Genomic DNA, 125,568 nt, shown 5'->3' on the forward strand with positions numbered 1-125,568 from the left:
TGAGTGGAATTCTACTTTATTGACAAGAAACGAATTCTAGTAATTGCATTTTAAGCCAATGAATTTAACAGGCTTTATTTAAAAGAGGGAATCTTATTTTGAGGTAAAAGCAATTGTTAATCACTTAGGAAATTCATTGTTCTGAGAATCACCGGAATATATACAGTGGCTCCCAAAAGTGTTCGTACACTAAAGAAATTTGCAAAAATTGTGTTCTATACTTCTTAATAAAGCATTTTATTAGTTGGGTTTTTTTTAATTAGCATCTCTAAATAGTTCTTAATAAAACTGAACAAATATTTTTATAAAAAATCAAGTAGTATTGTTCTAAAAAATAAATAAATAAAAAATGTCACAAAATTAGAACACAAAAGTCTTCGTACATCCAAACATTACTTATTTAAATTCATCATAAAAATATCTTTTGCGGCTTATTTTTCTTCTAATTGAAAAATACACTAGAATCGTTTGATTTATGTATTTAATATCACAATTATTTATTCTATTTACTTTATTCTTAGATATGACGCGCATTCGTAAAGAAATGAGTTTAGACGTACGAAAATTAAATATATTTCATTTTAAAGCTGGAAAACCAATTAGAGGCAATGCAACTATAACTAATCTACCTCATTCAATGTGCAAAGCATAATAAAACGTTACAGAGAGGGAAAAAGGATTGCAAACAAGCCTCGTAATGGTCGCCCTCAAATTCTGTCAGCTAGAATTCAAAGAAATATTGTGAGTAAATTTCTAAAAAACCCACGTCTGAGTGTAATACAGTTTACTTCACAATATAATGAATCAAATGGAACTTCTATTTCCTGTGAAACTATTCGTAGAATTCTTCGGAATGCTGGTATACATGGCCGCTCTGCACGAAGAAAATTCTTTGTAAGTCAGAAGAACAGAATTGCTAGGCTTAAATTTGCCAAATCTATGATAAACCAGCCAGAGATCTATTGGAATCGTGTCTTATTTGCAGATGAAAGTAAGTTTAACATCTTTGGGTCGGATGGGAAACAAAGAACTTAATCTCAAGAATTTAGTTGGAACAGTAAAACATGGCGGCGGAGGTGTCATGGTTTGGGGGTGTATATCAGCGGCTGGAGTAGGCAATTTAGTATTCATTGACGGTATAATGGATCATAGAGTTTATATAAATATTCTCAATAATAATTTAAAAGTGTCAGCACGAAAAGTGGGCATTTTAAAAAACTTTATTGCTAAGACAACGATCCTAAGCACACGGCCATGAATGTTCGTCTTTTTTGCCTCTATCATTGCCCACAAACCCTTAAAACATAAGCTCAATCACCGTATTTAAACCCTATAGAACATATTTGGAAAGAATTAGAGGTGCGAATAAGAAGGGACGACATTAAATCGAAAATTCAACTGAAAGCAGTAATGATAGAAGAATAGAACAAGATCGGTGCAGAAGTAACCGACCGTTTAGTTAAATCTATGCCCAAACGTTTAAAAGATGTTATAAAGAATAAAGGATATCCTACTAAATACTAAACATTTATAAAAATTTAGAAAATTTCATATTTAGTGATGTTTTTTTAAAGTGTATGATCACTTTTGTGTCCTATTTTTGTGCAATTTTATTTATTGTCATTTAAAAAAAATAATTTGCATCGTAATTAAAATTTATTCTTTACTGCTTTATTAAGAACTGTAAAAATATGCTATGAAAAAAAATTCATGTAAAAATAAGAATATATAATGGAAAATAATGAGGTTTTTAATTGATTCTTGTTGGTGTACGAACACTTTTGGGAGCCACTGTATATATATATATATATTTATAATACCCGTCGCGCTCACAACCAAGGGGCACTGTGGATAACTTTGTGTCAGGAGCATTCACGGACAAAAGTTACTGGCACAATTGTTATGTTATAAAAATCTTAAATATATATACAAAAAAATATTAAATTTATGGAAGTAAAAAGTGTAAGACCTGTCCATTAGCAGGTAAAGAACACATCAATAATGAAATTTCAAACTTGCAAATATTCTGCAAAAACAAAAACCTGATTTATCTTTTAAATTTTTTAGAATGTAATTTAAATATATTGTCCAAACTAGCACCGAACTCAATTTCAGAATTAATAACCATAGATCTGATATTAAAAATTTTACAAAAAATAAGACTACTGACTTTGAACTAGAACACTTTCAAAACCATAACTTTAATAATATTAATATCTACATTCTAGAAGACAATGTTAATAACTTAAACAAAAGATTAGACCTAGAAAATATTTATATTTGTAACCTAAAAACTTTATTTCCTTATGGACTTAATAGTAAATTAAATGGGGAAGGTTACGGAGATTTAAACAATAACTGCATTTGTTACAAATTTAATATATTTAAAGACTTTCTGAATAAAGAAAACTACAGTAAAAGATTTAAAAGAGGTAAAGAAAAAGGTGGCAAATTTTCAAATTATATTTGAGGAATTTCAGAATTATTGTAATCTGGAATACAATAGGGAAAACCTTCATAAAATTAAGAAATAAATTTTTTGTTTTAGAAATAATAAAATTAAATGGTTAATAAATAATAAATTCGGGGATTTAAAGTTTAAAAATTCGTACACTAAATGTATAATTCTTGATCTAATTAAATGTAAGCTTAATATTGGAAAAAACGATTTACTATTTAATTATAAAAATAATGTAAACAAAGAATTTTGTGTGATAAAATTCTTGGATATTAACTTCGAAAAACTTACCTAAAATTGTACATAATAATAATTATTTTTTTCCTTTAAAGGATAAAGCAACTGTTTCAATAGCCTTTAGTTATACATCAACTTTAAGGAAAAAATTTGTAATTATAATTACTATAGCAAAAATTTAAATAAAATAAATAAACAGATTGTAACTGTAACAAAGAAAGCTATAAAGATTTTAGAGATGTGGATAAAGGTCATATTATTACAGGTAATTTAAAAATTATTGAATCTAGCTCTTTAAGAGAATTAATGGGAAGAGGAACTAAATTTAGATTAAGAGAGAAAAAACAAACCATAATGAAATCTTAATTTCTATTGGAAAAGATTTGGATATTTTTATTGCTAAATTATCTAGAAAATACCATTGGCCTGCGGAAGGTTTCGGAGAATGGAAAGTGAGAGTTTTAGAAGAAATTAAAATAAAAATGAATACATATATTGACAGATCTAAAGAGCGCGGGATTCATCTTAGAAAAACATTAAAAAAAGAAATAAAAATTTTAAAAGAAAATTTGTTATTACAGAATAGATAAATCAGCAAATAATTTCTGTTTAATTTATAAATATTATTATAAAGAACTATTAATAAATGAATATAACTCTAATGCAACTTATATTTTAAAGAACAAGAGGAAAAAGGAATTAGATAAAAGAATGCTAGCTTTCGCAAAAAAAAAACTTTCTCTTTAAACTATCCTTATTTGTTCCCAACAGTTAAATTTCATAAAAAAAACACCATTAAAATTAAAATTCGTGACTTGTAGCACTGGCGATTATAATTACTATACGGGAAAACATTTCTTTAAATACTTAAAAATTATCCTGGACAAAATCAAAGATGAAGATAACTTTATAATTAATAGTTACAAAGAAGTTTTGGATTTTCTTAAAGTTAACAAACAACTTAATAAACTTAATACTTTTGATTTCGAAAATTTATACACCAATCTACCTCATGAAAAATTAATAAATGTCTGTACTTTTATATATGACGAATATTTAAGTGAAGGTATTATTCTTAAAAATAACTGGCTAGAATTATGTAATTTTAATATTACCGAAAATTACGTTTTTAATGGAATTAATTTTTATAAACAAGTTGAGGGAATTCCAATGGGAACAGCTTTCTCAAGTGCTTTAGCTAATATTTTCCTACATTACTATGAGAAAAAATAATTAAATATAATTTAATAAATGGTTGGAGATTTATTGATGATTTACTTTTGAAAAACTTAGATAATCAATATTGTGACTAATTGATATCCAAAAGATTTAATTCTAAAAGAAACAAATAAAAATCAACTTGAGGCTACCTTTCTGGATTCAAACATCGAAATAGCTAATTATAAAACAATAGTTGGTATCTACGTTAAAAGGGATGAATTCAACTTTAAAATAACGAAACTTTGTAATTATCATTCTAATCTAAACTCTAAAATTTTCAAAAATTTAATTTAATAAAAAAAATTAATTAAAAAATTAATTATTTAAAATTTAATTGAATGTTAATTAAATTTTTTTTAATTTAATAAAAAATATTTAATTTTATTAAAAAAGACATGATTTGGGATTAATCCTTTGCCTAAAATAAAAATAGACTTTACGTTGCATATTAACTAACTCAATAGATGGCGCTGAGACCCTCCAATTATTTTTAACTTGAATAGAGTTAGCAAAAACAGTTTAGGGCGCGGAAACAAAAATGGGTCACCTTGTGTAAAAAAAAATAAATTTTGCCAGCTGCTGATATGTGCTTTCCTTTTTGTTTTCATAATTGGTTATGAGAGTTATTATATGGTTATTTTATGTTATTGTATTTTTGCTTATTGGTGGTCCTATTCTTTTAATTTATTGTTTTGTTTCTTTTCTGTAAAAATGGTGCATCTCTTAGACCTAATTTCAGGGGATTTTCGGGTCACGAGGGGTCAATATTGTTGGACAAAAGTTTTTTAATCCTATTTCAAAGTACATTCTGCCGAATCAACTGAACATAGACTCGAGTTGTACGAATTATCTATCGTCTTTGTTTTAATCTTAAACGATACTTTTTAAAACTGTTTCCGAAATAAGTATTCTGATATCCTATTTGAAAAGTAATTGCGAAAAGAAGCATTAAATTTAATTTAGATATTTACGAACGTTTAAGTTTGAGCTGAAATTCCCAAAGCTAAAAATTTTATCTATATTTTTTTAATATTAATATTGGGTCTATGAAAATTTATTTATGATCGTAGGGCTAAATGTATTCTGTAAAATGTTTTAGAACATTTTAAACGATTTAAAAAATCGGCATTTCTAGAACGTTTGATTTAATTGTTGTATGTCATTTGTTTCAGTTTTTATCTTTCAGAATCAACGGCTTGTTTGACCCAGTAATTTCAATATGAAATTATTTAGCTATACAGCTTTATTTTAAAAGATTATTCTATTGTTTAAAATATAGTACAGAATTTTATATTAGATATTTTATCTAATATAAAATACTGTACTATATTTTAAACAATAGAAATTTAATCTTTTTTATTTTTTTATTTAACTGAATTAATACGACTAATAAGGGGGGCGAACCGAACCAGTTAGTTGCCGAAAGCATCTAGCTGATAATAACGTTAAATGTTCCAAAAGAATGCATTAAAAATTTTTTTAAAGATTCAAGTTTAGGATAATCATAATTTCCGCTGTGAGAAGCAGGTAAAGAATATGCCCAGAGTAACATTATCAGGAGGGGGAAAACACTGTAAATTCAGTCCGTTGCATTGACGAAAATAAGATATCTTAAGCCCGTAGGCCAATGTTAATTTTAAGCTAAGAAAGGCTTTCACTAAGACATTTCAAAATGTCTTAGTAAAAGCTGACAAAAACAGCCTTATCCCCAGCTCTTTTAAAAAAATAAGCAAATGTAAGGGAAAAAGATTGTATTATTTGCTTGTTAGAGCAAACACCATTTAGCTTTCAGTTCCTTTTATAAGATAATGAAGACAGTCGAGAATCTATATCTTCATTAGCTGTATACGCTATGATACAATATTTAGAATTAATTCATTTGCAAGAATTTTGCTGTTTGCATGCTCTTCTCGTATGAAATTAAAAATAATTCATTTTTTAAAAGAATGTAAACCAGTTACACATGTCCCATACGCATACTTGTTTCATTATGACATATTGCATCATGACATGTCACAGGATATATCACACCATGTCATGTCACATGACATATCGTATCATGACGTGTCACAGGATATATCACACCATGTCATGTCACATATCCATACATGTCCCAAGACATATCCATGTATGTTGCATATACATGCCTATGTCCATTGTTTTTACCTGTCGATAATATACAGCTTTATAAATTAAGCTAATTACTCGCAACTGGAGCGGGACGGCCTATTTAGTATCGTCATGAAACAACGATAGTGAAAATGCAAAGACAGGAAAGGGGGTCGAAAAAGTTATTTATTGAAATTGAAATAAGAAAGATACAATATTTTAATACGAAAATAATTTCCGAAGATAAATGAAAACAAGAAAATATACTGATGTTAATTACTTAAAACTCCAAAATGCATTATGAGGGGATCAAAAGTCAATAAAAAAAATCATTGGGGAGTGGACGCAGTCAAAACTAAAATGGTTAAAGTGGAAGAAAGAAACTATAAAGCTAAGAGTCTCTAAGTCAAACAGTCTTAAGATGATTTTTCATTATTTCATTATGTTATGTTAATTATTTTACATGAGAAGTTTTTTCACTCCCGATTCTTTTTAGTATAAATACATTTTTGCTGGCAGTTTTTGATGTTTCTTTCTTACGAGATACCAAACAAAAATATCATAACTATAAAGAAGTTTTCCCAGCTTCGCTATAATATCCGGATCGAGTCACCATGGTAAATCAGGTATGGAGTTGAACGTTAAATGGCCCACATTATGGTGAACTCCAAAGGGATACGATCCGACATTGGTATGGAGGTAACTCGCCTCCTCATCATTTGTATATCCAACGAGGAACCTATTCGCTTCCCACTGAGAAGCAAGAACGTATAAGTATACGGCAAATTCTCTTTCCCATATCCGAGATTCAACCCAGTGTTATATAAACATAAATTCAGTGCTCTCAAAACAAACACACAGGGTGATTAAAAAATCATGGGATAAAATTTAAAGATAGGTCAGACATACAGGAGGAAATGTTTTATAAAATCTGTATTCGATTAAACTTACGTTGTACATTTTATCTAGGCTACCATTTTATTATTATTTATTTGGTTGGCTTGTAGTGGTCGAACTTCGCGTTTGCCACTCCATGTTGTATTGTAAAAATGACTTGTTTCTATGTACCTGGCCTATCTTTAAATTATGTCCAATGATTTTATTAACATTCTTGATTTATAAACGGCATCAATTTGAGTAATACAGTACACTCCCGATTATCCGCGGAATTGGGTGGCGCGGCCACCGCGGATAATCCGAAAAAAGCTAAAAACGGGTATAGCAAAAAAGAAAACAGTCATTCCAATTTTGAAAAATCGTTTTATGTACAATAAAACGTAAAATAAACAGCAGGAAATGTTTAACTAACGCTTAATATTTTAGTATATCACTCAATACTAACCTAAAATGCATTTTGTTAATGAAAACAGAAAAGTACTTTGTACTTACGAGAGGCGTCAAGGATGCACAGAAAAATTAATACATATGTACTGTTTTAATACTGTAATGTATTATGTAATTACAGAAGCATAACTGTAAAACTGCGCCTTTTTCAAAAAAATCAGTCAAAAAAAAAAAAAAAAACTTTGTGCGGCAGGCGCGGATAATCGGGAGTCTACTGTATATCAATAGAATACGTTGAACAAAAATGTTTGTAATAATTACTTCATTGATGAGGAATTTATTCCGAGTTTGAAATATCCGCTTCTTAGAAGCATTCATAGGAACAGCCCTGGTGATAAATAACGTAGTGTAGGGTTGTATATTGATTTAAAGTTAGTTCATGTATGTTAGTTCTGAATTTTTTTAAAAATGTGTTATTTAAATGTCAATTAAAAGTCCAAAACAGATCAGAAACGTATTCTTTCTTCATCTACATTAGTTCATAATTGTTATAGTAATATTTGTTGTATTCATTGTTATTGTAGTAATCCATTTAAGTTATTTTAACCTTTTGAACTCGAATGGTGCCTCTCACTCTCCATTCAAGGCGGTGTATCATTTTGACATTTTATTTATTCATTTTTAAATTTTGATTGTTAAAAATACCTACAGAATGGTAAAAAGACGTATATTAATTTTTCGGGGAAATTCAACTTAATTATATACATTTGTTTATTTTGTGTATTATTATATATATTATAATATAACTCAAAATTACGAAGTCCATACCACAGTGACCCCTGAATTGCTTCAAAACAGTAATTAATCTGAACCAAATTAAGATGTTGTAAAAACGTTTTATAATTATTGTTACATGGCAGTTGCAGATAAATTATACTCTCCTAATCACTCAAAAGCTTTAGATTCCATGTCCTTTCTGCAAACAAGTCTTAGAAAATATCAAAAATGAAGCTTAAAAAAAATGGTTTTCAGCCTACCATAGCATTAGCATTTAGTTTAGTAGGAGGCGAATATTCTTCATACAGATCAAATCTACTCTTTCTCAACAATTTTCTGAGATTTTTAGGGGAAATCCCAAATTATAAATGAGGAGTTTTTAGATAAATTCAAAACTTTTAAAACGAAAATCCCAATTCTTTGGAGTTGAAAAATAATAAGTAGTAATACTAATAAATACTATCCGAGGGCGACTGCTCTAACTCAGTTAAAGTTACTGAAAAAATATTTCATTCATTAGAAGTATAAACTTTTAATGAATGAAATAGTTGTCAATAGTTGACAAGTTGGTTCATCCCACCATATGGAATTCAAGGTTAAGTTTACAAAATGACGTTGCATGGTTCTTTCTGGATAATAAACAAAATTTGATGATCATATTTGACGCCATACAATGGACTATCAATGATATTTTAGCAATAAGTCTTTAGATAATGAGAACGATTCGTGAAATGGTACTTTAAAAAATTAGTTCAATCAAACATGACAGAACTTAACTTACTCTGTATCTAATAACTCATAAACTTATTGACTTAACACCAGATGAAAGATAATTGCAATATTTAACCAATTATTGATTCTAAACAGCATAAAGCCTTTTTTAATTAGTACACGAATTTTCTGAAATTGCAAAGGAAAGAATAAGGCTATTTAGAATATAATTTTATCATGTTTGATGAAACTCAATCGTTGCCATTCCAGTAAGCAGGTATAAGCAGAAATATTTCAGTGACGTAATTATTTGTTGAATATGGGATTCTAATCTACTAAAGTTTCATTGCTGTTTCGACATCCATCATCACAATGCTTGCAATGAGCAAGTCACTTTCTCTTGCATCAAGTCGAAGACAGGGTCAAAATTTGTCATTACAACTCAGTCTATTACTGCTTCAAATGATTTGTGGGTCATCCTCACATGGTTAGCCCCTAGGACATCAATGTTGCAGATAACACCATGAAAATACTCTATCTGAATGTAATTGTGCATGTTATATCCATTTATGGCATCTGTTTTTCCATAGAAAAAGCCAAATAGTTTGAGGAGTACGAAGATTCCTCAAATTTTCCACATTTTATTTGCTGCCATATTAGCTGGATTCAAAAGAACATTGATAGGATGACTTTTCCTAACTCATGACCCCTCTCTAAACTAAACAGAACTAATCTTGAAGATAAATAATCTACTTTCAGACCCATATCAGAAACTAATGTTTGCATGCATAAAAGCTGTTTTGTGAGCTTAAGATAGGACCAAAAAGGTTTGTTAAGTGCTTGCAATGATTTGGCTTTTCATTATATACATGTGTGGATATCCAAATAACTAATCAATAAAATTTGTCTCTGTAAATATTCATTTTAGAATGCATTCCAGTTGAGTCCAATGTATAATATGAAAAGCCCTACACCAAGTAGAGTAAGCTTATAAAAAATCATTGTTGAAAAGGAGACAGCAAATAAACTTTTCCCAAGTACAAAACAGTCGTATTTTGTCTATGAACTTATGTAACATTTTGAAATCGATATTTTTATTCATAAATGTAGAAAAAAAAATTATCAACTCAACAAAACTTATATAGGATTCTTTTTATAAAGAAATAACAATAGTTTCTTTGGTTTAAAAAGTAGAAAGATATTTTAAATATAAAGTTTCTTTTTAAACCAAAATTAGCAGTTTTTTTTTTCTCTCCTTATTTTATGCTAAAATATGTTGGATGGATTGATTGCTATAGAAAAAGTGAACATCTAAATTGTCAGAAAAATATCAATAAACTTTGGGCAGACAAGATTGAAAGAATAATAGCACTCATTGAGAAGAAAAGGAGACAGTACAAATATTTTAATGCCATAACAAATCAAACTTTTTCTAGTAACAATATTTGTAATCAAGTAGGATAAGCTCAAACACATTTATTTTATGAATTAATTTTTTAAAAAATATCACTTTCTTATGAAAATGATTCAATACAACTTAAGAATGTTAAGTCAATTAACGCACCTATAAAAAATGAAGGACTGAAAATTTCAATAATTATGCTACAATGACTATATTCTAATCAGGATTTGTAGAAAAATTCAAGATCTAATGAAAGTCAGCAGGAGCTGCATCAGCACTAATGTGAATGTTTTAAATTCGATGTTAGCAAAATGGTTTTTTTTTTGCAGAGACTTCCTAGAAGACATGCAAACAAACAAAATGCTTCTATTAAATGACCGGTAAATAAATTATATTCAGCTTGACTGTTTCAAAACTCTTATGACGGATTTTTAGAAAAGTTATGCCAAAACTATTAATATAACAAATTATATTCCTTTGTTGCTTGTGTTCATCGTGAATTTTTTTATTAACACATTAACTGCCGAGGTGACCGGCGGGCCCATATGAATTCCATTGTAAGAAATTCAGAGAGGCTGTCAAAATGTTAAGGGACTCTGTAAATAGAGTCAATTTCTGTACTAAGTTTATTTCAAATAAATGTTAAATTTCATTGTCCCTTTTTAAATATTAGTCCAATAAAAATTATCAGAAATAATACAAGTATTATGCAAAATAAAAAAAGAATCGATGTTCATATTTACCATTTGCAAAGAACTTCTGCCAATATTAAGTTTTATAAAAATGGGAATAACCCCATAAAAATATTATTAGCATCCTTAAATAACATTTGAAGAAAGTTTTTATATATAACCAATAGCTGAGATCTTCAGATACAGATATAAGATAAAAATATTTAATTTTGGACAGATATACAAATGACATTTAAAAGGAAGAGGTTAGCAGGCCAGAAATGTTTCACAATCAAGAAAAAACAGGATTTTATTAACAGATTAAAACTGCATTTAGAGATCGACGGATCTTTAAAACACTGAAAACCATTACTATCGGTCTAAATAACAAACATACTGATAGAAAAGAAAAATCTTTTCTTTTTTAACTTTATAAAAATTAAATTCCTTTCTAAAAACGGCGTTTTGAAAAACTGATTAATCCTTTAGAGTGTATGCATTCAAGAAGCTTAGAAAATGGACTAACCAGTAATTTATTGCACAAATACAATACACATTTATCTAGCAACTTAATAAGCATTCATCAACCTGAATGAGTGCTTAGTAAAGACAGTTGAAAAACTGATTTTTTTCACCATAAAAATGCAACAATTGGAGAAAGTTGAATGGGAAGACAATTCATTTACTATATAAAGATCATTACAACTAAATAAACTTTTACGCACACTGATAAATAAAATTATTTTAATGATATAAAGTTTTTATGCATTAGCACATAACTTACATGTAATATCCAATGATTAACAGAATAATATGACAAGATCTACAATAAATGTAAAGTTTTTGTTAAACTAATACACTTTAATATATACAAGGACAAATGATTTTTTTACAGTGGACATGCATTCAGCGATTACTAGAAACATTGGGCAACTAACTAATCATACAAATTGAGGATGCAATAAATAAATTACGATTGTGAGGGAGAAAATTCTCTTCACACACAATATCCAGACTAGTACAACTTAAAGGTTTAACTTGAGCAAAGGATAGAAATACTGGAATTTAAATTTAGCATGTACACAAATATTAATTTGATGTTCGATGTACAGTTTATCGATTAATGAGTAGATAGGTAATAACAGGTCATTTTTAAAATATATATTGACATGCGGCGATTACAGTGCACGAGGCACAGATAATATTTAGCAACTACACATGACTGCATTACTTCCAACAACATGCACAGTTACTTTTTGAAAGCTGGGGAGAGAAAACAAAATTCATGATTTGTACAATAAAATGCTTCATTGAAATAAATCAGTTGAACAACACGGATTCAGGATCTTGATTAGCCAGTTGCTTAATGTGTCTAAGCACATCCTTTTTGGTGATTATTCCAAGTAAACGGCTGAAAGGAAAAACAAAATAAATCAGAATGTACTATGTTCATGCTGCCATTTCAATCTAATCACTATATATATTTTATATTAATGGATTTTATATATTGTTTATCAAAGCATTTAATAATCTGAAGTAATTTAATTTGAAATGAACGATACTTTAAAGTGTTTGATCTTTGTTTCAAATATTTCATATTAGAAACAAAGAAACCTTGAAAACACAGATGTATGAGCGAGACAAAACATCTTAGCTCTTGACAATGGATCTTCAATTATTTCCATGTAGAATGAGCAAATCTAATTTTGAGTTTCAAACATGAGAAGGCATAATTATGTCTATATATATATAAAACATTTCTCAAGATTTGCTTTAGGTAAAAAAAAAATTAACAAAAACTCGCATTTTTGCTTTTTAATGAAAATATGAAATTAAGTAGCAATAGTAAAAGAAAAATAGAGAAAGATGCACAAAAACACTCGTAATGTATTAAAATATTAAAAATAAAATATGTTTGAAAAAAGGAAGGAGTGTGTAAGTAAAAAACTAGATTCTTAATGTTTTACTCACCCGTTATGTATGACTAATGTCTGTCTAAGGCCCAATTTACGAAACATATCAATCACAGTTTCCATTGGCGTCTGATCAGTTATTGTTATAGGAGCCTGAAGAGAAAAAACAAACATTGGTGATAACTAAGATATAAAACTAATATTCAAAAAATATATATGGAAATATTTTAAAAACATTCAGATTCAAGCTCCAGTAGTTAAAAAAATTATTTACTGCTTTAAGAATCCTCATCCTCAATCCACACAGTCACATCCATGAATATCAATAATATAGGCAACATGTTACCCACAGACATACAAATGGAATAAAAAGTAATCCATTTGTATGTCTAACTAGTTGCAACCAAAAAAGTAAGAAGCTCTCCCTTTTATAAACTGCATTCATATGGATCTGAAACTATGTCTGGAAACAAGATTTAATACTAAAATAATTATTATAAAAAACGTTACTCTCATCAACGTTGCATAGAAAAAAGTAAGAATGCCTCGAATAAAATTAAAATTAATTATACAAAGAACATACAGCTTCTACTATAGAGTGAAAAAAAATATGCGAGTTTGTACAAGACACTCGGACTTTTTCAGAAAGACAGAAAAATAAAAATCAGGCAATAAAATAGTTCTTACCAAATCCAAAATCTTCCGAAGTTTGATAGGTGGAGGTCCTTGCCAAGGTGTAGGTATATGGCTTGTAAAAATAACTCTCGAGTTTCGAACTACACCTTCTTGAGTACGTTTGGCATTTGCTGTAAAAATATTACAGATATATTACATAAGTTTTAGATAAATAAAAGGAAAACAAAGCACCGTCAGAACATGTTCTTACAAGTTTTTTAAGCTTAAATAGTAATTTAGTAAATTAAAATAATAATGAAGAAAATAATCTTTAATGGATAATTTTTAATACATCTAGCTCCGATTACCTTAATATGAACATCAAATACATATAACTATTAAACTACAAGATCCAAAAGGAAAAAAACTAAACATGAAAATAATATAAAATATTTGTTGTAAAGATCTGTAAGATTTGTTGTAAAGATTGTAAAGATGTTCATCTAACTCACCAATAGCAAGACTGAGATCTCTTCTAAGAACAAACCCGACTAAATACTGCGATTCAGTCGATACCACAACAGGAAATCCATTATGATCAGTGGTGCTTAAAAGAGTTTCTGAAAATAAAATAAGTCTTAGTCGGTTAAATGACATGAACATCAAATAATATGAAAAAATTCGAATAGCGAAATTTAAATCATATTTAACAAGTTCTAGACTAAGAACAAAAACAGAAATTTACTAGGTGAATAAAGACAATGCTTCGAATGACAATATTTTCAATTATTTGCTAATGTGTTTGAAACAATTTTCTGCATTAATTTACTGTCAAAATTTAAGTTCAAAATTTCACATAAAAATGTGATGAAGATATTCCATAATATAACCAAGAAAAAAGTTTTACTCTAAATCCTATTCAGCATTAAAATTTGTGAATGAGATGGTTTACAAAATAAATTACCAAGAAAGTAATAAGTCATTCAAGCATTTATCATACATATTTACAATAACTATGCTGATATATATTTTAAACTTTTAAAGCGATATAAGCATTGGGGTATAAAAGGTGGACAAATAGTTGTGGTGATGTTCATGTAGAGTGTAGTGTAAAGCATTTCATCGTTATTAGAAAAATAAACTCTTTATTACACTAACTACTATCGAACATCGCTGCTTAGCGCACGTATACACAGAACGGGGATTCCCCGGGAGAAGTATATACATAGATTGTATTAGGGAAAGTAGATAGGTAGCGCTTTAGAATGACATGATTAAAGATGGCGCTACGATCACTACATGAGTATCCCCCTAGTGAACAAGGAGAACGACAAATGTAATAATACAAGATAATTATACGCGCATAAAAATAAAACATCACATAATACAATAAGTATAATATAGGATAATGGTTTCAATGGTAAATAGAAATTGAAGTAAATAGATGCAATAATATATGAAATACATAAAATTACAGTTACAATATATATATATATATGCATAACAATTTATATCTCAGTAATTAATCTCGTTGGAAAATGGACATGACGTCCACTACGAGTGGTAGTTGGTTTTGTCGGTAATTGTTCATTTTTAGAAGAAAGTTCACCTTGAGTTTTATGAATAGTTGCAGGTATAGAAGGTAACGAGTCATTAGATCCTGTCAACACATATGCAGGTTTGACACGGTCTATGGAAACTGTTACATTTTTATTATTAACTTTTAATACAAAAGTTTTATCTTTCCTGCTGATTACAAGGTGTGGACAAGTGTAAGGAGGTGAAAGAGGAGGTTTAACACTGTCCACTCTCAAAAATACATGAGAGCAAGTACTTAAGGATGGATGAATATAAATAGGTTTAACCGAGTGTCTAGACGTTGAGATAGGATTTATAGATTGCATTAGTGCTTTGAATTTTGATACAAAAGTATCTGTTGGTACTGATAGATCTACTTTTGAGGTTAAAATGTCAGAAGGCAATCTGAGGGTTGTACCAAAGACTAATTCAGCACATGTGGCATTTATGTCCGGTTTAATTGCAGATCGAATTCCGAGTAAAACTATGGGAATAGTTTCAGTCCAGTTTGGCTGACAATGGGCTATAATAGAACTCTTAAGATCCCTGTGGAAACGTTCTACAAGTCCATTGGATTGGGGATGGTAGGACGTTGTGCGGATTCGATTTGTGCCCAAAATATTATTCAAATGTCTAAATAGATGTGAATCAAAATTTTTACCTTGATCTGTAGTTATAGTTACTGGACAACCGAAACGAGATATCCAATTATGAATTAGGGCTTTACATGTTGTTTCAGCAGTTATATCTGAAGTAGGAATAGCTTCCGGCCATCTGGTAAATCGGTCAACTATTGTCATACAATATTTATAACCATCAGATAGTGGGAGTGGTCCTATGAAATCAATGTTTATATGGGCAAATCGAGCATCTGGCAAAGCGAAAGTGCCTATAGGAGATTTTGTATGTTTTTGAATTTTAGAACGTTGGCAATTATGACAAGATTGAACAGAATTTTTAATAAATGAATTCATGTTTGGCCAAAAATAACGTTTAGTAATCAGCTTTCTTGTTGCTCGAATGCCAGGATGAGAAAGATTGTGAATATTTTCAAAAACTATTGAACGAAAAGAATTTGGAATGTACGGACGAGGTGAATTAGTAGATAAGTCACAATACAAGGTTACATCCTCTAAGGGAAAATATTGCTTTTCTATTTTGCAATTTGAAGACTTCAGATATTCTTTAAGTTCAGAATCATTTAACTGTGCAAGTGAAATGTCATTAAAATTTAAATTTTTCTTTGAAATTGAATTGATTTCAATGCGAGACAATGCATCTGCAACAATGTTTTCTGTACCCTTGACATAACGAATGTCGGTAGAAAACTGGGATATGAAGTCTAAATGTCTCAGTTGACGAGGTGAGCATTTATCCGGCTTTTGCTTAAAGGCTTCAGTAAGGGGTCTTTGATCAGTATAGATTGAAAATTCCCTACCTTCAAGCATGTGTCGAAATTTTTTTATGGAAGCATAAATAGCAAGAAGTTCTCTGTCGTATGTTGACCAATTAGTTTGACTTTTAGAAAGTTTCATTGAGAAGAATGCAATAGGTTCCCAAATTCCATTTGAAAGTTGATTTAAAGAGCTTCCGATAGCAAATAAGGATGCATCAGTCCACAGACTTAAAGGAGCTCCAGGAATCGGATGTTTGAGTAGGGTAGCTTCGGCAAGAGCTTTCTTAGCATTAGAAAATGCCTTATCAGCTTCCTCAGACCATTGCAGAGTAGTTTCAGATTTTTTTGCTGGCCGTGGTGATTTCTTTTTGTTAGTATGGCCTTCAAGAAACTTAATCAAAGGTGATAATATGTGAGCTGCCTTGGGAAGAAATCTGCGGTAAAAATTAAACATACCCAAAAATCTACGAAGTTGAGTAAGGGTAGTGGGTCGTGGGAATTCTTGAATTGCACTAACTCGATCAGGAATTGGAGAAATACCTTCTTTGGAAACTTTAAATCCTAAAAAATCTAGGGTAGGAACACCAAATGTACACTTAGAAGATTTAATTGTAAGTCCATAATGGTCTAATTTTGAAAAGAGAGCTCTGAGATGCTGTCTATGCTCTTCGATTGATTTTGAAGCAATTAATAAATCGTCAATAAAAGCATACACACCATCTAAATCTCTAGTAACTTCATCAATAAATCTCTGAAAGGTACTTGATGCATTGCACAAACCAAATTGCATCCGAGTGCTCTCGAAGAGTCCGAACGGAGTACAAATAGCTGTTTTATGAACGTCCTCGGGAGCAATCGGAATTTGATGAAAAGCTTTTACTAAATCAATATGAGAAAAAATTGTGGTTCCATGTAGTTCGCTAGTAAAATCCAAAACACTGGGAATCGGATATTTGTCCTTTTTGGTCTGAGCATTAATAGCTCTAAAATCACCAACAGGACGCCAATCGTCACTTCCTTTTTTCGGAACCATATGTAGAGGAGAGGCATAATTGCTGTTGGATGGCCGCATATGGCCTAAATCCAACATATGCTGAAATTCCATTTTAGCGATTTTTAAGCGATCGGGTGCTAGCCTACGAGGTTTTGCATAAACAGGAGAACCAAAAGTTTCAATATGATGCATAACAGAATGTTTTACAGTTTGGTTTGCACATGGAGCTTTAACAATATTAGGAAAATCATTCAATAACTTTGAAAAATCATCATTACAAAATACAGATTTTACAGAATGAACATCAGTATTATTAAGAATAGCATGAGCATTTATATGTGTATACATATCATTTAAACGACGATTTCTTAAATTAGGTTGCAAATTAAAATGATGTAAAAAATCTGCACCAATAATTGCAGTTTTAATATCACAAACATAAAAAGGATAAACAAATTGTTTTCTTAAACCTAAATCTAAAGATAATAACTTTTGTTTATAAACATTTATAATGGAACCATTTGCTGCAAAGAATTTTTGAATCGGAATACACAGTTTATCATTTCTAGTCGCAGGAATCAAACTACAATCACTGCCAGTGTCAACAAGAAAATTTACATTTGATTTTCTATCGCGAACAAAAAGGCGACGAGAACTACTGGGCGAGGCGTATGTCGCCGCTACTCCTTGCCGTTGTGGTTTGGCTGATAATTGCAAGGCGGAATGCATTTTTGCGCTTTGGAGTCGTACTTCCGATGATACCAACAGATATCATCATTACTGGCAGGGCTTTTCCGTCGAAAACGAGGTTGGCGATTCCGTGAATGACTTCTGGAATGGCGACGCATCTGTGCAATTTCTTTACGCAACATTTTAATTTCTGATAACAGTTCAGAATCAGCTGTAGCAGTTGCATTTGAAACAGCACTTACCTGGTTTGGTGTTATATCCAGTATTTTTTCGGCTATTTCAGAGGCTTTTTGAGGTGTCAAAGGTTGTATTGAGGCAAGAATCGATTGCACATTAGATGGTAGTTGCTGAAGAAATAATTCCAGTAAGAGAGAATCGGCAATATTGTGACTTTCGGCACGTCTTTGCATAATTCTTAACAGCTCGGACGGCTTTCTATCATGCAACTGCTCTCCAGCCAATAACTTACGAATTTCCTGAGATTTTGATTCTCCGCATCGGGAAATTATCTCAGATTTAAGTTGGCTGTAAGGGTCAGTTGCATCTGGCGAAAGAATGATATCGCGCACAGTTATCGCGATTTCAGGTGGCAAAGTGCTCACGCAGTAGTTGAATTTAGTGCGAGAAGCTGTAATTGGCTTTGGAATAGCCAATTCAAATGTTGACTCTACCATCGTAAACCATAGGGAAGGGTCGGACGGAATGAAGTTAGGCATCTTCACAGCTGAGATTTCCTCCATCATGAAGTGCGCTTTCGTTTCAAAACGAAACTTAGTAAGATAATATTAATCCAATTAAATCAAAAGAGATGCGTGATTTCTTATCCGGGTCACCATTTGTGGTGATGTTCATGTAGAGTGTAGTGTAAAGCATTTCATCGTTATTAGAAAAATAAACTCTTTATTACACTAACTACTATCGAACATCGCTGCTTAGCGCACGTATACACAGAACGGGGATTCCCCGGGAGAAGTATATACATAGATTGTATTAGGGAAAGTAGATAGGTAGCGCTTTAGAATGACATGATTAAAGATGGCGCTACGATCACTACATAGTCTACAGACATTTCAAAAAAGATTTTTAAAAATCAAAAAGTAATCAGCCGGGAATATGATTTGAAATCTATGTGTATGCTTTCATTAGCATTCTTTTAGTTTTATATGAAGAATAACAAGAAAAATTCACTAGCATGTGGTATTATGAAGGGCAACCACATCGAAAATATGCAAATTAGACATTTTTAAGAGTTTCTATTATTTAACCTTGATTTCTCTTTGGGAATATCTACATGGTAGGTGAGAAAAAAAAAAGATTAAGTACAACGGACAGTTTTATTAGTGAAACTTGTGTTAATTTGAAATCAAGTCAAATGCTAGCTAAACTTTTTGATAGCAAAAGAATATAAAATTGTATAAGATATCGTATAAAACCGACAGGTTAACGGACGGTTGTTAACTATTTGAAAAAAAGTGGAAATCTGGTGGATAAGTATGCTCTGGAAAACCTTACTAGTTGCAACATCCAAAATGGATGTACATTAATAGGGACTCATAGAATATACAAAGCCTCAAAACGTTTGGCTTAACAACAGCCATAGCATGGATTATCCTTCGTGTATTCATGGATCAGAATCTGTGTAAACTGCGGTTGTTTCATGAACTTTTACCATTACACACAAAGCTTATGATGGTATCTCCCCGGCGACCTCCAAAGTCTTACAATCTTTCAGGTAGATGTGTTGTTGTAGGTTAGACCAAGACCAAGCTTATGGTGGTAAGTCTCCTAGATCTTCTGGCCCCCTAAGCATGAATCTTTGTAACACAGATTTTACCCAGAAATGCACAAGAGCTGAACTGGCTGTTTAATATCTTATGAATCGATTAAGTTTATTTTAAGTTGCAAGCAAATGTCAACGTTCAAAATTGTTCCATCTGAACAACGTTTAGCCCCCCAATAACGCATACAGAAACTTCTCCATTCCTATAAGGTGATAGTATAGAGTAATTTCACAATTTTTTTTTGGGGGGGGGGGAAGGAATTGGCCTTTGATAGTGTACTCTCTACAACAATATTTATGAAAGACGTGGTAGCATATTATATTGAAATTTAGTAAAATCTCTTTTGATCAAGACATTGGATAAGACAACACCATTAGTAGACACTGCAAATTTTCATAGTTTCCTTAATCATTAGATTTGATACTATTTGAATTCTAACAGAAAATATTTCGAATGCGTATTCTGATCGCTGCCTTTAACTTCGTTGAAATTTAAAAATGCGTTTCGCTGAGGGATGTTTTTACAAATACAATCACAGGTGGTTCGGCTCATCTGCAATATTTTGTACCTTGTAGGGAAACCATGTCAACGACTCACTGTTTTATTTAAATTTTATTATCTCTCACTTAGTGAATTTACTTATTCATTCACTTATATCAGTATCTTTACCACTGATTCAATTCGGTACAAACCATTTTCAAATCAAAAAAATAATATGAATTGAGCGTTTATCTCTCAAGTCGATTTATTTTCGACTGTTTGAAATGTCTATGGACTTTTTGCCCAATTTTTATTAAGAATAAGACAATGAATAATAGTATACCTATATTTTCAACAGTCATACTGTCCTGGGTTATGACACAGAGCGGTCCTTCATTTCTTCTGTAATAAGACATTGAATAAAATGAATGAAGTACATATATTATTTATTAATATCCGACCCATTCATAAAATAATTGATATTAGAATCACTACTAGATTTTTCATGACTTCCCAATTTAAATATATGTAGGAACAACAATAAATAAATGAAATATTAAAAATATTATTGCATTGAAGTAGAAATTCAGATACTTGATAAAATTAAATGTTTGTACTTAAAATGATCAGCAATTAATTTGACTTATAGGTAAAGAGAAACAAGAAGCGTACATGGTATTAACGCTTTTGAAAATTATGATTTTTCAAAAAAAAAAAAAAAAAAATTGAGAAAATACTCAATTTTCCATATTAATCTAATTGGTTAAGGAAAATTAAAAGTTATGCATACATCCCAAAGCAGGATCGTCCTTTTACCTTTAACAGAAGAGGTTCCATGAAATAAAAGATTTAAATTTGTTTAAAAATAAATTTATAAACTGCTTTTACACATTTGATTCTACTTTTAATAAAATCAGAATTAATGTGTAGAACTTTCAGATTTATAGCAGAGTGGATTTTGGGCAAGAACTGTAATGCTTTTAATTGTTTTATTATGCTATGATATAAATTTAATTTTGTAAATGCAAATACTTACTTGGGGCGCATCACATCAGCAGCCAATGTAGTGTGGGTAAATTCTTCTTTACTATCCAAGAACGGATACCCATTCAAATGGATATGAGCGTCATATCTGCATTAGAGGTTGATTAAGGCATAAATATAACACTTCCATCGAGACATAACAAAAAGATTGTTAATTATTTTATTCAAATATACAGGAACGTTTTTTTTAAATTGCAATATTGTTTTATGTTTAATTTTTTTAAGGTGATACAAAAAGAACATCACAAACAAGGTTATTTCAATAATCAAAAATTTTTTAAAAGATTAATTTTAGAGAAAAATACAAAAAAGCATATGACTAAAATATTGCTTTGTAAACTCGAAAGGATACATTCCTTCCTTTCCAAGAGCATCTCCAACCCATTTACTAGCCATTACAGCAGCCATAAGAGGAACGATATAGTTAACACTGCCAGTCAGTTCAAACATGATAACTACTAAGGACACTGAAAAATAAATTGATTAAATTACAAAAAAATGAAACAACTTTCATACGGATAATAGTAAAAAAATACAAAAATATAGTCACATAAAAATTTCAGCAATAAATTTGATGAAGTGATTTTAAAAACAAATTATTATATACCGGTCATTCTAGTAACTCCAGCAAGACAAGCAGCTGCACCAACCATCGCATACAATCCAGGTGTCATACAACTTTCTCCCTCTGGACAAGCTTTTTGAAAAATCCGTAAATGGCTGTACGACCTATTTGCATATAAGATTCACCATTGTACATTTCATAAATCCTGATATGATAAAATCAAGAATACAATTAAAATAAAGACACGAATAAAACCCAGAAGTAACTTACATAGCTATTTGTTCCATCCCAATTCCAACCATTCTTCCCATGATGGCTCCCATAGCCATACTGGGGATGAACAAGCCAGCAGGAAGCTAAATAAAATAATTAAATATACAGCATGAGGAAAATTTAGCATGCTCTTATTGTATGTAATAGATATAATAACTGATTCAATACCAGAAACACATCTGAAAATCTTGACCTTGATAAAAAATTGACTACCGCATAAAACTACTTTTTTTAAATAAGGCATTTTTAAACAAATTAAGCATCCTATCCTAGATGCATATTTTATTGAACGATGAGAGAGTTCATCACGTAAAAAAGTTTCAGTAAAATTAAATTAAATATTTAAGTTCATTTAAATATAATCAGAAAATTATCACATTTAGGAAAATGAATTCCACAGTAATATTGTATAGTTAATTAGCTATCTCAAGCTGTTTTGTATTTGACTACCCAATAAAATTTGGAAGAAAATTGGAATTTCTTTTATATATGTATGTTTTGGAAAACTCCACGAAAAGTAACGATTAAACAGCTAAAGGACTTTTCCACTTTAATATTTTTACTATCATTATAAACAGGAATGCAGTTTCATGAATTTGAAATTTACAAATTTAAAATTAAAACTTACTTTTATTCCAAAAGTAAAAATAGTGATAACAAGCTTAAAAACCAGTGCCAGGGACAATTTTGCCAAAGAGTCATAAACACCACTGTTTGCTTCTGCCATCTCTACAGGACTATTCACTTTCGTGAAATTGCGGTTATAATCACTACAAGAAGAAATTATAAATATGTGAAATAAATGCAATATAGAATTATTTAAAAAGATGTCTGCATTATGTTTTAAATAACAGAATATGAAATATTTCCCACAATGTTAACTCGGAACACAGTCTTAACTATGATCAACTGATTAAGAAACATTACAATTTAAGATGGCATTGCAATGAGCTAAACAGATTAAAATAGAAATATTCAAACCTTCTTAACTTGATCAGTTGAAGTCACAGAAAACATTAACTTGCAAGTTTTTTTTTTTTTTTTTTAATATTTTACAAAATAGAATAAATAAAATCAGAGGACCGTCAAAAATTTAGCCATCATAATGTATCAGATGTATATTTTTTTATTCAAACAAAATATGATTTTTACATTATTCAAAGACATATTCAACAAACTGGAAAGTTACAAACTGCAACAAAATTTTAAAAATTATTTATTGGGTTTCGGTCATACAGTAAACACCTGTATAATATCCCTAAGATCCCCATTACACTAAGATAGGAGATTTAAAAAATGAACCAATGTTTTTTAAAAGTTCAAATTTTCAAGATAATCTTTTTCATTTTCCTATTACATTATCCATAAGCGAGATAAAATCTTAAGAGCAGTTCGAAAATTTAAAGACAAATGCAAACTGCATCAAATAAGCAAATGCTTGTAACTTAACTATAAAAAGATATGACAAGTTCCAATGCAGTATATAATGTATGATATACGAGAAGATTTAATTTTTAAAATAGAGAATGACCCAAACAAACAAAACATAGTTATCAAAACAAATGAAAGCAATCTTTTTTATAACAAAATACTTGCATAAAATTCTTACCAAAGAGGAGACACATTAGCTATGCCACACTGGCTAAATAGTAATTTTATCAGATCGCTTGTATTCATACGGGTGTACTCATTTGGGAAGTTTATTACAGCACTGATAAGAGTTATCAAAAGCACCTAAAATAATAAGTTAAGAACATTTTTTAAAAAAAACATTTCTTGAACATTTAAAAATTTTAACCTTATATGAAACAAATGAATAATCTATTCATTAATAAGTATTGTACTTATGACATCCAATTTAAATCAAATTTCAGTCTTTAGCTAAAATTCAGTTTTCTCGTAGCTTATTGATTTAAATATTATTAAAATTCAAGAGTTTCTAAACTATAATCAGTTTAAAATCAGAATACATTTCTTTCTTTCAATGCCCTTTATTTAATTGTATTCCAACAATGTTCAATATTACTTTTACTGCAATTTCCAATGATTTCCTCATGATTTTAGGGTAATTGAGGTTCTAATTCCGAATCTGACAATAATTTTGTATAAATGGCTCTAATGTTCAAGATAAAGTTAAAAGCAAATCTCAGTATTAATATATACACTGCACTTAAATCGCAATGATAGTGAATAAAATGTAAATCAATAATATAATTCAATCAATGAAATAAAACAATAAAATCTTAAAGAATAATCAATATATTAAACGGAACAAAAGTCAATACGGAATCTATGTCATATGCAAGTTAGAGAATAAAATTTAAAACAATATTAAGGAAAGGAATAAAGAAATAAATTTCCATACATCAAAGAAAATTCTTAGTCATGTTATACTACAACAATGTGTGTTGAAGAATACATGATATTTCTTTAAGTAAAAAAAAAAATTACACTTGGTTCAATTAATCTATGGGAAAGTCTTGATAAATGATTCCCTTTCAAGTGCAGTAGAAATTTTGCATTGAACGTTCCAGCCATAATCTGCCATTATATATATGTTCCACCTGTTTTGACAATGTTTTTTCCATTACTTTGACATCCTTGTGGAACCTCTTTCCATCTTCATTTTAAATGATGCAGATTGTATGGAAATTTGTCAAATGGACTAAATAGAAAATGAGCCTTTCTGTTCATATTAGCTTGCAATTTTTCAGAGCTTTTACATTATCTTGCACCAATTTTTCCTTTGTGGATAACAACAAAAAAAATTAACAACTAAGATGAAATATGGCCAGGCAGAAGATTCAATTTCAGTCAGATGCTGAAAATTGAGAATCCTTTAATGAGTTTACAAATATGAGGATCAAATATCCATGTTTGCCCTTCTCATCGCTTACTTCCGAAGATGTCTGACAGATACACTGAATGCTATTGCCTATTTATTTAGTATCCTAAAAAGGTGTTTCATAAAATAGCGAAGGAATTATTTCTATCAATAAATGGCTTCCTGGTGCTATTCACTTTGCCTACAATCAGAAATTTACTAGGAAAAAAAAATCTCTAAAAAAGATATCTACAGTCAGAACCCCAGGAATATTATTGCAATACAAAAACTTTCGATTCTGAATAAAGTATGAAAATTTGTATTTTATAAGAACACGCATAAACATTGGAATCAATTTAACACATACCTCAGAAATAGGATATTGGCCAAGTTTTGATTCTTTTCGAAATTTGCACCAACGTATATTGCCTTTGATGAAAATTGATCCAACTACACCCTATGAATAGAAGATACAATTATTATTCTCAGGAATAATACCACTTAAATCATTATTAGAATAAAATAAATCTAAATCTAAATCAAATAACCATAGTATACTTACCCCCAAAATGCCCAAGAGAACAAAAGGAATAAGTTCAAAGAAGATCCATGGTCGAGTTTTCTCAACATAAAACATAACTAAGTGATCATTTCCAAAAGGGTTAATTGATCGCAAGACAAATGCTGCTACCAATGCACAAAAGAAAGATCGCCACAACGTTTTTAGAGGGAAATAATAGCTAACCTAAAAACAAAGAATAATTAAAATCAGGATTTTACAAATGAAAAATAATGTTTGTAATTGAATGATGTAAAAATAAGGACACATTGCTTATAACAAACAGCAGGTAAAATGTTTCAATAAATGGAAGGAAAACAAATGTTTTTATTTAACCTTAATTAAACTGAAGCATTCCATAAAGCAACTGAAAAATTTATATTAATAATTTTCATCATTTCCTGCCGAATATCAGTTTTATTTTCAGCAAGGTATTAATGTTTCAAAAATTTAAAAAAAAATATTTAATTTTATTGCTTGCTATTTTAATAAATATCACCTACACTGTAACTCCAGAAGTACATTGTAACAATTAGAAAACACTTAAAAGTTCTAGTAAACAATGCTGAAGTGATTAAAAAATCCATACTTGTGTGTTATAGCAGTATGGTATGAACTGTAACATTGACACAAATAGATATTTCATCCTTACTCACTATGGACTCCAATAAAGGAAGTAGCCATAAAATAACACTCCCTATTTGGAGGCCTTTGCAGATGAAACAAATGAATTGAATTAAACCAAATTTCATGTACAGACTGAGTAAGGCACGTGCAGATCAATTCCGTGTGTACGCAAAAAATCGTTGACGCAGTATCTCATACACAAGGAAAATCGTCACATTGAAAATGTTACATATAGGCTAAAATATCCTAATGCTAAATAAGACTTTTTGTGGGGTTCATATATTTCATTTATTTCTGTATGCATATTTTTTCACTCAAACATAAACGAAGTTCTGTATAATTAGTTTTCAGTGCTTTCATTGTAATTATTGACCCATTGTGGCTTTGACAATGCCAAAATCTCTCCAGTCAGCAACATCCATTATCAAATTTTTTTTGAGGAATTTATCTCCCCATGATTGCCTCCGACAATGTGCGACTGAAATCTTGGTATTATTCCTTTCATTATTTTTAGCTGCAGAAATTTCTAAAAGAGGAAAAATTATTTTAAGGTCACTTTGTGTGTGTGTGTGTGACAGTGTTCTTCTAGAGGTGCTCAATACTAACTCCATTAAGTTTTACAAATTTGTCACAAACTCTGAAAGATATCTATTAAAATGCAAACGATGAAAACTTCATCATTTTGGTAAACGAATAATCATTATCTGACTCTTATACATGAAAATTCTCTCCGTCAGTAGCTATAAATAGATTTACATAGCAAGTACCAAGTCTTGCATGTACCATATGGTTCTAGAGAAAAACGTAGCATTAACTCCAGTCATTTAAATTCGGCTTGAAATAATAGCCTAAGAATTTTCCTTTCTTTATATATCAAAATTAAAATCAAAATCATACTTTTCAAGAATCAACTGTCAAAAAAAAAAAAAAAAAAAACCGAACATGGCGTAAATTAAGGAAAGAAATGGCAACTCCCATGCTATTTCGGAAAATTATACAATTAACAGTCTGTTTTCATTATAAAAAGGAACTAAAGTATAAAATTATCTTTCAGTTCAAGTTAACTTTGTAGTGGTAACATTATAAGCCAGATAACAACTTCCGGAGATGAGAGTACTCTTTTGTCTAGTGGTTATGTTACTCGGCTACGAACCCTAACGTTGCGAGTTCGAACCTCAACCCACACATTGGTGACCCTGGTTCTGAACAACCGCATCCTTCATTCAGCTGTCGTGGCTCCATCTACCGGCAGCAACCACTCACACACGCTCGCCGTCGCCCGCCATAACACTTGGCGCGATTACAACGTTCGTCGCTCGCCATAACGCCTGGCGCGATAATCACGTTCGTCGCTCGCCATAACTGGCGCGATAAACTCTACCAACTCACTGGTGGGGGACTATTGTGGTGGTAACCTTATAAGCCAGTTAACAACTTCCGGAGAAGAGTGTACACTTTTGTCTAGTGGCTTTGTTACTCGGCTACGAACCCTAACGTTGCGAGTTCGAACCTCAACCCACACAACTTCAAACAACAAAATATTATAATGAACGAACTTGCGAATATCTTTTTGTAACATTAACTTAAGAAGCGTAACAAATTCTGTGTTGGTTGACATTGCTAAATTTCAATTTCATAACACACAATTTTTAACTGTCATTCTATTTTGAGTTTTCTAATAACCGAAAACATAATTTACATGCGCACGTTTAAAAATGTAAATATTTTTACATGAAACTACTGCTGTTTGTGTAATGAATGATAATTTTAATACACACTAAAATTTATCTTTTATATGTTTTATTCTAAGAATTTTATAAATGACATTGGATAAAAAAAAAAATAGATTAACAAGGACAATGCATAAACACAAAATTCATTAACACCTGCAAAAAAAATATATTCTGGACTCCACTGAATATTTCAGATATAACTGAGCCAAAAGAGATAAAAATAAGTAAAATATACAATTTAAATAATCTATGTACTTCTTGTAAGAAATTAAAGTCCTTTAAAACCCAAATTTACTTAGCGAATATTTCAGTATTAAGTATTTCATTGCCTTACATTCTATGATTAAAATGATATGCTTGCTATTCTTTAACTCCGTTCATAAAACTTATCTGAAAGTACAATATATACTGAAAATCTGATTAACTGAGTTATAAATAAAAAATAGCAAATCAAATGCACAAACATGGTCTTCATTAACCCCATCAAAAATTTAAAATGAGTTTCTAACAACGAAATTTTTTATGAAAAAGTAGCTATCTAAAAATTTAGTATTTATGGGAAAATATCAGAAAATGAAGCTTCATACATTAATGCATTGATACTTTTTTCTACTTAGTTTTGTCTAAAAGGAATAATAATTAAAAAAACATGCATTTTTCCACATTTTAACATACCAAAGCATAGCAGATCTGCAGAACAAAACAATTACATGAACCTGAAATGTAGTGCAAAAACTTACTTCCTCTAAGCTGAACAGAACACCACCGATAGGAGCGCCAAAAGCAACAGAAACACCAGCAGCTGATGCAGCTGAGAGTATCTACACAAAAAATATTTAGTGATTTTAATATAAAAGTTATATAAGTTGTAATAATACATGTCTTTTAAATTAACGAATATAAATTAGAAATTGAATATGTTCGATTTTACATTATCATAGGAAACTGAAGATAATCATAAATTAGAACTTGAAAGAAATGCACACCTTGAAATGTGGAAATAAAAAAACTCAGTCATTTTTAAAAAGATAGTAATAAGAGATTATCTAATTTGAACATTTTTCAAAATAATGCAAAATCAACATAAACACTATATTTTCAAATATGTAAATATGCGAAAATAAAAAATCATCATTTACAGATTTTCAGAAATTTTCCCAACAGGTCCCAAACTAGTATTTTTAAAAGTTCACAATTTTGTTAAAATGTATTTCTATCATCATTTCCAGACACATTCAAAAGAATTTGTGTTAAAAAATCCCTTTTATTAGAACCTGTCTTGTCAACTTTGATGTGAATATAATATAGCTGAAATGTTTTTACAACCTGTAACATTTGTGACAGATTTGAGCAGGATATGTTTCTGAAAAGATGACTTTCAGACTATTTATCATTAACGTATAATAAGAAATATTTAGCACGGTGATAATAAATTTTGTAACTACTTTTACAATTTGGTTAAAATGAACATCTTTCATTTCATTCTTTTTTCGTTTTAAGATTTAAAAAGTAGCAAAATGCACTTAAACAGATTTTATCTCTAAATAAAACAGGAAACAAACTTTGCAAAGAAGTTTTTTTTTTTTCTTTTTCGCATTTTTTTAAAGAGAAAAACAGCATATTATCTGAGTCATTGTTGATTTTAATGAATCAAAATGAAGTATTTATTAAAACAGCATGCCACTAACATTTCAAAAGCAGTACTAATTAATAATTTATAGTAAAATCCAATTAATAACTATTAATTACTAATCTTATTAACTATAAATGTTATAGGAGCAGTGATAATAATTCTTTTGATATGCTATAGATGCATGCTTTTTTTTTCTGAAATAACACAAATACAAATACTTGACAGACAATTTACAAGTAATTTTAAGAGAAAGAATAAGAAATTTTAGTTTCTCATAAAAAAAATTTTAAGGACCAATTCCTGTTTCCTAAAGGAAACCATCACTGGGGAACTAAATCAAAATATTTCATTCAGAACTGATGTTCTTGCATTAATAAAAATGAGGAAATAAACTGAAGTTGAAAATAACTACTTGATGAGAATTTTAAAAAACTTATACTATTTTCTAGCTTATATATTAAATTGTTTTACAAAAACCACCATTACCTACAAAAAGAATTTGATATCTAATTTAATACTAACCTCTCTCTTTTTTGCTTCATTTTTTCCATATTTTGGAAAAAGGTAAGAAAAGATGTTTCCAATACAACAGGCTACATGAACCAATGGGCCTTCTTTGCCCAAGCTGAGACCAGCAGCGACGGCAAGCATCATACATACAGACTTGATAGTAAGAGTCCATTTCCCAAGATAACCGCGTATTATAAATCCACTTAAAATAGTTTTAATCTGCAAAATAAAATAGGAATATGACAGAACCATCCAAACTATTTCATGAAATATCAGATACAATGTTTTTTTATGCTATTCACTATTTTTAAAACTGAAGTCAGGAATGGTACATCATTTTTCAGTATTAAAAGCTTAAATGTATATATGGTAAAAATGTTATATATTTTGTAAATATTCAAGTGAAACTTTTAAAATTTTACTTTTGCGAGCATTATGCTGTTCTTTTAGATTTCTTAATTTAGTAATTCAGACCTTTCTTGTCTAGAAAATTGCAATTTACATTCATTTTATGTAATTATTTGATAATATGACACTTAAATTTTTGCTAATATTTCACATAATGAATTAAATAATAAAGCACGAGAACTCTTTGTACATCTGAATGCAAGTAATGAAAATACAAAGTACAGAATTTAGCATTTGACCACAAAACATAGAATTCTTTTAAAACTCCAGACAAAAAAAAAAGCTTTAATTATACAAAAACACAGAAATATGATTAATTTATTATTTATAGATAAACGAGAATAGTTTGAAATAACTTTGTATAAGTAAACATTAAATATCTTTTAAGAATTTTTCTTTCAACTTGATTTATCAAAAGGTTCAATTTGAAAAATAATAAATTTGAAATTAATCTCAAGAAAAACATCTTCAAATAAATTTCCCTGGATTGACAGCTTCCAACTTTTTTTATAAATTTCACATACCTCTCAAAAATTGAAATGTTTTTAATGTGTAAAATGAAAATTTTATACATTAAAAACCTCTTATTGTAATAATACAACTGGAATTAAGTAACTATAATTAATTTCGTGATTAAAAATGATATGTACAGGAAAATACAAAACAAAATAATGTTAAGTAAAGCAAAATTAATACAATTCATAGGCTCAGACAAAAATATTAATCTTAAAGTCTCATAAAAAAGGAAAGCTTTAACATAAAACTGGGAGGGGGGGGGTATTGCTCAGAATTACTTGCCCAAACAAACAAGAAATCTTTAATATTAAAATATAATCCACACAAGAAACATAAGAAATTGAAGGGAATAATAATATATATACATACATATTTGGTAAACGGTAGAAACTAATACTTTTTGAGCTTACCTCTGGTATTCCCGATCCACAGGCATAAGGAGCAAATGTTTTCACTAATAAAACTGCAAGAGATGCAAACAGCAAACTCCATAACACATACATAATGAATTCAATAACTGTCGATCCAAAGTTAATGCTGGTATAACCAAATTCCTCAGGCCATGTATGCCACTGAAGAAAAAAAATTAGAATGTCATTAAAATAATGTCACAGAACAAACAAGATAAAAAAAAATATACAAATTTATTCGTTGGAATTGTTATTTATACCTGTGCACATTTATCACCTTCATAAAATGTATCATTTGAAGACCAACAACACTGCTCTCTGTTTAACCAAAATGCTTGAGGGCAAATGCCTTCTTTTAAGTCTTTCATCCAACCAGCACCTATGTCGATTATGCCAGAAACAACACCTGCAGCAAAAATGGCGATTAATAGATATCTAAATATTTTATATGTTCTGCTCTTCGAGTTACATCTTATCTTGATCAGAATGAAAGTTTACAGATAAAGTTTTTCAGAAACCATACCAGCAGCCAAGCCAGCCAGAAGAACACAAAGCCATCCAGACCATGCATCGTGAAATCCTCTTATTAAATCGCAGATGGAATCTCCTCGTTTTTTCACAATATACCGATGCCGCATTCGATCTCTCGCAATATCTCGCTGCCAGTCAATGGTGTGGAAATCATCATATTGACCAATTCCAGGTGGCAACTCATCCATATCTTGGGAGCCACCAGAGCCTAAATAAATGAAAATAAGTTTTATTAACTACAACTTATTATTAACAATCATATTAAAATCTATATTCGCATTTTTAGCAACAAAAAGAAACATGAAACTAATATACTGCAAAATTAAGTGCAATTATACTGACTGGAGATAAAAAGTTTTCCCATTTCTATAATTGTTTTCCAATCGTTAAGCGACAGAAAACTAAAAGTACATAAATTATTTCGTACATAGACCACAAAAATACTACACAGAACTACCCGATTCAATTAAATATTCAAACATCACTTGTTAAGGCAAATGAATAAATAAATGCGTTAAAAATATATAAAAGCTTCATTTCAATCACTTCGTTAGTAAACAACAGAATAATGAGAATTTTTTTCTGCAATTTTTTTTTTTTTTTTTTTTTTTCTAATTTGCAAAGCAACATTATGATTGCAAGCAATGAGAAACTAACATTTAAAAAGTATGTCTTTCCATAGCATGTGGACGGCAGATGATAAGCACTTGTTTGAATTAGCACTGAGAGCCAAGAAGCTTAATATTAGAAGGTTATTTGATAAAACTATTTTCAACTTTATATACAGGGTGTTTACAAATGAATATGCCAACTTTGCTTCCTTTTCTTTTAATAGACCAGCGAAGTGCAGCTTTGTTTTTCATCGAAAATCAAAAATGACAGCTAAAAGTTTTAATTCAACATAGTTCTAAGTGTTCAATGTGAGCCGTTCCAGAAATGCGATGGATATCGAAGTTGTAAGGTAATTTCCACAATTTTTTCTGCATACTAGGTGTAAAGCTTAGAAAGGATGCAGATATGAACGCATAATAATATTTGATTATATTTGTCTGGGGCTACATCAAACACTTACTGTTTGATGTAGCCCCCACAACCAATAAACGTTGACGAACTCAAGACATGCATATCTGCAGGTTTTCAAAGCATCGCATCAGAGTTGCTGAAAAAATATGGGATGAATTATCATATCACCTTGCTATCCTTCGTATTTTTGAAGGGGCTTATAATGAATTCTTATAACTGCGTTGAATTTAAACTTTCAACTGTTATTTACAATTTCCTACGAACAAGATAGTAGTTTGTTTTGTTTTCTTTTAATACCCCTACAAAGTAGGAATATTCATTTATAAAACACCCTGTGTATAGTTTCCCTTTCACAATAGGAACAATTTTAACAAGGCCAAAAGATTCGGCAAACACAAATATGTGACAAATAAAATTGGAAATATTGGTGCAGTAAATTTTCATGAATATCTCTAACATATTCCCATCATTATATATATATATATATTATTCAGATAGAGAGCCGATCGCAAGATGGTAGATTTTCACAGTTTGATTCTCGAAACTAAATCTAGTTGCCTATTAATTTCCGAAGTTAAAAAGTAATTCCCATTTCCCCCCCCCCCCAAGCATTTACAGCTTTACGATAGTTTTAAGTTCAATTTCTAACTGTGGCTTTTAAATCATTACATTGCTGTTGTGTTGGCAACTAAATGTTTCGGGAAATCAGAAATTTCGGAAATTAGTTGCCATAAAGTATTCAAAACTGGCTGATAGTTGATAGTTGTCTTCTGAATCGCATAAATAGTACAATGCATGATCAGATTTTCAACAAAAATATAATTAGCAAGGAATACAAATAAGCAACACTATGTCACAAATTCAGGAATATTAAAAATTCTGAAATAGCAATTCAATCCATAAACTATTTCTATGAAGTGAATACTACAAAAAAAAAAAAAAAAAAAAAAACTTTCTAGAAAAAGACTTGGAAATACTCTTAAAAATTGAGCAAGCAAAACGGAATAGTTAAAATCAAAATTCTTTTAATGACCATAAAACACAGACAAAATACCTTATCACATTTAATGATCATTCATTAGATACAAAATATCATTCTTTTTGCCCTATTTCTTTGAATTTCTGCAAAAAACTTTAAATTTATTAAGTGAAGATAGAACATCTGAAAATTTTTAATTCGCAGACCTCATCCCAAATTAATCCGTAAATTCAGAAGGAGTATCCCATACTCATAACCACCCATAACAAGTAAAATATAATACATTGTAGTGAAAAGGTAAAGACGGAAATAGTGAAACAAAAAATGCGGCAAAAATCAAAATGAATGTCCATATTAATTTTGTGCGTGAATGTGGCTGTGAGGATACATGACGTAAGCAAAGCCATTCTGGTCAAGGATGCAACGCATGCGTAACGCTCATTAAAACGCTAAGCCAACGAAAGGATGCGTAACCTCAACCTCAAATTCACCTGCACATAATAAAACACTTGATTTCTGTAGTTGCCACTTCGTAAATTCACACAAATGGATAGCAACTACAGCATCTAAAGAGTGCTTGCGTAACCAAATTTTTTCCTATCGCGAAGTGCTCACAAATATATGAATAAAATGTTCATACAGCATATAAGAGTTAAAATATCCATATAACAGATAGCCACACAGAGAAGAAAGATAAATTTTCTTGAAATATAACACAGCGTAATAAGAATAAATAGTATCCAGCTTAGAGAATCTTTTTATCACCTCGTCATAGCTCGTTTTCAAAAATTAATACATTAATATTTTGTCTTTGCAGTGTATCACCCCCCCCCCTCCTCCCTAGATTGGCGCTCTTGCTTCTAATCGTTACGTCACTGGAAATACAAGCAGCATTGGCATGAAAATTTAATAGTGTATCTGCGTTATAATAGTTTTCTTAGAGGTATTATAAAATAAAAGCTATATTGTATTAAATTACTAACAACGCTCTTTTACCATGAACTGTTCTTTTCAAGAGAAGGTACAAATTTCAAAAAATTACTCCTTAAAAATGTTTATAGTTAAGAAAATCTCTCAGTCCTATAACATATTTATTTCAGATGTCTAATCGAGCACTAGATTTTATTTGTGTTATTTTGCATGCTTGATTTGTTAATGAAAGAGACGACTGAAAAACAGCAAGTTCGAATAAGTACAGAGAAAGTACACACAAATCCGAGTGTAAGGGAAAGAATCCGATATGCCTTTCAGATTTGATTGTTGTTTTCAATCCAATAAACAAAAATTTATATATATAAATTTTAAAATAAGATTTTTCAAGAATAAATAAAACAAGACTTATAACAAGGCATTTTTTGAAGAAGACATCTACATTATGGTTTTAAAAGAAACAAAGCCAATAAGAAAAGCACTTGTTGATCACCTAATTTTTCAAGGAACAGACATGTTGCAATGCGTTTGCAAATTCGAGGAAAACGCATATCCTCCTCTCATGCCATGAAGCGATATTATCTGAAGTCACGAGAAAAACCACTGAGCGTTCGAAACTAGCCAGAGGAAAAACATTAACTGAAGAGCTGGTAGCTAAAACCACAGTTTCCCTCAAGAATAACACGATCTTCGCACCATAAGAAAAACACAAAAGAAAAATGATTCTAAAATTACAAACTGGTCCCCCCAGATAAATAAGTACGGAAGAAAAGATGATCGACGAAATTTTAAGCATATACATAAATATTTTGTAGTTATATACCTTTTTTCGTCGTATTTTCAGTATGAAATTAATTGGCAAGTCCGGTTAAAAACAGATTACAAATAAAATGACGATGATAATTTTTTTTTTTTTTAAGACCATGTAAAACTCGGCCTGTTTACGGTTAAAAAAAATTTAAATCCTGTAAAAGGCCTGTTTTAGGTATCCGACTAGGCTGTGGTAATAGTGATTTTCCCAGAAAATTTTGGAATTTTTTTTCTATGATCTGAAAATAAAGTCCAAACTTCGTAGATTCTATAACAGACTTCGTTTTTTAATATATGTGAAATAGAATTATAGATACAGTCATTTCAATAATACATAACAAATAAAGATGAAATCGGAAACAGTGGTATTTTTAACCGAAAACGAGAGATTCATTTTATTTTTACCATTAAATTCTCCAAAATAATATTTGATATGTTTATATTAGCTCTCTACCGACTCAGTTGTAGTTTGTTTATTGTTGGCATTTCTATTTAAAAAGTATGAAAACTAAAAACTAATTTGTTTTCAGCGCATTTGAATGAACTAATTTACAAGTACAATATCTCGGAATTCACGGAAAATACGATATCTAAAAATCAATTCAATAAAATTTAATGAAATTGGTATGCATGTATCCAATACCTTTGAAGGTGAGAGAGATGGCACATTTTAAGGTAGCTTCATTTAGAAGACACAGTCACTAAGTTCAAAACATAGACAAATTTTCACAAAAAAAATCATTAACGGCAATTTCAATTGCTCATAAAGTTTTTATTGATTAAAATAATTTTTATTTTGTGGTCTGTTACATTTTATGCAGTTTGAGATATATATAGGTGAAATGAAAATTAAATATTTCCATTATTATTTTTTTTAACTTACTCTGTTTTTCCTAACATTGAACATTTTGCTAAATTTTCATTAAATAAGCATTTTTTTTTATAAGACTTAAGGCAATGAGTGTATTTTATTTCTTCTAATAGCGACCTTTTAAGTCTGTTTTAGCTATTTGGTACAATAAAAAATGTTTATGTATCATTTTTTTTTAAATTCGTCGCCGAACCTAGTCGGATACCTTAACTGTAAACTACATGCAACAACAACTTCACTGTAACAACTTCAGATTTTTAAAGCCGTTCCAGCAAGGAAACAAACATTAATTTTTAAGGAATCTAACAGAGAGACTTATACCGATAATTTTTTATTTGATCAAAAATCTAAAAATAGTAACTGTATCTATGAATTCAATGTATTCCTTTTGTCAAATATTTTCGTTTGACTGTCACGCTAAGATTTCACTTGATATCGAGAAATGTATAAAAACATTTTGATCAAATTCTGATTAATTTTATCCAAAGATAAAGTGTGAACTTGTGAGAGCTACAAGTATACGATATGCATCTCTGCTGGGGAAAGTAATAACCTTTTTGTAAAGCGATGACAGAATATTTGACATTGATGGCAGCATAATGGAAGATTTTATTTGCTCAGAAAAGAACTAATTTTTATAGATATCGATATTATTTAAAAAGGTGCATCTGCAAAAGATAAAAAGATTTTGATTAAAAGTATGCCTTTCGCTTTTAAAGGAATATGTAGCAATAGCGCGCTTCAGTGTTAACTTGTGTTTTTAATCAACTGTGTAAACTCAACGCTTTAAAACAGCTCCTGATCCGATCCTGATCCTCGTCCAATTTTGGATCAACCGATATTTTAACCAGCATACTCCAGCAAGAAATAAATGAATGCTCTGAAGTACAAACGAATAAAAATTTCTAAATCTGAATATTTTTTAAAATAAAAATTGACTGATTTAAAATATCAGGAAGAAGGAATTTTACTAAAAGCCTGGGAGCAAACCTACTCGCATTATAATATTAACACCTTGACTGTCGTGGGGGTCACTGGTGACTAGCGTGGCCCTTATAAATTACATTGTAAAAAATTAGTGCGGTAGTTAACGTGTTAATATATAAAAGAGTATCGGTCAAAAAACAGCATACAAAAGTATCGTGAAGAAAGCATTTTACTAAAAGCCTTGGAGCAAACCTACTCGCATTATAATATTAACACCTTGACTGCTGAGGGCATCACACCAGTAATGGCGAGCCCATATAAATTACATTGTAAGAAATTCAGCGCGGCAGTCAACGTGTTAATATATACAAGTACATAGGCCAAAAAGTAGCATTCTCAATATACTATACAACATACTCAGCATTCTAAAGTATCGTGAAGAAGGAACTGCCTTGGAGCAAACCTACTCGCATTACAATATTAACACCCTGACTGCTGTGGGCAACACACCGGTAATGGCGAGCCCATATAAATTACATTGTAAGAAATTCAGCGCGGCAGTCAACGTGTTAATATATACAAGTACATAGGCCAAAAAGTAGCATTCTCAATATACTATACAACATACTCAGCATTCTAAAGTATCGTGAAGAAGGAACTGCCTTGGAGCAAACCTACTCGCATTACAATATTAACACCCTGACTGCTGTGGGCAACACACCGGTAATGGCGAGCCCATATAAATTACATTGTAAGAAATTCAGCGCGGCAGTCAACGTGTTAATATATACAAGTACATAGGCCAAAAAGTAGCATTCTCAATATACTATACAACATACTCAGCATTCTAAAGTATCGTGAAGAAGGAACTGCCTTGGAGCAAACCTACTCGCATTACAATATTAACACCCTGACTGCTGTGGGCAACACACCGGTAATGGCGAGCCCATATAAATTACATTGTAAGAAATTCAGCGCGGCAGTCAACGTGTTAATATATACAAGTACATAGGCCAAAAAGTAGCATTCTCAATATACTATACAACATACTCAGCATTCTAAAGTATCGTGAAGAAGGAACTGCCTTGGAGCAAACCTACTCGCATTACAATATTAACACCCTGACTGCTGTGGGCAACACACCGGTAATGGCGAGCCCATATAAATTACATTGTAAGAAATTCAGCGCGGCAGTCAACGTGTTAATATATACAAGTATATCGGCCAAAAAGTAGCATAGGTTAAATTTGTAATTAAGAATAAAACACGACATCACTTACACAGATTGGGAAATGCTTCACATTACACAGCTCAGATATGTCAATAGTTACCGAAATTGTACGCAATTAATTACAAGAATAACTGTATACTTTAAACTTGGAAAGTGCTACTTTCACCCAATAATATATATATTTTAAAAAATATGGACTGTACTGACTCAACATTTCGAGCTTTTGCGAAAATCACTAATTATGTTGTAAACTAGTGAAAATGATGAATCATCATGGCGTAATTTTTGTGCGAACAACAATGAATGAATGAATGAATTTCAGCTGATGTGCTTAAAATATACCCGTATAGTTGTTACCAGGTGTTCCAGATAAACTGATATTAATGCGGGTCAACTTTTCAGGTCAGGATCCTCCTCCCCCACACAACACACACACTCAGTCAGGCGCATAAAAAAATATGGGCGTCTCGCAAATACACAGTCAAAACTATATTATTAAAATATACCATGATTTTTTCCTCCATCAATTTCATTTTACAGTTTTATATACTTCAATCAATCGTTAAAACTGTTTCAATCAAACGTGTTTATAAAACGAAATGATTCAGAGGTAACGAGAAATTTTAGTTTAAAAAAATATTTTTGTCATTGACTTCTGTTTATTTTTCTGAAACGCAAGTCATTATTCGTTTAAGTAACTCACATTTTCAAAATAATAGTTCGAGAGTACAATTAATCAAAAATCAGCAAAATGGTGTTTTTTTCCCCCGATTAAATAAATCCTTACGTTTGAGCTATGGCCTTCACATGCACAAAAAATTAAACGCGCCTCAAATATAAAAGTCGTTTCAAATAAATGTGTAGTCAAGGGTTAATTCAACACGCGCTCTAAAAAACTTCTCACTTCAGCATTTTCTCAAGCTCTGAGCGAAGGGATAAAAATCTCGAATGCTTACCACATTCTTTTAAAGATGCCTAAGTTTCTTTTTGCTAAGACTACATGAGTCTAAGAAATCCCCATCAAAATATCACAGTGAAACCAATTAAGGGAAACATTTTGGTTTCTTCTGCTATAGTGTCGCGATGTAGACTGACATCTTATGATAGTTTCTTCTACAAATGGTGCTTCCCGGGGTGGAATAGAGCGAAGTTTTGTATTTTCAAAAGTTTCTTCTATTCCGCCACGTAACTGCTAAAATATGTTTACACACACACACTATATATATATATATATATATACTATTAGTATTAGTTAATATTTATAAATATACTTAGTATATATTTATAAAATATTTCTATACCAAAAACAAATGAAATAATGTTCTTAAAAATAAAGATAACTGAACAAGTTAAGCAACATATAAGCGCTGCGGTCATTTGCCAAAAAGGTTTTTTGCATTATCTTAAAAACTCAAAAAATTCTCTCTTTAATAATATCGATTTCGTTTCTATACATTTTTCTTTACTTTTAATAAATTTTTCACGTTTAATTTACAATGTTACGATGCTTTTAATGTTAGGTTTGGTTTGTAAAAAGTTTAAGAGTAATGTTTACTTCAGTTGCTTTTTTAATGTTATAAAATTCAAACTCATCCATAAAATATTCCATCGCGTGCTTTTGCTAATGTTAAAATTAAGATAAAAATAATTACGTTTTTTCATCATAATTTCCGAAATAAAATTTTCATTTCTGCTTATATTTCATAATATATACACTTTAAATTTCTAATACAATTTCTAATTAATTTCTAATACACTTTTAATTTGTTGCAAAACGATTCCGTTAAATTTCTATTTTTAAGTCGTATCAAATAAACTGAAATTTTAAAAAATTCATTACATATTAATAGTTTAATAACCCCCCAAAAAATCACAAATCTTGGCGAGCAAGCTGGTCGCCAAAGGCGGCTAGTACTTTACTAACAACTTAGTAGTATTGGTCATTTCATATGCAAAACATTTCAAATGAATAAAATCCAATCCTCAAATATTAACGCTTGAGAATTTCTTACACGAAACAGAGCCTCTTGCCTCTCCACCCCTTCGGGATCTTTGGAACAATAAGCAACTTTAGACGTTCGAAGACAAAGAGTGCCGGATTCTTCGAAACACCCCAGTCGTATCAGCGGTCCTCAACCTTAGGTCATGCGTCAATGCATTTAGGGTTAAGTGACAACGCACTCTGCAAAGATGCGTAAAATGGCGATAGTATAGACTAGTTTTTCAGCAGGAAGTTTAGTCTGCTATTTGGTTAAAGGATTTCTATTGAGTTAATAGGTTTCCATCACAATGCTAACGAATTATTGTTGTATTATTATTAGTTCTGTTGGAATTTACACAATGAAATAACAAATTAAGGTTAGGCAAGAATTAGGATCACCGAAAATAATAAGCTCACTTGAAACGTCAGCCGCATTGTCACTCATTGGTGCATTTAAGTTTAGCACAATAGTGCAAACTATAGACTTTAAAAAATTTTAAAAATATATTCGTCTTAACCAGTTGACTGTCTTGACTTCTTCGGACAAAGCGTATCTAAATTGTCAAACATATATTATATATATGTTATATAATAATCATAAATATAATAATTAAACAAATATAATAATTGTCATTGAATAAACTCGTCATAACACAAAATATTGTACTTTTTCCAAGACGAGTAAACTCGTCAAAAACAGTTAACTGATTAATTGTCATGCCTGATTAACGGCACTAGTGACATGGTTATAGTAACAGGTGCCAGAGGAAAATTATTGCCTCCCCCTTACCCCAAGTTTTTATTACTGTTATACTGAAAAATGTAAATAGCTTCTGGACATAATATTTTATAACACCCTAATTATATTTGACTTTGAAATGCGGCACATATGCTTCAACGTTTCATGTCATGTCGCGTCGTAAGATCCTGAAATAGGGCATCTATACTCTTCCCCAATGTTACGCCACTGAACAAAAACACTCCAATGAAAATTTTTCCTTTTACAATAAAAAATAGATTTACCAATTTCAAATGGCGATAAATTGTCGTTTTTTGAAAAGTATCGAGGGTGGTTTGTGTGTGTGTGTGTGTGTGTTTACTGAGTTTGGTAGTTTTTCTATTTTAGAAAATAGTCAAAACACAAATTAGCACTCTAACATTTAAAAACACTTTTACAATGCAAAAAGAACTACAGTTTAGGAACTGTGACATAAAAATTAAAATCTTATTTCTATCATACGAAGAAACAAAAATCATAAATAATTAAAAGTTCTGGAATTTTTCTTATAGGGGGGGAAAAAAAGAAAAACAAATACCATTCTTCAAAGCAAAGGAAATCTTACCAGGTCACATGCTTACATGTGTGTGAACACATGTCAATAAATCAAAATACCACGTGGACACTAGAAAAAAAAAAATTAGTCGCATAAAGAATCAATCACATTTTTTCCCCTACGTTCACGAAATCATTCATTTTATCAACGTTTCTTCAGAAAAAACCATTAGCGATGCAGATTAATTTACAACAAAAGACCGGAAAGCCCAAATAAAGTAATTTTCAACATTTATAAATCTAGTTAATTAGCAACTTGCAGATGTAAGATGCGAATACCAAATAGGAGAAAAAGCGTACAATTGCAGACTTTCGATTAATAAGATTCAAAGAATGCAATTTACAAGAAATGTTTAATGTTAACTCGGAAAAAAAATTAATCAGTTAGGGAATTCGAACAAATTAATTACAATGTCAATCGCAAGGCGAAGTAACCTCGTAAGTGAAAATCCTCTAAAGAAATTCAAAGCGATAGAAAGGCATGACCTGAATTATTTAAATTTATTCGTGCAATAAAATAGGAGGTTTATAAAATGTAAAATCCCCAAAGGGAAAACTTCAGAATTAAGAACGTGAGGGAATAAATTTTACTCGGTATTTATTCACAAAATATTCACAAAATTCCTTTTAACTTTAACATTTGTGTCGAATGTGACAAACAGATAAGAAAAATTCCAATTATTTTCATTTACGCTTTAAATCAGTGTGGATAATTAATGGCTGTATTCTTATTATTTTTCGACGTTGATTAGGATTTTTATTTCAAATGCTAATAACAATCCAAGGAATAATTAATTATCCTTACCATATTATTAAAGGGACTTGTCCGAATGATGCTCTTTATTTTCTAAAATATAGCTTTAAAATATTTTTAGATTGGAAATAGTAATTTCTCAGAATTCAAAGAACATCGCATTCATTTCATTGATAGGGTATTTTTTCATGAAATTTAGATTTTTAATAATAATATTATATGCTCTTTTAAAAATCAAAAAGGTAGATGTAATCACCCCCCCCCCCCACACACACACACGACATTCGTCTTTTCCAAACTTTGAACTGCAGCCTGCAGACAGAAGATACAAAGCATATAATCATCTCAATAAATGACTCAAATCCAGTTTTTGAATTTTCACTTTTTTTTTTCTTTCCCTTTCCTCTTCCCAATGAAAAACTTAGGCTATGAGTCATCATTCGGTTGAATCTCAACCGAGGACCAATTTAAAGCCCATCTTATTCTTTGAATAAGTCAGACGACTTCTCACTCGTTGTAAAACCCACTTAATTTCTGGGTTGTTGTTTTTTTTTTTTTTTCAATAATTTAAACCGAAAATCAAATGTTTTCAAATTCTTGGGAATTTTGTATTTGTATTGGCGATTATAATATAACAAAATTTGAAATGTATGCGTGTTTTAAAATAATATAAAAAAATTAAGCAGTTAACTGTTTCGATCTCTTCGGAAAATGCGCATCGCAATTATGTCGCAAAAATTTAGCGATGACGAGTGTACTCGTCAAACACAGTATGTGTAATATGAAACTATGTTGTAATGAAATGACTTATTTTTTTTTTTATCTTAGTAAACACATTTATTTACTTAAATTAACATACATTTTTTGGATATGAACGAAAAGAAACAAAAAATTAATTTATCGTTTTAATTTGCCGTTAGAGAATAGCATTGAGCAAAGCATGGTACAACGCATAATAAACTTTTATTTGTTCCTTTGATTTCGACTTGGCCTCACAATATTTTAAACACCTTGAAATTTACGAATATGTATGAGTTTTTACTAAAAATGTATTCTAACTGCAAATTATCACTACTAATTATTCATGACGAATAAACTCGTCATAGCGCAAAATGTACTTCTTTCATGACGAGTACACTCGTCAAAAACAGTTTACTGATTAAAATCATACAGCAGTAATAATAAAATTAGTTTTGAAGTCCACAGTATGAATAATAAATGCATAAAATATTTAAAATTATGCATCCTGCTCTAGCAAACAAACAATCTGTCAAAAACAACTAACTGGTTAAGATTCCTTTTATTAGTTAGTTAATCATTCAGAAAAAGTGTATTAAAAAAACAAGTCTTTTTAAGCTTTTCTTTCGTTTCGTAAACACTGCGTTATCTAAACATAAGGAGTTGTTTTTATAATTTATTCAGTAAAATTGCATTCATTCATAAATTCAATACCGTATAAATTAGTACTTTGAACAGAACATGCTCCTGCGTTATTTTCATTAAAGATCTCACAAATCCTTTTTACAGCTGCAATCAGCTCCGTTTATCCCAAACAAAACTTCATTTGAAATTTAAGCGGAATTGAATCTATCACATTCACTGTTTTTTTTCACTCGTCATCAGATATTTTCTTTTAGAAATAAATGTGTGTATCTTAATGATGTGCATTTATCTGAAAGCAACTTTCAAAGATGCTATTGCTCTATTTTTAATGACTTTCGATTCCTTCCATAGAATCTTTTTGTAAAGATGAAATGCCCCCTAATGAGAGCGCAAATCAAGCTTCTCGGAAAGCATTTAGTTTTTGCTCCATTTGCTGTTTGATAGCAAAATACGAAGTTTTAAAAAGTGATGTTTTAGGTCTTGCTCCTTCGATTGGCATCTAGATTTTTGTGAGTTTCAACTCAAAAATTTTTAACTTAGGAATTTAAAATTGATAAAAATTATAGAATATATTTTTTAAATGCACACATTGTCTTTTTTATTAAGTACTTTAATGTAAAGTAAGAATTATCGTAAAAGATTCATATATATTGGGGGGGAAAAAAGGAAAATTTAAATTAAGAATTGAAAATTACAGTTGCCAATAACTTCAACTGCTTATTCAAAATCAGAAAATGTATGCAATTGAGCTGTTATAATTTGGAGTATTCAGATATATTGCTATTTAGAAAAAAATTGAAGTTGTTTAAATCTAAATAGAAGACGATTACTTGCAGATAAAAAAAATATTTTATACACTAAGAGAATATTTTAATTGCGATAGGCATTTGCGATTTTATTGTGCAATAATTAGTTTTGGAATAACACAAATTCAAAAATATTGGTATTTAAAAAAAACTGCATTTGTTTAAATCTAAATATGAATATAATATAAATATAAAACACGGAGTCTATTTAGAAAACGTGATATTCATCAGGTCACAGCAGATAAAACTGTTTACTCAAAGGCAAATGCATTTATTGCCACTCAGATCGGAACTTTCGATGGAATATGTCATAACTGCATCTGATTTGATTTGTAATTACTAAAAAACGGAAAAGGAAACAGTGTTTCATATAAATCAGGAAATTCTAATAAAAAATACAATAGATTAAATACATTTTAACTTTAAAAAAATCTAGATCATGCAGTTTAGTATTCAGGAAACACAAGAAAATTTCTTTGGCGATAGTCACAGATATCAAGGAAAAATCGTTGAAATGTGACGATATTTCAGATCAAAATTAATTTACAAATATTATAGACTTTAATTCTACCAACATATAAGTGCTTAATTTATGCAACAATTAATATAGATAATTTATGAAGTAATTTATATAGAAATTTCATTATTTCTGTTTTTACACTAAGAGAAAAAGCAACATTAAAATGCAAATATGCGACAAGAAATAATGCAATTCTTATACTTTTTATTATCAAATACAGTACACTCCCGATTATCCGCGGAATTGGGTGGCGCGGCCGCCGCGGATAACAAAAATCGCGGATAATCCGAAAAAAGCTAAAAACGGGTATAGCAAAAGAGAAAACAGTCATTCCAATTTTGAAAAATCGTTTTATGTACAATAAAACGTAAAATAAACAGCAGGAAATGTTTAACTAACGCTTAATATTTTAGTATATCACTCAATACTAACCTAAAATGCATTTTGTTAATGAAAACAGAAAAGTACTTTGTACTTACGAGAGGCGTCAAGGATACACAGAAAAATTAATACATATGTACTGTTTTAATACTGTAATGTATTATGTAATTACAAAAGCATAGCTGTAAAACTACACCTTTTTGAAGAAATCAGTCATTTATGTTTGCTTCTTGCTTTGGTAGCATTTTCCCTTTGCTTGGAAGCAAAAAAGAAAACTTAGTGCGGCAGGCGCGGATAATCCGCACCACGGATAACCCGCCCGCGGATAATCGGGAGTCTACTGTATCTATAAAAAATACCTGCTAATTGTAAATTAATTCACTACTTTTTTTGACCAATGAATACTTAAAACACATTTAAAACGGAATCATTTTAGACAGTTTTTAAAAACACACTTTCTCAAATGATAGAAGCTTTGAAATTTTGTGCAACTGTGTGTACTTCATGGCAATACACTATTAATATTTCATATCTTAATTATCAATTAATCGATTCATTTAATAAAAATTTGAAAAATGACAAATGAGCAGCATTTTAGTAGTAAATTTGAAAAAATCCACACCACTGGTACCAATATTCCATAACATTTATAAATAAATAAAAAAAATTATATTATACTACATTAATAAATATGTTTCCAAAAAATGTTTTTGATAAATTCTTCAATGTTTTTTTTTTTTTCACCAACAGCATTCTTAAAAAAATTTGAAAATACATTACGTGATACAAGTGAATTATCCATAATTCACTTGAATCATTTTGCAAAGCATTGTATTCTTTATAACTAAGTAACGGAATCAAACGTAGGTCTAATTTATTTGATATAAAACAAACTACGTTCTCCTACTGATACCGATTTTTTTTTTGACACTCAACAATTTTGACTATCACATTGCGCTTTTTCCCCCCCCCTCCTTTTTAAATTTATAACCGAATTGCAAATTTTGCATAAAAAGCTAAATTTGGGACTTGTATCAATATTCCAAAACATTTATAATAAAACATTATTAATTAAAGACTAAAGAGTAAACTGTAATTAAAACAAGTTTTTATATTATACTACTTTAATAAAAAGGCTTTCGATAAATTTGTTAATTTTTTTCCTTTTAAACAGCAGATTTAAGAAAAAAAATGAAATATATTACGTGATACAAGTGAATTATCTATAATTCACTTGTATTATTTTGTATCACATTGTATCATTTTGCAACGCATTGTATTCTTTGTAACTAAGTAACGGAATCGAACATAAGTTTATTTGATATAAGACAACAAACTACGTTCTCCTACTAATACCGATTTTTTTTTTTTTTTTTTGACCAACACTCAACTATTTTGATTATCCATTCCGAACTGGAAATTTTGCATGAAAAGCTAAATTTATAACAATTGGGCGAAATGCTATAGGACGTAGCATAAACTAATAGTATATCCATCATATAAAAGACTTCTAAAAACTGATTGTTGAAATATTGGGTGTCGTAAAAAAAAATCTTGTAGATTCTTCAATAATTGTTAACAAAACAAGTTTAAAAAAATCGAGTTCAAAAAAATATTTCATCAAAATTTGTCACATTTCCAATTGAAATTCTTTTCAGTTGTTGTAAATCGATGTTTTATTTCCTACTGTATTTTTCAGATTTCAGCGAAATTTCTCCAATGGAAACGAGTGAGCGAAAACTTTTTCCACTCAAAAAGGATCACGTACTGAAAAAGTTTGAGAAAACGTCCTACGGCATTTAAATTTTTTCAAGCCTTATTCGTCAAAAAACCTGAAAAGCGAGGGAATGGAATAGTACACATTAGGGCCTTTTTGAATACCAATCAAATGCATTTTCCAAATTCAAATTTTCGATTCAAATGTATATTCAATAAAATGCACTAGTTTTACTCCTATAACACGACTTCAATTTTTAAAAAGAGGATATTGTAAAGAATAACACGCTTCCGAAATGTTTTCATTTTACATGAACATTATTTGCACCGTTTGTACGTTACAATTCATTATTATTGTATAATTTCAAAATTTAATAGACTCGTATTGTAAAACGGAATCGCTTAAAATCCTAGAGACAGAAATGGCTATTTTACTATAGGCAACGAGATATCGTCCAATTTATGTAAAATATATGTAAATTTTTGTCACGTTTCTAGACAAAATATTTAATTTATTTTATCATTGTAAAGATGGAATTTTGCAAACGATTTTTCCATTCACTTCCTCATAAGATACCTCATTTAAAACTTTAAACATTTGTATATTCTCGATAAAAACACACTATTTTAATGTCTTCAAAACTTATTAAATGTTGATACCATTAATTGGCGGCACATGGTTTGAGAAAGAACTAAACAGCAGAAAGTAATTTTTTAAAGAAACATTTTTTATATGTTTTTATTAAATTTATTACTGCTTTTGTCCTCCAGCAATCTTCGTCCAGAATTTTATTTTTGAAACATTTATCCCAAAACCTTTTTTGATTATACATTTTACATTCAAGCAATGAAGTAAAAAAAAAAAAAAAAAAAAAAGTGGAAAAGACGAAATGACAGGGGGAGGGGGGGGATTAACTGCAATAAAAACTTATCACTTCCATATGACAGGAAAGCTTTTCGGTCAACCGTTATGAACAGTTAAGACACTATTGCGAGAATTTATACACATTGCACCTGACAATTCAGAAGAGCTTTATTTCCTTTCCTACAGTAAATTTCCAAGTTTGGAAAGAGGAAAATGAGTCACGTGATCACATTCACGAGCGTCCTATTTTTATTCCATACACTGGAGCTTGGCGATTTCAAACGTTTTCAATTCGAATTTGTTGGTAATTCATGGTTTTTTCCTTTTTTTTTCTCCCTCTTCTTTCCCTCTGGCTAGTCGAATTTCCTCCTATCATAATATTAAGACAGTCTATAATTCAAATTTATTTCAATTAATTTCAAGTAAAAATTAAAAGCAATAAAAAAATTGTTTTCATTTATGTTAGTTTTTTTAAAAAATTCCATCCTGCTGTTTTTAAAATATTCCTTTCTGCTGTTGTTGGTTTTTAATTCCATCTTGTTGTTGTTTTTAATTCCATCTTGTTTTGTTTTTTAATTCCATCTTGTTTTTTTAAATTCCATCTTGTTTTTTTAAATTCCATCTTGTTTTTTTAAATTCCATCTTGTTTTTAATTCCATCTTGTTGTTTTTAATTCCATTTTGTTGTCGTTTTTCAATTCCAATTTGCTGTTTTTTAAATTCCATTTTGCTGGGTTTTTTTTAATTCCATTTTTCTGTTTTTTTTTTAATTCCATTTTGCTGGGGTTTTTTTTTAATTCCATTTTTCTGTTTTTTTTTTTTAATCCCATTCTGTTGTTAGTAAAATGTATCTGTACCGTATGTTCACAATGTTTTATTTCACAAAGCATTATATTTAATAAAAAAAAAATCCTCTTATAAAACGCTTTGAAGCACGAGTATTTGTAGTGTTTATTTATCAAAATATCTTTTTATAGCCATAAAAATTCTTTGTAAAGCTTTTTTGCTGCTTATTTATTATATACTTTCATCATAAGTTAAATATGAAAAAATAAGTCAAAAATTATTTTTAACTTAAAAGTTATTTTCCTTCGTTATTTTTAAGTACAATTTTCCATCGTTGCAATTTTTATTGCAGTCCTGTCAGCTTCGAATTATCCAAGATCTACAGTATTAATTTTTATTTCAAATTAGACTATATATAGTAAAAACACTGTTTAAACGTTTCTCAATTATATGCCGTTTCCTAACTGTCCAGACTTTTCGTAAACATTGCAATGATTATATACAGTAAATCACTGTTTATACATTTCTCCATTATGCACCGTTTCATAACCGTCCCAACTCATTCGTAAACAATGTAATGCTAGAATTGTTTATATAATACAAAGGATGCAAAGCTTCAATTATACGTCGTCTTCCATTCTCACATTGAGATCCCTTCCGAGGAGTAGGTAAACTATCATAACCGATGTCATCATGGATTTAGAATTATTCACAACTGAAGATTTTATAGATAACAAATATTCAGATGCTAATTTAAGTGTTGATGAAAAAAGAACATGAAATTATTCCAATTCCCTTTAAAGACGCATTACACCCCATTGAAAAACTTCGATCTCATTTTGTTTGTCACCACATCACAGAAAAAAAAAAAACCTTGAATGAACTTAATTGTTTTCATAGGGCTGTATATAATATCTGTAGTTCAGTTATATTAACATCTCGCTTTAAAGCAAAACTAGGGCTATTTTGGGACGGACCTCGTAACTTTGAATCGCGATCAGATGACGAGGACGACACCCGAGATGGCACTCCCCTCACCTAACTTCCACATCACACCAGTGGGAGGAAGTTTGGGCTCGACGGAATTAGCGTGTACCTAACCCTATTACACGGCGGTTCTTCGGTGAAATCGGGACTCGAGCCTGAAACCCTCCGGTTCCGAAGCTGACACCTTACCACCAGGTCACCGCGGCCTCTTTAATATTCGGAGGCAATTAGCCCATCAGACGACGGACGGCTAAAGATTTTTTTAAAAACTAAGCGTCTAACTGCAAGCACATAAAATTATATATTATATATAAATAATTATAAAGATATGTAATACAGTTTTACTCAATCTTATCATTTTTATCATCAAATTTAATTACTGCTTTTAATACTACTTAACATATACTATCTTAAAATACTACTTTTATAAGATTTTACATTAATAGCTTTAAATGTGGTTTAATCACAGTTGTTTATTAAAATTTTGAATACACATATTTTCATTTATACATCATTTAACCAGTTAACTATTTCGACCTCTTCGTAAAATGCGTATCTAAATTGCGTCACAAAAATTTAGCGATGACGAGTATGTGTAATATGAAATTACGTTGTAATGAAATGACTTATTTTTTATTTCAATAATCACATTTATTTATTCATTTATTTAAACTAACATACATTTTTTTGCATATGAACGAAAAGAAACAAAAAATTAATTTATCATTTTAATTTGCCGTTAGAGAATGGCATTGAGCAAAGCATGGTACAACTCATAGTAAACTTTTATTTGTTCCTTTGATTTCGACTTGGCCTCAGAATATTCAAAACATCGGGAAATTTACGAATATGTATGAGTTTTTACTAAAAATGTATTCAAACTGCAAATTGTCATTACTTATTACTCCTGACGAATAAACTCGTCATAACGCAAAATGTGATACTTTTTCCATGACGAGTATACTCGTCAAAAACAAGTTAACTGATTAACAAAGTCAATGGTAAGACACACAAAGTGCTTTGTTGTATCTTGTTTTGCAAATTTCAATCAATATAAGAATCTGAGGAGCATTCGACACCTGCCCCCCCCCTATGAATTAATCACTACAAATGAACTGATTTCATAATAAATTTTTCACCTTGATATAGTTTTTATTAGCATCACTCTACAATAAAGGATTCGCTAACGCAAATATGTCATGAGTCAACTGGTTGCACGAGATTCATCAAAACGAAGACGAGATAAAATCCAAAAATAACAGCGCAACTGAAACAGACGATCATAGTTTCTTCTATTACGATCAGCAGAAAATAAAACATATTTCATTCTGACATATTTAAAGCTGTATCACAGTCAAGAACTTTCTCTGCATGTGCATCCAACTATTTATGTTTTTAAATTGAACCAACGAACAATCTCTTATCGTTCAATTTGCTTCAGAATTTACAACACACCACACACCTACAGCTGCGACAGTTAAAAAAAGAAATCTAGCAAGCATAAGCTCAAAGATAAGTATCACTATGGTTATAAAAAAAAAAGTTTCATTTTCTCTCCTGTCACCGGAAAAATCATATGAGTAGTAGAAAGTTCTTGAGGAGCGTGAAGAAAGGCAGCTGTTACCCATCGGCCAATAAAAATACTTGATAAGGAATTTCTACTGCTGATATTATTTAATTCTGATTAGAAATGGAAAATATTTCCGAGTTTTGCGAAATTACTTTGTGATGTAAAGGTGAAAATTTGACAACGCATTTTTCTAACGATTACAAATAGACTGGACTAAGTATGTTGTAATAATAGTTGCTCAAATATAAACTTTAAAATACTGATTACGGAATGATGGTAGAGTCAAATGCAATGAATTGGTTTAGTACAGTTATACCTTACCTTAAACTGGCTAATCCGACCCGTCGGAAAGCACACGGAAAAATATGAATGCCCGGATCTCCGCAACAGCAGAACTGGCGGGAACTGGGATTGAGTTCTACGGGCCATCACCGGCCACGGTACAACCCTTCCCTAGGGAAGTACGTCCCGTCATCGATGGGAGGAGACAGACCCCCCCACCTTTTTGTTTACCCACTTAGTATACAACAAACTCTTTCTACCCTGACACTCCCACTAATCCGACGCACCAATAGGAACACAGTATTTGGTGATGAGTCATTCTTTCCAGTTCAAACTTTCACCCTTCCAGAAGTTGATTTATCCGATTTTGTTTTTTTCAATAGTTGATTTGACAGCTCAAAATCTTAACATAGTATTTTCCTCCTTGACATATTTGTTGACTCGTCTTCCCCATGTCCACTTCAGTGTATATATCATTTCTACATTCCAGACAGTCTCTATAATCTGATAAGTGTCCAGTCCCATACGTGTCGGATTAGACAGAATTTACTTATTAACGCCCCACTTTAAAGTAATAAAAGAGCCATTTAGGGACGGACTTAGTAAGTCTGAGCCGCGGTCAGACGACGATCTTGGCAATGATTTGGAATTTCTACAGTTAATGTGATTTTTTTTCTGGTTAAAAATGTAAAGTATTGCCAATTTTTACGACATTACATCATGATATGACGATAAAACTTTGACGACATTCTCCCTTTGAAGAGTGATACACATTTTTTATGTACTACAAGACCGGCGACACTAAACTAATTACAGTTTATACATAATGTTGTCATAAAACGCAATATTATTTACATAATTACTCATTTGATAGTAACTAACGAAAAATTCAACTGCAGACAACAGAATGTTATGATTCTCCTTAAGATATTTGTTGGCTCGTTCCCCACATGTAAAAGAATGTATTACTGGATACTTCAGAGTATATATCATTTCTATAGTCCAGACACTCTCTATAATCAGTATAAGTGTCCACTCCCATATGTGGTGTCGGATTAGACAGAGTCTGCTGTATTAACTTCCCGTTTTGAAGCAACAAACGGGCTGTCTTGGAACAGACTTTGTAAATTTGAACAGCGGTCTGATAACGATCTTGGAAATGATTCGGAATTTCCACAGCTATTGTGATTTATTTCTGCTTAAAAATGGAAAGTATTGCTCATTTTTACGACATTACATCATGATATGATGCTGAAACTGACATCTCCCTTTGAAAGGACATATTTTTTTATGTACTACAGACTGGAGACATTAGCAATTACAGTTTATACAGAATGTTGTCATAAAACGCAATACTATTTACATCACTGCTCAGTTGATACTAACCAACAAAAAATGATTGTTAAATATTAGTTTTCTAAGTACTTAAAGTTTTGGAATGACTAAGAAACTCTTGTGTAAATAGATCTATTTGAAAATAATATTTCACCTTAATACATTGCTGGCCGACAGTTTGACGCAGAATTTATCCGGTGATACTGGCTTTCGTAAATGAGAGCGAAAGTCATGAAAACACGAGTTAACTCGTGAGTGGTCACAACATTTGGGCATAAAAACATGAGTTGAGTAGTGAGTGGTCACAACATTTGGGCATAAAAACATGAGTTGACTAGTGAGTGGTCACAACATTTGGGCATAAAAACATGAGTTGACTAGTGAGAGGTCACAACATTTGGGCATAAAAACATGAGTTGACTAGTGAGTAGTCACAACATTTGGTCATAAACACGAGTTAACTCGTTGGAAGTCAACAAAGTGATAAAATATCAGTGAATTCGTAACCCTTTCGGAAAAGTTTACTGAATCCATTTTACACTCCTCAAGTTTCAGGTAAGGATTTCCACAATAAAGTTTTAGCATTTATTAGAAGGAGCGTTTGCCTCAATTCGAGACCATATCTACCAAATATTCCCTAAGTATGTGTACTTATAGTACATTAGACTTGGAGTCACGAATAAATAATTTTCTCATTAGAGTGACAAAAGAATAGAATTCTGACTCGAGTATCCCTAAGATCTCGACCACCGGGGCGGAGAGCTCCAGGTTCAATACCCGACTCCACTAAAGATGCGGATCTTGTACTTAAATCTGATGTCGTGGACCAAACATCTTTCCACTGACATAGTGCGGAAGTTAGGAGAGGGTTAGGCGTCATTTGAAAGGGGGTTCAAAATTACGAGGTCCATCCCAAATTAGTGAGGAAATAATATCGAGTTGAAAATAGTATGAAGTCTAAACATACATTTTAACAAAATCTACCTTTCAGGAACCGAAATTCATAGAATTATAAAACTTTGTAATTCGTTCATTCGTTTGAAGTCATTCAAATCAGTCTCGAACTAAGCTCTGCCTCTTAATTGGCAAACCTTCCACGAGGCGGCCAATGAAATTGTGTAACATAATCTAATTTAATGATATTTCAAGTTTCAGAACGTAGTTTACTCGCAGAAATTAGCATCCCTAATAGTATTGCCATAGAAATTAGTATTACCAATATAAATTAGTATCGCTTTCAAACGGAATGTTAATATAACTAATCTAAATTTGTGAGCCTCGCTCAATGTTATGAAGACAATGCCTAATAACAATTCCTCGATATTCTTCCAAATTAGATTTCATCTGATCAAAGTAATCAAAAGACATAAGCATCTATAAAAATTATTTGCTAGTTCAGTAATTGCGCAACTACCATGAATGATTCTTCAAAAAATACTTTTAATATTGAGGAAGAATAAATTACAAAGGCAATAATAAAGCTTCCCTACAAAATTTTCTTTTTCTGGAAACCCCTATTCAAATTATTTCTGATCATATCTTAAAGTTCAAAAGGTGAAAATGCATGCCACACGCGCCGAGTTTTAAATTAATAGAACCCAGCACCGTATTGTTTCACTCTTTTTGAAAACTTTCATTGGTTTACTCTAGCACTATTTTTCACACATAATTATTTGTCTGGCAAATTTTATCATTTTTTACAGACTCTAAAGGAACAATAAAATATGTCAGAGTTCATCACTATCTCATTTCATAAATTTAATTAAAATGATTTTTGAAAAGGCACTTTAATTAAGGCACTAAAAAAATAGAGTTCTTTATTTTAATTATTTCCTACTGCTTAGTCTTGTATGCAATTCATTATTTCAAACAATATAAAATCTTGATAAAGTTTTTTTTTTTTTTTTCCAATTTACCATCCGTGTTGCCACACTATGGTATCAAAATTAAATTAAGCGATAAATTAGTCCTACAATGCATGGTGTATATAAATTTTTATTTCCATTTGTAAGCATACATAAATATTTGTAGAATAGACCGATGTATGGCAATAACGGTACTAGAATTAGATTTCAACTGGAAACTTGGTGACGGTGTTAGATGAATAGTTTAATTATTAAAATTATTATTATTTGATTTGTAAAAAATATATGGATAAACAGAGGTGTATTTTTATTGCAGAAATTTTATGAGATTTGTGATACTGGGATATTTTTTTTAATTTAATAATGTAGCTATTTGGCACATTTTTTTTTAATTTCAGGGAGAAAAAATGAAAATTTAAAAAATAATTTTCTTACATTATATGCAGTTATTCAAAACATATACATATATACTGTAAAAAAAAATAAAAATAAAAGCCATGTATTCTAGGGTTAATAATTTAATTTAAAAAATTATATAGTATATTATCACTCAGAACAACAATTGTACAAAACCTTAAAAATCTAGCACGGCAGGAAATAAGTCAAGACTTGATTACAAAATCCCATCTTTACAAACATGGAATAAACCAAGTTGGATGAAATATGAAAACCAAACAATTCCCTTAATTTGCTAACAAATATTCAAGTATTTAAAAGGAGCAAGTTACGTCAAAGCATTTGTGCAGTCATTTGAGAACAAAACTCAAAACGATGTAAATGCAATTCTGTGACAAGGAAATATCTCGATGATAACAAAAAAAGGTCCTTACACGAGTGTGTGTGGGGGGGGGGGGGGTTAAGATGTTTTCAGAATGATGTAGAGAACAAAGAAAGGTCCAAAACTTTCCGTTAATCGCACCTGTCTCATCACAGATCACTGAACCAGGAGACTACAACGTACATCACTTTCAATGCCTTCAGCGGTCAAACCACGTTTCCGGACACAACGCCAAGATTTTGGTTTCACCTAAAGTCATCATACGTGTTTTGCTTTCTATCCAACCATGTTGACCTTGAAATATTGAACAACTTCTCTTCATTCTGACCTTTTTGAAGCGGTGCAAACTTGAGGCCAGTTTTTAATCGAGCAAGGATCGAGGAGAAAATTTCGTAATATAACCAATACTTGTAAACTTGTTTAATTCCTAATCACAGTATTTTTATACTTATTAATATGTAATTATACTTGTTCTCATTAGATAACGCTCAATCAAATTCAAAAAGGTAATCTCCGTTACGATACTTTATTATATTTGTTCTGATTAGATGACGTTCAATCAAATTCAGAAAGATTACCTTCGTCACGCTGCATTTTTAGTATGTTAGAACAAGTTTAATGTAGCATTTTGTAAATAAATATTTACAAATCATTTGTAATTAACACACTAACTGCCTTGGACAATAGATGATTCACACTAATTATTAAATTAGGCGACACTACTATCTCTACTATAGTCAATTAGTAGAGAAGGGTCATCTAATTAGGTAGAAGATATGAATCACAAGCTTAAGTAGGTAGAAAATGGGACCTTGAACCGCCTACAGAAAATACACAGACTATAGCCGATGTTGAATAATATTAAATCTGTTTCGAAACAGCATGAGAACAGCTGATCGCGGACTTCGAACATAATTCTAACCACAGATCACATGATCAGGACGACACCGAAGCAGGCATTCCCATTTCAAACTTCTGAAAATTTAAGCCTAGTTTTACTAATCAGATAGCCGCTTTTTAAATTAATATTATATATATATATATATATATATATATATATATATATATATATATATATACAGAGAGAGACTTCAATTTAGAACTATCAGAAGTCAAAGGGTTAAAACAAGAGCATCTATAACAATAATATCCTAGATATTGTGCAAACCGTAAAATATTACATTTTCTCGTTAAAAAATGCAAGTGTTTTGCGTCGTCAAAAAAAAAAAAAAAAAAAAAAAAAAAAAAAAAGAACTGGAGGTTTTTTTATTAGAGATTTTAGGGATAATTCATTGACTAGTTGAAACAGCTTGTCATTACAATAAGGTGCTCCTTGACAACTGCCTAAAGGTACCACTAGTGGCCAGGCTTTGGCTCGCCTATTCTTTGACTTGTCTGTCAAAGAAAACTGTCGTTTGCACTTTAGACATAAAAGAAACAGAAAATTTTTAACTCACTTATTTCCAAGCCCTTTTTGCTCTATTTTAAAACTTTTAATAGGAGCGAATTGAATGCACTTGTCATCTGCAGTGGCTCTTTCGTCGACATCTTGATAGTAAGTACTGTAACAAAGAGAGGGGGGGGGGGCAACTACGGCAAATACCCGAGCGCCATTACCAGAGGGCACAAAATTCAGGAATTAGTTTCATTCATTTAGAAGAAAAGCAAGCTCTTTTCTAAACATTTTATTAACCTTTGCATTCTGATGGTGCCTCTCACTTATCATTCAAGACGACGCATCATTTTGACATTTTATTTATTTTCAATTTTGATAGTTAAAAATATCTACATGATGGTAATAAGATGTAGATTCATTTTTTCAGGGAAATTCAACTTAAAACAATTGCATGTATTTATTTTTTGGTGTAATAAACAAGTCCATGCATTAAGTGAATAATTATACATCTAATTACTTTTCTGAATGCAAAGGGTAAATATTTCTAATTGCTCTATTGAAGTGTCGGAGAATGTATATTGTACGAACATAGAACCAACTCGAACCGGGTTTCTCAAAATAAATAGCTTTATATTCCCGGGATCTGATGACTCTCCTCTGCGTAAGGAAAAGTTCGTTAAAGCTTTTTCAAATATTTGGTTATTTTCATTGAGAGGTGTGTGTGTGGGGGGGGGTATCCTTATATCTTTTTAGAAAAGGGAAGACAATGTCTTGTGATATACACGGAGATGAACTGTCTTTACTTTCATGATCCTATTGATTGAAAATCCATGCTCAATAATTTAGGAACAAGATATTCCTATTTTCAAAGAGCACAGAAAAGCAAGAAATGTTTCCTCGTATTTGCAGAAAGGATAAAGAACTGTAGGGGTCCTCAGGAATGCACATTTTGGTGACGCCCCCACCCACTTTTTCCCTCCCAAAACAATTTATATTTATTGATTTCAATTTATCATCCATATAAAGAGTTTTTAAGAAACAAGACAGATTGAATAGCAATAGATTGACAGCAAAGACAGATTGAAATAGCAAAATAATTATTATTTACCTTTAAGAGACTTGGTTTCAGTATTTCGCATATTAAAAAAATATTTAACTTAAAAGTAATTTTAAACAAAATTATAAAAAAATAACTTTTTAAAGCATTCAAAATATTCAAATACAAAAGTTGTCAGGGTTGTTGACACGTGAATTTGTCAGTCAGTCAGCAATCAAGATTGGGACCACACTCAACTGCAGTCAAATTTGAATAATAATAATAATCCTAAGAATAATTTCCTGAAATTTAAACAATGTTTGATTTTTATTTGAATACATGGCCTTTGCAAAACAAATGAAAACAGAAAATTGGATTACTTTGGAAATACCTCGAAATAAACAAAAACGTAGGGTCCAAACGTAGACTATTCCCTATGGAGTAGTCTACTTGATAATCTGGCCAAGCATGTTTGACAACATGAAAAAAAATCTATTCCAAAGGATCAATACTTAATATCTGTATATAATTTTTTCATTACCATTTTATTTATAATTTTTTTCAGTGGTTTAAGTGATTTTTCTAAATATGAGATCAATGAAATTCACGTTTGTTCCAAATTTTTCTAAAGTATCAAAATTTCCACCAAAACAAATATGTCTGAATTTCTTATTCAAGCCTTTATTTTTAATGGTTAAAGTAATGTATTAAATTTTCTGAGCAAATTCAATCAAAATCTCATTAAAAACAACTGAAACAATTTTACAAAAATTTATTTTTTATATCGATAACCTTTTTTTCCCTATGATTCATTTAAAATCAAACAGCCGTGAGCAATGAATGCCCTTCTATCAGTACTAAAAGTAACTGTATATTGCTTGTTGTTTATCTATTGATTCATTAGAGACCAAAAAATTAGATTTAATCATAAAATTAGTCACAAATGCGTTTAGAGAATGGGCAGATTTAATCATAAAATTAGTCACAAATGCGTTTAGAGAATGGGCAGATTTAATCATAAAATTAGTCACAAATGCGTTTAGAGAATGGGCAGATTTAATCATAAAATTAGTCACAAATGCGTTTAGAGAATGGGCAGAATTAATCATAAAATTAGTCACAAATGCGTTTAGAGAATGGGCAGATTTAATCATAAAATTAGTCACAAATGCGTTTAGAGAATGGGCATGTCCATCTCGTATCCTTTTTTTAGATTCATTTTAATAAATTAAAAATCAAGCGAAATTTAATTAAATACACACGACAATTTCTGGAATTATTATAGTCTTAAAATTCCAACAATGATTCTGATAATCAATTTGATACTTATTTAATAATTTTTTTTGAAAATTACTTAATTTTTTTGATAATTATTTAATAAAAAGTAAACAAAATAAAAAATTTTCTTTGTTGATCTAAGTAGGAATTGAATTAAATATATTACTTGTATTTATGCTAAAACAGGATTCGTTTTTTCCTCCTTCCCCTAAACACATGCTATAAATTCTTTCATTACCAGTATTGCTGCGAATGAAGATTCGAGAAAAGATTATCTGCGGGATTTTTTTAAGCAGTTTTTCGTATATATCCGGTTTTTTTTTTTTTTTTTTTAGTAGTTATTCATTACATATCCGTAACTCCGGAATTTTCGCCTAATTTCCGTGACAACTACGGAAATTTCGTAGCTGGAGGATATGCTATAGATACGTTTTTATAAAAACTTATTTTTCTTTCTGGCATTAAAATTTAAAGTATCTATAGTTATTAAATTGTTATCTTTTATAATATAACTAATTATATCATAAATTTAAATAATTATAGACTATTCTTTCATTTATACAATATAACTAGATTAATTATGATTTAGTTACCTTACAGATCATAAAATATTAGTATTTTTTTACCCCTCTGTTGTTATTACGAGAAAGAATTTATATTTGGCATCCGATGCATTTAATATATAATGTAGATTAATGATTTAGAGGTTTCTTTTCTTTCTAGTTATGTAGTTGTATATTTCTTAAGATAGAAATTTTGCTTAGCTTCAAGGTAAAAGCATCTACAGTAATCCATTTGTTATTTAATTGAATGTTATTATTTGATGAAATATATATTTTTATAAATAGCTAAGTAATACGCTATAACTAATAAATTGAACCAATGAAAGAAAAATATTGAATGAAAATGATGAATAAATGAAAAATCTTAACCAACGAAAAATAATATTAAATCTCATTTTAGAAAGTCAACCTATCTAACACTTTTATATCAGCTAAATAATGTTGCAAAACTCAAAACATTCTCATTTCTTTCATGTTTCAAATTTAGTTCAAACAGTAATACATTTTCATGCTTTTTTTTTTTCCTTCATAATTTTCAATATATTACTTGTTAGTTTGTAGTAATTAATGTTTTCACCGTACTAAAGATTAAATGAATTCTAACTAAATTAAATTTCATTGACAATTATAGTTGTCATTATAATTTGCTATCAAAAATTAAAATGAGTTGATGTTATGAAATTCCTATAGTTAATTTGACGGCAGAAGCAATCGATTGCCAAAGGCATCTAATTTGCAGCAGCTTTTAATAACAGTTCAAAAATACTTTATAATTATTTAGGCTTAGCTATGATTTCAATATTAGCTCTTCCTATTAAAGATTTCGCTGGGGAAAAATATAGATTGTACTTTATAAAAAGCGGAAAGTTGGGGGCGTTCTTCTGATATATGCCTTGGATGGTATTTTACACATGTATCGCTTCTGTTTGAAGTCCAATAATAACGAATCCAAAAGAACCCAAGAAGGCAAAAAAATCTTAACTTTTGTATATTATAAAGATGAGGAAGTCATTTTTTTAGTCCTTATAATTAAACATTGAAAAAACAGCATCGTGGGAATGTTTACAGATTATCTTAAATTATCATGCAAGTTACACCGAATTAGATAGTATACAGCAACAAAGCCCCCGTGGGAACTCGAAAATAAAATTTTTAACATATGTTAAACAACCCCCCTGCTTTATGTGCAAAAATTCTCTGCTTTGTGTGCTCTTCCAAAAGTGAACAGACATTACTTCGCGGCATAGTGTGGCCGCCGCGAATGAGAAAAGCGGTAGCCTAGTAACTTCGGTAACTTTCTCTGCGTAGAAAACAAAATTGTCGCGGCTATTATACAAATATCAGATGAAAAATTTTCCTAATTATTTGCTTATTTTTAATACAAATATACTAAGCGGATATGTTCTTAACACACATTCCGCTCTTTGTTATTTAGAATGAGTTTATTTAAATAAAGTAAGCAAATTTACCTTCAGTGCAGCGTTTCTTCAATCGGCATTTCGGAAGACGGAAACAATGAGCAATGTTGTAACTGATGAACAATTCATTGTTAATGTTACTTCTGATGAACAATTCATTGTTAATGTTACTTCTGATGAACAATTCATTGTTAATGTTACTTCTGATGAACAATTCATTGTTAATGTTACTTCTGATGAACAATTCATTGTTAATGTTACTTCTGATGAACAATTCATTGTTAATGTTACTTCTGATGAACAATTCATTGTTAATGTTACTTCTGATGAACAATTCATTGTTAATGTTACTTCTGATGAACAATTCATTGTTAATGTTACTTCTGATAAACAATTCATTGTTAATGTTACTTCTGATGAACAATTCATTGTTAATGTTACTTCTGATGAACAATTCATTGTTAATGTTAGTTATCCCACAAATTAATTGATCCGTACTTCTAAAGAAAAAACAGTTTTCGTGTATTGTTTCACAACAAAGAATAAAAAGGATAAAATTTGTCGCGAATTTATTCGAGTGGAAAACTTTAATTTCGAAATTCTACAAAAGCATGGAAACTTCTTTTATACGCTTGATTTGTTTCATGTTCCATATGATAGAATTTTACAATGAATTTTTCACTCCATTTCTGGAATTTTGTACATCCATGGGTTCTCAACGACTTATTATTTTAAAATTTTTAGAACTTAATTATCAGTTAATCGATTCATTTCAATTAAATTTTGATTCCGGTTTAGGAGGCGGTGCTTAGTCCGAGAAAAAGACAAAATTCAAAAATATTTATAATTACGAATTACAAATTAAAGAATAAAAAGCAGAGAAAAATAATTAAAGAAAACCCGATAACACGCATTTATTAGGGTTCTAAAAAATATCAAAAATATGGAGGTCAAAATAAAATCATAAAAGCGTGAGGTACTAAAAACAATACGATATTGAAATTAAAAGACAATGAATAAATATCGCAAGAAAATTCTTACACATTCTTTAAACTTAAAACACATTATGAACACGATTCAAATTCCAATTTATTTAGAGCATTTCTATCAGAGCATAAGAGTTTTACAATTTTGTTTTAATCTCCATACTTTTGATAAAATCTTCTATTTTAACTTTATCGTATAAGAAGTATAGAAAAAGTATTATAAGCGCCAAAAAATTCGAACTCGAGATTTTGACGATTTTTTTAGTTATATTAACGCCCCGTTTGAAGCAACACTAGGGCTAGTTTGGGACGGACCTCGTCATTTTGAACCGCGGTCAGATGACGAGTACGACATCTGAGCTGGTACCCCCCTCTCCACACCACACCACACCAGCGGGAGGACGTTTGGTCAGGACGGATTTAACGTGCAACAGACCCCCTTACACGACGGTTCTTCGGTGGAATCGGGTCTCGAACCTGAAACCATCCGGTTCCGAAGCCGAGACCTTACCACCAGGCCACCGCGTCCCCCCCCCCTGTGCATCTAAAACACAACAGTTAAGAACTTGTAACCAATTAACTTTTTCGACCTCTTCGAAAAATGCGTATCTAAATTGTCATCAACGTATATATATTATATAAATATAATAATTATAAATACAATAATTAAACAATTATTATATAAATATAATAATTATAAATACAATAATTAAACAATTATTATATAAATATAATAATTATAAATACAATAATTAAACAATTATTATATAAATATAATAATTATAAATACAATAATTAAACAATTATTATATAAATATAATAATTATAAATACAATAATTAAACAATTATTATGTAAATATAATAATTATAAATACAATAATTAAACAATTATTATGTAAATATAATAATTATAAATACAATAATTAAACAATTATTATATAAATATAATAATTGTCATTGAGTAAACTCGTCATAACCCAAAATGTTTTTCCCCCATGACGAGTATACCCATCAAAAACAATTAACTTAAAATTATGAAAAACTCATTTTTCAAAAAAATCGAAAACACGGTTACTAAATTTTAATAATCCCACAATCAAACGACATTGTTAGCATCTCTTTATATGTCTTTTTTTTATCAAATACCGTTAAACACACACGCACGTAAGAACTAAACATTTTCTAATTTATTTCTGCACTAAATATAACAATAAAATAAAATTGTTGCCTCAGGTATTCCAGAATTAAAGAAATCCACAAATGAAAATTTTATTTTTATATCTAACACGAAATGGAACGTTGGGAGAAAGGTGTTATCGCGAAATTTTATGTTTCCCACATTACATAAAAAAGGTCATTTTTACGATCCTCTCCAGTCTATAAAAGTGAATAACATGAATTGGTTTATCGTTCTCCTGGCATAAACGAGACATATCTTTTCTTATATTATCTAACTGAAAGACAATACTGTCTCATGGGGCTAATATAATGCAGTAAAACACACTACAAAGCAAATAGCATTTTGTATTTTAGCTGCGATCCATCTACCCGTAGTTACAACTTTTAAAGCATCCCTCCCCCATACTTTTTTTTTAATTTCTGGTATAGGAAGTTAAAGAAAATACTGCAATCGTCAAACAATTCGATCTGGATATTTGAACAAATTTTCGCATTTCAGATCCTTATGAATCCGATAAACACAGGGTGGTTATAATTAAAGTTCCATTTTCAAATGGTCATAAAAGGAAAACTACTGGACCAAATGTTATCAAACTTGATAATAATTTAAAGGGAATTTCTTTTCAGCCAAAAAAACTCACCATCAAGGGAGAAATGGCGCTGTATGCAATATTGTTAAGCAAAATAGGACATGAAGACACCAGTTTAACCGTTTCTAAGGCCGTGGGAAGTATGCTTCCCATCAAATTTATCAATACTTGTATGAAATTATGTAGGTTGGCAAAAGTTCTGACAAATTGTTTTAGAAAGACAGAAACTTAGATGCTTCAGTTCTTTATCTCACATGTGTCTCGGTCTGTCACTTAATTATTAACTAACCAAATTAATTAATCAAATTAAATTTATCTAATAAGCTAAATGAATCCCTTTTCTTCTTCTAATTTCAAGCCTAAAAATATTTTAACATAATATGACTAGAAAAAAATGGCCCTTTAAAGGGTTAAAATGTGTTTAATCTTTTCTGAAACGTGTTACAAACCATGTTCAATGTGGCGTCTACCATTTTCTGAAAGCAAGTTAAATCACATTACTGCATTCTCAACAGTAGCTCTTAACATATCAGGGGGAATGTTACGCACATGTCGGTGTATTGCTTCTATCAGTTCCGCCAAATTGTTTAGATTATCACCATAAACAGCGCTTTTGAGATAACACACATTGAACATGCTTTGTAACACGTTTCAGAAACGATTAAAAACATTTTAAACCGATGTCTTCATGTGCTATTTTGCTTAGCAATATTGCATACAGCGCCATTTCACACCTGGTGGTGAATTTTTTCACTTTTTTTTTTTTGGCGGAAAAGAAATTTCTACGACCTCCTTTAAACTATTACCAAATTTGATAACATTTGGTCCAGTAGTTTTCCTTTTATGACCATTTCAAAGTGGAACTTTAATTATAACCACACTGTATTTTTGAAGTATGTCTATGAAAATGATAATTGAAAATGCTTTCAAAATTCAATTTGGTACGAGATTTTTACACCCTATTTTTAGATTTATATTGAATTTTGAACATAATTCATGCACAGTAAGTTTGATTGCATGCATATTTGTCCGACTGCAACAGGGTGCATAGTGAGAAACTGCCTCAAAAATTAATTTTAAGCACTTTTTAAGCACCTTAGCCCAAAAAATTAAACACCTTTGTAAAGTATGCATACGTAACAATGTATTTTCTAAGCATAGTATTTTTTTTTGTTGTTGTTTTATAAACAATGTATAGTTTTTATTGAAAAAAAAGTTATTATAAAAATTAATTTTAAATGCTTATTTTTTTTTAAATTTTAATATTTATTTCTGTACTTACACAACATCTTCTATTGCAAAATTGTCTTTTTGAATTTGACAAAAGTATACAAATGATCATAAGAATGAAAAAAAAAAAAAAAACTATTAATACGAAATAAAAATTAATAATTAACTTTTATAAGATTAACAATAAAGATCTGTGAGCTTTTCTACCATTTCTTAAAATTAAAATAAAATATCAGATAGATACAACATTTCTGAAAATGTCGATAGTAATGCAGAAGGCCAGCATGACCACAAACTTAGTATTTTTATATAAGCAACAACAACTAAGCTCCAACATGGAGCTTAGTTGGGATAGAAAGTGCAAATTTCTTCATGCATTGACTCATTCTAGCAAGTAATTTTATTTGCAATCCTATAAAGCTAAGAAATAGAGCATTCCTATGACTATCATCATACGACTGGCAAAACTGCCATGAAATTGATGATAGTACAATGCCATGTTCTAAATAAGTTTTTTAAATCATTTTTTAATAGAAAATAACAGCAGCGTTCACAAATGATCAGACTAAAAAGAAATTGTCTTATTGCCTCTTATTTCTAAAGTGTAGTAAAAGTCTTTTTTTGAATATTTAACGTTCCTAAAATTTATTGAAAACCTGCTTTTTAAACTATAAAAAGAAAAAAAAAATGTCAGGAGAAACGTTATATATATTTTACGAAGAAGTGAAAATGCTTTAACAAGTCCTAGTTTTCATAAATAACGGAAACAAATTAATAAAGAAAAATAATCAGCCCTGTAGTTAGAAACAAAACGGAAATAAATCAGCCACAGCGTCTACCCAAAACTTTCTCGCCTATTGCCAGGAAATGCCTTGTGTGGCACTTGCCTACTACAGCTACGGAATATTAACACTATGCGCGAATTAAATATTTTTACTGACTCTATCGTGTGATCGTTGCCAACTGTTTTAGTTTTAATCTCTGGCAGGCGGTTGAAAGAATCCGAAGTTTAGTTTTTTAGTTTTAGTTATATTAACGTCCCGTTTTAAGCAACACTAGGGATATTTTGGGACGGACCTCGTCATTTTGAACCGCGGTCAGATGACGAGGACGACACCCGAGCTGGCACCCGCCTCTCCACACCAGTGGGAAAACGTTTGGTCATAAAGGATTGAACGTGCAACAGACCCCCTTACACGACAGTTCTTCGGTGCAACCGGGTCTCGAACCTGAAACCCTACGGCTCACAAGCCGAAACCTTACCACCAGACCACCGCGGCCCTGAAAGTATCCAAACAGTAAATTTAGGTTTTAGACACATTCTTCCCAACTGTTTAAAACAAAAATTGACTCAAAAGTACACTTGTCACAAATTTGATATATTTAATTACATTTTTGAGTTATCGCGCCTATATATTTCTGAAAGAACAGACCAACATGCGGTGAACCCCTTGTTGGATTTGGCAGATGTTTATACAATAGATATTAAATCTGTCTACCAAATGTTAACGATCTAGCTCTCTTCGTTTTGTAATTACCATGCTAACTTGTATTCGAACAGCCGGACAGATAAACAGATTTCCTCTGAAAGGATGTTGCGGAAAATTTGATCGCAACTTCAAGTTTGATGTGAAGACCGTACACCAAATTTCATCCATCTAGCTCAAAGAGTATCTCTGTTTTCTTTGTCACAGATAGACATTTTCCGAAAATGTGTTTTCGAATTCAAGGAGGTATGAAACGCGGGTATCCATTAAAATCTCGAGCACGAATTTTTTTTTGACGACTGCAATATTTTCTCTAAATTTCGTATAAGTAAAAAGGCCAACAGAAGCACTTTTTTTAAAAAAAAAAAAAAGTCTTTCTTGAAACCAGCTCGAGACAATATATCGCATTGCTTCAAAATTTAACAAATGAAGAATTTTATTCAATGAACATGTTATAATTTTTTTTAAAGTTTAAATAAAAGCAAAGAAAGCATCCCACCCCCTTTTACTACAATTTTAACAACTGCGGAATAATACGATTCAACGATTTGAAGAAACAATATCATTTTGAATTTCATTATAATAAAAATCTTTGTTATAAACTGCATACAAAACTAATTTTTCAGAAATTATTTAAAAAAATTACATTCAACCAAACAATATTTTTATTTTTCATTATTTATATTATTTTTAAACGTTAAAGCGGTGTTAATTTTTATGCGATAATATGCTTTGATGTTATGATAAAAACACATTAAAATTATATTTTTAAAATAAACTTCGAATTAAAAGTTTGAGAAATCCATTCTTAGTGTGTTTTTAATACTCAAAAAATAACCTCCCAAATTTCATGCTCCTAACTTCAATGGCTTTTTTGCTGGGCGTTACTCAGGACAAGATTTTATACATAGACAGAAGATTTCATTGGGTTAAAAATTTCTATAAAAATTATAAAAAGAAAAGAATTACTATAAAATGATAAAATCTAAATCCTGAAAAAAAAAATTGTAAAAAAACTTTTGTTAAATAAAAAAAAAATATTTAAGTATCAGATCCAACGGGTTTTTTTTTTTTGGTTTTGGTTTTTTTTTTTTGTTTTCTTAACCAAAACAAATTTGGCAAGATTAGTTCAACAAATAAAAATGCTCAAATGGTTGGGGACATACAAAAAACACAGCGAAAGATTTCACGATCATTGAAAATTTAAGGTTTCAAGTTAAAATTTCATCATACTGGATTTCACGCGATCGACTAACGTAATTTCATACCGCAATTAATTACAATTCAATATAAGTACAGTTGAATACCTGTAGTAGGTCGTTCAAGCAATTGCTCCAAAATGAAACATTAGTGAGAAGAATGAATATGTTAGATATATCTTTTTAGCGCATCAAATTCATCCTGCTATTTTATATTTTCCGTTGATCGGACCATATCACATTCTTCTTTAACAACACATAAAACTTTAATATGTACTCACCAGGCATAACTTAAAGAAATTCTTCAACATCTAAAACATTAAAAATTGAAAGTGGAATGTTTTTCGATTCGCAATAAGTATGACATTTCGTACTGCCCCTTCCAGATAACTATTCCAATATTTCAACCACTTAACCGTTTTATTTTCTTTATCTAATCAGATGACACCTTCTATTTTGGGAATATTTTCTTATTTTGATTCAAATGGAAATCCATTGAATACTTGACTTATCTATGTATTTGAAGTAATTTTAATATAATCGCTATGAATGGTTTATTTTTTGCTTACAACTATCAAAATTCGGTAAATCGATGCACGTCGATCGGGCAAAACAGTTAAGGGGTTAATAAATGGAAAAATACATTGTGGGAAAAAAAAGGAGCAAAAAAAAAAAAAAAAAAAAAAACCGGAAAGGGGGGAAAAATTAATTAAGCGTTATCTTAATATGTGCTGGAACCCTTGGAATACTTCATCGAATTCTTCCCCTTTGTTGATTTTCTTTTTTTTTTTTTTTATACATCCGGTAAACAACCATGATTTCGAATTATCATATATTATCTTGTGGGGAAACAAAACGAAAAGCTTTCTTCGTCTTCACGAGAAAATTAAGCACTTTTAAAGGATCATTTCTGAAAATTAAGTACTTTTAAGGTGCTTAAAAATAGTTTTCAAATTTAAGCACTTTTTATGACGCTACGCACCCTGTGTAAGCGAACACGAAAACTACAAAACATGAAGAAATGAAATCTGACAAACAGTTTTAGCATCTAAAATGTACATCCGTATCAAATTTTGAATCAAGTCCTTGTACATGTACCGTCTGTCGGTCTGTACATCCACATGTATATAAATGAGATAATACAAAAACTTATGCAATTGAAATTTGTCATGTGATCTTGTAACTAAAATCGTAGTTCTATGCCATATTTTGGTTTCAGACAATCGGGAAAAAAAGGCGTTTAAAACGCATATTCGATTTTTGTTCACTATACTACGAAGCACAAAACGCGCATGAGTGGTACTGTGAAAATAAAAATCGCAGCATTTGAAGCGTTCACGGCCCAAAGTCCACGATCTCAATTCAAAGTCAAAGATCTCAATTGAAATCATCAGAGGTTTCTTTTGTAACAGCGAAGGCGTTCTGGTTTAGTTATAGTAACGTCCTGTTTTAAAGCAACATAGGGTTATTTTGGAACGGTCCTCGTCATTTTGAACCGCGGTCAGATGACGAGGACGACACCTGAGCTGGCACCCCCTCCCCATACCACACCATACCAACAGGAGGACGTTTGGTCCGGACGGATTTAACGTGCACCAGACCTGCTTACACGACAGTTCTTCGGTGAAATCGGGTCTCGAACCCGAAACCTTCCGGTTCCGAAGCCGAGACTTTACCACCAGGCCACCGCAGCCCAAGGGCGTTCTGGATTAAAGACAATTATGAATGTAGTCAGAGAAAGCGTAAAAGAACTAATTAACATACAAAAGTTACTTTTGACAAACTATAAAATCTGATTTATCTGGATTAAGTTATTTATTACTGTACATGAATCTTTTGTATTCCTGAATGACTATATCCCCAAAAGGATTAACTATCATACACACAGAAAGACAGAATGAGCTGGTAAATGACAGAAATCAAATAACTTAAGCAAGAAAGGAGCAGCTTAAGCACAATAGTTGACTGTCAACCACGATGGAGTACATGATTGTTATATTTCTTCAAAATAATTGGTACATCACGTGAATACAAAGAAACAGAAAAAAGAATTTCGCGTTCGCGATGAACGATTTTCTTGCAGTCCTGTTTCCAACAACAAAAATTAAATCCTTACAATAAATGATAAAGTAAAAATAGATTGAAGAAAAATAATATATCACTTTGATGTATCTGTTTTCAAGTGAAAAGTAAATATTAGCATCGAAATTTTAAAGAAAATAATCAACAGCTTTTAATAAAATGATGCAGGCTATTAAACCTTGGTTTTCGACGCAGACTTTCAAAGTATATATATATATATATATATATATATATATATATATATATATCATATAAAGTAAAAAGATATTATTACCGTTTTCTGAGTTGTCATTCAGAAGATATTTTTAATAGTTTTATTCAACATTTCACTTTAGTATAACATTTTTGAACTGTCGCGAGACTCACCCGTGACTCACATCTGCTATGTAATTAAATTGTTCATTCTCTTACAGTTACGAGATAATAAAGAAGAGGTCATAAGCAGATGATCCGAATCAAAAACGTAAATCTTAACAGTGCACGTGTTAAAAGTACATCGACTGAATTAAAAAGAACAAAATCACAGCACAGCGATGCTGATAGCAATACCATGAAAACGATGTCAACAATATTAAATAGCATCAGCTAAAGTACCATGAGCACTGAAAAACAAAAAGCATTATTACTACAACTGCATAGCGTTTGAAAGAACACATGGCGACAAAAAATATGAAACCCTATTCGGGAGCACGCACTCATACATGACGTTATGAAATATTGCATTTGACAGCTATAACAATAAGAGAATCAATCTGGTAGCCATAATAGAATTGTATTAATATTCTTCTGAGAGTGGAGAAACCATCTGGAAGGAGATTTGCTGAAAATACTTCGAAAATGTTTCACAATGTTCACTGAAATTCACAAAATCCTTCCAATGGCGAGACTGCTAAAGACAGACAGACATCCCCCATTGATAAACCATCAATGATGTCTGACTGTTTAGAAGATTGGCGGTCTATATCCGGAAATGCTTCGGACTATATCAGGAAATCGGAATAGATTATACATTAATTAACCCTTTCTAGGGTAGTGGGAAGTACGCTTACCACCAAATTTATCAATATTTGTATGAAATTATGCAAGTTGGCATATGTTCTGACATTTTTTTTAACAAAGACAGAAACTTAGAGGCTTCAGTTCTTTATCTTACACAAAATGATGTGCCTTGATTTGTTACTTAATTATTGATTAACAAAATTAATTAATTAATCAAATTAAATTTATCTAATAAGTTAAATGAATCCCTTTTCTTATTCTAATTTCAAGCCTACAAATATTTTAACATGACTAGAAAAAAAATGGCCCTTTAAAGGGTTAAATAGAAAGATCTTTTCCCGTGTCCAGTTTCAAGATCCAGTATTAAAACTGGTATAATTCAAATTTCTCGGAACATTACATTTGAATGATGTATACAACAAACAACTCGTTAAAATAAATTTAACAAATACAACAATAACAACTAAAAAGATTTAAAATATTTTAAACAAATATAGCATGAATAAAGTTTAATTCTGAAGTAGAAAGTTGATATTGCAAGCTGTTTCGGAACAATAAGTCTAATATTTGAGAAATCTCCAATTCCAATTCCTTTTACTACCTCCCTCTTTTGCCCTAAAGACGACAAAAAAAAAAAAAAAAAAAAAAAATGCAGGGGAAATACATAAAGGCTGTTTGGAACGACAAAATTTCAGGGATAGTGCGGACAATTTAGAACTTTTTCAAGGTAGTTCAGAAATGTCGAAAAAGATGCTGTGAAAATGCGTCTGCAATATTACAATATTTATAAAGAGGATTTTTTTTTTTTTTAATCCTTCAAAATTATTCTAGAGCCTATATAAAAAAATAAATCTATATTTGAATAGGAGCCCCCCCCCCAAAAAAAAAAAATCACCATAGGCACTAGAAGATTGGAGGATCACAATTGAAGAATCCACGAGCAAAGCGACTAGAAATTCCTGCAAGGAAATGGAATTTTAGATCATATAATAATGCATGAATTGAAGAAAACGGAAATGGAAAAACAAGACCGTTACTGTGAATGGCCATCACCGATTTTTACTGCAATGCACATTTTCTTTGTATCGCACAGTTTATGGACGTGGGGGTTGTTTTACGATAAAATTCAAAACAGAAGATAGAGACAGCCAAAAATCCAAAAGTTACCATCAAAATGCTATTACATTCCGCGATTCACAGTCTGTTTCGAGAATTGTTGGCTCTTCTTAATATTATTTTTATTTGCCACCGAACTCATAAACTAGAAAATAAAGTATACCATTCTTGGAATATGCGATTTTATACTTTTGAACTTGATAAGCTTCATCACTTGCGGTGGCAAGAAATTCACACGCGGCGCGCCAAAACAGTCCACTGTAACTCGCAGCGAGGTCACACAAAGTATCTGCTACCTAATAGAAATCGGAAAAAGATTCATGTCTTTTAAATAAAATATTTTGTTTTTTTTATCTAAGACTGTCCTCCTGAAAACTGTGTTACGGCAAACAAATTCAGTCGACGGGTCGCGAACATCATTTTTACTTATGGCACAATTGCCTGCTGATGTGTGTATCACGTATGGCGATTTTGCGATAAAAAATATCGACGCACGTGGCATGTCTTTCAATCTCAAGTACTTAATACGCGGACCAATTCGACGACACCGAGTCATCTTCAACAACAAACGTCAAACAACGTGACACTATACATATATACGGAATCCAAGAGTCCATGTAAATTATAACTTCTTTAAAGACAACAAATATTAACGTATACAGAAAACCATACCACATAATTTCGAATGAAGCTACTTAAAGGGTAAAAACATATGAATCATCAAAAAAAAAAAAAAATTAAAGAACGCAAATCTATCCGGGCTAAAAGTCATACCTGGTCAAACATTGTGTAAAAAAGTTCAGTAAAATGTTACAAAATAGACTATGTTCTACAACTGTTTACTACGCATGCTTCAATCAAATAATTTCCTTCCTTTTAACCCTTTGCACACGGAAAAGTAATTCGATGCATAATTATTCAAATAATAAAGGTTTGTTGTTCTGCAAAATAAATATGCATAATTGTTTTCGAAGTTTGAAGTCGAATTTCTTTGAAAAATTTATCTACATCTTTTTACCATTCTGCAGGCGTTTTTAACAATCATAATTGAAAAATGAAAAATAAAAAGTCAAAATGATGCATCGTCTTGAATGGTAAGTGAGAGGCCCCATCCGTGAGCAACGGGCCTTGGGATTTAATTTAGCCATCTACCAATTACAAGCTTTTGATACTAATTCGCGAAGATTCAAAGAAACGATACGTAATTAAATACTGTTACTACACTGAATTATTGCTATTACATCAATCCTGTTACCACAGAAAAACAAAATGTAGCAACTCATGCAACTACAGCTACTTTCAGTGGCAGGGAAAACCAAAAGCAAAAAAAAAAGTGAGCCAACATTGAAAATTCCTGTTTGAAGACATTTAGGCTAAAATTCTTCAAATATTCTTTTAAACATATTTTTGAACGAAATTCCAAAGACAATTTTTTAAAATTTCTATTTATTTGTTTTGTTTCTCTACAATATCCTAGTAATTGTGTAAGAACTGGAAAACTGCCAAAATTTAAAGTTTCCTTGAAATGCTTACTAAAATATAAAAGTTATATGTTGCCATTTCACAAGAAACTGTTGACATTCATTTCGGATAAAATAATGCATAAATGACAAAAGATGCAAAAACAAAAAATATCGTTTGATAAAAAGGCGATAAAAGAAAAGGTTTCAAAAAGGTTTATTTTGTTGGTTCTTTTCGAATACCGCTATCTAGACAACGCCGGTGCTTTTATCCTTTTTCTTTTCTCTGAAAAATAAATAAATGCAGGTTTCGAATTATATTTGTAAAAAACGATGTTCAAGAAAAATGACTCGAGTTACGAAAAGTTTTTTCTTTTTCTTTTTCGAAATATTTAAATTGAAATTCTGGAAACCTTCGACGGATGAAAACGAATGGTAGAAAATAAAATGCACCAAAAAAAGTTTTAAAAAATTGGTTCAATCTAAATCAGACATTCAATCACACTTTTCGCATATCTACTTACTTCACGCTACAGTAGATCGATTAATTACGGATAGAGAAAATTAATAGAATGGAAACCTTAGCCATTCTACAAAATATTCGAATTCCTAAAAAAAATAATAGAATGCAATGGAGTATTCAATTATTTACTGCAAAAGCTGTCGCTGAAATTAATTCTTTTTAATCTAAAACTGGAATTAAGCAAACAAGCTTTTGGAGACATGCCGATATTAATCGCAATTTTTTCTAAATAACACTATATTTCGGAGGAATTTTTTTTAGGACTGAATTATTAGAATTGAATATCTTATTAATTTTCAATCTTTCAGATAGACATTCAACTACTTAAAAGATATTCTTTGTAATTATCGATGGCGACATCTTTAGCGTTCCGAGTATTTCTCAGATATTACTAAAAAAAACTTATAAAACATGGTTTCACTATTACCTAAAAGATTTTAAATGTTAAAATGTTCCAAATAAAAAGAATATTATGTTATTTGCCCTTAATAAACAGCCATTTCTTTTTATTAATATATTTGATGGAAAAGCTAGGATTTTAAAATATGGTTTAACCACGGTATTTAACCTCTTTTCTAATTAGATGGGATTTGGGGATAAGCGATTTTACTAGCAAAAGAACTGGTGTGTTATGAATTATACGAGTTTAACGCTAGAACTACCTACACCATCATTTTGATAGTTTTCACATGTCATGCTTAAGAATTTTGATATTATTTATGTATTGTTCTAGAACTTTATAACGACTTTTAATGAAATATAAGAACAATTACATATTCCTATTCAATTTCCACTCAGCCATTTTAGCTTCCATAATCAGTATGACCTATACATATTTATACCATGACCCGTCAAAATGACGGCTTTACAATTTCAAAGTTTATAATATTTTATGGATTATCTATGCAATGATGGACATCAATGTGTATTTACATTACTTTATACATAGCTTTCAGACATTTACTGGAAAAATTTGAATTACATTTTTCATATGAAATTATACTTATTGATCCAAAGTGTTCAGTAGCCGTATAATGGGATTATTTTATTCCGATTATGATTCAGTTTAGAATTAAAAGCTCTAATTGGAAATCTTATAAATGCAAATACAAACTGTTTTTCTTGGATTTTTTTTATTAATAATTAATGAATTATTACATTAAATGTTGCTTTTGTTAAATTATATTCTTTTATATACATAGACTAAGTCAAAAGTTACGATGAAAGCCATGATGATATAAAACCCATCAATTTGACGGGTGTGGTAAAACTAGGTATATATTTAATATCGGTAGTTCTAGTGTTAAGAAGTTATAATCGGATGCACTGGCACGACGATAAAAGAATTAAATCATTCATTAATTTATTTATTTTTTTAAAATCGGTTAAAGAAAATTTTTTGCGTGGTGTGGTTTTTTTTATAGAGTAAGAAATTCTTCCAGACGGTAAACCTAGTCAGAACCACGAATCAGCCGCAGAAACTTGCAGCAGTTTTGTGGTTTTGGTATGACAGTGATAATATCTCTACAGTCTTTTTTTTTTTTTTCAAGCCAGATACAGGGAAGAAAGGATTAAACTCGCTCAATTCGATCAGAGCACAAATGTGCTACGAAAATTTTCCAGACGTCTAACCCCATTTTCGGCGAAAAAACTTCCAGAAAGAGTTTAAAGAAGTTCTGAGCAGTGCCGAGCAAAATAAAATACTATCCTAAACAAAAACAAAATTATATATAATGGGGTTTTTTTTCATATAAATGAAAATTAGACATAAAAATAAATTTAATTTTCAACAGGTATTTGGAAAATTTAATTTAAAATCATTTTACATTACAATTTTGTTCGCTTATATTGAAGAATTTCTTTCGTGTATTTTGATTGTTTATGGAATCGGAAACTCCGAGTTAGAGTACAACATTATTATTCGAATATATATGAACTCCTACGCTACAATTTAATTCAAACTAAATGAATACAATTAACCCACTTGGCAATAATTTAATCCTTATCCTGCTATCTTACTCTCCTCCACAGGTTTCGCAAACTAAGACACGATTACAAAGAAGACGCGATCAAAATGGACATTCTGAATGAAGGTTTAACTGTTTCGATAAGCCCTCATTTCTGCATTTCTTACTTTGATTCATTAATCGATTTTTTTAATAGTACAAAGGCCAAATTTAGTTAAAGTCACTCACTCATTTAAAACAAACTTCACCTTCATTCTTACTAAATAATGCTTTTTAATACTTTTATTCAAAGCGTTTAACTTGCACAGGAAATAAGGGGCGGGGGGGGGGGGGAGGGGGGGAAGGGGACCAGGCGAGGTCTAAAGCATTGGCAGGAATTTTTTAAAACACTTTTGGGATTTCGAAACTATTAATATAAATTCGCAGAAATTAACAACATTTTAATTACAATGTCCCAAAATATATATATTTTTTAATTTACTAGGAATTTCTAAAACAATATGCTCATAAAAAGCAAACAACGGATGAGAGTTTATCTACTCATAATTTCTTCAGAATTTATAAAATCTTTTTAGTCCAACACCCCCAATTTTCTTGCTCTCACCAAAAAAAAAAAAAAAAAAAAATCAATAGCTAGAATCGACACTTATTATTGTATATTAACTTCATACGTGGCAAATATATATTACATTTATTTTTAAATTCTATGCGAATACAAATTTGGACGATCCATTTTCCTGTTAGGCATAAAATTATCTTTTTAAGCCAGCAAATGTTTCCCAACAATGACATTTTCAAGATTTTTTTTTTTTTTTTTTTTTTTTTTAAATCAAAACAAGGAAAACTTTTTCTTCTTGTCCCTGAATTCGGAGTTTCGTGTGGCTGAAAATTATTCGTCACGCTAAATGGATATTTTGCATGACCTTCATAACCAAAATTGGACTTCATAATTTTTTCTTGATCGGCATTGAAAAAACTTTTCGCATATATGTTTTGCAGCTATATTTTTGCAAACGAAAACACCAAACTCGCACACGGGTACTTGAAATGCACTCCCCCCTCCTTTCCTTTCGTCCGTGTTAAAAAAAAAAAAAAATTATTGCATATACATGAATTTACGCAAAAATTATCTGCTCATAGATCAAGTCTTTGAAACCATTCACACACACACACAAAAAAAATAAAAAATAATAATTAAAACTTTCAAAAGATACTTTAACAATAACTTCTTTTAAGCCATTCAAGTTACCAGAAGATAATATTATAAAAACGCTCAAATTAATTGCGTTAATTATTTAATCCCGCTAAAATAGTCAATTGAAAATCGCAATTACGAAAGAGAAAGGACAGATTTATAGAACAATTTTCAGCTGAGTCCAGAATCGATTTCAAGATCCTTTATTCTCTAAACCCAAGTTAGCATCTACAGAGGACTGTAGGCATTACAGACGATATCATCAACTATTATACCAGCTGTGTGAAAACATTTCAATCAGCGGAGTTGTGACAATATAAAACAAGAGAACGGTGATTTCAATTAATAAGATGCAATATTAATAGATTGGTTTTACTGATAATTGAGTTTAAATCGTGAATATGATTTATTTCACAAATAAAATGTTCATATTTTATAATATTATACCCATGCAAAAAAAAAAAAAAAAAAAAAAATTAGAGACCATACGCACAACGCGATTTAAAAAATTGAATTTTAATGTTACTGAAAATAAGTATGCATAATTGAAAAAACAATAAAAGTGACCCATAAGAAGTTTTAAGGATTTACAGCATGGAAATGCTTTCAAAAATAACACTATGATAGAAAACTAAATCAAGATAAATGTTTTTATGCACACAATTTTTCTTTAAAAAAATGACTGAAACAGAGAACGTTCCAACCTCCATTTAACGATTTGTACGACATAATGATCAACGAGCTCTTTTTCGTTTTACGTGACATAAAGATAACCTGATTAAGTATTCATTTGGGGATGGTCGACTACCGCCATTACTAGCCGGTATATGCTAATTAACCTCTTCGCGTGCAACGACGAATCTGATTCGTATATTCATCATAGAATTCGATACTGAATATTAATTTATTCTTTACTATAAATTAACTTAAAATTCGCATGGATGACACAGATGTCTTTAGGTTCTTACTAGATCAAAAAATAATAAAAATTCTGACACTTAATAGGAAAATAAAATTGGCCTCGCTAAATAGAAAATAAACGCAACTCAATAATAAATGGCATAGTTACATATAAAAATTGTTAAATTCTAACTAGTAAGTACAGTAAATTCAATTTTCAGAACAAATATTACAAAATATTTTTAATCATCTTTGTTTTACAAACAAACGGTACTTAAGAATTTTTTAAATCAGGATAGTGAACCATAAAGAATTTTTAAACATCATAAATAAACAATAAAAAAAGTTATGTACAAGAACAATAAAAATAGTTATGTACCAGTAAAAAGCGCTAATTGTTCATTTAAACAGTTAATCGTTCAAACGCATAATCAGAAACACATTACTAAAGACAAAAATGTCATTTCACGTTTAATATTCACAATTAATAGATAATAAAATTTGTAAAATTGCACTTAAACATCTTCAAAATACAAAATTATAAAAAAAAAATTTAAAAAATTATCAAAAAATAAAATACATAATAAAATGAATCTAAATAACAGCAGGTATTCGCGCCATTTAAAAAATTAAAAAAAACATCAAGTACTTAATAAAACAGACCTGAATCAGCAGTTTTAAATTTGACATTCATACTTTCATAGATGCCTAAACACATATTTTAAGTGTAATCTATATTACTAATATTCTAAATAAAAAAATTTAACGTCTTACCATCACCAGCGGGTTTCAAAGCCAGAAAAACGCGATCCAAAACATTGGAATTATTCTGTATAATCTGCACACCGTCGTTAATGCTTTCTTCAGTCATCTTTTAGCCGGTGCTCTCATAAACAAACACTATTTTACAGCAAACATATATCTTCGAATGTCATCATAAAAGTACATCAACAATAAAATAATCAAAGCATTGTTGAACAAACGAAGTCCAATAAACAAGAGAAAGTTTTTAACTCGAAATAAGTAATTAAAAACACAACTTATGGAGATGCCGTAGTAGACATTCGGAAACACCTGCCGTTGACTAAGTGTCAACGTACAGGATAGCTACAGCAGGTTTTTGCACCGACCGCATGGCGTTCCAACTAGAAGTCATTTATGAATGTGAGGGTTGTGGAAAAGGTCAGTTCACGCCAAGAACAATCGCCAAATTGGCTTGAATTCGCGCACATGCGATTTTCCAGGAAATGGATTAAACAGGGGGAAACGCGTTTTTGACTTGTAGGAGTAGGGTAGAGCAAAAAAATATGAAGTTTTTTCTAGACTTTAGATTTTAGTGTATAACAGAACGAAAAGAATGAGTTTGATAATTTATTAATACATTAAGACAAATTCGCATTAGATACATATGTTAAAAAACGATTCTATTTATATATGTTGTACATTCATCAAATGCAAAGTAAAATATTTCGCATATGACTAAATGCTAAATCTTTGTCCTTCAGATTTTAAATGTCGTGCATTTAACCTTTGATAGCAAGGGGTGAGACTCTCCTCCCCCCCAAAAAAAATTGCGGCTCAGTAACAAAATTTTAAATAAAATCTTCGCAAGTAATTTTTAAAATTTCTAATTATAAATAATTATTAACAACTAACCCACAGATGTACAATAAATTCTCCGTAAATTTAGAATTCGTACCAAACATATGCAAATGGTGGTAATCGCGATTCAAAGTTGTTCAGATTTGAAAAGAAAAAAATTCACTAAACTTGAAATGTCAGAATTAAGTAATATTTGCCAGCCAAATTTGAAAATTGGCATACATGATATTATTTCGTTTTTACTTACTAGTTTCGCCGCAACCGGAGAGGGGGGGGGGGCAAAGAAAGTAAAGATGCTCCAAATGTCAATCTTAAGCAACTTACGGAACTTTTCACTTTCTTGTATGCGAGGTATAGAAAAAGTATTGTAATCGTAAAAAAAAAAAAAAAAAAAAAAAAAAAAAAAAAAATCCAATTCGAGATTTTGAGGAATTTCCACGTTTCATACCACTCTGAGTTCAAAAAATACATTTTTGGCATTGTGTTTGTTTGCGAACACGACAACTCAAATACGCTTTGAGCTAAACGAATGAAATTTGGTATATGGACTTAAGACCAAATTTGTAGATTTCTTTCAGAATTTGGACGAAGTCCATAAAGAGAAGATCTGTCTGTCTGGCTATTCGAGTACAACTGAACACGATAACTATAAAACATAAAGAGCTAGATAGATAAAATTTGGAACACCGTAGAATCTAAAATGTATACTCTTATCAAATTTTCAAAACTAAATCTAAGTGTTGACGTCTGTCGGTCTTACTATTGCATGAATGTAAATGCAAATCATTGAAATCCGGTATGCGATCATGGCTATTGTTTCATGTCAAATTTTGATTTTAATCGTTTGGAGAAAAGACGTCCTAAATATACATTGGCGCAATAGATTCGGTAAAAATTGTTGGATTCACGCCAAAGATCTGCATTTCGTAATTATTGTGCGCCAATGACATTCAAAGCATTCGCTGTCTTAACAAAGATCAACAATTGTATACAGGTTTATCATTTAAAGTATTGATCCGGAACTTTTTCTCTCCGTATCAAACTAAATCAGTCAACGGGTTGAGCGTCTGTCAGCCTGTGTATTCGCATGCAGGTAAACGCAACAAAAACGCAAAAATATAGACAAATGAACTTTCGTAAATAACGTCTTAATAAAATCATAACTTTCTGTTTAATCGGTCGAAAAAAAAGTTTTCAATAGTCTTCCAAAATGAACATTCGGTTTTCTTTACCATTCTACTGCAACAAAAAACGTTCATGTGCGGGACTTTGAAAATAAAAATCTGAGCACTCGTGGTGTTCATGATATGGCCCAGTGTCTCTAATTTTATATGGAGGAAAGTGGAATAACATCTTTACCACAAGTTATACGAGAAAATTTCAGAGAGATCACTCCCGCTGGTTTAAGATTTGAGTGATTCAAATTTCACTTCAAGCCGTATTTCATTTTAAAATCGAGGTAAATCGAAATTTTCCCAGATTACCGAGTTTTTTGTTGTGTAAATTTTTACTTAACTCGGCTTGTTTTACATTGGTAAAGATGGAAATGAGTAATATACTTTCCACTCACTTCTTGATGTACAAGATTTCAAAACTCTAGAACACTAACATATTTTCGATGATAACACTATTATTTTAATAGTTTAAAAAATAATTATTATCTATTAATCAAATAAATTAATTAAATTTTGATTCCATACTAGTTTCGCCATCTGGTGCCCGATTTGAGGACAACTGTTATCAAAATTCTACAATATTTATAAAAATCAAAATCAAAAAACAATTAAATAAAAATCCTACTTTTGAGGACATTTATAAAAATTGTTTTTATTAAATTTCGCTTTTTCATGGGAATATTTTAAAAGCAGGGTCAACAATAGCTGGAGAATTTTTCCATGAATTTATTGTAATTATCGTACTCGGGTAATAGCAAAAAGGTTTTAAACATCTGGAGAATTTTGGGAGTTTAGTCTTTATCGGGTAATAATTGGTGAATGAAATAGATTAATATTGATCATCTGTATCTAATATAAATTCTAATTCATAAAAATAGACACTCCATGTGAATATAAAATATAATAAATGTATTTTTAATAAAATAAATTAATCGTATAAATAATAATTAATATAAATTAAACTAAAAATTATAAATTAATAATATTTTTTAAGAATCAAAGTGTAAAAGGAGAGGAAAGGAAAAAATAACCGCCCAACGTGGGGCTCGAACCCACGACCCCGAGATTAAGAGTCTCGTGCTCTACCGACTGAGCTAGCCGGGCTTGCAACAAAGAACTATTTTCTGACTTTTCTCTACTTCACATCTGTGGTTTCCCATCGGTAAAATCTGTTTCTTTCATTCGCTTGACTGAATACTGCAACTCTAGATAACTACAATGTTCTTGTAATGCGCGTTTTTTTTTTTTAAATTTTAATCTAGAGATTAAGATTTTTTTTTTTTTTTTCGTTTACTAATAGAAAAAATTTGATAAAAATTTGTCGATTATTTTCTTAGGAACAGGATTTTCTCGCTAAACAAAACCAAAATTAACCACAAATTATTTTTAGTATCCCCTTACTACGTAATGCTTTAAAATTTGGTGGAAGCAATCTCAATTCGAATTTAACGTCTAAAATAAAAAGCACCTCAAGTATGAGAATGGAAAGTCAACAATCTTACACAGATTTGTTACAATACATAACGATAGGAGGAAGTGTAGTTAAAGTTTCTTTTTTCCCACCGACAAGTCACATAATCGAAAGGCAAATCAGTTGCAGATGATACATTGTATAATGCAGCTGGTCCACTGACCAATCTTACGATGTGCAATGGTCAGTTATTCATTTTTTTCCCCCATATAGTCAACTGCCAAAGCGGCCTGATATTAATGGTGGATACTTAATCATATTCAAAAACACTCTTTTTTTTCGAGGCTAAATTCCTTAACAACCAAAGCTGAAAAATTATTTAAAACAACACCCATGTCACGCAAAATAAAATGCAAACATGGCACATTTAAAAAGTGCTTTCTAAATAGAGAATAATATTTTTAAACATCAGCATAATGAAGTACAAAAAATAAATAAATCGAACGCGGTGACTCACTAAAAATTCAACACGCAAGTAAAACCTAATTGTGACATCCGCCAAACAAACAAAACGCAAATAATAAAAAAAGTTAGTAAACTATTTTTCACGGTTAAATGATCCGAAATAGGAAATAGAATTTATAAAATTCTGCGTTTATCTATTGTTATAGCGTTGCGCAAATTCAGTTCGCATAAATAATTTTTAATTAGCTTGACAAGCAATTAAAATCAAACCTGATGCTTAATAAACTCATTAGGCGAAAACATTAAAAAATACATCTAAAATTATCCAGAGTTACGTGAGTTTCCTAAAAAATTCTTGGGAAATGATTGCTTCGTATTCTAAGAAGAGTAAAAAAAGACCAAGCGAAACAATTACAGATCCGCATCATAGCATTTGTAATGAAGCAATCGCTTAAAAAAACATCCAGTGTTATAAATAAAATATTTTGTGGCGCAGAAGTTTTTTTACATCTACATAAATTACAAGTCATAATAAGTTTCGGAATTACAAAGAATATCGATAAAAATGGATTACATAAAAAAAAAATGTAAAGCATTTTTTCTGAATATTTTTTACTCACTCTTCTATTTGATTGAGAGAAAAAATACAACTCTAATTTTAGACAAAAAAAAAAAAAAATTGCCGCGGTATCAAAATCGAAAATACATAGCTAACATAGCGTTAGTAAATAATAAATTAAATAATTTCATTTAAATACCAAGAAAATTTAATTATCTGAACTAATAAATATCGAAATATCCGCAGAAGGCGGGGTAAAAATTTATAAATTGCACTTAACAGTAAATGCAAAAGACCGATGTATGAATTTGAAAGATCCAATAAAATGTACAGCTATACAATAAATTCCAGAAGCATTTTAACTTAAAATGAACTAAGCATGACAGATTGGGAATCGTAACAGCAAATTTTCATGTACAAACTTTCAATTCCATTTGGAAACGATTTCTTCGTATTCTGCGAAGAATAAAAAAAAAGACCGCGTGATAATATTCTACAGTATTTAAATGCAAGCAGAGCGTCTAAAACCATGGGTTGTAAAAATGTTGACCTCGCCTTTTTCTTCCAGCTTTTTCAAGCCATAACAAAAATTATTTTAATTTAAAGCTTTCCTTTTAAAATTGTGGTAAAACTATTTTAAATATGATCTTTTCCCTTTATTTACCAATAACTAATGCTACCTCCTCTTAATCCGAAGGGGAAAAAAGTATCAGTACCTGATGTCAAACAGTGACCCCGGATGCACAAACCTAGAACACCGGTCCGAACAGGATGTTAATAAATAACATAATGGGGGGAACAAAAGCAAAAACTTTTTTTTCCTGTTTAAAGTAAAGTTCTAAAAAGTAAGTAATATTTAGGTTTCCAATTAAAAAAGGATCTACAAAATCATATAAAAGGAAAGAATTTTGTATATTTGAAATAGGAATAGTATATATGTTGCGGTTAATACAATTATTATAATAATAACTGGTAAAATAATTAATCGATTTATCATATTGACCAATAAGTATTAATAATAACCGATTGATCACACTGACCTTAAGATACATAAATATTTCACGGTTAAAATTTTGAATAAGAATAAAATGTGCTCAACAACAACAAAAAATAAAATAATAATCAGTAATAATAATCAGTAATAATTATTATTTACAATAATAATTGTAATAATTATTATTGTAAATAATAATTATTTACAATAATTTTTGATTTATCCTTAAGCAAGTTAATGCAATTTGAAGTCTTCCGTTTAGTAACTAAATGCACAAAAGCTGCCCGTTCTTCTAAAATTTTATTTCACGAAGTACAAAACAATAACATTTATCGAACAAGGAAATTTGTTTTCCTTAAAACTAAAAAAAAAAGAAAGAAAAAAGAAAAGAAAAAGAAAGAAAGGAAGGAAGAAATGGATGAAAAAAGATGTTCGACAACTACTGCTGTACAGATACGAACAAATATAATGCATCTTATTTCGAGAACAATAAAAAAAAATGATTCCTCATATATATGTCAGAAAATCATATCAAGCAACTCCCATACAATTCGCCAAAAAAAGCGCTTTACTGCCAAATGTGAATGGGCGAGTGAATACGGGCAAAAACAAAAGTAAACGAAAGTGGTTGTTCCTTCCGCTTCGTGCGTGGAATAGGATGACACGACGTTGGAGCTCGACAACAAAAATTACAGAAATGATGATCGAGCTGCAGCTGATTAATCCAATTTCTATGGTTTTTTTATGAATCCCAAAGATGTAAATTCCGATGAGATGCATACAACAATTTATGATATGTTGGATAAAAAATATTTTATCACATGGTATAACTGGATGATACCCTAAGAAATACGAGATTTCATTTTTCATACTTTTTACTTCCCCTTTCAATTTTAAAACTTAATGAAATTTCTAAATTCTTAATATTTTAAATAACTTCAATGATCGTATAATTTATTCTAATATTTAAACGATTATCTGAATTTACTGAACATATCTTATTAAATGACAAAACATTCTTTTAATCATTAAGCACTTTTAAAATTTTTAAACACCAAATGTTCGATAAAGGAAATAGTGAAACGTTCGCTTAATTAGAACAACTGAAAAAATTACGTTTATAAGTTCAAGGATTCTTAAAATGTTAACCAAATGAGAACATAAACTCTTAAATCATTTTTTAGACTTTCCAATTCCATATTTGTAAAGAAAAGTAAGCAAATAATCTTGATTTAAAGCTCTGAAATTCGTTGGACAAATATTTTAAATTTAATATCTGCATTTATAAACTATTAAAGATTTCATTTCCCGATTTATTTCTTAGTTTCGATTTGGCAAGATTCCCCCCCCCCTTTTTTTTCCTTCCCCTGTTCGAAATGCGATATTGTGAAAGAAAAAAAATTCAAACCGAAATTCCAATAAAGTAACGAAACGTCTCGTTTTTTTTTTTTTAAAAAAATAGCCTGAATTTATATTAAATGGCCGATTTGTACTTATAAGAAAATAGTTTATGTATTAAAAAAAGACGAATCTGAGGAATTTTCTATCCCAACTTTTAGTATTTATAGAGCCTTATTTGAGCAATGTAAATGAACTAGAATGAAAAAGAAAAAATAATGGTTACTGTATTTTTTTTTTTTTTTTTACCCTTTATACCGAAATTACGTGACAGTCACGTCCATGGAAGGACAGAATGTTTGATAATAAAATAAGCAGTTGTTACTTTTAAAGGACAAAAATGACTTTTGCGTAAGTAAATAAAGTTGGGTGATATTGCATCAACCTAATACTTTGTATTACGTACGCAAAAGTATCAGGCGCACAAAACTAATATTGACTAGGAGTATTAGTTACCCAGTATCAGTTCTTACACTGAATTGATAATCCCCTCGACTTAATTCGTTCTCGATTGCTTGATACTATATTAATCTAATTAATACAAAGCGTTAAGTCGACATAGCCAAGTTCGCCCGGTGATACTATCAGTATGTCTTATGTTTTTTTTAACATATATTTTACCCCCTCCCCCATTTATCTCAAGAAACAATCCCCCACAAATTTCGGTGCAAGTGCTGAACTTGTAGCTGATACTGATATCATCTGAGCTGTATCAGACATAAATGGTACTGATACTCGATATCTAACTAGTACCGAGTTTCAATTCGACTGAAAAAAATTCGGTTACTGACTTTATAATGTACAAAAGTATCAGGTACAATCGAATATCAGTATCAAACTGTACCTGATACATCAAAACCGAGAATCATTCCAACTCTATGCGTAGGTATCTCAAATGTCAATGCCATTTTTATATGGACCAAAATAAAATTAAATATCAAAAATAAAATATTCCATTTAAGCAGGAATTTAAATACATACGCAGTTTAAGGGATTAGAAATTAATTTCCGATCCTCGGTGCTTCTCTTTTAATTTTTTTTTCAAAATTATTCAAATTAAATTAAAAATTTACAAATAGTTTTAATTAATAATTTTTTCATTTTTTATGCAAAAATAAATGTTTATTCTTCTAATATCCGAATTATAATTTAATTTTTAAAAACATTATTACAAATAATGTATTTTTTAAATCAAAAATATTTGAATTAAATTAATGATTCGCAGATGGTTTAATTAATATGTTACTCTTTTTATGTAAAAATAAATATGGATTTTCCGTGTACTTAAATTATAATTTAATCTTTAAAAGAAAAATTATTATATAAATAAATCCGTTTTTTAAAAAATTTCAAAGCTATTTAAATTAAATTAACAAATTGCGTCTAATTTTAATATGTTGCTCCTTTTTTAATATAAAAAATAAATGTTCGTTCACCGAATACACGTATCATAATTTTTAAATGAAAAATAATTATAAATATAACAAATTATTATAATTATAAATTATAATTACTGGCATCATAAAAAGAATTTGATTCAACATTTCTAGAAATTCTACATTTTTGAATTTGTAATTGCATACAAGAATAAAATTGGTATTATTATCGTAAAAACAATTTAAATAAAATACATTTTGTCATCTTGCAAAACTGATAATGATTGTTCACAAGAGCAATGTTTCTTTAAGAGATTTATTAGAGAACAAACATTATTTACATTCAAAAATATCTAATTTTGATCAGAAAGTTGGGCAGTGGACTAAGCACACGGTATCATCTTATTAAAAAATTTGAAACACCTGCCTAAGCTGTCATTAACATAACACCTGCTTTCTACAATTTCTTTTTGATTAAAATATCGTGAACGTTTGCTTACATATTTAAACAATTATCAGTAGTTTTCTTTAATTTCCGATATAAATACTGTTTCATTGAGTTAAAACAAATTATTTGTCCTTATTACAATTCAAAAATTTAAAACTTTTAGTTTTTTTCAGATGATAGTCGTGATTTCAATTATTCATAACCATAAAATTTACATTTATAACAATTTTTCTTTTAAAAATTAACTAGTAATTCAAATATAGGGAAAATGAATATTTATATCTGTGTAAAAAATGAAAAACTCATTAATCAAGAAACTAAATTTGACTATAACAGTAGTAAAACTAATTTGACTGTAATTTAATAACTGTAAATTTTTAATTCAATTTGAATAATTTTGAAAATAACTCAAAGGAAAGAAAGAAAAATGGCGCAAACCAGGATCGCACTTTTTCCTGTTTTTCCTTTTTTGTTTTCTTTTTTTCCTCCCGTTTACGAAGTCATTATCTTGGTAATCATGCCACTGGTAAGCTAATAGCGGTGACAAGTTACTAGTATATAAGCTATGCACAAAGTTTGAAAGCTGTTTTCTCGGAAATGGCTGGGAATTGCGCTTTAATATTTTAATGAAGGATTATTCTAAAGGTTTACTACCGCTTAACTAAACCCTTAACCGAACTCAATTTTCTAACCCGCTCCCTCCCCGTGGATTGAAATGCACAAATCCCTTTGATGTTTGGACCATTATTGGTTCATTTGTGCATTGTATTTCATACGTAAATTTGTTTCCTAGCAAATTATTTTCCCTTTTCGTTAGCATTTTGATGCATATAAAATTTACTGGAATTAGACAGATTATCATTTAAAATCAGGCGATTATTTAAACTGAACAACAAACATCTCGAATTCTGAAATAATTTTAATAATTTAAAATTTTAAAAAGTCATACTGAAACTTTAAAATTAAAACTCAAACTTTAAGTATATCTTAAATGAGTAATTTCGAACTCTTTAACGTATAAGCAACAATACTTTGGTATATAGCAACAAAATCTACATAGAAAAAAAGTAGCAAATTTTTATTTTATTTCACTTTATATTGCACAAAAAAAAGTTTTAAAAAAAAGGGCATAATGCGACATTACACTTTTATTTCTTAATAGTATAAAATGATCTTCTTCTAATGGAAACAAAGATTTGCGGCAATATTCTGATCTTTCCGTCCATAAAATTTCAAATGCTTATCATCCAATCTATGAGAAATTAAAGAAAATCTGATAAGATATTTGAAATATTTTTAATATGAAACAACTTCTTAAAAATTTTTAATTATAAAATTATATTTCACGAAATCTTATTTGAAAATAACGTTAAACCCATTTTTATTTTATGCATTTTTTATTTCTTTTAAAATACATTTTGTTAATTATTATTTTTTAACCCCTGATATGCAACAGAATGAAGATAAAACTACCAAAAATGAGTTCTGATCAATCCGGCAATTCTTACACAAATCGTATGAAACATATTAAATATCTTTAGAAACTATTACAAGATCATCCATTAAAAAATAAAACAACTTATTTTAATTATTTTCATATAAGAGAAAGTAAAAACTGCTTCAATTTTCTTCTAACATTTCTCGTTTTTTTCTTTTCTAATTATATCCATTTCCTCATGACCATAAATTGTATGTTTTTTATTTAGCTTTCATAATTTTTAAAAATTTATTCTTTAATTCTAATTCTCAGAATGTAAGTACTTCTTTTTAATGAAATGGATCACTTTTTGTGTTCGTGTTATGATTACATTAAAAATGTAATTTCCCATCTAATTCACGTAATATAATATAGTTTAATTTAATTATAATGGCGTCCCGTTTCAAAGCAACACTAGGGCTATTTTGGGACGGACCTCTTAATTCTGAACCGCGGTCAGATTAACAGGACTGCACCTGAGCTGGCACTCCCATCTCCAAACTTCCGCTTCAACCAACAGGAGGACGTTTGGCCCCAAAAGATTTAACGTGCACCAGACTCGCTTACACGACGGTTACGTAAAATACTACAATATTTCATTAAACAAAAAAATTACCAATTTTTTTAAAAAAAATTTCCTTTAATTATAATTTATACATTTACCATCTTTTCAAACTATTGCTCTTTTTGCTCCAAACTCAAGCAGTACTCAACAAATGCTCTGAACTAGTGAGGGACAAATTATGGTCCACAACAGATTTTAAAATAGTACAAATATTTTATGGCTATAAGAAGAACAATATTTAAAGTAAAATAATCACTTTAAGAAATGCAGTAACAGCTTCATTCATCTCATAAGTATTTTTAAAAAAATAACTCAAATAATGTTTTTTGAATCCTTACTGGATTTTATAAAAAATTATATTGACCTGTTTATTTTTTCCTTCATCCTCTCTTAAAAACATTTGCACACCAGTGCTCTCAATAAATAAAAAGCCAGTTAAAAATGTTTTCTATGTTCCATACACTTGATAAAATTTGTAAAATTGTACTGGAAATTTCATGAAAATATTCTATTGTCATATTTCAAATAAACTGCAATAACTCAAAACAATAAATTTTAATTTACTTGAATATCAAAATAAAATCCCATTTCAATCAATCAATGTCAAAATGAATACACTTCATGGAAAATAAAGCTTTGTAAGAATTTCTCTTGATAAGGAAAAATATTTTTTAACACAAAAATTAAAAATGAATTCTATTTGAAATGTTGTGCAAGTTATTGCTTTTTTCAGATATTTAAAGAAGACAAGTGATTGAAAATGATTTTTTTTTTATTATTATTAAAATATCTGTGATTATTTCTTATTAGACCTAAATTACGTGAACAATCATCATTTGTCAAATAATTCTGTTTAAGTGCATTAAAGCGCTATTCTTATAACTTTTTTCAAAAGAATATTAAAGTTTTAAAAACAGTTGTAAAAATGAAACATATCAATTATCAAACTTTAATGATAATTATTAATATATTCCTATTAATTCTATAATTCTAATTATTCCTATATTTATGTAAATTGTAATTATTCCTATAATTATAACTGTTTCAAATTTCTATTCATATAAGAAACAACAAAATATGTGAATTCATATAAGAAACAACAAAAAAAAACATATAAATAATTTATATTAACTTTAAAAAGTGCAACGACAATGAAAACTAAAGAAATATAGAACAAATAAATTAACATTTAGAATGATGCCCCGAGATTTTTCATTTCAGATCTGTAACTAGCATGCATACTCTATGCATATCTTCATATAATGAAATCTTTCACTATCAAAAGGCATTCATATAGAGCAATAAGTTGCCAATAAAGCGCCAAGTAAAACTGCTTTACATTTGTAAGTTTTGTTTATATAAAAATGAGCATATAAAAATGGACTACATTTTTTATAAGCTCATAAAATAAATTGTTGTATCATTTCAAATTTATTTATTACATATGTCCAGAGAATAACTAAATCTTACTCATCTAAATATGAAAACAACAGAAAATGTCAATAATCTCCATATGCAATAATGGTATATTAATCAAAATTCAAACTCTGATTAATCTGATCCATGGGAATCTATTTATGACATCAAATAAAGGTGTTGTCATAGAAAATTTCAAAGCTTGTACAAATTTTAACATGTATAAAATTTATTATGAACATTTTAGGGATAGCATATTTTACTAGCATTACCAGCTTTAAAATGACACTTTTAGTTTTCATAAAGATGATCTAAAGCAGAATAAAAGATGGTCCTTTTTTTTTCCCTGTGACTGCACATATACAATAGTTAATTGTTTGGAGTTTTATACTACAATGGTCAGATTTAAATATGTATTGCCATTATTGTATACACATATTTAATATCTATTTTAAAATAGCTATCACAAAACCGTTCTAATATTTTCTCTAAAAAAAAAACAGCATAGTGTAAGAGCATAACCACTAATTCATCTATAAGAATTTACAGACATAAGCTACAATTGCATTTGAAAAAGAAAATAAATTAAATTAATCACCTAAAGCACTTTTTTAAAATTCTGAGGCACATTAATAAATAGTAGTAATCCGCAACTGTCTCAAAGCCTTATGTAACAACTTAAGTAAAGAGAAATAAACAAGTAGCTTCTTAAAATTTTAAAAAAGGGGGTGGGGTAGGGAGAAGTAAAAAATTGCAAATGATTAAACAAATATCTCCAAGATAGAAAATGCACATTTTAAAAAGATGAAACCTTGACTTATATATTGTGAGAAAAACAAAATTTTATTATCTCCAACAGTTTCCCAAATCCTTTATGAAATTCAAACTTCAGTTCAATTCAATTCAGTTCAATTCAACTCATCCAGTGTCTGGAATGCTGCATAACAATGATGATAGGCTACAGTGGTACCATTATTTACGAAGGCGTATTGAACATAAAGAAGGAATATCCCTTCAATGCAGTCATATCTTCTTTACCAATAAGAATTATTTTAATTTCACAAACAATTCTCAATGCTAGTTGATACAGAAAGAGAAAAGGGCACATTTCCACCCATTCAGGGATCATTGATGAGTTATCCCCCCCCCCCTCCCTGTTCACCTGTTCCAAGGCACAATACTTTATGAGTAAATAATGACTCATCACAAAGGTCTTCTAATGTTCGGGAGTTTCTGAAAAGTGAAGACGTACATCAAATGGATTGGAGCATTCTTCCCAGATTTAAATGCAACTGAACACATTTGGGATGCTTTGAGAAGATGTATGTGGCATGATCAAAGTTTCAGAAATCCAAAAGACAACTTATACAGATACTCAATGAGGAACAGGCACTCTTCCCACAAGAATTGCTGAATATTATTTTGAGTATGAACAGATGCAAAACAACCACTGCAGTAAAGGGAGGTAATATTCCTTACTAAGGAACATCTGTTAGTTGTTCTCCTTAATGTCCAGACATTGTTTTTTACAACTGCAATTCTGCCAATAAAACTTTTTTTATCCTTTGTTCCCTGATGTACGTTTCCTATTCATTTTTTTCACAAAATTTTTTTCATCTTTTTAAGTACAGTATTTGCAAGTATCTGCAGGGTGCACATTGCACCCCTGCAGTATGAATTTCACATCTTCAAATTGACCTTTTGCAAAATTATAACTATTTCAAAAATGATTTTTCAATTTTGTACACTAATCTATGAGGCCGGGATAGCCTGGTTGGTAGAGCGTTGGATTCGCGTCCCTTAGGTTGCGAGTTCGAACCCCGCCGGCCGAAGATTCCCCGCGTGCTTGGTGACTGACGCGCGTATAAATCTGTGGTGGTCACAAAGTCCTCCATGTCGAGAGTAATACCACTGGGGGTACTGGATCAGGGGTGATCGTTCTCTGATTCAGATCTAAATTACGATCTGTGGATGAGTGAATGAAATGCGAGAATGAAGTCCGCCCCGTAAAAAGGTTGTAACGTGTGTGTAGTCAAGTCGTACTCTTGGCCCTAGTTGGCTCTACGATAAAAACAAGAGGCGCGCTCCCCCTTAGGCTTAAATCGGCTGTCTTCGAACAACGGGCTTATCCGTGGCAAGTTCCATAAGTAACAACAACACTAGTATATACAAATGTAAAAAACAGATTACTCTTATAATTTTCCCTTTAATTTTTACAACTCCTTAATTGATTTGATAATTTAACCCAGAATCTTTCAGTAGTTTCCAAAATAATTGGCACTGAATGATACCCAGCGAAAACGTTTTTTTAGAATAGAAATCTAAATTAGACATTTTTAGTTTCATGTTCATTTAAGAAAAGTTCAAGAATGAACCAAAATAATTATGTTTAAAAAAGTCCTTTATATTTACTCCCAAATAAACCTTGGAAATACCAATTTTAAGTTTCTTCGTTATTCTCAACATATAAAGCAAGAATTATAGGTGATTTGATTTCCATTATATGTTGTTTAAATTTTAAAAACAAATCGAATATCCTTACAAATTTCAATAGTTAGTATTAAGTAAAAATATACTTGATCAGAATTATTTATCAGTGCAGCTGAAAATTATAATTATGTGGCAATTTAACATAGCTTCTTTATATGTAAAATGTAATTTTCAAAATACATTTTCCACCAAACCAAAATTAATATCAGGCAGTAATATTCTATGTGACGATTAAATTTAATAGCTTTTTGTAGAATGAATCACAAATAAGAAAATGGACTTGCAAAATTTTAAATTTCTACTTCATTTTTAAATATGGCTCAAAACTTGAAATTTTAAATATGACATTAAAATCATATGCCAGCATTTAATCCATTCATAAATTTTATGTTACTTCATTTGTCCATATTTTTACTTAATTATACTTTTGCAACTCTTCATTTTTATTTCATTAAAATAACTTATCAAAAACTTTCTTTCTAAATTATTATTATTTATCAATCCAAGATTTTCCAGAACATTCAGCAATGATAATCAATTTAGTATGAGTAAAATCAATTTTGTTCAAACGTTTTCAAAATCGAATCTGTTAACCAAGTTGATTGTTCAATTCTTCTCTGCTTCTCACATTATAATTATTTTGGAAAAAAATATCTATCAGTACCTAATTATTAACCTGAAAAATATGCTTAGTTTTCAATAATTCAATCAATATTTTTTATTCATTGGTAAATCATTTGTTAAATTGTGATAAATCCCCCCCCCCTAAAAAAGGTGAAAATGGCAGTATTCTGAACACTTAAAAATTTCATGACATATCTTTGGAACTACTAAACTGAAATAGTTTAAATTTTGCATAGCAACACTTCAGTTGTTGCTTTTTCAATTGGCATCAAAATCCTTAAGATACAAATTTAATAATTAATTAAAATTACAGTACAACATTAAACTTGTAAAAAAAGGTATATTTTTTATTAGTCATACAATAATTTCATGCCAAACAAGAATTATTGCAATCCAATCATCTAGAAATATGAAGAAAAAATAGTAACCTTCATTTAATATTGGAAGATATAAATTTCAACTATTTATAATTCTTCATCCACTTCTTTGAAATGGTAAAGTTTCAAGTGTGGTCACATCCTATTTAAATTTGTAGAATTTAAATTGCATTGCAAACTAGGAGTTGCTATTTCATAAAAGTACAAATTTTCATTTGAAGACAACTCCAGCATGAACTAAAATTATACATGTTTTCAGAGACTATTTTTCTAGGATGACAGAAGGCTTTGGTTTTTAAAAAGCGATAATTAATCTTATTAATGAGCAGCATTTGGATATTTTTTTGATGAACCATATTTCTTTTTCAAACTAAAGAATCTTTTCTTTATATAATAAATATTATTTAATTAAATTGCCTTTGTTTTGAATAAGTTAATTTTTTATGCTAAAGAATTTAAATACCTAAGCTAGCACCTCTCAACCTGAAAGTCGAGAGTGTTTAAAAGGAGGTACAAAGAAAATTAAAAGTGTTGCACCTGTTTATACACTGCCTGATTTTCATAAACAAAATACTGTATATAAAATTCTCACTTATGTACAAAATAATTATTTCGTTCATAGACAATCTTTTCGTTCTTTTGCAAATTAAATCAATTTACCGTAATCCCTTGAATTTTAAATAAATCATATTCAATGAAAAATCCACAATATAAAGAGTCCTTAACAAGCTGAATATCTGTTAGTTTAGCATATAATATTCTAAGTCATGAGAAAATAAATAAAATATTAATTTTGAAAAGCCATTTAAGCACACGAAAGTTAAAAGCATTTTGTAAAATGAGATAAAATATCCATAAAACAAATTAGTTTAATAAGCTTTTGCCAACCTTACACTGAAGATCCTTCTTTCAGATCTATAATTAATATTTCAATAGCGTTTGCAATATATTAAATAAATGTCTCCAATTAGAAAAGAATCTTCTTGGATTCTAATCCAAAAAACTTCCAATTTTAAATTTTTGCAGCATAAATTTGTATGTTCATCAACTAGTTAATCATTCTGAAATAATTTTTTCCTAATGCTGTGTTTCTTCCTTGTTTATATATCAACGATAGTGAAAAAGTTACCTTGAAGTTTAGAATACTCATTATCAGAATCGCTACTACTTTCAGGAAGGTCTGGCATTGCTATAAATTTCACTTGCACAGGTTCACCTATAGGTATAGGGAAAGAAATCATATTGCAGAGATGGTAACGTGCAGTCAAAATAATTTCATGCAAAGGATAGACGAATAATAGATTTCTATCACATCAACTAAACTAAACAAACATGCAAAATAAAATACTAAAAGAATATAAATGTGAAACATACAAAACAAGCTTGGAAAATTTTTAAAAATACTATGATATTAAATAAAGAAAAAAATTGGGGTGTAAACAAGGGAAACATGTTCCAAAAAATATTTATCACAGTCTATTAATACTGTGCTAATTTAATATATTTAATCTTTATGCAATATTCAAACTAAAAATCTAATGCAAAAGAAATGTGCTTTGAAATAGCTTTCAAAGATATGAAAATAAAATAATTATATAAAATAAATACAAATATACAAATGAAAAACAAAATTAATAATGCAAAAAGAACATACTACATACATTAAAAGAACATGTTAACTTTCAATGGAAGGCAGAATCTAGACTAGTATTTGGCAACAAATAATAAGCTAGTAAAGGAAAAGAAAAAAAAAAAGATACTCAAGGCATCTATTTTGAAAATTAATGTGTTTCTGCATGGGCAAAGTTTATTTAACATGCCATATGAATAATCAAATCTTAATTCTGTGATGTAAAACTAAACTAGCAGGATAGCAAGATATGAAATAAGAGACTTAAATCAAATGTCATGCTCTACATGCAAAAGCAGATATTTTTTCTAATACCTGTAATACTATTAAAATCCCATCCAAATAACAGAAAGAATTTCTCATTTTAAAATACCTGAATAAGATGAATAATGCATAATTAAATTAACATGACAGTGTGCAAATGCAAACTGGATGCATCACCTCACTGATCGATAAAAAGATTTTACAACCTACATTAAATATGCTAAATTTAAAATAAAATGATATTTTATTTCTTCATTTTTAAATATTTATGCAGCAAATTTTTTTATTATTATTATGATTTCAGTGCACTGTAGTTAAAACTTTAAAGTTAGAAACTTTTGTATTTTTGATTATATATGTATATTTTTAAAAATTGTACCCAATTTTTCGATGTTTCTGTAATTACCTAACTGCAATAGACACATCCTTAAAAAAATAAGAAAATTAAAACCTCTCTTACATTATCTACCATCAAACAATAGTAACCTCTTAAAAAGTGGTAAAATTTAATTGGAACAAAATGCAACAGAATTAAGACATTTTCTGAACATTGTTCATTTTAGGGATAATAAGGAATAAGTCTGGCAATTATAAAAGCTATTTTTTTTTTCTTCTTCAATTATACCTGTTATTTGGGATAACTTGAAACAAAAACAAAAATCTCTTGTATAGTAGTTTCACTTTGTCAGCAATTTAGAGTCGTACCATATCTTGAAAGTTATGACTACAACTTTTTTTTACAAGCTGAAGGTCTTGAAGAATTAGTCATGCAACTTTTATTTATTAGTTTCGGACTGTAAGAACTATTTTAACATCTTTAATATTTAACATATATTTCTAAAGCTAAATTACATTCTGATTTTTAATCTCACTTCTTATTAGATTGATACTGCACATTATTACAAAAAAATAACCTGTAAACATTATTTTTAACTCAGAAAAAAGCATTGAATTATATTACTCTTATATTTTTTCATTATAATGCTCATTAGAAATTTTTTAAAAAGGTTTATATCATATATAGCTATTATTTTTTATTTTGTCTACAGGGATTTCTTTGACAACCACCTCCAAAGAAAAGTTACTTTTTCACCTTTCTAATGCAGATAGTTATTAAGAGTTAGGCAATATTTTTTTTAAAAAAATAGTAATTAAAATATCTACAGAGCCATTCATATTAAATTGAGAAGACTAAGCAATAATTAAACATATCAGAAATTTATCAGGCAACCAGTATAATATTTTTCTTATTCAGAGTATAGAAGAGAGAAGGGGAAAAACTATGAGATTGAAGAATGTCAAATATTGACAGCATGAATTTTAGGATATAAGGAAATGAATTATATTTCAAAAATGAATAACAGAGGAATATAAATAAATGTAAACATTTTCATGGTCATTTTCACCAACTGTTTCTATTTTTTTTTTAAATCCCCCATATTTGGCATCTTTGTTATCACTTTCCCCTCTCTATCATGCTTTGATAAGAGATATTTTCAATTCAAACTACTTAGCACAATGAATTGTAAATACATCTGCCAAAAGTTCCAAAGGGAAAAATCTTAATTAGTGGCTTAAAAGAACATAAGTATGAAATGGCTAAAATAATTGTATAATTAGAAATAAAACACAGCAGTAAGAAAATAGTAAATGTCATCTAATTACATATCAAACAGAATTGGCAAAATTTTCTTTGTTATTATGCAAGTGAGATACCAAGGTATTCTGTAGAAAACAAAAAAATTTCATAAAAAATACAAGCATATTTTTAACAGAACAAAAGGCAGCATTTTAAACAAAATTCCAGGAGGTGACTAAATTAGTAGGAAATCTTATCAATTTTTAATATTATTTTTATAAAACACATGTAACTGAAGGAAAATCAGTCAAATTATTCAAAGTAGCCAAAAGAAATCTATTCTAAATTTTAATTTACAACTTACTTAAAATTATTTACTTTCTCTGTAAACAGAATGTGTAATTCTATTAATAAATTTGATTAAATGCCTTTTCACATCAAATCAAAATTAAAAAATATTATCAATAATTTAAAAAGTAAACATATATATTGTTTTCATCAATATTCAACCTCAAAAAATTGTTAAGGTTTAAATAAATATATACAATGGTGGCTCATCATCTTAGAAATTAACAGTGCAGCAAAAATAAGAATCAAGAAATTGCATTTTTAAAAGAATGTTACTTAATGCATAAGTGGCCTAAATTTTTAAATTTTAAATTCAGATATGAAATTTGTTTTTACCAAGCATCAAAGTATCTCTGATATTCCTTTAATGATTTTAAGTGGGGTTTTCTTGTTTGTTTGTTTTGTTTTCCCCAGAAAGATGGTGTAAATCGTCTACACCATCAGTTTACTGTAAAGTAAACACAGGAAACAAAATAATATATTATATATATTACATTCCAGCCAAATAACCATTGATATTTAAAATTTGTCTGAGACTTTTTTTATTACTACTGCTGAAGTTTTAGTTCTGGTAATTTTTTAGATCTGCAATGTCCATCATTTTTTACATGTAATAATTAATAACAATTGATACTTCATTACAAAAATTTTCATCTGAATAACATTTTAGAAACTTATCTATGTACCTCTAATAAAAGAAAATTATTATTCAATAAACCAAATGTGTTTCCATCATGGTAATGCAAAACCAAAATTCATAAAGAGTCAATGACAGAAAGCAGGAAGGGGAGAGGGATAAAAGGATGAAGGCAAATTTTAGATGGGAGTGGAGAGAAAAAAAAAAGATCAACTGACTGTGCAGATCAGCAACGACTGCAGCGTTGACTAAATTCAAAGGATTTTAATCTCCAAATCAATCAATCGGTTGTGTGCGCAATGGGTTTTTTTTAGGATGACAGAGAATTAGTCCCAATTTACGTTTCCTTTGCTTGTTGATTTATTTTCTGCATACTTTTCATGTTTTGACCTCACCCCATCTTTCATGGTTCATTGAACTTTAAGAATGACAAAATAAGCAAAGGGCATCAAACTCTCAGAGTGAAAAAGTAATTAATTAAATAAAAAAAAAAGAAAAATGCAACTTTAAAAAATAATTTCAAGAGATACTATAGCTCTGATGGATAAGCCACCATTGAATATATATATATATATATAAACACCTTTTCAACAGTTACAAGTAAATACAACTGCTCTCCATAAATAGTTATAAAGTACATTTTTTTAATAAAATTAACTTGTAATCATTTTGATATCTTTAAAATTAATATATTCACTGCTGTTAATACACATGATATGAATATTCTTAAAATACTTGAGGTTAATCTAAATTTCTAAATATTTCATAGTTAAAAAAATTTTAAAGGAAAAAGAATATACTTTCTTTATCTTTAATTATAATTGTTAATGAAAATTATACTTTTAGTTTCTTTGTAAGCAGCATTATGCAAAAAATTGTTAATTATAAATAGAACAAATAAAGTGACAATATAAAGATGAAATTAGAGAGTGATACATACCCACTTTATCTGAAAAGCATAATATGGATCAATAATTTTAATTCAAATACATGTAACAAGATTCAATTACATGTTTCAGATATTCAAAACAAAGATGCCCTTTTTTCTATAAAATTAATCATACAATTTTTGTTGATTCTATAACATAAAATTTCAATAACATATGGAATTTTTTTAATTAATTTAGAATTTAAAAAATTTTAATAACATGAATTTTTTTAATTAGTTTAGAATTAAATTAATTTCCAGTTCTCCAAATCACACAAAAAATAATAGAATTACAAGGTTTTGCTAACTAAATATTTAGAAACGTATTTTAAGAATCTAAACTTTTGACTTTATGCAGCTATAAAGTTTGTATATCAGAAAGACCAACGCAACAAGACAATCTATACTTATCTATTATCTTAAAAACTTGTATGAATTGCTATTAATATAAACAGAAAACAATGCCTAAATAAGTACTTTTAAGTACCAAATTGATTCCAAAAATAAATAGTGAATGAAAATAATCTGAATGAAAAAAAAATTACATTAATTAACTAAAAAAAACTGTATTTCCCAATGTATTATAATGAAAAGAGATGAATATGAAATTCATATGAAATAGAGGCAATAACTGAAAATTTGAAAATACTGTATTGCAGTAGAATATTTGGTTCTGAGTTAATAGAAAGTTCAAACCAGAAATTATTCATAGATCCCATTATAAATGAAGGATATCAAATATAGATTCTATAAGATTTTATCACAGCATCAATAAAGATAGTAATCAAAGTGGAATACTTTACTTCTCAATCAGTTGTGTTTATTGCTGCGACCTACAGTGTTCACTTTTGGGAAAAGCAAATGTCACTCTCTGGCATGTCTATTTTTAATATATAATTTTTGGCTTTTTCCAATTAAACAAAACTTATCATTACAATGACAAATTTTACTATACCAGCATTTTTATCAAACAATGTGTTTACAAAGGAAATTGAATAAAAACTGTATTTTAGATATTAATTTAGAAACTTGAAATATAATCATATGTAAGTATTATATTCAAAAAACTGAAAGTTAATGGTTTAGTGGTCAGCCTAATATATGTCTTAATATCTTAAATATGGAATAAATCTTAAAAATAATCTAAATTATAGTTAAAACACTTGCCATGTGCTCCATGAGCTTGCTCAAAGTGACTCTCCATATTTTCTCCACCAGCAGTTATATCTATCATTTCCTCGTCACTACTTCCAGAAAGAGAAAATTTTTTATAACAAGTTTCTCTATTGTCTTTATTACCAGTCTGAACAGAAGTATCACTGTTGTTTAATGTATAAAAAGTACTGTGGTTTGTATTTTGCACAGAATGGCGACCATTTTTTGTCCATCTGACTAATAAATCCCTCTCCATAATCTACGTAAAAGATGCTAGAAAAATAATAATATATATATGAAAATCAAAAAAATATTTCAAAGAATAATAATATTTATATAATATCAATCAATAAGAAGATAACAGATTCATCAAACTACGAAAAGGTACATAATTCAAAATTTTAAAAACTTATTAATATTCAAAATAATTCACTGTACAATAAATTAACCTCAAATAACAACTTAAAAATGTTCAAAACTTTTTATTATGAAGTACTTTTAAATCAAAGTTTACATTTTTAGAAATACTTTCAATCAACCATTTTTATTTCCTAGTGTTCTGAAAATAACTGCACTTACAAATTAAGAGATTACATATAGTAACAGACATATAGTTACATACAGTAACAAAATTACAAAACAAATTTTTGATAAATTGATGGCAATTAATACAATGTACTTTTGACATTAATATGTGTAATTGGTGTTATTCAGTTATCCATTAGAAAATCATTAATATACATAATGCTGAAATTTATCTACTATTTCATTTCTTTACTTAAAAATTTACAATTATATTATGACACACATTACATGGACAAAATTCAGGTTATGAATACTAAGAAACATATTCTTTGTACTGAAAAATGTTTGTTAAGGAAGAAAAAATTCAGCAATTGCCTAAAATAAACTTTTAATGTGAGAAATTGTAGAAGAAATACACATACAATAGTGAAACTTCTCATATAAATCTCATCAAAAATTTTAAACTCCCACTTTTATAAATTCATCACGAATTTTTAAAAAAAGAAAAGAAAAACATAGACTGATTCCTTTGGAAAAATCTCATTGGTGAAAGATATCAGAAAATAATCAGAAATGGCCATGCTCCATATTGCATGAATATAGATATTCATTTAAGTTACTTCATAATCATTTTGGAAATTCAAGATAAGACAAAAAAATAACATCACAACAGAAGTTACAAGAATACTGTTATCTTGTAGTACAAATAAATAAGGATTTATGCCTTATGAGATCACCCAATGATTTCTGTAAAAAACATTGCAGCATTTCAGATATCTGTTTATCTCTTAATCCTTTAAATGAATAAATAAATGTCTCAGTGCCCCTTTCTTCCTCTCCCTTCATTTAACAACCTTGTTCCATGCATTAATTTTATTCTTTTATTGCAACTCAATGGTTTATGAATTTAAGATATAAAAAAAAAAAAAACATAAAAACTGCATAAAATCAATTACATCCTATCTTCTTAAATAATCAGTCTCCTCTTATAAGAGGTAAAATTTCATGGATGATGTAATTTCTATTAATTTAACAAAATATTGAAAATTGCTTGTTATTCTTTCATAATAATCCTAAAATAAAAAAATAAAAAGAATCTATCTGACCTCAGAAGGTGGCTGAATGCATGGTCACTCTTTCATAACAAAAAAATTATTATCTAAATAAAATGAAATCATTGTTTTATCTTTTACATGTAGAATAGACCTTCAAGTTAAAGACATGCTTGAATAAACAACAGATCCAATCTGGAATGCTTCTGATCTCTTTTCAATAGCTTAAAATTGATCAAACTGCAATTTCTCAAAAATGAACAGAAAACAAATTTGTGTGAACAAACCAGAAATTAAGGGCCAAATTAGACCACAACATGATTTGAGTATTCCTAACAGATAGACACTTTTGCATGATTAAAAGACTGAAGAGTTTTTAAAAGGTTTTTATTAAAATAGAATACTTTGCAAAAATGTAGTTTAAAAAGAAACTCGTGTTCAGTGGGAAGCATCAATTTTGTTTGAAAACAGAATCTGGTTTCCTTTTCAAATGACTGAAGCAAAAAGGCAACATTCTGATACAGGGTACACAGTAGAAACTATTAAAAAAAAAATGAAGCACTATATTTTTTGGTAATGACAATTTTCATAAGATTAACAACAAAAACCTGTAACCTTTTCAGCATTTCTTAAAATTAAAAAATTACAAATCAATTCTGTAGGACACATCACTTCTGAAAATATTGACAAATGTAGAAGCATGAGCAAAAAATTTTAGAAGGGAAAACAAAAAAAATTTTATTATGTTTGTATGAAAATGGAATTAAAAGTTAGAGGATACAATAAAAATCAATATTTTACATTGCTTCAAAAATATTTCAAGAAATTTTTAATGTTGTTAACGTTTTTCATTTATTAACCTTGACTTTTTTAAATTTCAATAAAAATAATTGGATATTAATGGTTTCAAATATCAAGTCATTATCTTTTCATATTTTAATCGAAATATTCTAATAAGATACATCAAATTCTAAAAATCGTTATATCGTTGAAAGCTCCAATCGAGCCTCATCACTTAATGAGAATGCCAATATTATCTTTAAGTAATAAGCAATATATGAAATGAAAATTCTGAAAATCTGATTCATGAGGTATATTGATTAATATCTATTTATACATATATGTTACAAACATTAAATATATATGTTATTGGTAAATTGGACATATCTTTGATAAAAATAACTTACAAAATTAATTGCTCAAGACAGTGGAGGTAGGAACTTATAGCATTTCTTGAAACACGCATCTATGTGAATTGCACAAAAAAGTAATCAATCACCAATCCCATTTTAGCTGAGGAAACTTAATTTACCAATACCAGGCAATGCTCACAGAATTTTAAAACTATAATTTTAAAATCTGAGCTTAATATTTAAATTTAAAAAAAAACAGAAAAATCAAATAATTTTTATGATTCAAATTTTACAATCATTAAAATTACTGAGCTCAAATTCATTTAAACCTCAAAGGTCATGTCCTGATGGCCTGTAGAGACAAAAGATATCCAGTGGAAGAAATTTTGAATTTTCTCCAGTGACAATTTTTATTTATTTCATAAGATACTATGAAATTTACAATTCACAAACGGATAGTTGAGTTCTGGATGCTGTTAAATTTAAAAGCCTTGATACCACAGTCACTAATATTTTTTAAGACAAAAAATATGATTGTTTGTGGTCAATTGTAATATGGCAAATCATAAAATTTAAAAATCAATTAGGAGAATATCTATTATGTTTTTGCAAGGAAGCAAGATACATCTAAATGAAAAACATTATTACAACTGCAACAGTATATATCTAAAGTTGCTGATGCATTTTATGAAATAAATAGATTGATGAAAATTGTATACAATCCACCAGTGTTACCATGTGCATGTAAAAGAAGTTTCAGCCCATTTTGAATAGTTAAAAGTTATATGTATACCACAATGGTTTACAATAATCTTCAAGGCACAGGATCTTTGAAATGCACAGTAGCAGGTAAAGATTGGATTTGCATCAAATAGTAAAAAAGCCTGAAAAAAGCATTTAAAATGTCCAAATCAGCTACACTAACATCATTAAGACCTACTATCACTATAAGATGATTTATCATATTTTTCCAATTAAATAGAAGACATTTGCTAAATTATAGTGATGTCTATTTTGTAATATCATATTTATTTCTAATTTAAAAACTTTTATTTCCTTCTTTGTAGTGAGAAATGCAGCAATGGATATTTAGGAATGGAAGTAAAAATGTGCCAGATTTATTTGCAATTATTTAAATGAAATGTTCTTCTTACATTTAAATATACTGCATAAGCTACAACATTCTTATATGCAAAACCTTTGAGATAGATGTAGTAAGAAAATTTTTGTTTAAAAGAAGTTGCCGAGATAAAAAACATTATCATCACTGAATAAGATTTATAACTGTCAGGTATTATTTCTAAATTTGTTTGAGTCTGGTTTAATTTAAAATAGCTGTAATTATAGGAAACAGAATTAAATTATTTGAGGCTACCTTTTTCCGTGATAGGGATATTTAATTCTTTTAAAATGTGTACAAACTGAATAACAGGCTACATAGAAAAACATTTCTCTAAGGATTTTGACAATACATGTATTCCCCCATTTGTACACTGTACTGTTCAACTAAAAGGTAAGTGGTCTAGTGAAAATTTGAAAGGATCATTACTATAACCCTTCCCCTCTGTATGATGGATGTACTCCTGCCTATTGGGTAGATTGTGAACAATCTTGTTAAATATCATAAAGAGCTAAGTATACATTTACTAGGCATAACTAAAATAAATTCTTTACTATTTGCAATACTAAAAATAACAAAGGTAAAAATACTTTTCAAGGTCCGAACATACAGAAAATGGTGCAGTCCATATTATGTACTGCTCCTTCAGGATAACCTTTCTAGTATTTTAATACATGGCAATGCCTCTAGTTGAAGAAACACGAAGCAGAAAAAAAAAATTATTAAGTAGTATCTTCACATATGTTGACACCCTTGGATCTATCTTACATGAAGATTTCTTGTCTTTCATTGATTTTCTTTCTTGATACATACAACAAAGCTTTATGATTATGATTTTATTTCATGGCATTCAATCTTAATGAAATAAAAAAAAAAAATGTTTTTCTTTCTTTCCTTTTTTCCATTTCTCTAGAAAATTAATAATTTTTAAGGACTTTTTATAAAGCATTTCAATGACATTTAAAAATATTTAAATGTAAGGACTTTTAATGCTGCTATGCATCCTGTGATTTAAATAAAATTTGTTATTTCCTTTAATATAAGAAACAAACTTATTTATATAAACATTCTAATATATAGTTTTTATTCTTTTCCTGTTTCTCGTCCCTATAAAATGAGGAATGTTGTTAAAAGGTATCAGTACTTCACAAGTCAAAATTAGTTGTACATCTACCTGCATTTTGTTTATGCAAATAGCAATGTTTCACCCCTCCCTTCAACAAAATAAACTAAGTATAATTAATTAAACAAAATCTTGGATTTAAAAAAAATTAGTGCCACATACTTCACAGATATCACAATAATACGAGCTGACTCCCGTTCCTTTAAAAGTTTATAACACAAATTTAACACAGTTAAAAAGTAATGAACACAGTAATGAAGAAACAATAATGCATGGTATTTTTAAAATTAAATGCCATAATTTTTATATATGTATTGCAACTTTATAGTAACTCTCCATCCAACCAGGAGGCAGAATCCTATCATTTCATTTATTACTTTCCAAAGTGAAAGGAAAAAAAGCATTAGTTTTAACATTTTAAAAAGTTAATCACACTATACACATTTAAATAGAGAAAAAAATACAAATGTAAAATAAAAGGATTTTGAAAAACTAAAATTTAGGCTAAAAGAAGCACATAATTAGTCTAAAAGCATAATTAACTCATTATCTTCATAAAATCTATAATTCGAAATTTTTAAAACTAAATCCTCACGTTCCCTTTACAATACATAACCATGACATATTTTAAATAACTTTCCTTTACTCAAATGAAATAAAAATAGAATTAGAAATGCTAGGAAAGCTTACAGATTATTTTCCATCTGCATTTCTCTCTATACATATGAAAAAAAGCAAAACTAAATCATTAAATGTTATGATTTTACACTATTAAAACATTAAATATGAAATGATTACTGATATTTTTGTAATCGCTATTAAGTGTTAAGAAGGCGGCATTTTTAGGTACAGTAAATGATTTTCCAACTAAATCAATAAGATAAATTTAAAAATTAAAATTCTGCGACAGTACATACGCATAACAAAAAACGTTTAATTTTATAAATTAGAGCGAAAAATTCAACAGAGATAACTTACCATTTTCGGTAATGCACTTAAAAAAGAAATGAAATAAATGCAATTTTTTTAGATTGATAAGTAAATATCTGTACCCGATAAAATTTAGAATATATAATATAAACAAATACAAAACATTTTTTTCTTTACAAGCCGTCAATAAATGCGAAAGGAGATTCCGTCATTGCGTAATCGATGATCTGAGAATCGATGAACTAGTATGTCAGCTTGAGTAACGGAAAGCAAATATTTCTGCTTGAGTAACGGTGAAAAGAAATTCCTTGAAGGGGCGAAAAAAAAGTTTTAATGCTGAAATTTATTTTGGTTCAAATGGAGAATGCAGTTTCCCAAACAGCCTCACTTCTAATAAAACAGGTGTAAACTTGATAATAATGGCCGTAACGAATCCATGCTTAAATTAGATCAGATGTTTAAATTAGAATCTATGCATAAGGAAAGATCTAAGGACCGATTGTTTTCGTGCTCACTTTACTGCCATACCACCTCTGAATCAATGTCATGCTAGACACTTGAGTCTTGTTTTCTTAACATTACTTTTTTGTTATAAAATTGTCTACATTTCTTTGGGGAATTACAAACGTCAATGTGAAGTAGAAACTATTGAAAAGCAGAAAATCATCTATCTAATCGGAAACGAAAATATGAATACAAAACTCAAAAATTCACTTTTCTTTAGAAATGACCAAACTTTATATAAAAACGACACCCCAATTTGAAAATATGACATATCAAATTACATCAATAGTAAACTAACTGATGAATAAAAAATTGTTATTCTTCGGAATTTTTGGATGCCAGCAGCCTCATATTGTTTCAATGTTCTTCATTTGGTTTGGTAATGAAATGTGAAGAATAAATTTTGGTATAATTTATTTTTAGAATATACATGGCCTGCTTATTGCAAAATTGTGGGATTTACTGTAAATATTGTGTAGTTTATGAGAGCAAACCAAATAGTCGATCATTGGGATAATTAGTTCATCATTCTTCTCGTTTCTGGCTCAAATCGAGCATCAAGAAAATCCGTAAGCATCAAGAAAAAAATATCTCGCATATTCTTTGCTAACCGCTTACAAAGCAGTACAAGATATAAACTGCATTGTACAAGAGAATAAACAAGCCGAAACAGGCATTATCGGTACTACTAATAGAGAAAATAATTGGTACTATAAACAGACAAACGTTCGACATGCAAAAGCAGAGAGAAAAATTTAGTCCTATTATAAAAACAGTAATTTTCTTTGACAGAAATGGGCTTCCTTTAACAGGTTATCGTGAATATGGTCAAATTAAAGGAACAGAGGAAAACAAGGAGCATAACCATCATGATAGAAATTTTAATTTAAATTCCGAATTGATGCAGGAGATGAAAAGTTAAAAGAAATCGTCTACTAGTAATGCATTGCATACATTGCCTAGCATAAGAAACGAAACTATGTATGCTTGCAACTAAATAATTTTTTAGAAAATTATTGAAAAAATAAATTCAAACAAAGCTTTTCTAGAATCAATGAAACCATAAGCATTTCTGTGATAGAGTAAGCCTCTTTAAATGCCATATTTGTAGAAAGCGAGGATTGAAAGTGATTAGTTGAAAATTACTTAAAGTTTGTGTCTGTAACAGCAACACGAGGAGAAATCTGGCAAAGACAATTTTGAAAACTTTAGAATCATTAGGTTTGGATTTAAGATGTATAAAAGTCCAAGGATATGATGGTATTGATACCGTAATTGAGCATTCAATGCTGTAAAAGTCAAAATAAGATAAAAATTCTTATCGGCATTATATTTACATTTCGTTTTTCATTCTCTAAATTTGTCTATTTCAAACTCATGCGAAATTAAAGACATACGTAATTGCATCGAAGTCATTAAAAAATATTATTTGTTCTTGAATACTTCTAAAAGAAGTAGTATTTTACAGTAATATATTAGGACTGTACCTTTCTGCCAAGAAATAAGCATTTAAAAATTATTTCTTGCGATAGAGTGACATGAACTTATTATGGTGATAATGGAATTGATTTCATCCTATGATTCATGCTCTTGAATGCTGATTCATGCTCCTCATTCAGGAATTGGAATTTGACATAAAAAGGATTCATCTGCTAGTGCCTACACTCTTTTTTAATTCATTGAAAAGTTTCAATTTGCCATGACTTTAGCTTCGATAGAAAAGATATTTCCTCTTAAGTTACTCTTATGGAGAAATTTGTAATTTAGGGTAGTGGACCTCATGGATACAGTTCACCTGCACGGCCATAGAGTAAAAGAACTTGGAATAATTCGCAGTTATTCAAAGTAGGTTTTCAGTTCTATTTTCCGAAAACTGGAATCGGTTATAAAATAAATAATAGATGAACTCTAGAATATATGTTCTATAGTATACTACATATACGTTCTTCTACGAACAGCAAAAAAGCAAACTTATTATTCTAATATTTCAACAGAATCACCTGAATCTTTTTTTTTTTAGGATAACAATCTTCAATCAGATTCTGGGTGGGTGCTATAATTTTACAAATTTAAGAAAGATTCACTAATCAGAAAGCAGTAAATGTTTCAATCATAGTGCAAAATGACCTCATATCTGTAGACGAAAATAAATTGGAAATACTGAAAGAAACTTATTCTACAGATTTAATACCATTTATGAAAAAAGAAAGTGCTGATGCAACAGATTAGATTGTTAAAGAAGCTTTACAAGAGTTCAACATAGGTATTTTCCATAAACTTCTAAAATTTTTAATCTCCATGCTTATTATAACATGTATTACTGAAAGATCATTTTCAGTTTGAAATGTTTAAAAAAATCTATTTAAGAAGCAGTTCATCTGAAACGTGATTAAATGGACAGTCGGTTTGTTATACATTTTAAAAAATATATCTATTGGTTATTTAATGAAAAATTTATCTATCAGGTTGTATAAAATAATAACATAGAAACAAGTGAAATGTAACCTTTAAACATTTTTGAATTTCTGTTTTGTGTTACATATAAAAGCATAGATTTAGCGTATTAAATTCTTGAATGCGGTAAATTGCAATGATCGGAGCTCTATGTTTTTGTTGTGGATATCTAAATCTGAGTAAACCGTTCCTAAGTAAATCCATTGATTAATGAAGGAATATTTTATTTAGTTAAAATTCTTTCATTAATTTATCAAAATACAGTGGAAAATTATTTTGAACAAAAGTGCAGACCTACAAAAATGTGGTGTTCCTCATAATAAATTTTTTTAAAAATCAGTTGACAAAAAAAAGAATATTTTCTGTAATAGAAATTTAATTATCCTAATCAATTAATATTGATAGTTAACTACCAAATTTTTAACCCATTTTAAATATGGCTTTTCCTACTGAAATGCATCTCTAGTTATAAAATTAATCAGGTAATTTTTTTCATAAAAGTCGAGCAAAAACTTAGGGAGTACAGGTATGTACCTCTAATATTAAATAGATGTCAATCTTTAAGCATAATCCTATTTCAAATTTATTTCTATTAAAATTTCTATAATAACAAAAAATACAATAGTTTGTTGTTAAGAAAGTTAGATAAAATGATAGCCTGAAACAAACAGACGAAAATCTCGCACATTGAAGCAAGCAAAAATATATAAATGGTTTAACTTTTTGGTTCATAAGATCTGCAGGAAAGCATTCGACATTTAACATTAAAATATGTTTCAATAATATTTCCAAAATTCACATTTTTCAATTTTAAATCGTTTCAGTTTCATATTAGAGAAAAATACTGTGATCTCATAACTTTTGTTGGAAGGAGTTAACCCTTTAAAGGGCCATTTTTTTCTAGTCATATTATGTTAAAATATTTTTAGGCTTGAAATTAGAATAAGAAAAGGGATTCATTTAGCTTATTAAATAAATTTAATTTGATTCATTAATTAATTTGGTTAATTAATAATTAAGTAACAAATCAAGACTCATCATTTTGTCTGAGATAAAGAACTGAAGCATCTAAGTTTCTGACTTACTAAAAAAATTTGTCAGAACTTATGCCAACCTACATAATTTCATACAAAGATTGATAAATTTGGTGGGAAGCACACTTCCCACGGCCCTAGAAAGGGTTAAAATACCCAATTGATGTTGATTCGCTTATGAAAATTATGGGAAGAACAATGATTTTCCACCATTTATTTTAATTAGATTTACATTTCCTTGGCAACTTGATATAGAAAAGTAATTGTTATTAAATGCAGTAAAGAAGTAAAATATTAACTCTAGAATTTTATAATTTCCTACTTTCATTAGCTAGTCAGTGAACACTATATTAGCCTGGCAAGGAATAAAAAGTTGACAAAATTTATTATTATTATTATTTTGACGAAAGAAAACAAGAAAAGAAAGTTCTTATTATATGCTAACTATAAAAGCGTAATTTTGTTGACGGATTCTTCTTATTAAGAAAAAAAATTCTTTGGAACTAATAAAACCTTTGGGACTAAAGTTGATACATGCCAACAGTGAAGCCAGTTTGGTCGAATGATTAAAAAATCTCGATTACAGAAATAAAAAAATTCAATATAGTTTAATTAACCACATTAATTAATCAATGAATAACTCCAAAATGTTTCCATATTTGAATTATATCAATTTTATATAGATGCGACATGAATTATGCGAATTATAGTGGATTCCACACTTTTTTTTTTTTTTTGAGATCTTTAAATGTTGGTAGATTGGTTACTGTCAAGATTTTTTTTTTCCATCAGAGGGGCATGGTAATAATTTATACTCGTCATTTGTATTTGTAATGAACAGACAAATGCTGGTGATGCATCAGACTTCGGGTGTAAATAGCGCGCCTTGAAGTTAAGTTATTTATATGTCAGCTGTATTCAGATGTTAGAAAATTCATCAATCAGTACAAAATCCATGAATATCCAATAGCAGCACATCTTATAGCAATGATGAACCTGTTTGGTCTTATCACATAGGACAAAAGATCAATTTTATAATAATTACAAAAAAAGTTATGACAGAAAATCTTTTATTATTTCATCTTTAGCGAATAATAATTTTTATTGATTAATCAGTATTATTTTCCAACTAAACATGAATCAAAACCTCATGAATATGTATATTTATTATAATAAGTTTAATAAAAATATTTTATAAAAACACACATTTGCTAGCGTACTATTTTTTTTATTAATTATTATGCTTTACTTTTAATATTTAAATTATAATTCATTATTATAAATGTCATCTTGAAATCAATTTATCCTGAAATCCATTAAGAGGTGGACCCTTCACATGAAATCAAATTCGATTAACTCCTAATTAAATTTCGAAAATATTAAAATAATGTATTGTCATCAAGTACACTATCTTCGCGAAATTTCAGACTCTAGCGCTACCAGAAAGTGAACAAAAAAATGATTGCATAGTTTAACCTTTACAAACAACAAGGAAAGTCAAGTTAAATAACCAGCGAAAGTGGTCTCTATAAAACTTTCTAGTATATTCTAAATTAAAAGTATTATTTCACTCACCACTCATAAAATTGTGGACCTTGGATAAGGTTGCGAATACGTTGTAAACAATAGTTATGAAATTTCATATGTGATCTTTACATCGAAAATATAGTTTTGTATCAAGTTTTGACTAAATCTGAAAAAGGAAAGTTATTATGTCTGTCTATCTGACCAGGTACATGCGAGCCTGATAGCTCAAAAAAGGCTGGATGGATGAAATTTGCTATAAGCTTTTATCATAAAAGATCTGTAACAAATTTTGGGCCAGCTCCATTAAACGGTAGACGGTCTGTTAGTTTGTCAATTACTGAGAGTTATAGTGAGATTGTTCAGAAATGTAACAAGCTAGATATATGAAATTCAGTATATAGTTTTGTCTTTAAAACTGTTAACATGGGTCGAATTTTCGATTCAATCAATTAATGTCCAAAAGATTTGTTTTGATTATTGTAAAATAATTAATACATCAATTGCCTTTTCAGATATTATTAGTTATAGCTCTTATCTGCAATACGGATACATTATACATACAGCCATGAGGACAATCACTGTAAAAAAGCAATAAAAAATATTCAAGTGATTATTCATTTGAGTATGAACTTTGCGACATTGCAGCTTTCCATTCTAATCCTATTACAGACACCAAAAGTCATAGAAAGAAGCATTAGAATGCAATTAGTACGACTGTATCAAATATTAACTCCGAATATATCATTGAATTTTTAAACAAACGTAAGCGTCAAAGCTATAATTTTTGTCTTTTAAAATTTTATTTCAGTGTTCTTAATTCAATAAGGTTATGGGACGAGAACAAGCGATTTATTTCCTAGTTTCACTAAGAATCATATTGGTGTTGCCATTGCTAATCACGCATATTCCAATTAACACGAAAGAATAAAGAACAATTTTTTAGAAATATCTAACGGCAGGTTCTATAAAAATAGATGACTGAATTAGACTCTGAAGGGACGTAAAGGTGAATGCATTTGAAAGGAAAGAAGTCTACATTTGTGTCACTAGAGAGGACAATTATATAATCTGTAAATCAAAAGCGGCTTTGATAGCCACCACTTCTGGTATCTGTAGGCCAAATTTCTAAAATGAAGCGGTCTGAAAATTTGGTTCATTCCATAGCACAGGCTTTGACTGCTGCGACAAAAAAAAGTAAAGATAAATTTTATTAACTTCAATCTTTGTGTATGTGTTGAACACTTTTTAACTTAGATTCACTGATTTTATTTCTACACCATCTTAATTTGAATCTTACAGAGCAAATACAAAAACATATTCGAAGAATTCATAAGACAATAATTCAAACCAATAGAATATCTTAAATAAAAATAAGATATCATTTTTTTAATTATTCGATAAAAAATGCTTTTCAGTATGAAAAACATAAATTTTTAACTATAGTTGGTTTTTATTTATAAATAGGGAAATTTTTATCACTCTTATTTGAAATGTAAAACATTTAAACCATAGGAATGATGCTTAAATTTTACTTACAAATTAATAAATATGCATTATTTCCACATCGCCATATTGATAATTAAAGTTAGAAAGAAAGACATAATATAAATTATTCGACAATCAAATATAAATTCGAAATTATTCCTAATATTCTGCATCTTTTTTATCACCTGATTGAATATATATATTTCAGGCAAGAAAAAAAATTCTACTTAATAAAAAGCCTTTGATTCGGAAATTATTCAATGGAGATTTCATACTGATGGTTAAAATTGATGTATCACGATAAGTAGATAGATAGAAACAATTAGAAATAATATACATTCTTTTAACAAGTAGGCGTGTCAAGGCGTCATCAATCGACAATGAGAATTTTATAGTTTTAGCAAATATTTTAAAAACTATTTCAGATATGAGCGTAATTTTTAGGATTCTGATGTCTCAGTACGTCAGCTCTGCTGTCATGTAAAACATTTTCTGTGTAGCAATTTATTAATGTAATAATTAATTTAAAAATTTATTTCATTCATTCATGTAGTAAAATTATGCTCTTTTTAGTTTTTATGTTATAGTTCTTGCTAAAAAGTTCATTCATTTCATTTAACATTGGACACACCATTTTTCAAAACGGGAACATGTAGAGAAGCCAATTAATAGAACATGTTAATTAACGCAATTAATCAATGCGTCCATCTAAACAAACCTGTCTTCTTCATCCATTTTCAGTGAATCAGTTTTGTTCAGATAAGATAATAAATAGCAAAATTACAGACATATACCATTATTTTTGCACTCGACTATACGAAATTTTATCTGTCGAATTCCTTATGATTTGTAATTATCGCTTGTATTCAAATAGCAAAACAGACGGACTTTTTCAGAATAAAGAATTCAGAAATAAAATTCTTTCGATTTCATACGAAAAATGATAGAAATCTATGAATTTGGTCTTAAATCCATATACCAAATTTTATCCGTCTAGCTCAAAGTGTTTTTGAGTTATCACTTGTTCACACATATAATTTGAGTTATTTTATCACAATGCTAAAAATATGTCTTTGAACTGAGCGATGTCTAAAGCGAGGAAATTCGTTAAAATCTGGAGTTCGATTTCATCTTTTTTTTTTTTTTTTTTGATAATTGTAATATTTTATACTTTGTATATAAGAATGTAAAAATATGTACAAATCCATCATTTTTTCCATTTTCTCTAAATTTTAGTTATATATATATATGTAACATATTTTGATTGAAGTAGAATGCAAGTTCGAAACAGTGAAGAGACTTGGTATTTTTAATTACGTTTTATTCTATTCCGAGTGGCAGGCATGATTATATACAAGAAAACGCAGCGTGGCACACACAGAAGTAAAAAAAAGGGGAAAAAAAGGGGCGAACAGATGATGACTAACCTTATATAACATAGGATTTCCGGCCACACGCCGAGGGAATGACCTTTGACACCTTTTCAAGGTTAAAAGTATCACTTTCATTTAATACGTAGTACTGATGGCGCATTATTTTTTACAAAGGAATTAATTAAACCGAAAGTGGAATTGGATCACGAAATAAGAGAATATTTTAGAATGAAGTTACTATGGGCTAAATTAAGATAAAATCTTGGAAATTAATTAAATTGAAATTAGAATTAAAATATCATTACACACACACACACACACACACACACACACACACACACACACACACACACACACACATATATATATATATATATATGAGCAAATTATATACATTTTTTGCAGGCTTTTTTTGAAACTTTTATTTGATTTCCAAAAATAATAAATCATGTACTTTAGTCCCTCAATGAAGAAATCTGCAGATACAATCAACAATCAAGGCTGTATATTCTACAATATTACCTGCAAATGAATATAAAGTCCTAATTTGTTGTAGAATTGTAAACATTTAATAATTTAACCACCATTAATTTAGTAATTTTAGTTTGTTTTGGATGGATTATATTTGAATTACATGGTTATTAATTTATTTAAATAAAACACAAATTCTTCGACAAAACTGAAAACTAAAATAAAGTGATATTCAAATAAAATAAAAATTATAAAAATAGAAAAAGATTGGCGTATTTTTTGAAAAATTAATTAAAATTTTTATGCTTTCCCAATTTGAGAGAAATTATTGAAATAACTGTTGTTGGGCAGTTATCAAAATAAAGAAAAAGAGAAAGTATATCATAAACCGAGTAAAAAAAATTTTTTCCCCTCACAAAAAACAACGTTATCAAAAATGTTTTTAAAATAAAGCTCTGATAGAGTTAAAGATTTGATTAAGTGAGATGAATATCTTTTTTCACTCTTACATCGGTTTAATTTTTTGTCGGTTTGATTTTCTATCTTGAAATGATTCTAAATTTATTTTATTTTTTTCGAAAACCACTATTTGGTGTTTTATTTTTTATAGAACAAGTCTTCAAATGGCAAATAAATTCTTAAAGTTCTTAATAAATATCGCTTTTTATTCATTGCTCCTTAGAAGTTTTTACCGTGTTAAAAAATAAGGCATTTTCTAATGAAGAAATATGAAGAGGAATATTAAAATTGTTATGCATTTATTTTCAATTTATAATACATCCATGAAAAAAAATGAAAATAAACATACAAAAACGGTGGTATATAAGTATTTTTGAATTCGTAAGAATGTTATATTTAAAATTCTGCTTTAATATCTGCAATATTTAGAAGATATTCTAGAAAGGATATTTCTTGAAAAGGCTGTATTTTGTGATTTATAGGTAATAATAAATTCAAATATGGTATATAAACGTACATTTGTCTTTCTGTTGAAGGTGAAAAAAAAATGATAAAAAAAATTTATATAGCATTCTTTTTTTTTATAGTGTTTCGAAATTTGCATAGCTAACAATAAATGACCTTTAGTGAACTTGAAAATATCAAAAATCAAACTTTCAGAAAAACATTTTATTTGATTTAGGTTAATCGGTTATAATCAGAAAGGAGTATCTAGTGCTTCTTTGCGAATCTAATCGTAACAAAGCAAACTTTGAAGAGAATTAACCAGAATTGTAAAAAAATTTATTGAAAATTACTGTTTTTATTACAACTTGAATCAAAACATGGATAAATTCGAAGATTACATATATGATCCAATATCACCCTTTAAATTATACATTACAGATAAATACTAATAATTTAAAATAATTGTTTAAGATATTTCCGACTTGCCACGGAATTATATAAGAATGGCATCTATGAGAATCGGCCAAAGTTAGTATTCGTTTAACTAAATAATTATGAATAAAAATAATAATTAGTTAAGCGAACATCGATAAATTTGAAAGTTACAAATACAACCTTCAAATTATAAATTTAAGATAAAAATGATAAGGGTTAAGCCTCTAAAAATAGTTGCTTTACGATTCTTTCAACTCTGCAGGAAATATATGAGAATGATATCCGGTCGGCAAAAACGAGATCTAGGTCATCTCAAAATAGACCTCGTCAGTGTTCGCTAAACTAATTAAGTATGAATAATAATACCCAGTGGCTTGTATGTTTTTAAAAAATAAGAGAATTTTTTTTCCAGAATAAGAAAAAAAAAATATACCAGCCATTAGTGTGGAATTTTTGTTTCCTATTTTTAGCTTCATTTTAAGCACTTAAATGTCCAGTAACTCCATCTTTAAACGAAAACTATTTTTGCAACTCCAAATGTTTATATAGGTAAGAATAAAAACAGAACGGAGCATTATTTGATGATAAATAAAAAGTAATATCGCTAAATAAGTTGTTTCTGTAAAACTGTAATAAAGAGCTTCAAATCGCGATAGAATTTTGAATAATTTTTGTATTCTAGTGTGGAGAACTTGATAGAAGCATATTTTTAAATAAACTTATGTCCCCGAAATTTCTGTGTGATAACAGTTTTAGAGTAAAAGCTTTTAGTTAAAGCAGACGAGTTTTATTTTTTATTTTTTTATTTCGCCTTGTTTTTTATTCGAGAACTATTTTATTTTTATTTTTATGGAATATTACCGCATTTTTATTTTTTTGTAATATATCGTTTGGTAATTCGATAATATCTACTTTTGAATTTAAATAGCAAAAAAGAGTTTCATAAAAGTAAAAGAATCCGTATAAATATATCTGAAAAATATTCGATCAAAATATTCTAGAAGCAGATAAATTCCCTTTTACCGTATTAATATTATTTTGAAATGAACTAGAACTTTTACATCATTTAATACCAAATTTTCTGGAAACGAATGACAATTTAAACGAATTTTGGAGATTGCATTCTGAATTATTATATAATACTTAGATGAAACATAACTTTTTCAAACACCTAAGTCAATTTTTTTAAGAAAGGAAGCAAATCTGACCCGTTTCTTTCTTCCTCACAAAATTAATAATAACTATGATCTAATATTATAAAAATTAATTTTTGTTTGTTCGTATTTGATGCGCTACCGAACCATTCGTCCGATTGCGATAAAACTTTGCCAACTTATTGCTTTCACTTGTACGAATGTTACAGGCATAGTACAATTATTAGCATTTATACGGCATAAAATATGAACAAACAAAAATTCATTTTTATAAATTAGATTAAATTTCAATGAATGTATTCATTGTCGATAAGAAAATAAATATAATTGTTCTTATCAAGTCTAACTAAACAAGATGGCTATTTGAAATGTCAAACGATATTTCCAAAATTATTTCTTTTGTGGTTGCAACGCCCAGGGTACTAGCTAGTAGTAAATAAAAAAGAAAGCAATTTTGTTGAAAATCATTTCTTACTTTGAAAATTATTGCGGTTTTAGTTTAATAGATTATTTCTTAACACGTTCGCTGCCATGATTCATGCCTGTGATTCAAACCACTATCTAATATGATGCTTACTTATTTGCTCTCTTTTAATTGCGATAGAGAAGAAAATATTTGATTAGATAGTATGTATGAATCATGGGTGATTCATGTTCTGAGCAACGTATTGAAATAAGGAGATGTGAACCAATTATCACATTAATTCTAGATTGACTGAGAACTTTTGATTTCACATGAATATAAGTGATACGGCAGTCAACGTGTAACCAACTTTTTGACTCATCTCGGACGTAGTACATCTGTGTAGCCACGACATTCAGCAAATAAATATTAGTTATCTAAATTAATTTTATTTCAAGAATTTCTCAAATTCTTATAAATCTTTAATCTATCATCGAAAATATCAGTATCATATCGTTTCGTACTAAGTCATCTTACTAATGAAATAATATTTATAATTTATAGATTCCATCACAATTTTCGGCCTCCTAAAAATTGATAGTAATCTAAAATTACATATTCTGGAACAACTAAAAAAGTAAACAGAGCTTGGATGATTCAATGTTAATGGATCAAATTAAAATTTAATTCAGACAAAAATGCCAGTTTAGAAAAGCTGAGTCTAAAAATGACTAGAAAAACAAAATGATGAATTTTTAACTAAAAATGGCTTTAAAAATTTTTGTTTAATAGTTAAGAGATTTAATAAAATAATATTAATTAATAAATAAACAACAGGCGTTTTTAATAATAAAGTGATTAAATATTTTATTGGCTTTAAAAATAATAAATAAACAGTATATAGCACTTAAAATACAGCAATTACATAATACAATTTCAAAATAAATGGCACACTTCACATCTAAAATTTTCAAAAATTATAAAATATGAGAAAATTTTTTTTATTTTATATTGAAAAAAATCAGTTGTTCTTGACATCCTCGAGTGAATTAAAGCCTTTAAAAAATTATTCATTGGTGAACACGGCGATCACATATTACCAACGTATTTAAGACTAAATTTTTTAGAACTTTTATTTTTCGGACGTACAGCACAACTTCAGCACTAAAATCTTAGAGATAAAACAAATTACAACTTCTAGTTTTTACTTCGAATTTACTGTAATAAATTCAAATAAAAAGTAATATTTTAACATTATGCTTATATAAAATTCAAGGCATTAATGAAAAATTCGAACTACAAATGTTTGAATTCACGAAGCTTCACTGTACTAAATGTTTACTGTGTAAATGACAAAATCTTATCTACTACAGTAAAATATTACATTTTTATTGACATTTTAGGTATAAATAAATAACTACATTTGACATTTGTTTTCATTCTTTGTCATTTCCAATCACCATCACTTTTACGCCTGAGAATATATTTCAATCCTTCAAAACACTAGAACTTTCTTTCGAATTCTCTATCACAATTTCTAGAATATTTTCAGTTTTATCAATTCATTGGTTTAAAATTTACCTTGTTTACCAATGCAAGCCTTCCACTTTTGATACGGAGGAATTAAAATACGCGATTCAATTTGATTGGAAATTGAAAATTGTGGGATGAATATCTTTTTCCTGTTATTAGTTTTGATTGGAGTAAACGTCTTCAATAACGTTTTTTCTCGCTATTAATCAGCATATTAAATAAATGTTTTTTAGAGATAACTAAAAACGTATTAGAAAACAATTTCATATTTTAATATAAACTGGAATGTGGGGAAACTGCAGATAAAATAATAGATATTATAATGCAAAAAAAAAATTAATAAATAAGTATTACTCACATAATTCAGTTAAATTGAGGAAAATATAAAAAATAAAAGTATAAAAGCGTTTTAATTTTTGTCATATGTGTTTCAAATCTTGAGAAATATCTTTTGCAGTATTAGTTATTTTGGGTTGACAAGCCTTAGGTAACTAATTCAAATTTTTTTTTAACCTTTTATCAGAAATTAATGGAAATTTCTGAATGAAATTTGATTCCTTATTTGTATAAGGTTTTGATTAAGAAAACTTTTGAAAAAGAGCTGTTAATTTTATTATTTAAGTTAATCAGTTAATCCGGTTTTTGCCAAGACTTCTTAGCTATTAAAACCTATTATTACCTATTTATTTAACTAATATATAACACGAGAATTACTCGACTTGATAGGAATTCCAATTTTTAATTTTTATTTTAACGACAAGATTTTAGATTGAATACATTCCTTTAAAAATCGTGATAAAAAATTTTATGAATAAAAAAATAAAATAAAAATAAAAACATCAAAGGAATAAATAGTTCAATAATTCTTCAATCAATAACATATAAACCGAAAGGAAGTCCAAATCTCTTATTAATATAGCTGTCAACAACAATAATGGAACACCTTTATAGCTTTCCTATTTATTATTGTAATTTTATTAACTTTTATTATTGTATCTTCACAATACTGTCTCAGGAGAGCATGTTTAGATATACACATTGATTAATTGGGCAAATTAACATAGTTAATTAATTAATATCTCGGAATTTTCATTACTCCTACATAATTTTTTTTCTCTTAATCGATTGCTCGTCATGAAAACAACGACCAAATTTTTTGTAAGCTTCTGATGAAAATTCCAAGAGTTATAAAGTTTTGAAAAATGATGCTTCCAATGTCAAATGAATCATAAAAACTTTTTGCGATACCTTATAAACTATAATATATTTCCCAAATATTTTTTGATTCACTTAAAGAACCCAATTTTGCTACATAACTGCATGAAATAAATCTTTACATTTAAAAAATTAATATTTTTTGCAATTTTTAAACACGGTTGTAATAAAAAAGGGAATTGTAAGATAATAAAATTTTCCCACTGTCGTTTGAAAACTCTTTGACATGCCTAATTGTTGAGTTCTAGTTGTTTCAATCGATCTACTCGCCATGAGTTTTAACTACTGTTATAAAATCTCAATTGGATAATTTGCAGATCAGATGATTTTAATATACAGCAGGATTCCATTTTTTTTATCAAAAATAAATATATTTAATTAGTTGCTATAAAAGATGCAGAAAATTAAGAATAATTTCATATTAGAAAAAAGAATATTTATGTTGCTAGATTGCAAGCGAATAATTTATATTTTATTGTCATTCTTCCTAATATTTAATAATCAATAAAAATATATGCATATTTATAAATTTTTATGTAAAATTTAAGAAACAATCTTATGGTTTAAATATCTTAGATTTCACTGGATATAAGGATGTCAAAACAAGGACTATAAAAACTGCTCTATTTATAAATGAAAATCAACTATAATTAAAAATTTATGTTTTTCATATTCTATTCTTTATCGAGTAATTAAAAAGAATGTTATGTTATTTTTATTTAAGATTTAATTATTCTATTTTTTGGAGTTTCTGTCTTATTTGTACTTTAAATATGATGTTATATTTTTTTCTGAAGGATTCAAATTAAGGTGTAACTCAAAGAAATAAAATCATTGAATCTAAGTTAATTAACGGTCAATCAATTACTACAAAAATTGAAGTAAATAAAATTTATATTCACTTTTTCTGTCGGAGCAATACGAGCCTGTGCGTAGGACTGATTCACATATGTAGACAGCCTCATTTTAGAAATTTGGTTTACAGATACCAGAAGTGATGTCCATCGATGCTGCTATTGAATAATGGGTTTTATGATGTAGGCTTCTTTTATTTTAAATGTATGCACCTTTATATCTTTTCTGAGGCTAATTCAGTCCTATATTCTTATTGAACCTGTCATTTTATATTACCAAATAATTGTCCTTAATCCTTTAATGTTGATTTGGTTATGTGCGATTAGAAATAGCAACTCCAATTTCATTTTCATTGAAACTAAATAATTAATTGCTTGTTCTCGTCACATAGCTTTATTGCACGGAAATAGTTAAAATAATATTTAAAAACGGCGGAAGTTATATAACTATAGCACAAAATTATATTTAAGAACTCCAATGACGTATTCATAGTTCATATTTGATACAATTGTATTAATTGCATTCTCACGCTTCTTTCTGTAGTTTCTTGGGGTTTTTAATATGATTCAAATGGAGTGATGCAGTATCTCAAACTTCATATGTATATTAATGGTTGCTTGATCATTTTATTTATTGTTTTTTTATTGTTATTTCCCTCATAGCTGTATAGATATCTTGTCTATATTTCAGATGAATACTGTAACTGAAAATATTCAAGGTCCAACTTATGTTTTAGTTACTTTACAGTAATAAAAACACGTCTTTTAGACATTAATTGATTGAATTGAAAATTCAACATATGACTACAGATTTAGTACCAAAACTACATACCAAATTCTATATATCTAGCTAGTTTCGTTTCATTTCATCACTGAGCAATCTGATTTGAGCATCCAAGAGTCTACAGACTATCAGTCAGTCATTCGATAGAGATGGTCCAAATTTTAATACAGATCTTTAAGTCTTATGATAAAACCTTATACCAAATGTCATTCATCAGCCCTTTTATTAGCTATCGTACTTTCATGTAAGCAGTCGGATAGGCAATAGTAGCATTCCTAATTTTGATTTAGTCACAATTTGATACAATATTGTATTTTTGGTCTAAAGGGCACATACAAAATTTCATAGCTTTAACTTGCTCCGTTTTGGAGTTTTCATTTTCATAAAATTTCAGATAAGTGTTGTTTTTAATACTACAAGGAGGTTTAAAGGATGAAGTGTCAATAAATTTATGGGTAAAATTACTAAACGATTACAGCGATTTGCCTTGCATACTTTTTATACGAGAAAATAAAAAACAAAAAATTTAACTCCAGTGAAATAAAGAAAAAAAAAAAGTCAATTCGGCTGATGAATTTTTCACTACCTTAATGTTACCCGTATCCAGCTATTTTAACCAAATGGCGTCAAATGAATTTTCTTCTGTGAATTAACCTTTATTTCTGTAATTTAAAATCCTAAACTTATTTAGTCTATTTATCTGATTAAAATGTTGAAACCTGTTCAAAGCCAAAGTGTGACATGTTTAGAATAATAAAAATAAAAAATAAAAAAGTAATTCTCAGTTTCATGAATTTCCTATCTGATTAAAAATAGCTTCAATATAAAAATAAAATTACCTCCTTTTGTATAAAGGCTCATAAATTCGTTTGCTTAAAATGCCACTAATGACATTAATTCGCATTTTACCAATGAAATAAAATTTCGTTAAAAAATATTGAAACCCATACATTTCATCCACAATAAAAGTTTATTGGTGTTATAGAAATCTTTAGGTCATGATCAGAGGTGGATTTGAAAATGTTTTGAAATGCTTGAATTTCCAATAAAAATATCATATATTATGGGAATTTGAAATTGAATGCTCATGATAAAGATAAGTCTGAGTCACGTTTGTTTAATTTTTTTGGACTCTCAGAGCAATAAAATGAAAGAAATGCCCTTTTTGCTTTGAGCAATCTGAGATTTATTTGATATATTGTCCTTAGTGGTTTGGCTCTTTTCAGGCGAAGTTTTAAGGACGCAAAATTAGTTATAACTCAACAACGAATATGAAATTTGATTCGCACTTATAAAAAGACTTACTGGTTCGAATTACTGAAAAATCTCGATTTCCGTAATGGAAAAATACCGAAATTCTAATTAATTAACTATGTTAATTTCGGTCATTCAGTTAATTAATATGTAAACTTAACTGATCTTACTGAAATAATGTTAGTAGCGTTTCATATTTATATGATTTTCTTCAAGGAATTAAAATCATGACTGCCATAAGTCAATAGGGTAAGGAGAATATAGATGCCGAAGGTATCAACCTTGAAGGGCTCTGCGGAGACAAAATATTAGACCGTTTATTCAGATTTTAAAGCAAGAGATGTTGAAGTTGTGCAAAAAAAGTAATATTGTGCCTTGTTAAAGTCTCGGGCAAAAATCTTTAGTGTTCTTTTTTAATCATCATTTATACGTAACACTTTCGAATAAGTCCTATGGCAATGATTCTTCTGTGAAGAAAACTGACATTTATGAATAATGAAACTTTATAATTTCTTCCGTCAAATTATGTGGAATAATTGAGATACGATTTCTGCATCGCATTTTAATATTAGACGACTTGAATCAAAAGGATTTTTATCTATTTGGGCTAAAGTTGAACAATCATAAAATGTATGACTTTTAAAAAAATTAACCATTCTAATATTTACATTTTGTTGATATTCATTTGCTAACCAGTCATGCTTTCGGATTGGC

General features: G+C 29.2%; 1 protein-coding gene and 1 non-coding gene across 4 annotated transcripts; both read right to left on the bottom strand.

Moving 5' to 3' along the window:
* Window positions 1-11,597: 11,597 nt before the first annotated feature.
* LOC129958185 (H(+)/Cl(-) exchange transporter 3-like) lies at window positions 11,598-107,688 on the bottom strand. Of its 3 annotated transcripts, XM_056070454.1 has the most exons (21): window positions 107,517-107,688; window positions 101,598-101,858; window positions 96,174-96,260; window positions 31,943-32,158; window positions 31,680-31,825; window positions 31,420-31,581; window positions 30,098-30,304; window positions 28,683-28,763; window positions 25,586-25,768; window positions 25,391-25,480; window positions 23,809-23,933; window positions 22,828-22,969; window positions 22,197-22,282; window positions 21,969-22,090; window positions 21,714-21,828; window positions 21,354-21,449; window positions 20,661-20,719; window positions 13,911-14,018; window positions 13,471-13,589; window positions 12,842-12,936; window positions 11,598-12,281 (listed from the first exon to the last, which is right to left on the bottom strand). In XM_056070454.1, exons 2-21 carry the CDS (start codon window positions 101,839-101,841, stop codon window positions 12,191-12,193), a joined length of 2,574 nt encoding a protein of 857 aa, XP_055926429.1. In that variant the 5' UTR covers window positions 101,842-101,858; window positions 107,517-107,688; the 3' UTR covers window positions 11,598-12,190. The 3 variants fall into 3 exon arrangements, with proteins under 3 accessions (XP_055926429.1, XP_055926430.1, XP_055926431.1); XM_056070455.1 differs by lacking the exon at window positions 96,174-96,260; XM_056070456.1 differs by lacking the exons at window positions 96,174-96,260; window positions 101,598-101,858; window positions 107,517-107,688 and adding an exon at window positions 79,442-79,807.
* Window positions 82,476-82,548, bottom strand: Trnak-cuu (transfer RNA lysine (anticodon CUU)). Its single transcript has one exon. It is a non-coding gene; the product is annotated as a tRNA-Lys (tRNA).
* Window positions 107,689-125,568: the final 17,880 nt, after the last annotated feature.

The sequence above is a fragment of the Argiope bruennichi genome, chromosome X1 (assembly GCF_947563725.1).
Source record: "Argiope bruennichi chromosome X1, qqArgBrue1.1, whole genome shotgun sequence".
Lineage (NCBI taxonomy): Eukaryota > Metazoa > Arthropoda > Arachnida > Araneae > Araneidae > Argiope > Argiope bruennichi.

Excerpts from the sequence above, each read along its gene's own strand:
- LOC129958185 (XM_056070454.1), bottom strand. The coding sequence starts at position 101,841 with ATGGAGAGGGATTTATTAGTCAGATGGACAAAAAATGGTCGCCATTCT. Across the intron at positions 31,582-31,679 it reads AAGGTGATAAATGTGCACAG|TGGCATACATGGCCTGAGGA; the intron begins GTATAAATAACA and ends TTTTTTCTTCAG. Across the intron at positions 21,829-21,968 it reads TGGAGTTACTAGAATGACCG|TGTCCTTAGTAGTTATCATG; the intron begins GTATATAATAAT and ends TTTATTTTTCAG.